Genomic DNA, 111,874 nt, shown 5'->3' with positions numbered 1-111,874 from the left:
GGCGACAGCAAAGCCCAAACAACGGCCTGCATGTACTGTGACTCTGTGTGCGCCTACCTGTATTTGAACACACAAACCCTGCAGCTGTGCCTGTGGGTCAGCAACATGCGCACACAAACAACTGGCTGGGCAATTGCTGACACTGTCCAATAATGATAACTATGTATAAAACCTTGCCACATGGTCTTCAGTCACCTGGTTTGAAAATTTGGGCTCAAAGGTCATGCAGTGGAGTGTAATTAACCAGGAGGGTTTCAAGGCCCTGAGCCAAAACCCAACTGAAATCAGTAGACACACTCCCATTATCTCCAGTGGGAGCTGGATCAGACTGCAAGAGGGGAGACAGCATGAAGAGAACAGCCTCCATGCTGCACTAAACCAACACTTGCCTCAAAGCTAACAGAAGTCACACATGCAAGGTGCAGTGTTGCTGGAGTTCTGACAAGCAACTGCCAAGTTCTGGCCCCAGAAAACTAGCAGACGAAGTGATTCCTGATGATATTTGGAAAGTGCTGCAGGAAGAACGCTGCTTCAGGAGTATACTCAGCTCCTGACGGGCCACACGACAGCAGAACCAGGTAGTTTCTATTATTACTTTAGTGCTACCATGGGGAACACGGATGATGCTGGCAGGAAGTGCCCACAGTGTCTTCACTCAGCACTGGGATTGTCCGGGTACCAGCTGAACGAATTAGGTAATAATGCCTCTATTGGCCTATGGGCCTGATTCAGGAACACAACTAAGCACATGCTTAAAGCCCTGCTTTGCTGAGTTGGGGTGGGCCAAAGACCATGCTTAACGTGCTTTGCTGAATCAGGGCTATAAAAGACAGTGTAGTTACCCCTCTGTTCCATAGTCTGCTGGGAAGGAGGTGGCCATTAGCTGGAAAGGCCTGCATCCTACACAAAGCGCTCATTAACTCTCAGCATAACCGCTGCGTGGGTTACTTTGAAAGGGTTCTGAAAAGCAGGGCCCATGGCTCGGCTGGCCTTTGAGACGGAATATTCGTCCCACTCCAGTGCTGACTCTATGGACTCATTCCAGCTCCAGTCCGTGCTTGGCAGTGTCTAAACTATGTTACTGAGCAGAGAGTAAATAGCTTCAGTGAACAACCGTTCAGCTGGGGGCTAGTGTATCACATGAGCCAGCATGTAACAGCCACTACGGGGGCTGGATGGGAACAGTGTCACATCTTGCTGGCCTTTGGACATGCAAAATGGATCAGGTCCACAGGAGTCAGTCACAGCATGAAGGCAGCTTTTCCTTGGAGGTAAAGCTAGAGTAGGCTGAATGCCTGCCTTGTCTGTCATTAAACCAGGACATATTAACATGCAGTAACGTGACTCTTCATGAGGCTAAACAACGACAAATCACAGAGCCCAGTGTCTTTAAAATCAGCATTTACTCAGCTATAATATGCAGCAAACCTGATACTGAGCGCACGTGTGCTCTGTGCCGAGGAACATAGGAGCAGAAATCGGCTGCTGCAAAGACCAGCGAGAGCAGGCTAACACACCCTCTGCCTCTGCGCAGCACTCCACTAGACAGCTGGTAATGAGTGTAGTTCATCCATCTAGCATACAGGGAGATTAAAATTAGCTGGTTTAAAAATGAAAAACAAAACAAAACCCAGCTACCGTCTGTCTCAGAGTGCCTGTTTCCCAAGCACCCCGTGTCTAACCCCGGCAGGGGGTGTGATGGGAACCCTACATGCCTTGCACTGCACCAGCCCCCTTTGCTGAGGGCAGTGGTGGGCATCCAAACGGTCCTTTACAATGCAGCACTTTGGCTGGTCCTGCTGTTCACACACCTTGCTTTCCCTCTGCACTTCATGGCCTGCAGGTCATGTTATTGCTGGCCATTTGTGGACACCAGCGGTGCAAGGAGACAAAGCACGTGCAGGTTTGGTTTGTTGTTGTTCATCTACAAGGCCCTGGCTTTTAACCTGGAAGAGCAGGAAAGGACCCTGCTAGTCTCCAACAGCCTACTAACCTCTGCGGCCAGGCACAAGGGTGTCTTGCTGAACACATTCACCAGGTCTCCATAATCTTCTCTCACTAACACAGGCTAAGGGGAGCAGGGGGACTTAGGCCTTTGCTCCCACACACCTGGTGGTACCCTCTCGGGCTGTTAGCGCATGGCAGGAGCGGTTTATCCGCTGAGGGGGCGAAGCACACTGTCATGTAGCGATGTTAGAAAGGGGAAGGAAGAGGAGGCTGGGGGGGCACATGAAGCCCCTTGCGATTAGAGTGAAATAGGGGCTGTCTCAGGCAGACCCCCACAAGGCTTCAATGCTGCTGTTTGTTTGGGCTGCGCATCGGTGAGCTAAGTGAGGCCAGCTAAGTGGCATCCGTCTAGAGCTGGGCTGGCCTAGCAAGGCAACCTGGGGAATCTACAGTAATTCAGGAACACGCTATTAAAGCCCACTGATTGCAGTACACCCTTTACTGCGCTCCTGAATCATGATCTGGAGAAACAATGCTGAGCTGATGGGCTGACGCGGCCCTCAGAGGTGTGGTCAATACCGTTCCTTCATAGCCGTTAAGGCCAGCGGGGCTCATGGCGAGCAGTCTGTTTGACCTTCTGCAAGGCACAGGCCAGAGACTCTCACCACGTGATTCCTGCACCGAGCCCAGCACGTCTGGGTGAGCAGCAGCAACACGAATGGAAAGCCGGCTGACGCGAGACTACGTACAAGCATTGCGGGTGAGGGGAGGGAAAGTTTTATTGTGCGGACAGAACAGGAGGGGGCTCGGCCGGTGCCAGGGCTACCTCGTGTGCTGCCTTTTAACGTGACGTGCTCAGGCATTAGATGAGTGAGTGGTAAGGAGAGCGCGTTACCTTTTCCTTCACTTTGCCTCCAGCCCAGTTAGTGCCTGAAGGACAGAGCTAACATTAAAGGACTGGTTCTTGCCCTGGCTAGTGAGCCAGAAACGACACTCTTCTAGCTAGACACACCTAGTTCTGCCCCCATGTTACACCCACCGTTTCACAAAGTGCCATGCCCCACTGACTGACTGGCTCATGTTGAGCCTTCAGCCGCCCCAGAGCCCTGCATGGTATTTTCATGGAACGAGTCATTTCGGTTTTTGCCCCGGTATGGAAAGCCTGTGAGCTTTAACTGTTCTAACAGGCAAGAGACGGGGGCAGGGAAAGCTGGCGGAGCCATCAGCTGGCTGGGAAGTGCGACAGGATCACAGCTAGGTTGTGTAGTCCTGCTTCAGTGCGGGGGGCTGGACTTCGTGGCTTTTCAAGGCTCCTTCCAGCCCTACATTTCTCTGATTACTCAGCAGGCATGCACCCAGTGAGGAAATGGGGCTGCAATCCCCACCTCTCCTCGGGGGACACTAACCAGCCTGGGGGCTGGAGGGTAGCTTTGCTTACTAGCCCCACCGAACCAATGAGGTTCCAATCCCATTTGGGAAAACAGCTTTCGAGTGGGTGTTTTAGCTGAGCCTTTCTAAGTTTGTCCCTCCCCGTTTCATGGCAGACTAGCAAAGCAGAATGGTGCTACCTACCCAAGGCCCAGACAGGAACAGCAGCCAGGTGCAAGGGAAATAGGTCACGTGTGGATGGCCAGTGAGGAGAAGGGCAGGGAAGCCTCCTGCCTGGCAGGATCCCCAGGCCTGCCTTGGTTTTCGCTGCACAAGTTCAGCAGTTTTGTGTGGGAGGCTGTGGTTCTCCAGGAGGAAATCAAGATGGCCGTTGCGCCTGGCTTCCATGGACCTGCCTTCTGTTTGGAGAGCCCAGGAGGAGGGGGGACTGGGCGTCACCTGGAAAAGCTCCTCTCAGAACCCTAAATCCAAGGAGAGAGTGCGTTAGTCAGCGTGCAGAGAGCCTCTGTATCCCATCCAGGACGTGCCTTGCTTGGCCCTCTGCTAGAGACGGGGCTTGGGCTACTCACAGAAAAGGGGAGTGGGGCCTTAAGTGTTGCAACAGCAGGGGCATTTAGCCTTTATTTGGTGTGCAAATGTGGCCCTGAAAACCCAAAGCTTCCAGATTATGGATCCAGGAGCCTAGACTCACACTGCACAGCCAGTTCCCCTGGCTTGGTCAGTTGCTGATGCCCCTGTCTCTCTCCCCTCCACTCCCCCGCCCCGCCACTGCCTCCCACCCTCACCTCCATCCCAGGTAGACTCCGTGGCTAAGGAGAAGGGCTTCATAACAGACTAGAGGTCACTAAAATAACAGTTTAGAGAAAAACAGTTCAGAGCTATTGTTATTTACTTTTTTGCATAACAATGAAGTTAAAAGTCAAGAATTTTTAACTGATAGAAAGGATGATTAGAAAAACCACCACAGCAAATAACCTGTGGAACTCAATGCCAAGAGGTATCACAGAGGCCAAGTGTTCGGTAGGATTTGCAGAAAGAGCCTTACACAGTTATACGAATGAGAACAGCCACAATTACATTGGCCATGATGTCACTTTACGACGGCTATAAACCCTTCTGCCTTGGGCCATGAAGCAACCTCTGAATGACTGGGTGGGAAGAACTTTCTCTTGTGACAGGCTAGTCCTTAGCTGGCCAGCAAGGGCCTCCTTGCACCCCAGTCTAAAGCATCTGGTGCCAGGCACTGTGAGCAGCAGGCTACCAGGCTGGATGGACCCTGTGGCAGTTCTGATGGCTGTATGTGTCAGTATTTATTCCCACTGGTTGTTTCCCTGACCAGCTAAGAAGCAGTCAGATGTCCAGTCAGCTTTTGATACCTCAGATTAACAGGTTATGATTTTTTTTTTAAAAAAGAGACTATTTAATGAGACGTGATTTGTTAGCGCTGCTTAATATTGATCACAGAAGGATTGGGTCATGGAGACAAGCAGACACTTGTTGCTATGTGTGGCTTAGCAACCTACACAATGTATTCAAAGGGAATAATGAAATTATCACGGGGAAACAATGAAGCCATCACTTGACGAGATGGAGGATGTGGAGCTCTTGTTTGCCAAGACAAGAAAGACACTACCTATTGTTTGCACAAATCTGTGAACTGCCTGGCCCACACCCCCTACGTAATGGGGTGTCATGAATCGCTGTGGGCTATTCCGTTTAATGTGCAGCTTTGTACAGCGGGGCAGAGCTCGCTACCGGGAGAAACGTGTGGCCTCTCAGCATGAACTGCGTCCTTAGCACGGGAATAGCTCATTGTGAGGCATCTTAATATCAGGTGGAGGTGTGGGGGAGGGAGTGGGGCAGGACAAGAGAATGTCTAGGGGGACTGGAGATCTGTAGCTGACAGCTGGCTCCCACTCTAAATTAAGAGAATTTGCGATAATCTTGCTTTAAATATTTTTTTAAAACTTGGCCACAATATTTCCATTCGAATTGTCTTACTCTTACCTGGTGATGTAGCTTTGCTTAGAAACTGTACCTGCCACTAACACTTTTATAGAGCTAATTTAATTGATTTTCCTAGCAAAATAGGTGGCTACTAAAAGATCTTGGTTATGAGTCATGAGTGGCTTTGAATATGATACCAAAGAGAAGCGACCTCTAGGACAGGGCTTTGAGGGGAAGGCTGTCTTTGTGGTTAAAGTCCTGGCCCACTGCTTGGAAGAGCTGGTTACGGTCCCTGGTATTGATTTCCGGTGTGAGTTTAGGCCAGGGAATAATTGTTTTGGGCCTCAGGTCCCACTCTGCAAAAGAAGCTGGTGGCACTGCCTTTCTCAGCCCTTTTGTCACGTTAGCTTGTGGGCATTATGGGCAGACCTTGGCTCTCACTATGTGGTTCAGTGTGGGCCTGGAGGTGCTACCATCAGATTGCTAATAATCATTACAGCTGGTTGAAATTTCCGAAGTAAACTAACAGCCCCTTTTCATCATGAACATATTCTGCACAGAAGCTGTTTGGCAACGTTTGTGTTGAAACTGTATCATTTATCATTTTAAAAGTAAGAAAATGCCAAAAATGTTTTTTTTTAAATAAATGTGGGAGCGAGACTAAACTGACCAAAAAAATTCATTTTAAAATCTCTTATTTCAGCCATGAAGACAAACACAAACATTCAAATACAAATTTCAAAAAATTAAACGTATTATTTAAAATTTTTGTGTGATGTTTTGCTTTTTGTTGTTTTGACCATTGCTAATAGATTTCTAAAATTGTTAGCCTCCTGGGTTGTCGTCAGTATCATTTATGACAAGCTTTAGGTCTGGCTGGAGCAGGAGTCGGAGCTGGGGAGAATCTGTTGCAGCCCCCCTGGGGGCCAGGGTAGATTGTTGCCCCTTGGACACTCACCAGCACCAGGCCAAGTCTAGGCTGAAATGTAGTGGCTGCCGTCACTAGAGCTGGCTTTACGCAATGCCTAACGAGTTGCATTCACTATAGCCTCTTGCCTCACTTGGCCTTGATTTGCTCCCACTGATGTCAGCCAGCCCCTAGAAGTTATGTACAGCTGAACATTACCCTTCGCTGATCAGGCCATGTACCCAGAGCTGTGCTGTGTCAGAGCTGCCCTGGGGGCAGCCAGGCACTGTAGAGCTGGAGAATTATCGTATGTCAGCTCACTTCATGGAAAGCTTATGCTCAAATAAATTGGTTAGTCTCTAAGGTGCCACAAGTCCTCCTTTTCTTTTTGCGGATACAGACTAACACGGCTGTTACTCTGAAACCTGTCATGTATGTCTTGCGTGGCGGAAGGCACTTGACTTTGTGCCCAGTGCTTCATAGCACCGCTGCCACCCTGACAGTCCAGCTGCAGTGGGCTGCCCATTGGGCCGGATGTGGTTATGGGGGCGTGGAAGAGGGCTTGTCAGGCTGGAAGGGGGCTCCTCAGTCAAGCTCAGCCTCGGAGAATTGCAAAGCTGAGTCCCGCAGGCACCTGGAGAATGCTACAGGAACTGCTCTTGGCACCAGAGGGGCTGCTACATAAATCTTAGCAGTGCACAGAAGGTGCTGGGCTGTGGATTTTAGGGGACAACTTGGGACGGGCATGCATGTGTGTAAGCACGCGCATTTCTACTAGCTTTAAAGCACTCCAGGGTTCTAATCCCAGCGTTGCCCCAGGCTTTCTAGATAAGTCAGGTAACCTGCCTATAAAATACAACTAATTCCTCCCTTTCCAGTGGGTGTGACCCCCACCCAGCCTCTGAAACACCTGCAGCACCTCGAGGAGCTTGACCCAAGGTCGTTCTCCCTCACTCAAGCCTGGATAATGCAGCCAGCATTGTGGGCCCTGGTGACAGACAGTTGCATTGGCCCAGATCATCCCTTACTGGTGTAATGCTTGGAGGGAAGAAATCTCCAACAGGACTCGCTGTGCACACTAACGGGTGATGCATCACATCACCCTGTGCATAGCAGGTGTTCTCACCCTTAACCTGGCACACCACACTGGATCTATGGGAGCCTAGGCCATCAGAGTAGAGGCCAGGGCTCCTGACCAGCTCCAAGCATTGCAAGTTCCCCAGACTTGTCTCTGGTGCAGCTGCCTCTGGGGCCCTTTTGTCAGGGGCTCCATGGAAAAGCTAACAGAGCGCCTCTGAAGCAGATCAAGCATCAGTGCATTGTTGAGGGGACGGAGACCCAGAGAGGCTTCGTGAGTTTCCCCAGAGGCAGAGTCAGGACTAGAACTCAGATGCCCAGGCTGCCGCCTGCAGCCCAACCCAACTAGCTGAGCAGCAGAAGGGGGCACGAGGACAAGCAGCCATTCTGCTCCTGCTCCGCCAGGTCCAGGTCTCTAAACCCCTGGGAAAGCAGCAGTGACTACAGCCGGGCCGTGCTGGGACACCGGTTCTGGACATTGCACAAGCCCTTAGCAGGGCAGGCCATTCTCAGCGTGACTGGGTAGCGAATCCTGAGCCATGTATCTCTACTGACACTACCATGAGAAGGGCCCAGTCCAGCCCTTCGTGACAGCAGCAGGAGCTGAGGGGACTCAGAGCCATGCCAGACTGAGCTGTTAAAGCAGAGCATGGAAATCAATGGTGCTCAGATACTGGGGGGCTGGGCGCTGGGCACATACCTAGATAGGCTGGGAAAAAGCTATCAAGCCATGTGAGGAGGAGCCCCGGCAGTCTGCTGTTTTCCACACTGCCAGCCAAATGGAGGCATCAGGCCGTGGGAGAATCGATATGCACAGGCTGTAAAGGGCTAACTTCCTAAAAAAGACAGGCTCTCTCCCACCTCCCGACACTGGCCCCGAGACACGGAGCAGCTCCCAAGTCTGTAGAGAACTCACTGTCTAGGCTCCAGCGCTGTAAGAGGACTCGTGGGGGGGGGGAGGAGGAGGGAAAAACCGAAAAGGTGGCTAAGTGGCTTTTGTAGCAGAGAGGCACAATTCTCAGAGAGCTCGGTGCCTCGTGCATGTCAGACTGGTGCAGGTGGATGTGCAAAGCTTCCCAGCTGACGAGGTGTTTCTAAGCAATTCAAGGGGCAATGCCCATTTTAAGGAGCTGTTTGGTTTCACTCACTTGCTCCTCACTGGGGTCAAGCAATGCCTCTTACAGGTGCAGCCTGCAGGCCTGACAAGAGTGAGTTTTGTTTGCACCATGGCAGCGGAGGCGGCATCAGGGGTTCCCCTCAGAAAAAATACTGCACCTGCCTACTGTTAATCTGCAGGTTAGTCTGAAAGTGTGTGAGCGAGTGCGAGCACACATATTCTAGATCTGCTGCAGGTGCTTCTGTGACCCGAACGCCTACATTTCCTTCCTCCAGGGGATTTAGCGAGCGGGTCCACAGAGCGCAAGATGCCCCTGACTGCCCTCACTGCACTGGGGAGCACTGTCCCTGGAAGTGCTGCACTGGACCAGAGACTCACTTACCCAGAACTGCACAGAGGCACCCGAGAAGGTTCAGGCAAATTAACAAGTGTGAAGCCAATGCACATAAACGAAAGCATATCAAACCCTGTCTGGATGTGCTAAGACAGGAGTAAAATTGCCTTAGTTCACTGGTATATTAGAAAGTTTTTCTGGCATAGCTATGTTGGGTAGGAGAGTGAAAAAAAATTATACACCTCCAGTCAGCACAGCTATGCTGGAAAAAGCCCCAGTGTAGCCTTTGGCTGGCATGGCTTAGCCTATTTGGGGCCCTAGCAATCCCAGCAAAGCTCTCTTTTGCCGATTAAGCTGCATCTCCCTTAGGAGGTTTCCCTATATAGCTCAACTGATCTAGCTATACCAGAAAAACAATTTTCAGTGTAAACAAGGTTTTCGGTCACTTTACTTGGGGTTTAACCAGATTTAATTTATGCACATGGACTTCACCCCTTTAACTGATTTGCCTCAGTATTCCGGAGCGTCGCCAGGCGGACGTGGCCTTACATTAGAGCCAGGAGGAGCAGCACTGGGATTAGATGGGGAGGGAGTCAGAGCAGCTACAACTGGCCCACAGGAAAGCATTTGAGCAGCAGGTGCCCTGTGCCTCACTATCCTGCTCTATTCTGACACACTTTAAAGTTTATGTTTTACTACCTAATGTGCTTCTTCAGGTTAACGATTTGATGTGCCCCGTGGTTGATTATTTCTGCCCCGAGATGTGGGGAAATTGTGACATTTCCAGGTGACACCTTTTTTAAAATAAAAGGTTCAACGCACCCTGCACAACTTCTTCCCCATGGAGAGAAAACGTCATCCGGAGACCAACAGCTGCTGGTGTCCCGCCAATGCAAGGTGTGCCCCAGGCCAACTTTTACAGCCATCTACGTAACCACATCCCAGAAAAGCTTCATCGGATTTAACAGTACAAAAACAACATCCATCTATCCATCCATCCCAGCCATGTCTACAGTCCCAATCCCCGTAGTAGCGGTGATAGGTGCCAATACCCTGAATCTAGTCGAAAGAGTTCTCAGAAGAACCAGGCAAAGAAGCCATAAAAAAATTAAATCTGAGCTAATCAGTGGTGCTGGAACATTTTAAATAGTGGGGGTGCTGAAAGCCAGTCCCCTGACCCCTGTCCGTCCCCTCCCCCTGAGCTGGGACCAGGAGCAGGGTCGTGTCTCGGGGGGCCAAGGCTGGGGCCACAGCTGGGGGAGGAAGCAGGGCTGGCAGCCGGGACCCCTCAGCCACGTGTGGGGCCAGAAGTGGAGGCAGAGGGCCTGCACCCCCACATGCAGGGCCAGAAATAGAGGCGCAGGGTGGTAGCCGGGACCCCTGGGTGCGGGGCCTGAAGCGGAGGTGCGGGGCCGGGACCCAGCACGCAGGGCTGGGAGTGGAGTTCCGCATAAAAGTTGGGGGTGCTTAGTTCCTGAGCCTATGGAGTTAATGTACGCAGATGGGCCTTGGTGAAGGCACTGTGCCTTTCATTAACACAGTCTCTGTCAGTTTCCCCTTTTAATAGTCTTTAAGAGGAATAAAACCAGCACTGCACAAAACAATCCCCACTGGACAATATCTTCCTGGAGGAACTGTCATCAGGGCGCTTGAGAACTGAATCATGTTTGACTGTGAGATAGAAAGGGACACAAATTATCTTAGGACACAAAGTACATTGTGCAGAGGCTTTTGTGTTCACTGAATATTTAAACCAGAAAGGAAATATTTATTTTACTCTGATACATTTTGTCTCCCTCAATGACAGAGGCATCACAAAGCCCTCCTTTTGTCTAACTGCTGGCTTCAGAAGTCCTCAAACACATCTGGACAGTCGGAGGTGTGCATTAGTGGGGCTTGCTAATGCACCGGGGGGAAAGAATTCTCTCACACGCTGAGCTGACCAGGACGCCTTGGCCAAACTGCAAGCCCAGCAAGACAAGGATCAGTCTCACCGAAGGCTCAGGTAAGTAATATTCACAGACTGGACTCTGCCCCAGCTCCATTGATTACCACTGAAGTTAGGAACCTAAACATGCACAAGGCTCTGGGCTTCTGCCATCAGTGGTGAAGAAATGTCAGCATTACCTGCGTGCAGCCGGGTTCTCTACTTACCGGCCTGGCAAAAGCCCAGCTCTGGCACTAACTGATTGTGTTATCTTGGGCAAGTCATTTACCTAGTGAGGGTAATTACCCACTGGAACAATTTACCAAGGGGCGTGGTAGATTCTCCATCACGGACCACTTTTAAATCAAGATGGGATGTTGTCTAAATGATCTGCTCTAGGAAGGATTCTGGGGCAGCTCTCTGGCCTGTGTCATACAGCAGGTCAGACCAGATGACCACAGTGGCCCCTTCTGGCCTTGGGATCTATGAAAAGTCTTGGTCCATTTGCCCAGCTGTAAAATAGAGGGAACAGCCCTGACTTACCTCCCTGGGGCGCTGTGAGCCTTAACTCCTGCGGCGGTGTAACGTGCTTTAAAATTCTTCTCCTAGAAGGTAGTGCCAGGCACCCCAGCCAGGCAGTGTTACTAATTAATAACCATTAGTGATTATAAAGACAAAGAAGCCATGCTTTATGCTTCTTTGATTCTATGCCAGCCAACCCAATGCAACAGCCACAGTTCTAAGGGTGATTACCATTTTCTGCTGCAGAACAGCAATTCAATCAGCAGCCTCACAGGCATCTTTGGCTTCTTAAGGGACTTTGGCATACTGGCCATTTTAGGAACTGCCCTATGCTTTTCTACCCAACCTTTTGCAATTTCCAGTTTACCATTCCTCTGGGGCTTGCGGAGAAGCCCCCAGGTCCTAAGACCCCTGCCTCTCCAACACAGTAGTTCTGTTGTCTGCAATCTACGTCTCATCAGTTCTCGTCTCCTTGGCTGGCTGAATATTCATCTCTGTATAATACGGGGCACGTGTCAGCCGTTTGTCACCCAAAGCTCTCACAGGCCATTACCAAGAGTGGTAAATGTCATCACCTGCACACTGACATGGGGCTGGGAAGAGACTGAGGCATGATTGGGTCACAGGGTGAATCACCGGCAGCGTCTGGGCTAGAAGTCAAGTCTCCTGCTTCGACCACTGTACCTCACTTCCGCTCCCTGGGAAAAGAATCTTTCCTCAGACCCCTTCAGTTTGGGAGGTACCCCCTAGCTTTACCTGCACATTAGGGCTGATCTGGATGGGGCATTCAGTGCTTTGCTGCCATCTTTGCCCTTGGGCAATCCTGCATCTGGCTTTGGGAACTCAAAAAACACAGGTTTCAGAGTAACAGCCGTGTTAGTCTGTATTCGCAAAAAGAAAAGGAGTACTTGTGGCACCTTAGAGACTAACCAATTTATTAGAGCATAAGCTTTCGTGAGCTATAGCTCACTTCCTCAGATGCATCTGAGGAAGTGAGCTGTAGCTCACGAAAGCTTATGCTCTAATAAATTGGTTAGTCTCTAAGGTGCCACAAGTACTCCTTTTCTTTTTTCAAAAAACACAGGTTCTCTATAGCTCAGGGCAGGAATTTTGATCCTACCAGCATCAGCTGGTGACAGATTTTCCTTTCACAAAGCTAACAAAGGGCTCTGGCACCAATAGCCAGTTCAAAAATGCACTCAGGAGGCAGAGAGGGGTTTGCATTGCCTGGATGCATGGGCTGGGTCCCTGAACTCAGCCCAGCCAGCAAACCTGCTCTCTCTGTCAGCTGAGCACAATAGTGGGAGACTGGTGAAGATAATGGAAGAATCCAGTCAAAGTCTCTTGCCTTACTTCTGACAAGGCAGAGAGTTGGCTGCCTGGGAACCGATGGGGGCCAGCTTCTGGGCACAGCAGTGGGAATTTCTAAGCATGGCATCTGCCTTCAACAGCTGTCCAGCAAAGTGCTCCCCGCCCCGTACCAGGCAGAAGCCTCACCTCCTTGGAGCTGTGACCTTGAGCAGATTCCTTTGGTTGTGCCCAGGAAACTCCTGCAAATCTGAAGTGAGTGGTGGGCTGAGCTAGCCAGGGGAAGTTGGAACTGGCCCAGCTAGGGACAAAGGACAGGAGCAGAGCTCTGCTCTCAGGTGAAACCCCTCCCTTGGCAGCAGGAGGGAGCACCGGCCTCTGGAGAGGGGAGAATTCACTCTCTGTCTATTGATGCTACTTACAGAGCCCCCCCACCCCACTATCTGAGCACCCTCCTCTTTACCATATTTATCTTCACAACATGCCTGGGGGGTAGGGTAGTGCTATTGTACAGCTGGGGAAACCGAGGCAGGGAGCGACACCCAGGTAGCACAGAAGGATTAGCCCATCTTTCCTTCTGGGCTCCCAAGAGTGAGGAGGCAAAGCTTAGGGGCAGAGTCAGTTTCTAATTCTGCTGATTTCTAGTCCGGCCTTGGTCCTTCCTTCTCATGAAGTGTTTCCACACCGCAGGGGCCAAGATCTGCCCCACCAGGCTAGGCAAGGCATTTCAGAAGAGAAGGACATTAAGCAATTGCATTTACCTTTGGAAATCCGGCCTTTCCAACCCACACCCTCCCTGGCTTCACCTGCCGGCCACAGCACTTTCTCTCCCAGTCACCCAGCTTCAGTCACAGCCCTATCTCCCTGGGGGGTGGGAGGCGGGGAGGCGGCTTTAGCATTCCCCAAGTCAGCAAGTCTCTGCAAAGAACGCAATGTGCCTCTGCCCAGCCCTCCCAGCAAAGCGATCAATGATCCCGCCGCACCTGGCACCGCCCCCCCGAAGGAAAGCCAGATGGCGTTGTGCTTCGACGGGAAGAGCTCCATGCACTGGGTGCAGGCGCAATGCGGGTGCTTTCAAATATCTGGCCCATCTGGCACACGAAGCTGTTCTAAGCAGCCACAGGCGGTGACAGCGCTCCTTCCAGAGCACGTGGCACAAGGGGTTGGTGACTGGCAAAGTGCAGCATAGAGAGGGGTAGTGGAGATAGCAAGAAAGGTGTGCATACAGGAGCGCAGGGGTTCTCAACACGGAGAGGCGGGCTGGCCATTGCAAGATGTGGCATGGGCACACAAGACGGCTCTCAGCAAAGCATGGCTCTGGGTGTCTCGAGCACAGCCGGTACGTGCAGGGCTTGGTGGGGTTTGCAGAGCAGTGAAACAGGATGCAAGGAACACAAGATGGCGAGCTGCTGGGAGATATGGCGCTGTGCATGCAAGGAGGCCCAGGACAGGGTGAGGGTAGCTAACATCGCTTCCTTGGCACTAGCCCTGCCTGTGCAGCAAGGGAGTCTCCTAGCTGAGAGCCAGGTCAGTCTGAAATGTGGCATTTCATTGCGGCTGGGCCATACAGTGCTCTGTGGACATAAGAACATAAGAGCGGTCATACTAGGTCAGACCAAAGGTCCATTTAGCCCGGTATCCTGTCTTCTGACAGTGGCCAGTGCCAGATGCCCCAGAGGGAATGAACAGAACAGGGAGTCATCAAGTGACCCATCCCGTCGCCCATTCCCAGCTTCTGGCAAACAGAGGCTAGGGATACCACCCCTTCCCATCCTGGCTAATAGCCATTGATGGACCTATCCTCCATGAACTTATCTAGTTCTTTTTTGAACCCTGTTATGGTCTTGGCCTTCACAACATCCTCTGGCAAGGAGTTCCACAGGTTGACTGTGTTTTGTGTGAAGAAATACTTCCTTTTGTTTTAAACCTGTTGCCTATTAATTTCATTTGGTGACCCGTAGTTCTTGTGTTATGAGAAGGAGTAAATAACATTTCCTTATTTACTGTCTCCCCACCAGTCATGATTTTATAGACCTCTATCATATCCCCCTTTACTCGTCTCTTTTCCAAGCTGCAAAGTCCCAGTCTTATTAATCTCTTCTCATACAGAAGCTGTTCCATACCCCTAATGATTTTTGTTGCCCTTTTCAGAACCTCTTCCAGTTCTAATATGCCCCCCCCAAAATTTCAAGAAACACTTGAGTTGAGATTGTTTGAATGTTGCAGTCTCGACAAAACTCCATATTTTGTAATTAAAAACAGAATGAGGAGAACATTTCTGCCTGTGTGCATGGATCCCCCCTTTCTGCAGCCAGCCCTCCTCAGTGCAGAAACAGGTGGTGCAAGATGATTTTTAATACACTCAGCAAGACATTTATCCCAAGCACAAAGAGAAGAGGAAATGACGGAGGGAGAAGTTACCTGAGGATTTGAACGCTGTCAGCTCTACAGCCTGAAAGAGGGGAGAATGCTTGTTAATTGAGATTTGTTCAAGGAGGGAGTTTCCAAGCCCCCAGGAGCCCAGATCTGTTCACAGCCACATTCCCCAGGTCAGAGTGGGGCTTTTTCCCTGCCACCAGTGCAGCCAAAAGGGGCTTTGCTGCATGCGCTCTCCTTTCCCATCACTCCCTGCAGCTCCACTGCTTCACAGCTAGGGGAACAACCCTGCCCCTCATGTTCACGGAGCTTGGGTGAACTCCCCCACTGGTGCCTCCTGGGCGTTCTCCCCAGTGCCCAGCACGCGTGCTTAGGGAGAGCGGGGCCTGTGGCATGAGAGACCTGCACTGGCAGCAAGCTCTGCTGAAAGTGGGGCTCCCGTCCTTGCTTGGGGCAATGCAGTGGACTGGGCACAGTGCTAGGACATACAGAACAATCCAACGCAAGAGAGGACCAGACCGGCTGACCTAAGCCAGCTTCTCCATCTCTGACTGCACTGGATGGAGCTTAGGGCCCCCCAGAGCCGGCTGTGGGACCTAGCCAGGCCCTAGTAAAGACCACCTGCACCATAAGGCACCCTGGGGCCACCTCCTCCACCCTCTCTTCCACAAAATATTTACTAATTTAAGGCCTAATCCTGGCAATGGCTTCCCAGCATCGCCAGCCCCACGCATTCACAAATCAGGCAGGCTCCGAACAACCACAAGATTGGCTTAAAAATCACAAGGTTTGTTTAAATGATAAACTTTAGACAGGAATGGCAGAGCTGTTTCTGTCCCCTAAGCGCTGTTGACAAGGGTGGGAAGGATTCACATTCAGATATTTTGATACAAAACAGGAGGCCAACCTGATCTCTTCTTAAGGAAAACAGTATTGGCCGGCTGCAGCCTCTAGGTTCTACTATTCTTAATCTTATCATCATCAGTTTTACTTCCAGTGGGGACCTGTCCTGGCTGCCCTGTTCAGCCAGATGACAGTGAATGGTGATGACCGCTGTTCAGCTGAAATGTTTGCACAGTCCACCCAAGGGGCACAATGAAGCACCATGAGGCTAGAGGGGGTTTAAACACATTGGAGGTGCCAAAACCCCAAAACCTTTCACCAAAAAATTTGTCAAATAAAACGTGGATGAAATGCAGTGAAAACACTCTGATGTTTGCTCCTAAGGGAGCACAGCATTTTGTCATTGTAAGTGTTTTCAGATTTATTGTAAAAAATGGCTTCTTAATCAGAACGAGACTACGTTCAACGATACCATTCTGAATTCACAGCTCATGCCCGTCAATTACATAAGGGATTCAGTCAGGGAGCTGAAACAATCCATGTGACTTATGTAACTAACCTGCACCGCAGGCTAGTCAACTGCATGGTGCATTAACACACACAGAGCACAAGCTGCAACAATGCACAAATCTTACATTCAAAAATGTTTACAATATATCAGCTTCAAAATTCACGTTTCCTGAGCAGTCACTTGTGGAGCTCAAACGTTCATGAAGAGAGAACATGAAAGAGTTGCAAAAAGTCACTTGTGAAGACAAACGAATATTTAAACAAACAAACTGGCTCAGCTTTGCTTCCTCCCACACTGGCTCCTTGGATACTAGGGAATTTTGTATTTTGATTGTTGTTGAATTTGTATTGTTTAGAAAAGGAAAATAAAACATTTTAAATAAAAATATTTAAGTAACAAACAAAAAGAGAAGCTCTGGATGACCCCAGCATGGAATCAAGCTAATTCTATCTTTGCCCCAAGTCTACCAGCTAGGAAGTGCTGTGGCCTTGGCATTTAGGAAATCTACAGGCTCCTCTATTAATGCCCTGTGCATTAGAAAACTCAGGCCTCCTGGTTAATCTCTTTAGCTCATGTCTCATATTTTGTGCCAAGTAGCTTAGCAATGGTTCTAATTTACAGAGCCAGCAGCTGCCTGGGTCAGAAAAGCACCTATTGGAAAACCTGCCAGGTATTTATCACCCGGAAGAATAGCAACATTAAACAAAAATAAACCATGAGAGACAATAAATACTGATTTTACTAAGTTGCCTTGAAATAGAACAGAATGTTATCTGTAAGATAAAGAAGATAGCACTTCAAAAGCAATAAAGGAGACAGAGAGAGAGAGAAATTTTGGTGTATATCTAGACCCTTTGGTAAATTCCACACATGAAAATAGCATTATGTTTTTTTCTGAAGAAACTATAGTTAACTTCTATGTCAAGTGCACAGAACAGTGCATAATCATTTCAGTGGTGGGAATGGAAGTGGTATCAGAATAGTCACATTTAAATTATTCTCCACTTTACAGCATGCCTTGTTGAACTTGGTAGAAGATTAGTTGCTGGGAAATGAAATGGGCCAACTGAACAATATCCCATTTGCACAGAACATAACTTGGGTGCTGAAACACACCACAAGCCCTTTTCTAACTTGCTTCATTTTGGGGAGGCTTGTAGCCATGACCTCATTTCTGTCTTTTCATTCTGATTGCTCAGTTCCATTTGTGCTTTTATGGATGCCCCTGTTATAAACAGACCTGGGAGTTGATTCCCTCTGATACAGAATGGCGAAAAGAGACCACAAATGTTACCAACAAAACTAGGAATCAACATGCAGCAGAGAGACTCCCCCACCGCTCATGTGTCAAACCAACCCGCATCTCTCCCTCCCCTCTGCAGTCCAGGAGTCAGCACAAATGGGTCTAACAGGACAAGGGCCCTTTATATCCAGGAGCTGGGCATCCCCCAAACACACAGACAGTTGATTCTCTTTCTACTATTTGTCTTCCAAGGGCAGGGATAGACAGACGCCTCCTTACTCGTTCGCACGGGTGGCAGGTGCGCTGATTGCTTTCGAGCAAGCCCAGTACGATGGGGTAGAGCATGAAGGATGGCAGTCTATAAAGGGGCTACATGGGCCACTTTACACCAGAGAGTGAGATCCCCCCCCATGTCTGAGTCCATAGCTCACCCTCACCTGAGGAGCCCTCCTGGGGTGTCCGAGAACCCTAGACATGAAGACATTAGGCTGTTTGCTGTGACTCCCAGTAGATAGTGCAGGGCTGTTCCATTCTGTATGTTTGTAGGGCCTTTTGTCTAGTCTAGTTCGCAGTGCCCTGAGCCACGGGGTTTCCACCCCTTTCCCTTGGCCAACTTCCTGGCAAGAAACTGTTCAGTCTAAGAGGCTGCACTTTCTTATCATAATTTCACCCCATTATTGTTTGTCACATCTGCTGCACCACCCTCCATAGGCCAGTGATTTGCAGCCTTCAGATACTTCATTACAGGGTCCTTTTACTGGGGTAAATTCCTTCAGCTTCCCAACCCAATCAATGCTTAGCAGGAGGTGCATACCTACAGTGCTACCAACATGGCTCACAAAGTCTGCTACCACCACTGATGGACCTTCACAACTCCCCCAGGGAGGAGGTAACTGATATGAACCCCATCTTAGCAAAGGGGCAGCTGAGCCACAGACAATTACGTGATTTACCCAGGATAAGACAAGACATCTGTGACAGAGCTGAGAATAGAACCCAGGAGTCCTGAGTCCTAGCCCTTTGCTATAAACACTAGACAACACTCCCGCACTCCTGTCGACGTATCTATTCTGCATATGAAAGGTGGAAAATAATTCAAGACATTACGTACCGGTCTCTCTGGTGACATCATTGAGGAAATCCCCATAGGAATTTTAGCACCAAAGTTTCCTAAAGTGTGAAGTGAGACAATGAATGTGGATACACCTGGAGAATGGAAATGTGCATTCCTTTCAAAGGGCTCTATCATTTATTCCCCCAAAGTATCTCCCAAGGAAGTAAAGGGCCCAGCCGGGCTGACTGAAGAATTGCAAGCTAGTTTTCAGAGCTGCCAATCAGTTTGAGCCTGTGAACTTTTCTTTCTCTAGTTTAATCTAGTTTCTCGATTTCCGGCTCTCTCCCCCCCATATAAATCGATGTTAAAGTACCAACATGCTTCTCTGACTAGAAGGAAGGCCATGCTGTTCAGGGCCAGCTGCAGGGGCAGAAGCCTTAGGCACCAACTTCCAGGAGCACCATGCTGCTGTGCCCCTCAACTTCCCTCCCACCTCCAAGGCACTGGGGGTGGAGACACTGAAAACATTTTCTGCCCTAGCTGGCAAAATGGCTCAGGTCACTCCTGGTGCTGTGTCTTATGGATTGAGGATTCCCCACATCCGCTCGCCTTGAATGCATGGATGACCCATATACACAATAGGGACTGATCCCATTGAAGTCAATTGGCCTTCTACCACTGTCTTCTTCGGGAGCCAGACAGCCCCTCAGTGCTGTATTTATATTTTCATCAAAGTTTCTCTCTCACTCCAAGGAACACAAACCTAACAACATTCATGTTCACTATGATGCTGGCAGACCTGGTGCCAGCTGATGCTCAGGTGCCCATGTCTCTCAACGGACACTGACAGATGCCATCATTATTGACAGACGAGGTATTGGAATGATAAGAAAAAGTGTTTAGAGTTTGTTGAATGCTTGTGAGATGCTCCCTGCATTAATCTCACTTCTGATATCTGTGCTCCATATTGTAAGGTAACATTTGAGCTTCTGTGACTGTATGAATGGCCATAGAGGAGAGGGATGTTAATCAGTGCAAAGAGCAGGAATTGTTATGCCCCGGCCCCCCAAAGAGGAGACACGTTGAGAGGAGACAGGCTCTGGGTGGAAACCAGAGTTTCTACAAGTGGAAACCCCCTACGTCAGGATCGAGAAAATGTCAACAAAAGGGGTAAAGACTCTTAGGCCTGGTCTACAGTGGGAAAGGAGGTTGGTATAACAACGTCACTCAGTAGTGTGAAAATCCACACCCTTGAGCTATGCAGTTACACCAACCTAACCCCCAGTGTAGAAAGTGCTATGTTTATCGGGGCTATGTTGATCAGAGAATTCTCCTGCCAACCTAGCTACTGTGTCTCAAGGAGATGGAGTATCAACACGAGTGGGAGATCCCCTCCCATCAGCGTAGTCGTGTCTTCACTGAAGCCCCGCAGTGGTGCCAGGGGAACAGTTCATGTGTGGACACACCCTTGTTGTTTATCTGTGAAGATGAGTCATGCAAGTGAACTCCTCCTATCAGCTGAGTTTGCAGCTCAGAGCACATGGCAGGAGGGAGATAAAAACCTTAAACAAAAGGAGTTAGGGATCTCTCTGCTGCTTGGGGGAGCAAGGTGTTTCTAGACATAAGCAAGAGATCCCCAGCTGCTTAGCCCTAGAGGTCAAATAGAGTTTGCTGATTACAGAAGCCTAGATTACCTTTTGAAACCTAAGGCTGTAACTCATTCATGGTCTATATTCACTTGTTTTAACCTTATAAATAACTCTCTATTTTCCTTTTCCTAGTTAATAAATCTTCATATTGTTTGCTATAGGATCGCCTACAAGCGTTGTCTTTGGTGTGAGCCCTAAAGTACAATTGACCTGGGGTAAGCGACTGGTCCTTTGGGATTGGGAGTGACCTGAATATTGCTGTTATCCTTGGTGTATGGGGCCGTCAATACCAGAGAGACACTCACCTGGATGGAAAGACAGACTGGAGTACCCCAGGGGACTGGCTGTGACTCCATGTTCAGGCTGTTAAAGTGCCTGGGGGGTTTGCATATGGTGCAGTTGGTTGGTGAAATCTAAGTCTAGACCTCACAGCCCATCAGGGTATGTGTCCTGGTTTGGAACAGCCTGCCCTGACATTGGCACTCATACTCTAGAGTCACCATTGGGAACTTCATAACCATGTCAAACTTTCCAACTCCGTGGTGTTTTAGAGGGTTCAAAACAATAATGCAAGGGATGAAATTGCATGAAAACTGGACCCTCTGGAAAGGTCAGCGTACCTTCCCCCGTGCTCTGAATCTGTGCCAGCAGCACTGGCAACCTGAAAACAAAGCTGAGGTCCCAGAAGGGGCTCTTTACCTTTGTTGGTAATGTTCTTCAGGGGGGGATCTTTCTGCACAGGGCTGGACAAGGCGCTCTCGGGCGCGGAGGGACTCAGCTTCCCAGTCTCCCAGGAAGCTGTATTTCTTGGACTTGACAGATAATTGATCGGATGAGAACAGTTCTGCAAAATGACAGAGAAGCAGGACAACCCTCAGGAATCCGCGACACATCCGCCTTTAAAGGATTTTGATACCATGCATCATTTTAAAAATCTGCTGCAGCTGTTTTCTTAACTCTCACCTCCTTGCCGATAAGGCCACTCTTCAGTCCGTGTGGATTCTCCAGGGAGGTCTGCAGCAACCGCCCAAACTGCAGAACCAGTGGCACGTTCTCCTCCACCCTCCCCAGTACTGTTCAGGAGGAAAATGATGTCCCCCGACTCCAGGTTTCTGAATATGCCAGGTCCATTCAAAAGACATTCCCAGGGCCAAGTTTTGTCATACAATGCATGCCCTAAGGATTCCCAGGGCCAAGTTGTGTCCTACAATGCATGCCCTGAGGGAATCAGGGAGAGCCCAAATGTACCCCAGAGAGCAGACTTTGGCTACAAACCTGGATTTAAAGGGGTACTGTGGAATGTGATAACTCCATGTTTTAAAGATCAAAGTCTCACATCAACCAGAGCAAGGGGAGAGGCCTTTTGCCTGGCCTTGGAGTCAGTCACATCCTACAAACCTGTGATGTGATAACTCAAGCTGCCCTGTTTTGTGGATCAAAAATGCGTCCACGCCCAACTCACACACACAACAATCCACAGATGAGGCATGATGGGAAATTTCAGCGTTTGAGCCTTTCTTTAGAGTTTAGTCTGAAATCCCTGGAGAGACTGTGGAGGGCTGAGAAGGTTTGGCCAGCTGCGAAGAAGAAATCAGCACGCCCTATAGGCTACATGGCTACCAGATGGGGTTGATAATCCCAGTTGGTAGTGAGGGATGCCCACTAGATTCTATGCTTTAGATTTGGGGGAGGGGACACAAACTGGGTTTCCTAGAAATCCACCATTGTGAAAAATGAAAAAAAAACCCATCCTCTGAAACCAGCTTGTGTTTAATGAAACCGAAGCAGCATCTCTGCCTCACACTTACTGTGAATGAGAGCGCTTTCTTCTTCTCCTTCATCCTCTGTATGGCGTTCCTCACCTGAAAGTTGAGCAGGGTCATGAGACAGGGCCCGTGCTGTTCCGATAAAACAACAACATCCTCCGGACAAGTCAAGGGGGCAAAAGCAACAGCTGTTGCAGGAGCAAAGGGCCAGGACAGAATATTAACCTTTGCATTTGATAAGATTCTGGTTACCAGTTTCATTTCTAATATAGGACTGTTCCGAATATGGATCAAAACCGAGTGAGAGCTTCCTCTTACCTCACTGTTATAGATTGCATAGACCAGGAAGATGTACAAGCCCTAAAAACAAGAGAAAATATAAAATATTACGGGCTTGCAATAGACTGACCATTTTGAAACAGGGGAAGTAAGACACTGCTACTGTGTGCCCGGACGGCGCCTAGCGCAGGGGTAGCTCCTATTATTGTTCCTTGTGATGCCACCGGAACATACATGCTTCAGAAATCTCAGCACTCAGACCTGCTAGGGTTCATCTCCAAGCCAGTATTGTGCTCTGCTCACAGCCGGCTGGATCTCCAAACTGATTCCACCCCAAACCTTAAACTCTACTTCTCAATACTTGTTCCACTCCCTGCTCTGATTGTGAAACAGACGACTCCCATCAGGTTTGTCTCTGCAATCTCCGTCTTCTAACACGTCCCCTTCAAGAAGTGGAAGAGAACTATGGGAATGGACTCTCAATACGGAATGATCCCTATACGCACTGGCTGCTACTGTGAGTGTGGACAGATCCTAGCACAAAGGGGGCCCTGAGCTTGGTGGGTCCCCAGCACTACGTTAATAAATGTGATCCATGGCAATAATAGACAGAACTCAGATGACTTCATTCAAGAGCAGTTAAAAGGAGAAAGAGTCTTTTCATTCCTCCCCACCCCTTCCTTCTGCTACCATTGCAGCATCCACACACACTTGGTTTTGCAGGGATGTAGGCACAGTCCCTGGCAGGCAGGCAAATAAGCACCTAGCGCCTTCCGTGCCCAGGGGCTGCTCTATTGCTCTGTGATGGAGCTGGATGGAGCTGAAGAGCAATTGCAGCTGTCAACCCACTGACTCCATCAGGCCTCCCTACCACTCCCAAGCCCAGGGTTCCCCGCTTCATTCAGTGGTGAACGGGAAAATCCCTCCAGAAATTACTAGGTGGAGCTCCCCTCCCCCCCTCAAAAACATAAACGCGGGGAGACAACCCCTGTGTGGGAATGAGTGAAATTCAGGAACTAGACATCCCTTCCTGACAACTGAAGTAGCCACAGAGTGAGCCCAGATGGATGCAGCCTTTGCGTGGGCAGGGCAGAGCAGAGCAAGGTGATGAGGCCTTTTCCTTTTCAGTGTGATAGTCTATTGGTGACAGACCATGGCAGCTGAGTGGTCGCCAGATAAGCCAGGGGCTGCTTGGGGGGGGGGGGGGTCCTCTGTCCTCCTCTAGCAGCAGCCAGACTATCAAGAGTGAGGAGTGCACAGCCAAGGCTAACACAGCTCTGTCTTTTAGCTCACGCAGCAGTGGCTCATGCGTTAAGGGTAAGAGGTGCTGGACTTGATCCCCACTGAGCCATGTCAGTATTACAGCCCGTGCTAGGGAGATTCAAGGTAAAATGCGAGGCAGATCCAAACCTTCCTACCAAGGTAGTATTGTGAAACCCAAACCCACCACGCTTGTCCTCCCTCCCCACTCAGAGAGGGCTAGAGATTGGAGTATGGACCTCATGCTGTCAACTCCACAGAAGCTCAGCCACCACCAGTGTGACTCCAAAATACGGAGCACCAGTCAGAACCTCATCCCCAGCCTGCTGTCCAGTAGAGAAACAGCTGTAACAAGACACAGGCCTAGAAAGAGCACCACCTAGGGGTCAAAACTGGGCTAAGCACCAGGGACTAATTACAGCTTTACACAAAAGAGTTTGTCCATAAAGGCAGTCCGATCTGGCCCACCAGATTTATGTTACATCTGCCGAGTGTTTGTTATCGCAGCTAGATAAATCAGCAGCAGTAAGAAAAGTCATTCATCTCGTCTTCAATGAGCCTTGCTCTGCATCTGAAAACTCCTGGCAAGCACAGTGGTAGCAATACCCTGGCGTGGTGCCATGACCTGTCCTTCAAACAGCAGAGTTGGTCACTCCTACAGACCAGATTTCTGGTGCGGCTGCCAAGACAGGTCTTCCTTGAAATAATCCTTTTGTACAGAACTGGGAGGAGAGGTGGTGATGTCGGCTGGGAGGGGAGCCCGGGAGAAAGAAGGCCCAGCTGCAGAGAGACTGAATGTGGATAAAATATGGAAGAGTGTTAAACTGGCACAAAATAAATCACAAATCCAGTCCCAGAATTTGCAATTTTCAAATTTGCAGAATTTGCAGATTCTCAAAGCACTTTGCAAACATAGTTGTCTTTTCATGATAGGTGTGTGCAGCGCCTTGCACAATGCGGCCCTGACTCCTGACTGGCACAACCACAACAGAAATACTCAATAGTGAGAAGACAATCTCTAAAGCCTCAAACTTCAGTGGTGAGCAGGTCACAATGGACTAGGGTAGGACAGTGAGAGTTAGGAGAGCTGGACTCTATTCCCAGTACTGTCACCGACCTGCTGTGGGACCTTGGCCTTCACCACTCAATGCCTCAGTTTCCCCATCTGTAAAAATGGGGATAGTGACGCTTACCCATCTTTGCAGAACATTTGGGGTGAAATCCTGGCTCAACCGAAGTCACTGGCAATGGCTGTAACGGAGCCAGGATTTCACCCAAAACTCTGCAGATGACATGTGTCCTATAGGCGGGATTTTTGAAAGCACTCTTCACTTGTCTAACGATGCTGCCACCGAGCACTGGTGGAACAAGGTGAGCACTTCTGAAAAGCCCCCTGCAAGTGCTAGGAAGGGAGGGGATAAGGGCACACCCTGTGCGCTATTCTACTCAGAGAACTATTATGAGAACAAACACTCCCTGCTGCAGAATGAGTGTTAGTAATTGTTTGTTAGGCCTGGCGATGTGCCTGGCGCTATCCAGGACATGACAGCCACAGAGAGCACACCATCTAATTCCAGAAACTCAAAGATCTATTGGTTAAAAAGTCAGGCTCTTTAAAATGTGAAGTGTAAAAAATAACTCGATAGGACGGCCTACCACACAGAGTTCAGTGAAAATAAATCTGTGCAGCATGAAATTTAAGTGGATCCGCACACAAGCTGTGGGAAACGTGATGAAGAGGACATCCCAGCAGTGATGAGTCTCGCGCCCAATACATCTCTTGGCTCGACAGCCTGGCCAGGTGGCCAAAGTGGCAAAACCCAAAACCAGACAGTGTGGGTCTTGGCCCAGAGGAGCCAGCATCACCCGTTACCCAGCCGAGCGGGACCAGACTGCCCGATTCCTCCATCTGCACCTGCTGCTGAGACGCAGCCTGCGGGCCATCTCCCGGGGGCAGGAACGATCACTTCCAGATTCTTTACAAATGGGATCAGTTTGGTCACTCGGTCCTAACGTTTTGCATGTCTTAGTCACACCCTGCACGGCCACCCCGGGCTCCCAGCAGGATTGCCCACATTATTGAGGAAGCTGCCGTTATACGGTGAGGGCACAGGACTGACAATCGGGAGGTCTGTGTTCTACTCTTCCTGCTGCCACTGCCTTGGGCAAGTCCCTTCACTTTGTCTTGACGTCCCTGTCTGTAAAATGGGGGTAGCACTTAAACCAAGTACAGTTAGTCACCAGATGTCAAAGGAGATTTTGGCCTTCTGTAGCAGCTGCCGTACGCAGATTTCAAGCACAGCTCAACACTCCCAATGCTGTTGGCAGGAAGGTCCCTACTTTAGAGACGTGGAGACTGACATGCAGAGGGGTAAGTGACGTGGTCAGAGCACAGAGCAAGCGAGTCAGGAGTAGAACCCAGGAGTGCTGACGTCCTGTTTGCTGTCCCAGCCACCAGACAACTCTCCCCTCCCCTCGCTCAGCCATATGCCACGTGAACTCATGCAAAGCGAGAGCCACTGGGCATGCATTATGGCACATGGCACACAACTCGTTTCAGAGACTGTCTCCTCCCATCTCCTCCGCAACACAGCACAGAGAGAGGAATCAAGTATCAGCACATCACCCCAGGACCATAGCAAGTCAAGCTCAAACCCAGATTTCATAACGTATTTGGTTGGCTGTGATGGGAGGGGGAGGCAAAGGAGTGAGTCTTGGGTGATAAATTCTGCAGGATGCCATTTGGGCGGGGAGCTGGGAAGAGAAGAGTGGGCTGTTCTGAAAGTGCCCCATGATTTTTAAGAGGCCAGAGACCCTGCACATCTTTGCCTAGACGCACTGTTAAAAAAAAGACCCCCTGGTTAGGAGGTTGAGGTAGACCACTTGCTAGAGGGGTTTTCAGTTTGGTAGCTGGACCAAAACATTTTTAAAAATTTCCCTCAGGTCGACCCAAACCAATTTTTTTTTTAAATTTTTCGGCAGAATGAAAGTTAAAAATAAAAAGTTAATTTCAGTCTGAAACACATATTTTGTTTAGTTTTTGAGGTTTTTTAAATTTTTTAAAAGTATTAAATAAAACTTAGTGAAATTCCAAAATTAAACATCTTTCCAAAACTAAAAGGTGAAACATTTTGTTTTGGAAATGCCAAAATGAACCGTTCCCACATTTCGGACTTTGTGTTTGGTTCTTTGACCAAAACAGTTCGCTGATGTTGATCCAAATTTGTAAATGGTTTCGGCCAATCTGAACCTGCATTTATCAGCGAAAAAATGATTTGTATAAAATGTTTTGCCCAGCTCTAGTTTTAACCCCTAAACCTGCCAGAAGCTCCTACCCCAGCTCCCCGCTACAAGGCAGAGGTCCCACTGCAAGTCTGGTAGGTGCAGAATGGAGGGACGGGGGGCAGGGAGGGGGCAATGTGAGCTGCACTTTAACGGTAGAAGAGCTGCATGTGGCTTGCGAGCCACAGTTTGGCCACCCCGGTTTTACACTGTAGTCAAGTCACCTTTTGACCTTCTCTTTGTTAAGCTAAATAGATAATGCTCACGTTTCCTAATCCTTTAATCATTCTCATGGCTCTTCTCTGAACCCTCTCCAATGTATCACCATCCTGCTTGAATTGTGGACACCAGAACTGGACAAAGGATTCTATCACATCAGTGCCAAATACAGAGGTAATATAACCTCCTTACTCCTACTTGAGATTCCCCTGTTTGTACATCCAAGGATTGAATTAGTCCTTTTGTTCACTGAGTCACACTGGGAGCTCACATTCAGCTGATTATTCACCATAACCCCAAAGTCTTTTTCAGAGTCACTGCTTCCCAGCTAGAGTCACCCATCTTGTAAGTCTGGCCTGCATTCTTTGTTCCTGGTTGTATAACTTTATATTGGCTTTATTAAAACACATAGTAAGGCCCAGCTTGACAAAGCCCTGGCTGCGATGATTTAGTTGGCATTGGTCCTGCTTTGAGCAGGGGGTTGGACTAGATGATCACTTGAGGTCTCTTCCATCCCTAATCTTCTATGATTCTATGATTGTTTGCTTGTGACCAGCTTAACAAGCGATCCAGACCTGTCCTCTTCATTATTTTCCACTCCCCTTTTTTATGTCACCTGCTAACTTTATTGGTGATGATTTTATGTTTTCTTCCAGGGCCTTGATAAAAATGTTAAATAGCACAGGACCAAGAGCCTGTGGGACCCGACTAGAAACACACCCAAACAATGATGATTTACAATTACATTTTGAGAGCTATTAGTTAGCCAGTTTTTAAATCCATTTAATGTGTGCCATGTCAATTTCATATCATTCTAGTTTGTTAATCAAAGTGTCAGCATGGTACCAAGTCAAATGCCGTATAGAAGTCTAAAAATATTTCATCAGCACTCTTACCGTTATCAGCCAAACTTGTAATCTCATCAAAAAAAGATATCAAGTTAATTTGACAAGATCTATTTTCCATTAAGCCATTAATTATATACCTCTTTTAATTCTTTATTAATTGAGCCACATATCAGCCACTCCACTACCTTGCCTGGGATCAATGTCAGACTGACAGGACTGTAAATACCCAGGTCATCCTGTTTATCCTTTTTAAAAATTAGTACAACATTAGCTTTCTTCAGGTCTTGTGGAACTTCCCCAGTGTTCCAAAACTTACTGAAAAATCAGCATTAACAGTCCAGCGACTGCCTTAGCCAGCTCTTTTAAAACTCTTAGATCCAAGTAATCCAGACATACGGATTTTACAATGTCTAACTTCAGTCATGGCTGTTTAACATCCTCCTCAGATACTACTGGAATGGAAACAGTGTTATCATATGATGTGACTACATCATTTGTTTTTTCCCCAAATAAAGAACAGAAATATTATGAACACTTCTGCCTTTTTTGCATTATTATAGATAATTCTATCTTTTCCATCTAGTAATGGACTAATACCATTGTTAGGATTCTTTTTTTCCTAAGATACTTTAAAAATTCCTTATTCGCTTTAACTCTGCTGGTCATAGAGTTCTCCTTGTGTCCCTTTGCTTCCCTTATCAGTTTTCTATAATTCCTAGCTTCATGATTTATATTAAAAATGGTCATCTGCCCTTTTCTTTCATTCATTATATATTATGTTTCTATTTTTATAGCTGCTTTCACCTCCCCTCTAATTTAGGTCTTTTTAAAATCCATACAGCCTTCTTCCTCAATTATGGGGGATTGTGGCTTTTTGGGCATCTAGTAAAGTGTTCTTAAACAATTCCCAATTATTATTAATATTTTTCTGATTAAATTCTTCCTTGGAGCTGATTTAGCTCATATTTGCTTTTAGCTTTGTGAAATTGGCCTTTTTAAAGCACCAAGTCTATCTGTCACCGGTCTGGACTTTATTCTGTTTGCACATTATAAATGTGATCAAGTCATGATCACTTGTACCTAAGTGACTATTAATTTTTAGTTCTATGATCAGTTCCTCTTCATCTGTCAAGATGAGGTCTAACGCGGACCTCCCCTGTGTTGGATGTAGCACTTTTTGAGTTAGGAAATTATCATCTCTATTATTTAGAAATTCCAAGGATGTTTTAGTACTGGCAGCATGAGACAATTGTTTTACATTCAGGGATGCCTCTGTGTGTGCACCACTTCTAGAACGTTTACAGACTGTCGCTGTAATAATGTATGTTGTCCAGTCAAGCATCTCAAAGTGTTCAACCTCAGTGAATTTAGCCTCAATCCCCCCACCCCACCGAAGTATTATTGTTACTAACCCTATTTTATGGATGGGGAAACTGAGGCATAGAAAGGTATAGAGACTATTCAGCACCACAAAAGGAGTCTGGGATAGTAATGTCAATGGAAGCCACGGCTCATGACTCCCAGGCCTGGACCAACCACAGGACTATCCTTCCTGGCTCCTAGGTCAATAAAGACAAAGGCTGCTATTTGGTGTTATATAAAACACTCCCTCATAAGGCAGTCACCTTTACCCACCGTTCTGGCATTTACCATCTCTGACCATATTTGAAACCATGAGTGAGCATGGAAGCCATTGTCGGTGGCCAGCCAGTCTTCTAAGTAACACGCCAAGGGCAGCAGTTAACACAGCATGGCAGCCTGTAACACTGCTCGTCAGTGGCTTGTTTTCTTCCTCCACTGACTGGTTAGGAGAATGATTAGGTGGATTTGGCATTGACATGTGAACTAACCTTGAAGACAGATCTGAATTTCCACAGACAAACAGAACACAAGTCAACAACAACAAAAAGTTGTCTGCTACCACATTGCTACATGAATAAACAAATGCACTTTAAACGCAAGTCAAAGGTGATCTGCTGAAGAAATCTTTTTGAATAGGCCAAGCAGCAGAGAGATTGAAAAGTGATGTTATCTCTGCTTTCCCTTTACTCTGTAGCCTTCTGGTCAGGATCCCAACTCCTCCTCCTGGGTAATCTTCTAATTAGAATGACCTTACTTGGCATAGGGGAGAAGGCAAACAAAGACAATATATTCATGAGCTAAACTCTCCGGGCCCCACTGTTTGACTGTACTGCAAGCAAGGGCGCCTCTGCTGTGATTTATGACAAAGTGATTACAAAGATGTTTTTTTAAGAAGACGACAAAGAAAGAAAGGGGAAAAAATAAGCAGCAGCTTGAATGGAGACTGGAGAGAAAAAAGTAGCTCTGAACTAATATGAATCTTGCCCCTTCAAACACCATTCAGTGCAGCACTCAGCTTCCATCTCACTTCAGCAGTGGAGTTTAATGTGATTCATGATAGATGAACTCTCAAGAAATTTGTCATCCTGAGGATGGCATTTAAAAATGTAGGGATCATCCCCTTCATCCCTGAACTCTCTGCCGTCACTTGAAAATTGTGACCTAACTGTGGCTCACAACAATGGACTACAGCACAGTGGCTAGTGTGAAATGAGGATGGCAGACCAGTTCCCGGTGTGCATGACACAACAGCCACGGCTAGGCAACCCTGTTTCTGGTGTAACCAGAGAAGCCAAAGGCTGAATAGGCCACGGAAAGCAAACTCCCCTGGCACCAGCGGGGTGACCCCTTCCAGCCAGGGATGAGGCACATTAGCAGTGCACAATGAGGAAGCGGGTGCTGCAAGTCCTGGGGATAAACAGAGGAGGGCAGCCCCGAGGGCTGTCAGATCTGGCCACGTCCATGAGAGCTAAATGAACACAAGAGCGGAACCCTCACCCCCTGTGCCCGCAGAGACACAACAAGGAACTTGGGGGAGGAGCAGGGGAAATGCTATCCACAGAACAAGGCTGGGGGGAGGCAGGCAGGACAAAGTGAGATTCCCCACCAAGCCCAGGTTCTCCACACTAGCATTCAGGAATGAACAGAAAATTACCACAAGCTCTTCCATAGTGCAGGCCCAGGACAGGGTGTTGGAAGAGGTTAAAATGCACACAGCTGGGAAGGACAGCAGGACTCTGGGGCTCAGCATGGGACCAGAAGCGGGACTCCATGTTTTAATCTGCTTCCCTCCATTTACTTACACAGAGACCATACTCTTTAATTCTGACCGTTCTGAAGGGTTTTGTCCCAGTTGGGAAATAGGTTTGTTTTAATCTTACATCTAATGTGGATTTAAAGAGTGCTGGTGCTGTTCTCTGCCCACCTCTGAGCTACACCTTTACAGGAGTGAGGTTGGAAGGAGACAAGAAGCATTGACACTATATTTAATAACAGCCGACAGGCCTCCTGTCAACCTCCCGACATCCTTAATAGCAGAAACATGGAGAGGTGGCCTTTGGCTGGCCTTGGGCCTTCACCATCTGACAGCAAACGGATGTGCGTTAGCAGCACCTCACAGCTGGACAAGCTCCAGCAACAGGCAGAAAATTCATCTTGCGCACGTGGCAATAATGGCTTCATTTCTGCTACTGGAAACTTGGAGTCATTATTGAAGTGAAACCTGCCAAATATGCCAGAGTTAGGGGCCACAGGCCTCTCCCACCCCACATCACAAAGATGCCATCAGGACCATTTTCTATTTTACAGCAGGAAAAAATTAAATAGACATTGAAAGCCTTTGAATCTCAGTCATCCAAATTTTGGATTCACGATACAGGAGTCAGCCAGGCTGCTCTCTTGGTTTCCAGTGCCTCTGATTTTGGAGTCATCACAGAGCATTCGTGAAGGAGTTTGTCAAGTGCATACATGAATGTGAAGCGCAGAAGGATGGGAACTGCCATCTGGGGCCATTTCATTGTTATTATTAGAGCTGGGTGACATTATTCATCAAAACCTGCTTGGGCAAAAAATGCAGATTCTGTGAAATCAAAACATTTCACTAATTTATGTCGATTTTGCCAAATTCTTCAGTAAAAAAACCCATAAGAATTCTTTTAAACAAATCAAAACGTTGTGTTTGGACACCTTCTCAATGAAATGTTTTGATTTTTCCATTCAAATTGACTTTTCATTTAGAAATTTTCTTTTATTATATTTTTTTAATTTCAACATTAAAAACTACTCAGAATTGAAACAAAATGTTTAATTTCAGATCATTCAACCTGAAAGGTGGAGGTTTATTCTGATTTTTGATTCACCAAAGCAAAACTGTTTTCAATTCAACCTTAAACTATTTTAAATATTATTCTCCCCACCCTCATGCACATTATAGAGCTGATCCAATGCCCACTGAAGTCGATGGGAAGCTTTTTACCAATTTCAATAGGCTCTGTGTCCGCCCCTTCATCCAATTTAATTTAGGCCCAGATTCAGGTAAGTATCACTATTTGGCACAGCACTGTGTGTTTAAAATTAGGAACATGCTCAAATATCTTCCAGAACTGGAGGTCTTAGGGCCTGGAGAAAGCCCATTAAAATCAGCAGGAATCTTTCCATTGACCTCAGTGAGGTTTGTGTTACGTCTTTGGTTTGCAAGCTCCCCAGGCTAGAGATCCTGTCTTCTCTCCGTTGGGGAAGGGCCTCTCATCTAATAACAATTAACAGTTGCTGTCTCTTAATAAAGAATTCCTCCCTTTATCCATCCATAATTATTTCTCTGGCCAGCGTCAGGACCAACTGTGCTTCTCTAGCTCCATCTACAGCTTCTTTCTTTCCAGATTTAGTAAGCCTTTCGCACACCATGTGGCTGACGCTTTGAGACACATTGTGGGCCTGCTGCGTATTCTGTGACTTTACTCTGCTCATGATCTGGGGATCTGCTTTGACGCCAGGGTCATATGAATGGCTATTTCTCAGCTGCACTGAGTCCAGGATTGCAGAGAGCTGCTGGCTGTTACATTTCTAACAGGACTTGGTACCATTCTCTTTCCCAAATTGGGGCTAGGAATGGCCTTAAATTCCCTTAAGGAAACCAACAAACTTGTGACCCCAAGAAACAAAATTAAATATGGTTTTCAAATAAAGTTCGTGGTGTGGTTCCATTCTCTCTTGGGGGACTATTATTATTATTATTAGTTATTTGTACTGCAGAAGTGTTTGGGACTCCTGGTCCAGGACCAGAACCCCGTTGTCCATGGTGCTGTACAAACACAGCAAAGAGTCAGTCCCTGTGGCCTGCAGACCAAGTCTGATCTGTGGCATCCCACAGCCAATGCCCTAGACACTACAGTGCCCGCACACGGTGCTCCACTCTGAGCACAGTGGAGGCTGCCATTTCCACAGGCTGCACTTCCAGACTCAAGACGATGGCAACTGCAATCTATTTGTGGTACAGGTTTCAGAGTAGCAGCTGTGTTAGTCTGTATTCGTAACAAGAAAAGGAGGACTTGTGGCACCTTAAAGACTGACAAATTTATTTGAGCATAAGCTTTTGTGAGCTACAGCTCACTTCATCGGATGCATTCAGTGGAACCTCAGAGGTGCCAATGAAGATCTGGGCCCATTGCACACAGGCACTGTGCAAACCCATCTTGAGACACGGGCGCTGCCCTGCAGAGCCTACAGACAGCACGAGAGGGGAAGCAGCAGCAGGGGCAGGCAACATGACATACCCAAGGTCACACAGCAAGTGAACGGCGGAGTCAGGAATAGAATCCAAGGTCTCCTGACTCCCAGCCCAGTACCGCAGCCACTAGACCGCAATGTCTCAGTTACTCCATGTTATGCAAATCAGACCCATCCCTTGTGTTCCTAATGCAGCCCTACTTGGACAAAGTGTGGGCATCTTTGGGATCAGCTGCAGGACCCTTCATGATAAGGTTTTTAAGGATGAAGTGTTTTAGTTCAGAAATGTACTTAATTCCTAATAACCCAGAATGCGAGACATCCAGGAATAATGTCTGTTTAGCCACAGTTAGACACCAGGGAGAGAAGTGCTGGGCCAGACATCTCAGAGGGTTGTATGTGGACCATCCCTGATGAGCACTATTCTTGATGTCAGTGCTGGAGTTCATAGTGTGTGTAGGAGTTAGGCTTGTTTCACTGATGCAAGCTGCAATTAGAATGTCTGCCTCGGAGCTTCATTAAAATGAAACGTTACACAGTAGTAAATTCTCCAGTAAATGACCAAAACAAAGCTCAGATGAGATATTTTATGAGGATATAAATTTAGAAGAGTCATTCCAAAGCCATGATTTAATGTCAGGAAATCTAATTATGAGAAACAAGATTTAAACGGCAAAACCGTAACACCAGTCAGCCAACCCAGAGATTCAGGGAGTGGGCTGCAGGGAGCGTTAAATAAACACTCTACACAGGGCTGCATTTCACACCTCGTTATTATTTACTTAGGTTCCTCAGATGCTGAAGGAGAGCTTGGAAAAGCCCACTGGTTCTCCAGAGGTGACAAATGCCTCTGGACATTAGAACAGAGATGGGACTTAACTACCCAAGGTACATATCCCACTGCACTTATCCTGAAAACACCTCCCATTCTGGAGGAAACAGCTAGCTTGTCTAGTCTGAAGAATTCCCTGTGTACTGTCTCTCTTGCACGGTAACCCTACCAGTATGACAGAGTGAGACCTGGGCTGGAACAGTTGGTGCCTAGCACCAGCTGGCTGGGCACAGTCTTCCTGTGTGATCACAAGTCTCTCTGTGTTTTAGTTTCTCACCCGTACAATGGGAATCACAGCACTTACCTATTTCATGGGGTTAGAGGCTCAGATTCCATGGCAATGGAAACCATATAACTACCAAGATAAAGGACTTGAAATAATTTCATTTCACTAAAGCTGTATTTTGCCAGGACTTTAAAACAAACACAAGGCAGTACTACTGCACCCAACGCACTGTCCAGAAGCTGGGATTGGATGACAAGGGACGGATCACTCAATAATTGCCCTGCTCTGTTCTTTCCTTCTGAAGCATTTGGCATTGGCCACTGTCAGAAGACAGGGGACTGGGCTAGATGGACCATTGGTCTGACCCTGTATGGCTGCTCTTATGTTCTTAAACTGATGATCTATTATATGGATGATGAGAAACCATCACAGTAGTCTAAAAGCTGCCCATAAAATGTCAGATCTCCAAACCTGGCTTCCATTTTTTACAGGTGTAATTTTGCAAATGCAACAGATTTTAAGGAAAAGCACAAATAAATTATGGATGAAAAAGTGTGCTCCCAAATCCACATGCCTGGTTTGAAAATTAGGCCTTAATAATGACTTAGTCCTCCTTCTGCAGGTTTTCTGATGACTGTGGTTCAAATGCATAGAACAGGTCAATGGAGATGGGTACTCTAATTGTAATTTAATGCACCATACGGCAAAGGCACTGAGAGCCATGGATCGGCCCCTTTTTAGTTAAATTGTGTGAGTCACACCAGGTAAATAAATAGGTAAAGCTGTTGGTTTGGAATAATACAATTAAGTGCAGCAAGGAATATAAAACTTTGTTCAACTCCAGTTCAAGATTTTATCAAAATGCAATTAACCACCAGGCTTTTGTGTGTTTTACCAGAACTCGAATACTCTGGTGATAAGCATGGTGTAAGAACCTGGAGAGAACAGAACTGAAACAGCCCGAAACAAAAGAACTCTATGTGGGGTGGGTGAGATATTAGGAAGCAAAAGGCATTGCACCAGCCAGCGTGCGGGTGGGTTTCTGCCTTCTGCAAGAAATCTGCTGCTCACTGCACCAACTGAGTCCCTGTGCCCCCGGTAACAGGGCAATGGCCTCGGTTCCCAGCTGTCTGTTTAGAACTGCTTCATGCTGCAGCAATGTGCTCTGGGGGTATGCACACACCTCCCAGCTGCAAGCCCCATTCATGTATTTCTAGTGTCAAGACACTGCAGAAGAATCATCAGCTGGAAATTTATGCCACTAACCACATTTCATTTTAACCCCCACCCGCCGAGCCCAGGACCCTCAGGACATTGGGGTGTCTGTCTCCACTCAGAAAGGGAGATTCCTTTGCTCTCTGATGGTGTCTTTACCTACACTGTGCTGAGACAGAACCCTGAGGAGACCTACTGAGAGTTTTAATCTTGCTTACCAAGGGACTAAGTTCCTTAGGCTTTTTCTTGCTGGAGAGTGTCCATTCCCCATGGTGCCTTCTCATGCCCCCTCACCCACAGCATGCCAGTTCTTAGACGGGACTGGAGAAGCCGGGTCGTTCATTCAGTGCCTGACAGACGCTAGTAACCTCAGCCAGGGGGCTCTGACTCTGAAAACCCTTGGTGCTCCAAGCTTCCCAGTCACCCGGGCGGGGCCTTACCTGGAGGGAGTTCAGCACAATGAAGACATGAGCCCAGATGATGCTGAGGTGAACCAGGACCCCACACACCCACGTCAGGCCCAGGACTGGCAGCAGCACCAAGATGGGTTTGGCCATGGCCCTGTTAGAAAAAGAAACTCAAAGTGACTTGAGCTCATGGCAAATCTCCCTCATTTGGGAATGGGGGAAACATAGGAGAGCAGGTGAAGCAGAGGCTCTGCCAGTCCCGTCCCTGCCCTGCCTCTTAGCAGCATCCATCTACCACTTCTCTGGCTGCATCTCCATCCTGCTCTGCAGGCATCCTTGGGTCACAGTACTCCCTGCTATTTTCTCCGGCAGGCTGCAGCTCCCGCCGGGGACCTGGGAGCAAAGCCCTCCCCAGCATCCAGCCTTGCTCTCTCCCTGGCTTCACCTCGGGGCATGACTAGAGGGTTTTGCCCTTGTCCTGCAAAATAAAACAGCTTTTCGCTTTGATCTTATTGCTGGGCCTTTCTGAGGTTAAAGGCAATGTGAGAGACAACAGCTCTGGAAAGACACCTTAGTTTGAGGGGACATTGGCTGATGCTCTGATGTTTAGATTCTCCCATTTCGCTGCTGTGGGGACACCCTGTGCACTACAGAGATCTCCTCCCCTGGAGCATTAGGCTGTCCTCCGGGGCAGGGGCAGGGAATTGCCTTCTGCAAGGCAGCACAAATGGCTCCCCCCAGTAACTAAGCTGTGTGCAGCGATCTGACATGGCAAGAGGGAGGGGCCAGGAGAAGAGGTTGTGAAATGCTTTGAAAACATAATGTAGCCACCCCAGAAAGCCAGAGGAAAAATGCCGCATGCTTTATCTCCCAACCCCCGATCAGCAACCCCTGTTCTGTATTTATAATTACAAGTGAGCTATAAGGGAACTCTTTGACATCATTAGACACAAGAAAGCAGCCAATCTCCCCCTGCTCGCCATTGCCAAGAGGGCTTCTGTATTTGTTTTATTAGTATGTGTGTGTCATCCTGCCCTCCAACACCACCCTATCTCTGTGCTTCTGTAAATTTAGTAAAAATTATTTAGGCAACTAGAGGAACAATGTGTGTCTAGCAATGGTGACTGGCGCCGGCAAACAACAATAAAGATTCATAAGGAGTGATAAAGTAACAGCTTGAACAGCAGTTTTTAAAATCTCTTTGAATTAACTGATTACTGGAATCCATGTTCCATATCCTTCCCCATGCATGTCACCAAAACCAAAGCCAACTCTCCAGACAGGCGCTTATATGGACTTAGTGCTATAGTATTCGAGAGCCTCCCAAGTCCTTAGGGATTTATCTTAACAATTCCCCTGTATTATCCCTATTTAACATATGGGGAAACTGAGGCACAGAGCAAGAAAGTGACGTGCCCAAACTCACTCAGGAGGACTGTGGAGGAGCTAAACAGGATCTCCCAAATCTCAGTCCAGTTTTTTTAACCACAGTACCTTCTTCCCTGCCAGTCCAAGTTTCTGGTGTTCCATAGGGTTTATGCAGTGCACACAACTCATGAACAGAACAGCCGTGGCTGCTGACTGTGCCCATATAAATTTTGTGCTCCTGAGGACTGACAGATTACAGGGCACCCAGGAGAAACCAGGAGGAGTTTGCAAGACCAAAGGCAGGCCAGTTTCACTCCTGCCCCAGTCTGATTTCCCTTCCTAATTTTTGGGTACCAAACTGAACCTCAAAGCTTTCAAGTTTCATCCATCAGCAAAATAAGATATCACATAAATCTCATTGAAATCCATTAAGACCCAAATGGCTGGAAGGAACTTTGTTTCTGTGGTAAATACCTGCAGAATAACAGTGAATTCAAATGCTGAATGATGGATGTGACTGAAACACATGACTTCAGGACTTCAAACTGGACCTACCATCAAAGTGCTAGAATCTGGTGGGGAATCTTCTTCATCTGCTAATCTTCAGGGGTGAGAAATGTTTAAAACCCAAAGAAAAAGATATGCTGGGAGAGTCAAAGATGCTCGAGGAAGATGCCCAAATCCCATAAAATTGGATGTCTAATGCCCTTAGACTCCTTGGGCATCCCAGACAGAGCCACCATGACTGCCTGGATTAAGGTTTGATAAGGTGTTTATGTTCCAGCAGCTGAACCAGTCTGGCAGCACTGGTAGAAGAACTTGCTTAAGGAACATTGGGCTCAGTTCTGCTGGCACTGGCGTCAATTAGAATTTAACTCTGTTGAAGTCAACAACTTACAATCCAACCCGTTGTTCCCAGGATGCATCTCTGATGCTAGCAGCCAGGCAGGCATACCATAAAGTACAATAAAATGAATGGTGTGGAGAAAATGAATCAGGAAGTGTTATTTACACCTTCACATAACATAAGAACCAGGGGTCACCCAATAAAATTAAGACAGCAAGTTTAAAACAAACATAAGGAAGTACTTCTTCACCCAATACACAGTCAACTTGTGGAACTCATTGCCAGGGGATATTACGAAGGCCAAAAGTACAAGTGGGTTCAAAAACAATTAGACAAATTCAGAGGTCTGTCAATGGCTATTAGGCAAGACAGTCAGGGATTCAACCCCCATGCTCTGTGTGTCCCTAAACATCTGACTGCCAGAAGCTGGGACTGGACAACAGGCGATGGATCACTTGAGAATTGCCCTGTTCTGTTCATTCCCTCTGAAGCATCTGGCACTAGCCACTGTTGGAAGGCAAGATACTGGGCTAGATGGACCATTGTCGTGACCCGGTATGACCACTCTTATGTTCTTACCCTTTGATTTCAATGGGAACTGCGGGTGCTCCCCACCTGAGTCACTTTGATTTTGGAGCCTAAATGTGGATTTAAGAGCCTAAGTGTAGGCACCCAGGTATGACAGTGTTGGTCCTACTTCCTGGTGTTCCATTCATCAGAGCATAGATTGCTGACCATAGATTGTTGTACTGCTTCTGAAATACTATACAGATGAAATGCATAATTACTCTGGAGGAGAAAAATCTGGATAGCGTTCCTGCCTTTAGAAGCTGCTGTTACTCACAGCATGTGGCCATACGCCAGATCCTTCAGGGACAGAACTCTATCCAAGCCCAATAAAGACTTCACAATGATATCCAAGCACAACTCAATGCAACCATCGGCATGGAAGTCAACTGCTCCCCTGACTCACCATATCTGGATTCCAATCTGTTTCTCCAGGCCGCTGCTGGGGGTCAGCATCTTTGACCTCCTCCGTGCACTGGACACTGTGACCATCACCACCCGGAACAGCACGAAGGTATTTACCTTCAAGTCAGAAAAGAGCCACTAGCTTTGTGCACCAGAACAGGCTTTTGAATTTTTAAATGAGCTCTAATGGGGCAGGTATCTCTGCTGGGGCTTGCATGCAGTTAAGTTTGCATCTTGTAGAATGATCAGCTTGTGGGATTCTTGAGGCCAGTAAACAGCTCAGAGCTCGATTTGCACAAGCGTAATATTTGCAAAGGTCTCTGTACAGACCCCAGTCCAACAGGTTCATTATTAGATGTCTACTGGCTCTGTTACCTTTGAACATTTCACCTTCCTCTAGCATTGCTTTGTTGTACTATGATGGTGGAGTCATTAAAAGGACACAAATTTTACCATGCTGAATTGGCCCTTTGGACTATCGAGTCCAGCATCCTGGCAGACGGTGGCCAATACTCTATCTACTTATCCATCTTTGTAATGTAACCTCAGCATAGTAACTAGTATCTTCTGCAGAGGTATTAGATGATAGGACTCCCTCCAAATACAATAATACACCTGCCTATCTAACTGTACAGTGCTTCATGCACAACTGCAAACATTGCTTTAGTCATTTAAAGAGCACTTGGCAGGAATTCACCCCATGTACAGGGAGATGTTTGGACCAGAATGGGAATAAATCTCAGACACTATAAACGCCACCATCTTCCTAGATTAGGAAAGATCTTTGTGTAAGATCGTTGATCCCTTTGGCTCTGGCTGACAAAGCTCAGTGCTGCTTTCCTAAAATGAAAAGTAGAAATTGCTTCTATCTGGAATTATACAAAAGGATTTGACGCTTACCGTCAGAACAAAGAGAACTGGCCCAACAAACGCCCAGATGATATCGGTCTGAACGTTCAGCCAGCAATGATGGTCTGCCACGTACTTGTTAAATGAAGTTGCCAGAGTCACACCAACAATAACAACTGGCAGGCCTGAAAAAACAGGAAAACTGAGGACAGCAAATGCCAAATCTGCCATTAGCTGGTTAGTTGTTTTAAACATATAGGGCCATATCTCCAGCTGGCCTAAATCAGAGTAACCACATTGACCCCAACAGAGCTGCACTGATTTACACTAGCTGGGAATCTGGCCCATGCTGTGTAACAAGACTACATTTTATATCCTTCGCACTTTATTCTCTCATTCATAAAACATTCCAAAGCTGTGTCACAACACATGAGCAACTTACTCCTAACAAGCAGTACAATCAAAGACAAACAATGCCAACTATTTTGCCAAGTTGTCTTGTATCCTACCCACTATCTGAATTTGGCGTCTGTCTCTCAGCATAGTCACACAAACACCAGACACTCTTACCTGAACCCCAGTATAGTCACATAAATTGCACGGCCCTCATCCATTTATTCCAATAAATGCATCTCTTTCCAGACAGAACTATTTTCAGGTTTCTAGAACCACCTGCCCTGTTCAGTGACGCTCTCTGATAGCAGTGAATCAGCAGAGTCTTCCTCTGCAAATACTTTGTGTTAATAAAACAAAAGGTTACAAAATAAACGAGACACTTGGCTAAAATTCCAGCATCTGCTAGTTGACATTTAAAGGTGGGAGAGAATCGGTGAGTGAGGCTGGTCCCCAGTAAACCCCCAGGTGAATGCAAGCTCGTCAGACTTTTGACTCGATATCAGTTACACTGAAATCTTTTCTATGAGGACTTTTAGTTTGAGAGAAATTGATGCACTATGTTCCTGAGAGTAAGGCACAGATGGGTTTCCATTTACCCCAGCCAGTCACATAGTAAAACTTCATTCTCCTGTCTTCACTCATGTTGACAGCAACCACTTTGCTCCACAGGAGAAGCCCTTCTACCAGCATCCAAGAAAAGGCTGCCATGAAGAAGAGGTGGAGGAAAGCTGTGACAGCAAAGCACAGTACCTGGGGAAAGAGAAATTTCAGACAGTTCAGTGAGGTGGAGGCAGGAATCTTCTGCCAAACTCTGCATAGTGCAGAGTGAGGAATGACTCCTGAACATGCTGCAGAATATTTGCCCATTCAGGCATTTAAACACAAATGATACCAGGACGATTTCATATAACTATAAAACAAGGACATCCAGACTGTGCTTTGCCCAGCTGAGAGCTACAGAGCACCTTGCACCCAAAGTGCCTGACAAACTGATTTACCAAAAACACCCACAAGGATCACTTCACCCACCATAGAAACGTAACCAGCTCTTAGGTCAAAGGCAGGCCTTGAACACTCACAACAATGCTGTGTACCAGAAGGGAAGGAGAACACTGTCGCTCACTGAAAGTACTGGGACAATTTAAGCAGAGAGGATGAGCCAAACTCATCCCTGGTGTAATTGCCCAGGTCACTAAGTTCAAGAAGCCAGCTGAAGTAAAAGATACTGAGGTAGCTTAGAATGGGCCCAGCACCTCTAGCAGCCCCATGCTCCCCAGTGCTAGGACACTGGTCCAGCGCATTCCTGGGGAGGAAAGCACCACTTCCTACAGCATCCGGATTTTCCTTGGAAGTCTCTCCTGCAAGTACTGACCAGTACAGTCCCTGCTTAACCTATGAGGTCACAGCAGGTGGTGTGATCTCAGGCTGGTATTTTATGCCACTTTACATGGCAGACTCTTCCTGCAGGATTCTCTGGGTTAAAAATAAATATAGTTCCAGGAGTGGGGAATGGACTGTTCCTACATATGGTGCAAAGCATATTCCTAAGGGCAGTGTGATCCTGATTATTCCTCAACACAGATTACAGGCAGTCGTTAATAAACGAGACTAGTCTTTTGTCTTAGGGGCTGTAGCCACAATGTCATAGCAAACAAGAAGTCTGGCAGCATCTGTTACCGGGTGAGATGAGATGCCTCCTAGCCTTCTTACCTGGTTGGTTTTGGCCAATTCACTAAACATGAGCAGACCTTCAGCTGCAGCTAAAGCAAAGATCAGATTCTTGTGCACGGTTGTTCTTTCGCTCTTAGGAACGCTGAGGAAGGGGAAATGGAAAACCTTGGTCATTAAAAAGCATGGCTGGATTCGGTGGCAGCTGTGCGCGATTTTCTTACTAGCCACTCGTCAGACCATATGGATTCCACCGTGTGGCCTTTGACCTCTCTGCTGCTCATCACAGAGGTGCAATTCCCAAGAGAGTGGAAAGCATGGGTGAAAAGAGGAAAAATACTTGATGCTCTTGGCAGCGCAGTTACTCTGCCACTCAGGGCTTATTCGGTGCCCACTGGCCCTGGTCAGTGGCACTGTCAGGGCCCCCAAGGCACTGCGGGTTTTATTCCTTATAAACCTTCTCAGTGATCTGTCTCCCTGATGGTTTTTGGAAATGGTTTTTCCTTTCACAGCAGTTGCAGCAGTGATCTTTCTACAGTCATATTTTAAACAATGAATTCCAGCAGCCTTGCATTCATGAGCACCTGTACACTAACAGTGTGTGCAGCCTCCGCTCACAGTGACACCCACGACAAGCAGTCGGTGTGTGCACCCAGCCCCTGGGAACAACCCTGTGTGTATAGCTCTGTGCTTCTGGACTACCCCATTAAAAACACAAAAACAAACCCAGCACTGGTGAGCAAGCCTGCAACAACAAACCCGCTCCCCCTACACTCAGCTTTTGAACAGACACAGCCCGCTGGAACAAAATGGCTACAGCTGCATAACAGGACCTAATGTGCATTAAATACCACACACACACACACACACCAATCTATAATGAATGCTACAAATGTCTAGGTTCTTCTTACCCGACTGCCAGGAATAAAATGAATGTAACAATCAGGGCACAGAAAGAAACTCCACATCCAATAAACGTCAGGGTCTTCAGAGTCAGCTCCTCTTCTGAGCTCCTCTGTTCCAAAACAGATAGAAACACGTACTGTTTGCAGCAGGTTTCAGAGTAACAGCCATGTTAGTCTGTATTCGCAAAAAGAAAAGGAGGACTTGTGGCACCTTAGAGACTAACCAATTTATTTGAGCATAAGCATTTGAGCACTGAATGCATCCGATGAAGTGAGCTGTAGCTCACGAAAGCTTATGCTCAAATAAATTGGTTAATCTCTAAGGTGCCACAAGTACTCCTTTTCTGTTTGCAGCAGTGTGCCCATCACCATGGTCAGATACTCATGCCTGCAGAGTGTGCCCAATCATTTCATGAGATTTTGCTTATTTACCTGCACTTCATACACCTGCAACAGCACTGCAAAGTTGGTGGTGTGGTTGCAGAAGCAGGCTGTGGATTCCAGGTGAGACATTATGATGGAGCAGCCTACAGTGGACCACATTCCCCCGGTGTCTGGGCTAACGTGGAGACAGAGGAAAAAGTACATGGAAATTATCAGTCATCCCAAGGGAAAGTCAAAGCTCCGAGGAGAAATTCACATTCCCAGAGGAAGCAAAATTGTGTTGAGGAGTGATGGGGTACTGAGGACGTAGCTCAAGAAGCGGATTTCACACAATACAAACACCCTGCTGGCCAGGATACCTCAGAGATTCAGCAGGAACGGAGACAAGCTGTGTCTAGATGAGGAAAAATAGGCTGTGTTTGAATACGTGTTAACTCATATGGTTTTAAGCAGGATTTTGCATCTCATGTGCACTGTGCAAGTGGTGTTTAGAAACATGTTTGTTGAGCAGGGTATTGCTGAGGGGAGATGAGGACACCCACAACCAGCTAACATATTTATAACCATGACTTGCCCTGTCTTCACCAGGCACAAATTCTGCTTCAAACTATATAAACGAACCCATATTAATTACAATTTTTCCAACACATCCTACATTCCTGCTCCAGACAGGGCCCAAGCCACCCAGCTCTCCCGCATGTCCATGTACTTAGTGGATCCACAAACGTGTGTGCTGTGTTCACAGTTTGCCAGGAAAGGTAAAACTCCCATCGATGTCCACCGAATCAGTTCTGTGCATCAGCCGCAACACACTGAGCCTGTGACATAAACATGGCTTGGGGAAGCAGGGTTCTGCATTCAGATGATTTAATTACAGATCCATAAAACTTCACTGTCCCACTGCCATCACCCCAGTGATGTATAGTAAAATACACACCCCGGTGCCAGGCAGTATTTATGAAGTGTTTGCACCCTGCATTCCTGCAGTGCTATAACTCTCAGCCCAGCCCGTCTTTGTCACAGGCAGGAACCGTAATTAACCAGAGCTTTATGTTTTAGTCTCTCATATGCCATGAAAGGTCACTTGCTTGTGAGTAACTTTTCCAAAGGAAATCATCCCAGGAGAGAACTTAACTGCAGCAGGTCTGGATGTCAGAGCACAGAGAGACCTGGGATTTCTAATGCGGCAGAGGACAGAAACCGATTTAGCTAAAGGCTTGCTTCACCAACAGGTTGGGTTGTCAACCATTTTGCTTCAAGGGGCCAGTGCTCTCAGCGTCACGTCTCTATCCTCGCTGGATCCCTGGTCACAAAGGCAATGGGGGCTTGGAGAACTCTGTTTGCGCCAGGCCACTCCCCCGGTGAGCATGTTCTGTACAGCATAAGCTGTGCGAGAAACGCACGAGAGCAGACTGAGCTCACAAACTGGGCACCACACAGGCTAACAGGGTTTACTGAGTAATTCACACACCTCCTGGATCTGCCCTGGATTTAGAGCATCGAGGGGGCTGGACGTGCTGATTCCTGGCTGTCTGAGGTGTGAAGTTAGTCAGAAAAGCCAGTGCCCCTGTTTTTTGATGACTGTAGACATGTGTTTCAGTCTTGCTTAGGACCTGACCATCCTGAACTCTTATCCCAAAGATGCCAATCCCCAGCACGCCTTCACTGACCCGACAAGCAGTGTACACTCCTGGCCCGCAAGTGGGATGGGGAGAGGGGAACTCCCAGTTCCAGAGATGTCACTTGCGGGGTTGATGGCTTTGCCCAAATCAGTCAGACTCTGGGCCTCAGTTTCTCCATTTTTAAATTGGTCATAACAACAGTTCGTTACTTCCGAACAGCAGCAGTGGGGAAGAGCTGTGCGGGTTCATTGCTGAGCGTTTAGGAAACAAATCAGACGAACGTGACCCAGGAGGCTTCCAGTCCCACCCCCTTGAGAAGAGTGGGAGGACTACGAGTTTGGCCAATGTATTCCCATTGAGACACCTTTAAATGTAGAGGGAGCTCAAACAGGCTTTGACTAAGCAGTAAGGAACCACTGAGCTGTCCACAGTAATGTTAGCACTGTGCCCGCATATCTTCTTTGCAAGGCAGGTCTGGTTTTGCCCCATCTCTGCAGGGAGAAGTGAACTCACCCACCGGGTTATTTTACTGGGGGGGGGAGGGGAAGAGGGCAGCTCAGACACTGTGAGTTTTAATTGGGAAAAGGCACCTGATGCTGAAGTTCCAGAAAGCGCAGCTCGGTTCCACAATCTTGTCAGGCGGGACCTGCAGGCAGAGGCGGAGAAGAGGCGATCAGACACTCTAGGGCACGCTGCAACTTGACCCATGCGCTAACCCAGGCCTGTTCCCCGCCTTTGGTTGCTAGTCTCACACCTCCCCTTGGAAGCTGTCTTGGGTCTGAGATGAGTCAGGGGCAAACTTTGGAAATTTTAAATTCAAAGGGAATTTGAGTCCTAGGAGACAGCTCGGCTCAGCCTCCCACTGTCTGCCCAGCTTGCAATGCAGTCCCTGTCTCTGGGCTATGACTCTGCAACGCAGTCTTTGTTTGCTCTTGCTTTCTTCCATCATGGACAGGAGAAGCATTGCCCCAGGGTACCTGGGTGCGGTGCTGCAGGCGATAGCGTACCGATGTGCTGATCTCCTGGTAGTCGCTGCGTAGAACGGATGAAATAATGGCGGAGCCCACCTGTGTGCTCAGATACCTGGGGACAGAGAGATCCTTCACAGCAAGCAGGAGAGCTGAGCAGTGGGGTCATTTCTTAAACTGATGAATAAAATCTTTGGGAAGATCACTGACAAGGAAATAATTATCCCAGGGCGGGAGCCCCACTGCTGAAACAAAGGCAGCCAATGGCTTATCTAGCCTAGTATCCTGTCACCAATGCAAAAGCTTCCAAGAAGGCATTGCCTCTCCATAATGGACCCATAATGGACTTCTGCCCCGGCTGATGATGATGTGTTGATGTACCTTAGCTAATGTACCTGTAGATGGTTTTCTTGCTCATATTAATATCAGATCCTCTTCTAAACCCTAACTCCAGGCTACCTCCCAGGGGCATGTGCCATAGATCAGTTATATCCAGGTGATGTGAGACACAGCTGGGCTGGCAGCCCGGGCAAGGGGAGCTCAGGGTCTCTGTCTATCAAGCAGTGACCATTCCAGCTGACACCTGGGACTGGAGTGATCAGAGCCACCTGCCCTTTGCTTCAGGGCGAGCTGTTCAGACATAGGCACAGAGATCTTTAGGACAGAACATATTGGGGGTTAGCAGGCAAACGAAAACCAGGCAGCCCCTCCCCCATGGCTAATGTAAATGAGGCTTCAGGTTAAATCATCCCAAGCCAAGGAGCAGCATAAGTAAAACTGCAAAAGGCAGGAAACTAGCGAACAGCTTGCCTGTTGGAGGTGACAGGCTGCTGTCCCCACCTAGTGCTCAGAGAGCTCCCAGGAAAACAGCCAGGCACACGGCCGGCGAGTGCTTTGCTCAAGCCACTTTCCAGCCTGGTGCCCCTCCAGTGTCTGCGCTGCCCCAGCCCCAGGAACCTCTGCTTCAAATTCAGCCACCGAACTGAGGTGGGGACCGGGCCAGTTCTTTCTGGATGCTGTTCACTCATCCCAGTGAGAGGAGTTCTCCGCAGGCTCGTCCATGTCCTTCTGCAGTGGGCGTACTGCGCAGGTAACCCTGCCCAGGAGAGGACCGCCTCTGGGTCCCTCAGCAGAGCCTTAGCTACCAGCCACCGTAGAATGGACTAGCCTGCTCCCCTCTCTAGTGCAAGTCCCTGTGCCCTGGGACCAGAGTCTATCCCTGGCTTTGGGAGACATTTGCTGTGCAGAACTAGTGGCTGCATGTGGCTGCGGCAGCGGGAGGACCCCCAAAGCACTGATGCTGCCGTGGACTCCCGGGGCCTGGCCAGGTCTGACTGGCACATCCCCGGTTATCAGGGGCAGGGGGAAGCAGTGCAACGACCAGGCGAACGCGCCCTCACCTCCGTCCTCCGTCAGACGCGGCCCCATCCTGGAACACGGTGCGGCTCCCCGCGAGGAAGCACTGGAGGGAGGAGTAGCCGTACCACGTGTTGATCACAGTGACTCTGTGGAGACCTGAACAGGAGACAATGGAGTGGGAGAAGCGAAAAAGCCTCTGCTCGGTACTCCTGACAACGCCACTCGGCTTGCTGTAGGCGCCAACGCTCTCCTTTGGAGTGGGCCAGCCCGGGGGCACGGGCAGAGCTGACAGAAACTCACCCAGGTCGATGCACAGGGGGCCTTGGCTGACAAACAGCCATGTCCAGGGTTACACCCTCTGGGTTCACCCCCTTGCAACTCCCTTTGAGGTTTAGTTTCAAACAAGCCCAAAACTTCGAGACAATGGCAGAGTCTCACCTCTGTGATGGTCCCTAGTTCCATCCCGTGCAATGGGAATCACAGAACACCCCTCCCCCACAGGGCTGTGGCAAGGACAAAGTCACTAACGACTGGGCACAGCTCAGACGCTCTGGTGATGGAAGCCAGCCACGGACCTATGAGAGACAGGCCACGTCTCAGCTGGCCTTATGATGCCAGAGAAATCCTCGTGCATAACATCTCTATTACCGCTTCCATTTCCCCTCCAGCAACTGCCTCACGAGAGACAACTGTGCCTGGGGCGAAGGACGGTCCGTCTCTGGTGCTTGCTGCAGAGTTCGTATCCAGGGAACTGGCTGGCTTAGGAGATGGGCAATGAGGCCAGTGCTACCAGCCAGGGCTGTACCCTAATGGGGCGCGGGGCAGAAGGGATGAATCAGTCACGTCTGGGACCAACCCATCACTTCCAGGACCGACCGCGCTGGCCAATCGCGCCGGCCCACGGGGTCCCCCAAAGCATGGGGCCCGGAGTGGTCTCCCCGATTCACTGTACCCTAGGGATGACTCTGCCACCAGCTTTGACCCAACCCCAAGTTGTGACTGAAAGTCATTCACCCGGATGTGGCTGTTGGGTGAGTTGTGTGCCAGAGCGGGTCGGTCTCAGCTCCGAGCAGTCACACTCCCTATCACACAGCCATGCCTGACAATGGTGAGCCCGCAGGCTGTCCACCACAGCAGTGAGAAGCTAGGCAGTAAAAGGGCCAGGAGCCAAGCCCCGTCTCTCCAGGTCCGGGTGGAGGCACCCGGGTGGCGTGCGCACACAGACTGCTGCAAGTCTCTGAAGTACCTGTGCATGGAGAGCTCCGAGACCCAGACCCATTTCCCTTTCACTGAGAACAGCTTCCATACAGCTGCTTTCCACACAGAATTTGAGCAGAATATGTTAACTCAGGTACTACCTCCAGCCCCTGTTACGAAGCTGCTGCACAAAGCTTCCCTCCTCCAAGTGGAGTCAGGGAGGGCCCCTCCAGGATGCAGGACATGGCCCTCACCCTACCTTTGGCTTTAAGTCTTTCTACTTCTTCAGGGGGAACTTCTATGAGGTCAGGCCCGCCTGTCTCCTGGCTTTGGATCAGATACACATCACTGCTGGGCTCCTGCTGGCTGAGCTCCATCTTCCTGACTTCAACCCCTGTGGAAATAACCCCAGTCAGTATTTCCTCCAAAGCCACTACACAAAATGCCATGGCCTGGGGACCTGAGCAGAATATTCAGGATAGACATCGGATTCCTCTGGAAATCAGCTAGTCACATTCAGGCTTAGTTCACTCCCCACCTTAACCCCAGCTGAGCAGCGTAATATTTGCCCTTGGGGGTTGTCATGTAATAATGTTTAGCTACACAGAGGGAACAGGCTGAACTAGAGGACGGCATATCTATGGCATGGGGCTTAACAACACACACACACCCTTTCCAATAAGGGCAAAGCAGACACACATCAGCACAGTGTCAACCAGTGTCCTATCAGATCCACGTATTGAACACAACAGAGCCGGGTGTTCTCAAACCCTGGAGAATCTCGCCTGAGGCCCTTCCAGCCAATTGGAGCACAGCAGCCCCATAAGTACCCCTAGGACCAAGGAGAGAACAAAGCAATAGAACCCGTGGGGGAGGTTCCCCTCATACCCAGCCTCCTGGTGAGCCCTTCAGATGGTGACATCACTGGCCAAAGGAAATGGTGGGAACTCAGAGATCTGAAAACTGAGCGAAGTCCAGGGGAACAGATGGCTGGACGCACCCCTGCTTTGTGTGGGTGTGAGCGTGGGGGGAGGGATGGGACAAACTGACCTACTGGGGGTGCCCCGAGTCTAGGATTCGGTGGGGTGTCTGCATGATCCCTTCCCCACACTACCCCCACCTCCCCAGACACCCCAGCCCTCACTTCAGACCCGTGATACCACCCACGCCCTTGAAGTGTTTTACGGAACAAGGCCCAGCCCAGCCCACCCGTTTGCTCAGACAAAGACGCTGCCTAGACCCTCAGCTTCTCCTGCCAGTGCCTGAACTCAAGTTTGTGGAAAGCCCTTGTTAAAATAGTGGGAGATCTGAGCTTGCATGTGTACCTAGCTGTGAGGTGCCATGTGCGGGGGAACATCACCCTCTTGTGGAGACCTTGGGGAAAGTCATGCTGACTGGAGCATTCCTCAGTGCGACTGCATGGAAAGGATTTCTTGTAATTACGCTTCCTGGTTTGCAGTTTAAAATGAAACTACAGTGTGATGTTAAGTGATCAGGAAGGAAGGAAATATAGCCACAGCTCGCCTCAAGCATCCCCTCCCACCCTTAAAATAGCAAGTTTACTCTCTGCAGCCAGATTTCCAAATGAGGCCTCCCAGTGTGCAGTGTCAGACAGCCGGAGCCTGATTTACCAGAAAGAGTCAGCGGGAGCTATCGGCTCTCCACATCTCCGACAGGCAGGCCCACCTCCAGGTGCGTGCCCACAAACCAGGGCGTCTCAAATCAGCAGACGTAGCTGAAATCCTTGGCCATAATGCTTAGCCCTTGTATACCCAGTGTTATGTGACCTCGGGGGAGTTAGCCGAGGCATGCCTGTTCCCCCAATAATGACACAGGCATGGGATAAGTGAACAGAACCACCTCCGTTTCTCCCCACAGAAGGGTACAGCGCAGTTTCCCTCCTGCTGCCGGAGCTGCTGATACCAGTTTCCCTTTCTCCCGGAGACAGGACAGGCACACGCTGCCAAGAATTTCCTCCCAAGATTACTTCCTGAGACAGGATCCCCCTGGGAGCAGCCACACTCTTTCTGGGCTGCATGTGGGTGTGCAGAAAAACCCCACTCCCCCAGCCAGGACAGTAACCCTGTTACACCACTTTCACCTTCAAAGTGCTGGGCTAGGAACTTGCTGGGTAACAGCTCCCAGCTGGAGACACACCCCCTGCCCCACCACCATCCCAGCCCAAACTAACACTGCCATAAAGGCTGCTCATTCTTGCCCCTTTCAAGTGCAAGGTGGCTCAAGCTTTCACGGCTGCCCGGAGCCCGGCTAGTTCATACTCACTGATGTTCCTGTGCTGGATCGCTATCTTTGTCCTTTCTGCAGTCAGAAGTTGGTCTAGGTTTGAGGCCATTCTGTCCATGTTCTCTACAACAGTCATAGGCCCTCTGATAATCTAAGAAACACACAGTCATTTGTGAGATTTCCTTATATCAAGTGGTGCAGCTTAGAACCAGTGTTGCCAACTCTCATGTCTCATGATATTTGTTTTTTTTCAAAGCCTCAGCTACAGGAGTCAGGTGATGACATGAAAATCTCAGTTTTCTGTTTTCTTTTCCCTTTGTTTTAAATAAGTCTCTTGCCCCACTGACAGCAGAGAAAAGCTTGCAAATTCGCTCAAAAAAACAACAAGCAAAGAAACAAGACTCAACTTGATTATTAAACCTCATGCTTTTGGGGGCCTGACTCCTGATTTTTGAACACTTGGGGTTGGCTGTGCTGTAGAACACACCCATGTCCCCTGAAACCGACTCACAAGGGAAAGAGCTGCCCACAAGAAACTGAGCCATTACTTGAAGAGCTACAAACTCACGGCCTGATCCCAAGAGGTGCTGAGCACATGGACCATCCTGCGTATCACAAGTGTGATCGTGCTGCATAACGAGGGCACTCGGAACCTCATGGCAACAGAGCTCACACCCTCCAGCTCCCCCTGCAGAGGTCGCTACCGCCCGAGCTAAAGGGGAATCCCTGGGAGTAGTAGTGGGTTTATGATGCAGCTAAGAAGTTCTCCAGGAGAAGGCTGTGCCGTGCACTTAACCCCTGGCCACTGCATGTACCGCAGCCAGCGAGCTTGACTTTTGAACTCAAGCTGAAAGACTCATGCCGTGATCTCTGGAGGTCCCTGGTTCAATCCCCAGTGAATTGGCCATGACGGTAGGTGTTGCACATACACCCAGGAGGGGCCAGGTCATACAGAAAGGGCTGACATGAGAGGACAAGATAAAAGCAATCCCAGCATCTAATGGAGAAGGCCCCCGCTGAGGGGGACATGATGAATGTTTCTCACACAAGGATCTACAGTGTTTTGAACAGTTTGGAGTCTGGAAACAGATGCTGTCTTGGCATCCCATCTGCAAACATTACAACAATGCAATTTTAAAAAGCTAGCACACCATCCCTGCCAGGCACAGCGGGGCAGGAGGGTGGAGGGGGAGGCACGGGTTCAGTGATCTGCCATGGAGTGCGTTAACCCCATAGGGAACAGGCCCCTGAAAGGCAAGTGTCATGGCGTTAGGCAAGCTAGCTTGAACAGGACAGAAGCCGAGGGGGGCTCCCAAGGGAGCTTGCAAGGAGGGGGGCAGCCTGGAGAATTAGCATTGGACAGCAGCAAATGAGAGAGCACGCAATCACTGGAGCAAGCAAAAAGACTGCTGTAGGAGGATGTTTGATGGGCTGCCCGATGCTGCTTGACAGCATCCAACTAGGAGTCTAGGGTTTGCACCTTCAAACACAGCAATTCCTGGTACTGGTGCTACTCTAGGGCAGGGCGAGACAGTTCAGAAATCATAGAATCATAGAATAATCAGGGTTGGAAGGGACCTGACCCTCTCGCTGTCCCTCAAAATATTCATGCAGCTCTGAAGCCAAACTGGATCACTGCAAAGGTTCAGAACGCCTGGTTAATTCCTCCATAGATTCCTCCACCCCTGCCCCCTAATAACCTCATTTTCATGCTGTCTGTGCAATCCCAGGCTCCAGCCAGGAGCTGGACTGCAAGTGCCATGACGTTGCCAGGAAGGCTGTTTGCATGAGACCCAGCGCACCAACAATCTCTAGAGAGAGCCTCCTCTTCCCGTTCCAGCCAGCTCCAAACTCTGACCTTTGGAGGTTTGCCCCACACTAGGTCCACCCACAGGATTAGTCATCAGATCATTGTGATCCAGTGAATCAAGGAATTGCAGACCCCAGCAGTACGGGCAGATGTGACATAACCCTAGTCTGCAGTGTCTACAGACTCCGCTGAGGCGAGGCAGGTAGTTGGGTTCATGCATACATCACAAGCCTATTTCACCTGGCTGATTTCTGACCACTTGTCAGTATTTTGCTCCTCCAGGATCAGTCCAGTCACTTCCACGTAATACTGGCTCAGCTGTTCCAGGATCTCCAGCTGTTCCTGCTCCTGGACTTCAACGTCTGAAACTTGCTTTAGAAACTGGACCACGCCCAGCAGGTCAGCTGGCTTCACCGGGATCTCCTCCTCCCTCAGGACGATCGTCAGAGCATGGAGAACATTGACAGCTGCTGAGATGTTCATGTCTCTAACATCGCCCAAGAAAATATTCTCAGGAATCTGCCAAGGAAAAGCCTTTTACCCCAGAGCAGACCCCACCTCTGTCCAAAGACATCAAATGATGTGGACTTTATTAAGGGCTATGGGTGATGCTCTGTGCCCACCCTCCAATACACAAGGAGGCTGCCCTGCCAGCCACCCATAAGCTATTGACCTGCAAGCTGGTGACTAGTGCAAAATGCACCATGTGCAGGGGAAGGGAGATCTGTCCCGCTCTGCCACATGGGAGTATATGGGTGTTTGCTGAACTCAGTGTGCAAACGAGGCCTGGAATCACTACTGTATACAGGGCTCCCCTGCTCACAGTAATGAGTCCCCCACATCAGGCCCCAGTGCTGTGAAATGGTTTGTCAAAATGATACAAAGGTAAATATTTAAAAAGCCAGAAAAAGAGGTGGTGGGTCTATTCGTGAGGTTCCTCCCACTCCTGGAGTGCAGCACTAGAGGGGCCAAGGGTACACAGCTTAAGGCTGGGAGGAAAAGAAACACGCACAAGAATGAACAATGGCACAGCAAGTCGGCTCTGGACTATTCTAAGCTTTGGGAACTCCCAGCAACAAAAGGTCCCGAAGGCCTGGGTTCTCACACACTCACCACGGTAGCATTTGCGAGGATATTAACCCTACTGATCAGTGGCGGGCTGGATTCTGATTGGGTTTTCTTCAAGAGTAAATACACATCTGAGAATAACACAAAGACATAAGAGTTGCCGCGATCCCCAGAAATGTCCCATTTTCAAGTGCCTGGGCAGTAGCTCCTTGGGACTCACTGATGTGCTGGGAGGACAATCAGGACAAACTGCCGACACTTGCGGAGGTAATTTGTGCCTTTTACCTTCAGTGCAAAGACATCCACTGGAGGACACCAAGAGCTGACATTTCAGCAGCTCGGCCAAACTTTTGATCTCTGTGACCTCCCCTCCCTCAGCCCATCTCCTCACGCAACAGGACCAGAGATGCTTGGAGTTGATCTTACCCTACAGTGCTGTAACTGTAAGGGAGACAATACCCAGGAGTTCTGCAACGTGCAGTATGGATAACAGAAAACTGAATAAACTGAAGATAAAGTTAAAATCTGTAAGAGCAGCAAGCAGGAGCCTGTCTGCTTTGCATTCAGCCAGGACACACTTGTCCTGAGGTTGTGACTACAGCACATTTTGACATTTATTTAATTCAGGAAGTTGAAAATGTTAGAAATTATAGATTAGACTGTAAACTCTTCAGGGCAGGGACTGTGTCTTCCTGGGTGTCTGTATAGGGCCCAATCCTGGCCAGGACCCCTGAGTGCTACCATAACGGAAATAGTAAATACATCACTGGCTGTACCCTTCTTGTAGTGGCAGACGAAAGGCAAGGAACGCGAACAAGAAGTGTCACGAACTCCACCACTGCCAACGTCAAGAACTCTGCATTGCTCCACAGGCCCTGGGGAGATACACAAATGAGGCCCAGAATGCTGAGACACGCACTGTTTCCCCTCCCCCCCCCCCCCCCCGGGCAGGACATTTCACAGATGAGCCACAAACTTTGTTTTAAGGCTGAAAATCACCAGTTGCTCCTTAAATAGCCCCACTGTTCTCCCATGCACGGCCTGGCGCATGGATTCCTTGCGCTGCTCCGTAACGTAGCTTCTCAGGCAGCCTGCACAGTTAGATGCCTACCCCAGATACACCACAAGGAGACAGAAATGCCAGGGCTTGAGTTCTGGGTTTGATTAGGAATTGTCAAGCCAGCTGGGATAAACTACGGTGCTAAACAGCGCTTTTTGCTCAGGAGGACCCTGAAGCACTAGGAAGAGGATATAAAGGGTCCAACAACAGAAATTGACAGATAACAGGGGAGCAAGCATAGACTGAGGCTGTTTCCACGCTCTGCCAGTGCAGCCGTGCCGCTAAAAGGTGCGCAGCGGAGCGGCTGTTGGTCAGTGGGAGCGAGCTCTCCCGCCAACAAAAAACGTCCACCCCCAACGAGCGGCGTTAGTGTTGTTGGCAGAGCACTCTCCTGACGACAAACCGCTGTTCACACAAGCACTTGTCATTGACAAAACTTTTGTCTTTCAGGGTGCGTGTGTGTGTGTGTGTGTTTTTAACATCTCTCTGAACGACAAAGGTTTTGTCTTTCACTTGCCAGTGGAGACGAAGCCTAACTTCTCCAACTGAAACTAGAGGGGAAACATGATGGAGGAAGAGTATAATTAGCCCAGTGCAAATTTTCCCAGGACACTGGAGTTCATGACAGGAAGTGCCATGGAATCTTTAATGACCACAAATGAACAGGACCTTGGTCTCAGGTCTTACCTGGATGGCAACCGCCCCCCTTCCCCCAGTGTTCAAACCGACCTTCTTTTCCCTCCCCAAAAGATACACCATCCTCCAAACATTCCCCAGCTATCCATCCTCCCGGTGCAAACCTCTCTTCCTATGGGTGATGCTTACACCCGCATGGAGGCCTATTGTCTTCGGTACAGCTGTACCTGGCAGAAAGCTGCTGCCTTTTGCTGATCTGCAGCTCAGAACCTAAGCCTGGAAAGCCAAGTATGTCGAGGCCCTGACGCTGCGAATGAGTCTTACCTGGGCACAGGAACTGTGCTGTCACTTCTTGTACAGCGGGCTCGATCTCCAGAGTGTAACTGCCCCACCTGAAGATAAGCTCATGTTCTATCAGGCAGCACGACCGGACTCTCTCTATCTGCTCTTTGCTAAGGACTCTCCGCCACATGTTCAGGTCAGTGATGTTCCCACTGAAGGACTCTTTCTCCTTGAAGGTGCCCCCTAGTGAATCTTGGTCTTGTCCAATAATAAAAGTTCCATGAGCGTAAATAGCCTGGCTGGCCGGTGGCCCTGCGGCACACAGTCCAGCAGCAGAGGCCTTCTTCTTCCCGTCGGCGTAGATGGCCCATGTCCCATTCCGCTGTTGCCAGGTGACACAGAAGTGATGCCACAGCCCGTCGCTGCGGAACACGGGCAGGTACGGGGAGTGGTGTCCGTGGACGATGATGGCAAATCGTACAAACCCTTCCTCATCAACAAAGCCGCGCAGCTGGAACTCGTTAATGAAAGCCGGGACAGCATAGGAGAAGACGGTGGAAATCTCCTGGGTCTTGTTGTCCCACTGGATGTGGGCACAGGCGGTGACAGCAGGCATCACGGGGAATTTGGCCAGTACCTTCACGTACTTAGTGTCTGTTTTGTTTCTGAACACCAGGATTGGTGCTGTGTGAATTCCTGGAAGAGGAACATTCAAAACTTCAGCCAAGACAGGGCAGGAACCTGGACCAAATCCTGCTCCCTCTCTCTGGGAAACAACCATTTCTTTTATTTCATCCCCACAAATTCTAACGACCCTTGACCCCAGCACACCACAATACCATAAATACATGCTTGAGGGGTCTCAGCTACTTTTAAAGGGGATGATGCTAGCTAGATTGATGCCCGGAGAGGGAAGGGAAGTTTAATGCTAGAGCATTTCTGCAATTGCCACTTTTGGAAGTGACGCTTCCAGCAACCAGGATGGTAAATAATGAATTTGGGATTAACTGCTCATCGCCAATGGCCCGTCTTCTGCAGGCAGAGCCTAGAGAAGACCTCCCAGATCACCCGACTATGCTCAGCACAGTAGTGATATGTGACTACCCAGTGCTGGATTGCTGCAACCTATGCCCCCAGTCATATTACTTATAGAATTACTTCTGCAGCTATGTTCCAGGGGACACATCCAGCAAAACAATCCTTGCCTTGATGCTGAGGTGGAGCATGGAGAATTAGTCCATGACACCCCAGGGCATGAGATCCCTCCTTAAAACTCTCCTTTACCAGGATACCTACAAATAACTGGATACTGGTGAGACATCTGATGTACCACTGTCTGGCCTGCTGACCAATACTCTCTCATTGTTTCCTTGTACTCCCCCTTCTCTCTGTGTCCATCTGTTGTCTCTTGTCCTATACTTAGACTGTAAGCTCCCTGGGACAGGTTCTGTCCTTTTGGCTTGTGTCTGTACAGCACCTCGTGCAATGCGGTCCTGGTCCATGCTTGGGCTCCTAGGCCCTACAACAATACAAATCACAAGAATAATTCTTCCAGACTAATAACTTCCCCTCACAATATCCAGACACATCTGTTTTGTAAAAGATGTATCTGACCTCTGGGCCTTCATGGGTTTCTTTGTCCCTGGCTAGGCCAAGCTAGTTGCCCCAATGCCCATCTTATACTCACGTCTCTGTTTGTGTTTGTGCAGGAATGCCTCCCTCTCGTCTAACCAGACAGAGCTTTGCACTTGGTGGGAGCGCAGCAGTTTGCTGACCGAAGCCAGCTCGCTGTCCCTGATCTCAAAGAGCAGCTGCGCAAAGCGTTGTTCACAGTGTCTGTTCGCATGCCACCAGTCCAAGGGGACGTCCACATATTCATAAACATCTCCCGAGGTTGCAATGGTGGCAGCCGCAGCACCAAAATCTGAAAGGCAGATGCGCAAGCTGGGCCACATGCTACACCATGCAGCACAGGAGCCAGGAGGACACATGTCAGTTTGGAGAAAGCACCAGAGCGATTTCCTCCTTCCCAGCCCATTTGCCCCTGGACGCCTGAGGCCTTCATTTCAACAGCTTCATTAATAATTTTATTAAGATACTAACTACGTGCCACACACCCACTCATGCCACCTGGGGTCAGCCTCACGCAGGAGATCAGCCATGCACTTGCAAACATGGGCTTTGCGCAGACCTTGAAAAGTCAGAAGCAGAATCTCGCACCAGAACGCAGCACAAAGGGACGTCGGCGAACAGGGACAGACTTTAGCCGATTGCCTCGGGCCTAAGATGAGGGAGATCTGAGAGCCTGGAAGTGTTGGCTTTCCCCACTCCCAGCCCTCAGATCTGATGCATCTATATGAAACACCCAAAACAGTGGCAATGTCAGGACAAAACAAAACACACTGCCGTTCACCTGAGGGACACACTTTAAGACATTTTAGTGAGACTCACTCAGGGACTGAAGGACAGAGCTTAGGCCCCGTTTTTCAGCTCCCCTCGGTTCCATATTTGCAAGTGGCAATTTGCACTCACAAAATTGCTCCCATATTGTTTGCACTCACAAATGCGTCACAGGCACAAATATCAGCAGTTGGACAGCGCTTACCTGATTTTCACCTGCTAACCTGGTAATTAGTTGTACAAATACTAATATTTACACCTGCAATCAAATTTGGGTCCAACAAATGTTGGTTGCAATTTACAACCATATAAAAAAGGGTGTGGGAGGGGGGCGGGGGGTAAACGTTAGCTCTTACAGTCCCAAACATATTTTCATAGATTCTCTGTGCTGAATATTGTTCACACAAAAAGACTCAAGTGCTGATTAGGACACTAACCTTTTGAAGTGTGATTATCAGCAAGGGCAGTAAAGTCTAAGACTTCTCTGGACAGGCTAGCAATCTGCAAGAAACAACACCGCATGGTGGGAGCAAGGTTTAGGCGATAAACAAAGAGGGTACGTTTACTGCTGAGTTCCCTGTTTAAGCCCATGCAGTCTGGTGTCTCTGCTCACACTGCACTGTTCTAGCAAGTTTTCCTTGTTATATACATGTCTATAAAGAACCTCTGAAAATAAACGTTTCATAGTGAAATACTATCCTCCACACAGTTACATGGGATAATCAGAAAATTAGAAATATAACAATATCCATTGCTGAGGCTCTAACAACAAAGTGCTATTATTAAAGTACCTGAATCTGCCAAGTGAAATCCACCTCTTGCTGAAACCCACCAGAGTATGACCAGTCGCAACCATCTCCTTTGGATTGTACCATCAATAACAAACCAATGACTAAATACATCGAACTATCAGAAAAGGTATAGAAGGGTTTATTCATTTTATTTTAGGAGATTAATTCCAGTATCACTCAGAATGACCTCACCGAGGACTCAGGCCCCGTGTTTCAACATCCTGACTGTTAGGGAAATGTCTTTGGAAAATTCCTAGCTGTTTTAAGAATTCAAATTATCCAGCTACTAAAAGCAATTAAGTCCTTGTAAAACTTACCAGAAAGCTGAGGAACCAGTATTCAGGTCTCGAGTGTTGCCGGACCATGTCGATTGGTTGGAAATCTTTCCCTCTCTGCTGGAATGGACAAAGCAATGATAGATAAAGATGTACTGCAGCCGTATAGCTAATTCTTGCATACAGAAATGGGGGGAAAGAAAATATCCATCCTAAGTAGTCTGCTAGGCCCACTCTGTGCCTGGTGCAGATGAGATACCAAAAGCCGATAACTGCAGAAGCTGTATCACTAGTTCATAAGTCGGACGGTTAGTGAACCTGCCTTTTCCTGCTTTTAACCAAATCAAGTCAGATGCATAAATTACATTTCTGAGCAGTGTCAAACCAGATCTTTGACAATGGTTCCAAGTAGGTGAGCTGGCCAGACAATGGGATCTTGTAAAGGTTTTGATAAGATGTAGCATAGGGACTAACCATCACAAATTGATACAACCCTTATTCCTTACAGGTGGGTAAACTGAGGCGCAGAGAGGCTAAGTGACTTGCTCACAGCCACACAACAAATCAGCATTACAGTTAAGAGGAGAGAAACCAGGAGCACTCCCAATCCCCTGCTCTTAACCACTAACCCTCTGGTGCTTCTGCACATACAAAATCTATTTCTCAATAGCCAATCCTTGGCACCTAGAGTCCTATGAAAATGATACCACATGGAGATTTCGAAAGCTATCTTTTCAAAAAGCAAGTAGGGGGCTGACATTGCCCAAAGAGGAAGTGCTGATCCATTTGGCAGTCAGAATTTAAAATAAAAGCATTTGGAGACCACGTGAAAGTGACTCTGGTTCTAACAGAGCAGCCTGCAGGTCTGGAGGAAACAGACATTGCTAGCTGGCCACGGGTGGAACACCCTCCTCACCCTCCCTCCCCCCAAAAAGAAGAAAAAAGCACATTGACTGAGATGCTAAATGCTGGGAAGACAAACAAAAGAACGCATTCAACGTGACTAGATGGGAGGGGCCAAAGACCAAGAGTCAAGGGACTCTCATGGGACTGCACAGAAGAGAAAACTAGAGAAGATGACCATGTAGCAATGGGATGACTGACTATAATGAGCATTATGTCCACACGCCTTGCAAATATCACCAGTCTCCTGTGGCAAAGGCAATTAATACAATGGAAAGCTAAGGGATGTTGATTGCACTTTAGGACAATGACACTTTGCTTTAGTTTTATATTAACTTGTATCAGAGACAAAGAGATCTGAACATTTAAAAATCTGATTGAAAAACAAGCTTCTTGTCTATTGGAAGGGAAAGTACACTAATATTATTTTACCTTCTCTAGTGTCTTTCACCCCAGCTTCACAAGGCCCTTTATCAGCAATGGATTGAACCTCCCAGCACATCCCTTAGGTAGGTGTTGGTTTCTCCAGGTGTAAACTAGGAGGTGATGAGTCAGAACCCAGGGCAGATCACGCCACACTTACTTCTAAGACCATTTTCAACCTATGAACCACAGGGAGAGCTGTGCTTCTCTGGGACTGTGCAAATCCCAAAGCCCAGGACACAGCGTGTGAGAGCTGGGGACAAAGTGTTCTTGGTTAAGGGGATCCAGCGGTGGAATAATCTTCCAGAGGAAACCAGGCCAATCCAGAGTCTGGTCATCTTTAGGAAACATTCCAAAGCCTTCCTCCTTGAGAAAGCCTTTCCAGCATAAGGAATGAACACTCCTCCTATTCCTGAACCCCACCTGCCCCCCAAAACAAACAAATATCCTAACCCAGAAACTCCATTTAGTCTGCTAGTGACCCTCCTGTTTCTACTAAATTTATGTGGCAGACACCTAGATGCTACAGCAATGGGTGGCATGGATAATAAACCCGCTAGGTAGACAGTAGGGGCAGAGCCAGGAATGAAACCCAGACTTTCTGTTGACTAGCTCTGTGCTTTAGCCTCCAGACCAAACTCCCTCCCTATAATAAAATGTGTCTGCTAAAGGAAGACTTCATACTCCAAACCCAAACCAGCAGGATACCTGGTATTTCCCACCATCAACCCTTCAGGGGCCTAGAGGTTTAAAGAATCTATTGTTCCCCCAACACTGTAACTAAGAACCAATTATTCTATCCCCTTCATGCAATATTAATTCCTTCATACCTGAACCGCACTGGACACCAGTCACACACTTACTCTTCTTGCTCCAGGATTTCTTCACTTCACCGTAAATTATGTACAATCCATACCTGTCTGGTGGGTGAGTCTGGCTCTGAGAGCGGTCTGGGGGCAGAATGGTTCTGGGGTGCAAGGTGGGGGGAAGGTAATTGCTTCCACAGGAGGGGTGTTGTGTGCAGGTTCAGCAGCTGGAAGGCTGATATTGTATATAAACACAATATCTGAGACCCGCAGGATGAATCTGTTAATTCTCACCCCACAGCGATGACCCAGGGAGAACTTTAATAACCTCCTCTCCCCACAAGGAGCCAGCCATGTACACAAGCCACACAAAGCAAGATACAAAGCACTGAGCAGCTGTACTGTCAGCTGGTCATTATGCTGAGACCACCTAACTCCCTGTAGGTCTCTGATGGGACTGGAGCCAATACATACCTGAGAATGAAGGCGATGGGCTGAAAGACTTAGTTATAAAAGTTGTGGGATTTCTTATTCTTGGGGGAGGTTTTGCCTGCACAGACTTCCTCTCTCACAGCCCATCTGGATATTGTACATCCACTTGCAAAGTTTTAAAAATCATTTACTTAAAATCAAACTCGTCTTGTTTTGAGAGAAACTAGCTAATACTGAATAGATATTAATCTGTTGAAACTGGACTTCGCACCAGATGCAAAAATAAGCAGGAAAGCGCTTAAAAGGGCTTGATTTTAAAATCCAGCACTGGTCCTTTGTGGCAGGAAGCTGACAGATAATCTTCCCCGGGTGCTACTTGGTATTGTGTTATTCTGAACAGTTTAATCATTTAATGTTGTATTCCAGTGGGTAAAACCCACAACTGTTGTGACTATTTTTGTAAATCCACCTTCTCCCCCCCTCATCAACAAATCTTCGAAGACTGACAGACACAGGGCAACCCGCTCCTCAGCTGCACCAAATAACCAGCCAGGCAACTCCAGGGGAAAATACCCCACTCCCCCAAGACAGTGGCTCTCCACCTTTCCAGACTACTGTACCCCTTTCATGGGTCTGATTTGTATTGTGTGCCCTCAAGTTTCACCTCCCTTATAACTTGCTTACAGGATCAGACATAAACATGCAAATGGGTCACACTGTTACTGAAAGTTTGCTTTCTCATTTTACCAAGTAATTCTAAAATAAATCAAGTGGCATATAAATACTGTACTTACCTTTCAGTGGGTAGTACATAGAGCAGTACAAACAAGTCATTGTCTGAACGTGTAGTTTGTCCGGACAGATAGCTCAGTGGTTTGAGCCCTGGCCTGCTAATCCCAGGGTTGTGAGTTCAATCCTTGAGGGGGCCGTTTAGGGATTTGGGGCAAAAATTGGGAATTGGCCCTGCTTTGAGCAGGGGGTTAGACTAGATGACCTCCTGAGGTCCCTTCCAACCCTGATATTCTATGATTCTATGACTTCGCTAGTGCTCTGTAGGTAGCCTGTTGTGAAACTAGGCAAATCTCTAGAGGAGCTGATGCACCCTGGCAGATCTCTGCGTACCCCTCGCTGGGAACCACCCCCCAGGGGACTGCCCGGGCCGGCAGCGGGGCTTTCCGCTCCGCAAACGCGGCTCTGACCCGGGAGCGGTTCCCGCGCGGAGCGTCCCTGCGGAAAGCGCCCGCGGCCAGACCCGCTGGAGGAACGCGCCGGTCCCCGGAAAGCTGCAGCGGCTCCGAAGGGCTCCCCGGGCCCGGGCCCGGACCCCGCCTCCCCTTACGCCGCCCGAGCCCGAGCCCCAGGCCCGCCCGGCTCCAGAGAGGCGAGTCCAAGCGCAGCGCCCCGGGCAGCCGCCCCCCGCCCCGGCTCCTACCGTCCGACGGCTCCGGGCTCACGCCGGCCCCGGGGCGCGGGGCGCTGCTGCCCGCATGGCCTCCCCGCTCCGCGACGCCCGGCTGGAGGGGACTCGCCCCTGCCCGGCCCCGACGCTCCCTGCCCCGAGCCCGCGGCGGCGGCGGCTCCGGGCCGGCCACTCACATGCAAATCGCAGCCTGGGGCGTAACCGCGGCCGCCTCCCCTCTCTGGGAGCCGCCCGGCGGCCCCTTGCCCCGCGGCCCCCGCCGTCGGGGGAGGGCAGCCGGCTCCTGCTCCAGCCCAGCCGCCGGAGTAACGCTGACAGCTGCACTGGGGGCTCCCGGCAGCCAGGCCCAGCTCGGCGCCCCTCCTCCGGCTGGGCACCTGCCCCCCTACCCCGTTGGAGCCTGTCTAGAGCCCAGCTGCTGGAGAAAGGAGCAACAGCAGGATCAAGCACAGGGGCTGGCCCTAGCCCACTCCTGCCGGCAGCAAGGAGCCCCAAGGACAGCTGGTTAGAAGGGGGGCAGCTTGCCTGCCACCCCAGCCCAGGGGCTAGCTGCTAGGGGAGGCTCCTGGTAAGAGAGAGGGTTGGTGTTTCTTGAGGACCAGGCCCTAGACCAGCACCAGATCATCAGCTCTCCCGGAGAATTTAGGAAGGCACCAAGCCAGGCTCTGGTATCAAAAAGGTTGAGAAACAGCGATAAATACTTCTGAAAAACTAGCTTTGAGAGCCATGTATCTCCCCTGAGGCTGGGCCTGATAGACATGTGGGTGCCCCATAGTGGGATGCCCTAACCGGCTTTGCCCTTCTACATCCTACTAAAGACCTCCAGTGTTTTCACCTAGCACCACACAGGCAAACTAAAAGCAGCCTTCACAGCCCAGGGGAGTTTCTCCAAATCTGTTTATTTTACATTAGAGCAGAATGACAAAACATTGGCTTTTTAGTATGAAAAATTTGGAAAGCATGGACACGTCAACATGAAACCTTTTGGACAACAAGAGTGGAGGGACATGATTTGGCCAAAGCAGGTCAGAGAGCCCTTTTGACAAGAGATGCTCTAACAAAACTAGTTGAATTCTTTTTAACAAGAAACAAAAAGGTGAGAGAGATGGAGGTTGTGTTGCTAATGTACATCAGCGTATTCAGGGGTCTCTACTTAATACCTTACTAGCAGTTTGTGCCACTAAAGACTCCCATGAAAGAGGTGAGATCATTAAGGTAATTATTACATGCCTGAATTTAAACACTTTTTTTTGTTAAAGCTGGGTTGCTCCCACAATAAATAAGTGTTATTTAACTTCAGTTACAAACTATTTGCTTTTCACCACTCCGTAATCAAAGGAGTAAAACGGACATTAAATGCCTACTGCCTTACAGATTAGAACAAGGTTTATAAAGGTTCCCAGGTTGGACAACGTGTGAAGTGTTGTTGTGATTTTCAAAGCCACATTCCCACCACGGTCCCTGTAGCAGAGAGCCTGAAGGCAGGATTTTAAGACTAGAGTATTTGGGCCACCTCCACAGTGCCCCAGCATTCTTAGCCTCTCAAGGGAGAGGCTCTCTTTTGATTAATGCTCGATTCAGCTTTGCTACAGCAACACTCACATAGTTCCCACTCCTCCCCCGTAAGTGAATGCTTGAGTCAGGCCCTGGATTCATGGGCAACTGCCTTTTGTTCTTCGGGGCCTCCATCCCGGAACGAAGGCAATTATCACAGCCCAGTGTCTCTGCTAGTTGCAATAAATCTCTAGCAGAAGAATGGACCTGGGAGGCAGCTGCTTCGGTCTGCTTAGTCACCGTTGCCAGTTGGTAAACTGACTGATGAGGAGATTCAGCATGAGCAGCACTGCACAAAGCATTAAAAGTCTTGACTTGCTTCAGCTTTGCTAGGTCTGGGTCCTGGTCTGTTGTGAGGAGCAGGGGAAGTGGTCAGAGCCAAAACCAAAAAAAGTTCAGATTGCATCTTTCATCAAGTATTTAACTAAGTGCTTTCCTGCTTACAGGGAGGCCATTAGGACTTCCACAGCACTTAACTAGCTAGAGAACTTTGCAAAACCATTAAATAGTTCTAACACTCCAACTCAAGAGGTAAGTGTTCCCCATATGCCCAGGTGTAAAATAAGGTTAAACAAGTTTTCCTAAAGCAGAGTGCTGTCACTGGTACACCCAAAATGGAGATGCAGGTGTCCTGACTTTGTGCTTGCCTAGGCTGTGCTGCTTTCATCCCCCTCCTGAGATATGGCTATAGTACCTGCCTTTTACAGATGGGGAAAGGGTGGCGGAGGACAGGAGAGAAGCAGTCCTTGCTGAGTACTGTCCCCCACCCATTCTCCACTCACTTCCATGAATTTACAGTGGTGCAGTTTCATTGACCTACTGCAGATTTAAAGAACCAAAACAAAGATGTGTAACAGACCACCACCCAATGTTTCCTGAAGACAGTTTAGCTGTGGAATCAGTTAACTCTTGGGCTGAAAATCTTCCAGAGTTGTGTGCCAACATGTTTCACTCTAAATATTTTAAACAGTAGCTGGTCCTAGTGAGGGTCAAAGAAAGAGCCAATTAATTATGTTCAGAAGCTGCATTTGCTTGAAGCATATTCTCAATATTCCTTGTAACTAGAAGGAAATCTGCAGCATGTAGTTGCACCTGCAAGCAAGACCACCCAGCAATTTGAAGACCATCTCCAAATGGACCAGACAAGAGTAAAATGAGTAACTATGAAAAAGCATTACTTTTCAGACAACGCAAAGCAATTGTAGAGGCCCATTTCCAAGCCACCTGGAGAGCATTCAAGTCACAACTTAAAGTTTTATAAACAGGAAACATGCTCTTGAAAACTCAGATTTGGAGGTTTTTCTGACTTCTCTTGTTTGAGGGATTCAAATTCCCTCTATTAAAAAAAAAAAGACTTATTAGCTAGACTAGAAACCTGTTCTCACCTCTTCTCTGCTATTTAACAATTTTCCCTAAATTCTGGCCTATTGTTTATATTCCAAGAGGCATCTCTGCAGAGGCTGGGGAGGAGCAATCACTTGGAGTGTAAATTAGTGAAGCAGGCATATGTCTTCCCATGAGGCAGGCTCCTCAACAAAGCAGCAACTCCACAGTGTGCCTTGGACACAAAAGAGGTACTTTAGAAAGCACTTTGATGAATGTCTGTATGGCAAGCTAGACAAGTGTCAATGCCACACGAGTTCTCACCCAGAGAAGTTACCATGTGACTTCAGTGAACAACCCGTCTTTTACCATGCCCAACCAATGGAGATTATTCCGAGAACAACTGCACAGCCCCTGCCCTTTCCACATACACATGCACTCACCCAGAATATTTTGCATTTCTCCATAAAACACTGCAGAGAGCTGCCAACAGAGAGGAAGTGTCTTCTGACTTCCTCTGCCAGCTAAAAAGGAGAAAGAAGTGAAGCAAGCACAGAAAGTGAGTCTTGGGGCACCAAGCAGCAGGTATCATTGTGAGTGAGAGCCTGCACAGCTGTATGGGAGATGGTGGGCACTGGCTCAGAGTCAAGGTCTTAGTCTGGTAAACTGGATGCCCTGCTGTTGAGGCAGCACCACTGGTGAAGAGAACATTGGGAAGCAATATCAGGGCAGGCTGTAGGATTTAAGGCCTTTGTCTCCTCACTTCATGGGGGCAGGGGGAGGAGAGAGAAAGAATAAATGTGAGCAGATTCTCTCCATCCCCAGATAACCAAGAACAAAGTCAGCAAGAGGAGACTGCACTGATTGGTGCATCCTGTAGGTTTTGCCTTAGACTACACTTAGCCTAGGTGAGCCCCAGTCAGACTCACTGCCACAGTAAGCATAGGATGGTCCCAGAAGTATGCCCTTATCCACCACCCTGTAAGCCAACTCTGCACGTGAATTCCCCTCTCCCCAATGAAAATGGAACACTCCAGTCCATTTCCCATGCACGGAGCAGCAGAATCCCTGCCAGCCATTCAAGGGACACCTGAGAAGAGGGACGAGTGTCTACACAAATAATTACTCTAAGTGTAAACAGTAGTCAAGCCATCAGTACATTGTCTCTCATGAGGCCGTTATAAGTACAGGAGGCATTCTAAGGCACCCACTGTCTGTGTAAGTAGGAATAAGGCCATCGGGAGAGTCGGTTGTGATACAAACACAGCCTGCTTACTCAAAATGTTGTGAGACACCTGAAGGTTTCCAGTTAGTGGTGGAATGACGGAGCAAGCTGTGCTGTTGACTCTGGGGAGTAACCAACCTTGGGTTTGCTTCTATTTAAGTATTTTCAAGCCAGTTAAATATCAGATTACATGGGATCGATTTAAAAAAACAATATTAGTTTTAGACGGAATTATACCATATTAGCAAAAGTTCTTGATCGCACATCACCACCACAGCTTGCAAATCTTTCACACAGCTTCAGAGAGGAGCTTCTCATTTACAGGGCAGTGATACCTGTATACTCAAACAGACTCAGCAAATATCTGCCAAATCAAGTAGGAACCAGTGTTTGTAAATGAGATGCAGAGGTGCAACAAAGCAAGGGAGCATGTTCATTAGGTCACTTTGCAGCTCATGGGCCCCTACAGTTAAAGTTTCCCCCAACCCAGTAGGGCGTGTGAATCTACTGCAGCATGTGCTTTTGCCACTCCTCCTACTGCGCAAGGCTGGCCTCCATTGAGTTTCCCCTCAAGTTTTGTTTGAAAGGTTTGCACAGGTAGCGAGAACGTCCGCCAAGTCTTCCCCGAGAGGGCATTCGCAATTATTGCGGTTAAAACAGCAACACCTCCGACACACCCCAGTGACAGAGCACTTTGCTTGCCAGCTTTATTGCTGCAGCAGCTATTCTACAAGAGCCTCCACACCTGGAAAGTTACAGTACCTGCTTCTCTGAAGACAAGTTCTGGCGCTGCAGGTCCAGGAGTTCCTCTGTGTTCTTATGAATCTGCATGTGAATATAGCTTTCTGCCCCTCCAGTGACTGCCTCCGCCACATTGTTTGGGAGGAACTGAAACCACAAACATTCCATCTTAGTGACGTGTCATCGGATTATCAGCATTGCCTATTTCACAAAGCATTCTGGGAGGGACAACTCAGAGCTGGTCTTATTCACTACTGAGGAATCCACTGATGAATACTGGGGCAGGGGCTGTCGGGATGGCTAGTTGCCAGGATGCAAGAGTAGGAATTGAAGCCTACATTTCCCTCAAGCTCAGTCACTTCCCTCCCATCCCCATTGCAAGCTACAAGAGGAGACAGATCAGCTCCTCAGGACCAAAATTCTCAGCCATTCCTGCCCCCAACCCCCACGACCCCACTCTCAGCAGTCAAAGCCTCCAGAGCTGCCATCAACACAACTCTTACAATGCAGATATACATTGGCAATCTGCCAATTAGTCTCCAGCACACTGAACATTGAGAACTTGGGTACAGTATAAGCTGGATTTTAGATCTTGCTATGAGCAGGAATACTGGGCTACTCATAGTATTGTTAACCTGAGCATTTAATTCCATTAAAAAAAGCCTATCCCCTTTCTCTTGGGAGATCAATCCATCACAGAGATTCCACTTTGCCACAGAAACAGGAGAGATTACTGCAGAGTTTAGCTCCAGCCAGTTAGAAGGTATACCAGGCCTGGTTTCTATCCCAGCTGAACCCCCAGGTCTGAGTAGGAATGTGTGGCAGAGAAACTTTCCAAGACGAAAGTTGATCAGTATTCAAAGAGTGTTTGGCAAATATTTGGACTTGGATGGCTTTTTTTTTTTGGTAGTGTAGCAAGCTGTTTGTCAAGCAGTACAATGCCCAGCTCCCAAGGAGGTTCCCACAATCCCAGGGAGCAATTAGAGAGCATAGGAGGCTCTGAACTATCACCCATGGAAGGGGCTCTCATCAACTGGCCTCTCACAGACAAGGAGCAGCGTCAGCATCCGTGGAAGCAGCATTTTGATTGACAACTGGACAATCATCCCCACCTCCCTCAGGCAAAGGTTCAGCCTTACCTCAGCTCATTCAAGATTGGCTTCCAGCCCCACAGCAACCATTAGCTGGCCAAGCCAGCTAGCAACAGCGACCACTGACTGCTCAATTTGCTCCTTGGATTTCAGGATCATAGATGTAATTTCACATTCACAGCCCTGCAGAAGGGAGGCAAGAAGGCCGGCGGCACATGTTCAAGTTGACTTTCTTTAGATTTCATTACAAGCATCATCTTTGCAGTGCACACTTAGCGCAGCAAGGCTTTTACAGACAGACACTAGCTCATTAGAGCCCCAGGTTTACACACATTTTCTAGGCAGAGCCATTCTTGCAGGCTGCTTATTGCCAGATAGAGTGGGGAACATTTCTGCTATTCTCTCCCCTCCCCCATTACAGTGCTCATTAGACAGATTATTCCTTAGCAGCACAATCACAATGCACACATAGGCGATGCCTCACTGCTGCAAGGATTAGTTTGAGGCGCATTATAGCCTTAAGTAACATGCCTGAAAAAGGACTAAATCAGCAGATCAGCAACTCTGAGTCAGGGCCACCCCTGTGTTCTGCAGAGGTCCAGGATTCTGTGGACCTGGTTCCAGTCAAATCAGGCAGCACTATGGAGGCTGTGTGCTTTGACTCAACTCGTGGCAAGGAGGAGGGGGAATTAGAGAGAGACACCCCTCTGGTCAGATCAGGAGCAGCATTAAGGGCTCCCAGAAGGGAGGCTGGACTGAGTAGGTTTGAAGTTGTCAGGTGTCTTGTCACCTCTCCAGCCTTTCCCCATACAGTCCTCAGGCTGAAAATTCAGAGTGCAGAAGTTCAGGACATTCTGCCTGGTTCTCTGCACCATGGTACAGGCTCTGTCACAGGCTCCTGCCTCCAATGGATGGCAAGAGCTAGGGAGGTGAACAGGTCTAGCAGAGATATACAGCATCCAGGGTCACCACCACCTAAGTCTACCCTCCCATGGGAGCCAAGCTAAAAGGGTAGGACAAAGCCATTAAGCTAGTAGTGGTGGCAGCATTAAGAGTTTCTGCAGCCACCTTGCTGGTATTTGAGGCCCCACATCCTGTGAAGCAAATGGTTCAGTCTTAAACATAATGCAAGATGACTTCTCATGCAACAGCCGCTGCCCGTTCACCAGCTTCTCCTCCTCATTACAGGGTTAGGAGAGTCCATCGCCATGGTCAGGCAATGGAATGGCCTTTCCCAGGAGCTCTAAGGGGACAGTGACTTACATTCAGCAAGAGGGCAACATTCCCACCAAGGTTCTTCACTTCAGCCTCTAGATGGTCCTTCAGAGCACCAGATCCAGGAGCACAGGTCTCCAAAAGCCTGACACAGACTGCTAGCTGATCTATTGAGGAGGAAACCTTGATGATGAGGTAGGCCTGGATGCTTCTATCATCAGACACTGGGAAGGGTGGAGAGGAAAGAAGGGGGACCCCTATGTTAAAGGGTGAGAAAAGCCTAGGATGGGTTCCAGGGTCTGGAACGACCAGGCAGACTCCATCCAGCTGCTGGTGTAAACATGACCCAGCCAGCACGAACCCATAGCAGTGGCTGCACTGGACGCCAGTGCTGCTTTCAGGCCAGCAGTATCTTTAAGAGGTGGCTGGCTGCCAGATTCTTCCTCTTTTCCAAGAGCCTCCATTGCTGAATTGATCAGCAGCTTGCAGACAGCAGCACAGCTGCCATTTGGAACGGGAGCATCCAGAGGCCCTGGGGCGTTAGGCAAAAGGGTGTGGGGGGGAAACTCAACGTGCTGTTTTGTACGTGCACTAGGTAGCTGGACAAAACCTGGAGAGCAGTCGAACAGACATGTTCTACGTTGAGAAGGACTGAAAAGAAGGGGGGGGGGGAAAGTCACCCCAAGGAGAGAACTGAAGGGTCTGAACCTCCCCGACCCCAAATAAGCAATTGAATCAACTGATTGTCAACATTATTGTGTATAAAAGTATCTCAAGTCAAGTCTTCTATGAAGAAGGCCTTTAATGTCCTGAACTTTGTCCTTGGAGATATGGACACGGGTTATGGCGATGAATGTGTGAACGCGTACATGTGTAGAAAATTGTAATTGAACTATAGTGCAACTGCAGCAACACCTCACAGCCGCATACAGAGGCAGTTGGGCAGGTGTCCCTGGCCAGATGTTTTGTATGAAACCCACGACAAGCACCTAGCATTGTCCAGCCAGGAAGAGAGAATGGTTGATAAAAAGTTCAGTTGTTCCAATATTTTCCCATTAAAAGAAAACCCCAGTCTGGGAAACCCCCCTGCTCTGTGTACCCATAAATTACCAGAGTTAAGGAAAAGCCCACTGCAAGCCCTGTAAAAGGGAAGGAATTTAAGTGAAGGCTACCCAGAAATGGAGGGCCAGCATCTAAGCTAGGGGTTGTCTGATGTGCTGGATCTCTGTAGGGCAGAGGGCATGCTGGGAAGCTGTTTGCAGTAGGAAATGGAATTTAGCCAATAAAAGAGTGCAAACTCAGGCGTTATGCCTTTATATTCATTTTCTGTGTAACTTGTGTTTGCTTTCCCTCACTATTTCATCTTTGAAACTATGATTTTTCTATGAAATACACTCTTTTTACCTCAAGCAGCTCTGTTGTACAAACTGTGTGCACCAAAGTGAACTGAAAATTGAGGGCAGGTTTCACACCTTTGGGGTGACAAACCAGAGGGGAAGTCTGAGTGGTATCTAAGAACCTGAGGAGACAGATTCGGGGGGCCCTCATGACCAGAAGGGATTTTGAGGTCACCCTGAAAGTCATAACTAGGCTAATGGAAACCAGAGTGGGACCTTATGTCAGCTGGCTCCTGGCGTCAGAGCACTGAACTGTAGCATTAAGATACCTGATGAAGTGAGCTGTAGCTCACGAAAGCTTATGCTCAAATAAATTGGTTAGTCTCTAAGGTGCCACAAGTACTCCTTTTCTTTTTGCGAATACAGACTAACACGGCTGTTACTCTGAAACCAAAGTTACCAGGCAGGCAGTGACAGAACCCGCATTGGTCTGGGCACTCCCAGAAACATATAGGAACTATAGCTGGCATTTTTAAAATTTAGTATCCTAACTTCAGAATGACGCAGTCTGGGGTAGGGAGGAGGCGTGAGAGGAAATACAGCAGTGCTCCTCACCTGGCCAAGCCCAATGTCTGAAAATAATCACCTCCCCCCCCTCCCCCCACTTCAGACTCCAGAGTGGGTGACAGGCTCCATGTGTAGCCAGTGGGCAGCATGGGTTACTTGTGTGGTTACTGCCTAGTGCCATTTTCATTAATGGGAACCCAATTTTTTCCTTCTGTTGGAGAAGGAATTAAGGAGCACTTTGATCTCCTGATTGCCCTAGTTTTATTACCTTTTTTTTTTAAACCCTATTTTGATATGCGCAAAAAACAGAACCGGACCCTGCTAGTTCATCATTACGTCTAATACTGTTGCATTATTGATGTTAAGCAGCATTAGCACAGAAGAGGTATTCAATGGTGTATAACAAGCCTACTTACCTTTCCCCAGTACCTTTCCTGATGTCTGAGAGGACTCCTGCACCTGACAGAAAACAAGGAGTTTGAGATTAGCTGGCCAAGCTGCCTGCATCCTTGTGGGTTTGTTTCTCCCCGCCTTAAGAAAAGGATCCGATCCACTCCACAAGAGTTAAAGCATAGATGGGATGCTAGTGCTTCCCTTCGATGTAATGGGATTACACCCAGTGGCTCAGGGAGTCATCTCCTGGGCTATGGGGCTTTAAGCAGCATGAAGAAAGATTCACATCTGCTTCTCCCCAGCCCTTCCTTACCGTTTCGTTTCCTAGGAGAGCCATTAGGAGCTATTCTGTACCACTTGCAGAAAGATGGGAAGCTGGACTTGGCTCCAAAGAATTTAAGCCCCATTCTTTGACAGCACAAAGAGCAGAGAAAAGGTTCTTAGATTTCTTACCTGGAGAACTTCAGGCTTGTGACTTAAACCCAGAAGGTACCTGGGCCCAGTTCCAGGTACGGTTAGCTTGAGCCTACAAAGTCTTAAAATGGTTTGAGTTACCAAGTACCTCAGAGACCCTCCTTTATGCTGTCTGGTGTAAGGCCATGGCATTGGAGCTCAGCCAGGCCACTCAAGCTAACTGCTCCCCACTTTAGAGGTCAGGAAGGCTGTGTTAGTGGGACACCTGGGGAAGTTGCCCTTCCCCACCATTTGGTTCACCAGGGAGAGACATGTGTTAACTTTCAAGTCATGCTGTGAGCTCTATTTGTTCTGTGTAGTTCTTTCTAGGAGTCAGGGTGAGTTGAGTGCCCAGAACCGGGTCACGGGAAATTCGGTGCTTTCAGGGGTGGAGGAAGGGGGGGCGGTTGGAGTGCAGGAGGGTTTATGTGCTGGTTCACTTTGAAGTTCATCCATCTATTTCGAGCACTGTGGCAGCACATTTTAAACAGAGAATTGTGCAAATGCTAATTCCATGTGCTATCTGCATAGTGTGTCTAGTACCCAGACCTTCACATTAGTAAATGTGTTGTGTTTTGTAACTAAACTCCCACAGAGACTTTAAATGCTGAGTAGTCACCCCTTGATGTTTTCAGGGCACCGTAGAAAGATTTCATATATTTAAGTCTTGATGCAGGTTGTATTTAGACACTACTTGAGGGCAGTAGTTGGAGGAACTGTAGCCAAAGTTGGATTTGTATCAAATCCTATTTGATGTATATTTTGGATGGGCCACATTGCACCCAGCTGACTGCTCTGGTACTGCTCAGGTGAGGAGAAGACAGTCCTTCCTTTCCCAGGCTCAGACTCAGTGTTGCTGGTTCTATTCCGACGCCAGCCTTCGTCCTAGGCTCATTTGAAGAGTCAACTTTGACCATTTTTTTTTTTGAATGCCTAAAACAAACCTCGCTGAGGCGGTTTAACAAGCTCCTGTAGACATGCCAGGCTTAATCTTGCTTTTCCAGACCCTTCGTATTGTCCAGACTGAAAGCTCAACACAGAGCCTCTTCCATTAATTGCCAGTTTTATGTTTTCCAGTGACAGGCATATTGTCTGCAGGAACAGACTCAATTGTGTCCCCACGCAGCAGGACACCAGCTGCTGATATTTCAGAGCCTTTCGAGGGAGGCTGGGCAAAGCTCCTATTTAGAGCTATCATCTATAACAAAGCAGAGTAACCTAGGAACTTTTAGTGGAAAAAATAGGAGCCGTAGCCATTATTCTTCTTATTCAGTTACTCTCACGCCACTGACTATTCCTGTCTGCCATCCACCCAGCACTAGACAGGCCATTCGGTTCTATTCCCAGACACCCCTCCTCCCTACACCTTCACTCCATGCAGACAAGCCCCTCCACCCCTTCTCTCCTCCCCCACCCCCATCAGTTTCTCCTAAAAGGATTTGGCTGGCTTAGCTAGTCACCCACATCACATCCAGACTGGCTGTTGAACAGAGTTGGGAAGCCTGTTTAAAGCTGGATTTCAACAGGGTTCTCACTAAGCCCATTTCTGGTCCCGGGCTAACCAGGCCTCGAAAGCCCAAAGCTGAACACTCCCTGCACTTCAACAGGATTTCAAGCCTCTGCCCCGTTAAATAGCTCAGGCCCCTTTAAGCTGTATTCTGAAAGCACACAGTGTGCACTAGCCTCAAGGTAGTTGTCCGAGGGTCATTGTGGTAACTGAGGACTGGTCAGCAAAGATCTCAGCCATGTCCTTCAGTTGTTGGTTTTCAGACTAATGCTTCTAACAGAGTTTGACCCAGGCAATGCCATGCTAAAAGCTGATTTAGCTGCAGCAGAGTTTACATACGGTCCTTGCTTCCAGCCCACATGGATGGGGCCACATTTGCTAGATCTTCCTTACTACCCCAGCAGCAGTGGGCTCTGCAGACCATTCCTTCTGACCTGTAAGGATGTACAACAGAGGCTGACCAGGTTCCCAACAGCAGGCAGCTCTCCAGATTATCGAGCCAGTCAGAGTTCCCTCTGATGCATGGGATCACACATAGGGGTAGGGTAGAAATCCCTCCCGCATAGAAAGGTTCAGAAAATCCCATCTCTCCCCCTCACCCATCTCTTCCATTTGCCTCTGCTATAAAATTCTAGCTTTTGTCCTAAGCACCACACTATGAAGTGCTATCAGAGCCGTTTGTCTTGACTAAAGCACTAATGCTGTTGGACTCCTCCGGTCTGCCTGCACCTGTTCGGTGATGGAGATTTCACAACTGCTTCCCAGGTACCAGTCAGATCATAAAAGAGGCCATCTCCATTGCCAGCACAGGGTCCCTGAGGAAAAGATGGGAAGCATTTAATATAACGTTTGAAACCTCAATAAACTACACCTAAAATTGGAGAGAAAAAACTGTGAATGAACAAAGCATACTGGAAGGTGTGCCCTCTGTTCTGAAGGGTAAGCACTTGCCAATAGGTAGCATTTTCCTCTGCAAAAGTCACATTAGGAAATAAAGGAGGAAACTGAGGCCAGACCTGTTGCAGTACTAGACATGAACATGGGGAGACCAGTGGTGCTTCAGCCTTTGGTCAGCAGGTGGGGAGAACGTGAGCAGGATAGATCTGCTGAGTATAGCAGGGTGTACCAAGGTATGAATGTAGTTTGAACTCTTGGTTTTCCTCATGTCAGTATTAGCCAGAGGAGTAATTTTGCCTTATTTATTGGTATCAGAACATACATTATTTTCCCCTTAACCTCACATTCTGGTGGCTTTTAGCAGATTTCCTGGGCTTGGACTGGCTATTGCAGGAGGCACTGCTAAGGAAGAACATTTGGCTTTGACAGCCATTTTTAGAGGAGGGGATTCTTGTTAATCTGTGTCTGGTCTTTCAATCTCCACAAAACTGCTCTCCTTCTATTGCATCCCCAGCAGCACATAAGGTAAAAGTGCTGTGTCTGGCACATCTAGATCTCCTAGGACCTTCAGGAGTGCCTACAAGAGCCAGGATTGGAGGTTGAAGAGCTCACTAACAACCTACACAGGTGCGACAATCGCGTGAAATGTCTGCACCAACTTTTAGTGACAAAGTTTAAACAATAACTGTAGGGAAACATTGAAAGTTTTCTCTTCTCCCTGCCCTTTTCCCCCTTTTATTCAGGCAGTCACAGTATCCACTGAGATTCCTCACAGGGCATGGGCGGAGCTCCAAAACAGTAGCATTAGTAATTTAACAGGCGTTCCCTCATTAACAAAACAAAGTAGTCCAGGTAAAATTTAACTTGGTCTCAATGCTGAGGCTTTGATTTGCCAGTCCAGGAGAAGGGATAGTTACTAATGATGTCTCCACGAACAGCACGACCCCTCCTAAGGGACAGACTAGCAGTAGTACTGAAGAGCAGGAAGGATGCAGACCCAGAAGAGCTGCAGCAGACTCAGTTTCAACATTAAATCTCAGGCTGGCCATGTAAAAACATTTTGCAGTCTCCACTGCCCTTGGTAGGATGGCTGCACACCAAGAGAGCACAAAGCCAAATTTCCCCACGCTTGCTTGTGCCATGGCACAAGAGAGTCTGGAGTTGGAGTGAGTTTTTTTTCAGAATCACAAGTTATCTGGCTTCTTTCAGTTTCTTACCCTGCCCACGTAGCACTGAAGTAGCAGCTAAAGCATGAGACTGTACCTGATGCTTGTCTCAAAGAGAGAAATGTTTCTCGTCAAATATTTCTAGATTCCACAGAGTGTAGATCCCAGTTTTGTGTTGGTGACTTGGGTGCACACAGTTGCGGGTTCTCCATTCATAGCTGGTAGGTCATACCTAGAAAACCATGCACGGTTCTATCATTTGGAAGTGTGACTATCGGTCTACTGTTAATCTAAGCCCAGTAGCCCCAGCAGTGACTGTAGTTAGCAGATGGATGAAGAAGAGATTTCATGTGTTAACATTTCTCCCCCATGAACAAGCTGAACTTTCCACCACATGCCATGGTAACTGGATGCATTCTTAAATTCACAAGAAAGCTGACAGCAAGTACACGCAAGCTCTTGTTAAAGATACACCTCTCAAATACATTCACCAGCCATCCAGAATCGTGCAGGAGAGGCCCTGCTGGAACATGAAGCCTGCCCCAAACTGTTACTCCTCCGTTACTACTCTGTTATCTTCTTCTAAAACAGCTTTAGTGATGTTCTCTCTGAGCCACCCACTTTCCCAGTATCCAAGTTTGCTCCCACTTAAGCCATTACAAAATCACAGTGGAAGTTTCATGGCAATAGCGAACCAATTCTCATCATTCTGGTTCAGACATTTGTCCACAGTTACCACACCCCTTTTTCCATTTTGTGCCACACAAGACTGGTGTGTGAAGGGTACTGGGTTCCATCCACACCGGTGGTGTTCCTTAAGGAAGCACATTCAAGTTGCACTCTACATTGGACTATGTAGCTGCAGAACCAATATCTAACAGAATTCAGAACAGCCAGCTTCATTTTAAGAGGTTTAGACCTCTCTGCCTTTTATAAATTTCTTGAGCGGGGTTGAGACCTAACTCCAGCAAACAGGGCTACCTGCTGAAGATTGTGTGCTTGTTTAAGTTCTTGCTAATGACGTTGACTTCTTGCAGCATTATAGAAAGCTGGAGGGCTGTCCACTGAGCTTGGTTTAGAAATGGAAACAATTCCAGTAAGTTTACCCAGACAAGAAAAGCCTGAAGTTTAGTTTGCGGAGGATTTGAAAAACCTTACTCTCCGTGGACACAATCTTCCTTTCCTGCTCTTTGGTGGCATGCGTCGCTGTAGCAGCTCCATCTCCTGAGCTAGCTTCTCTTTTTCCTGCTCAAGGAGCTCCAGGAACATGCTGCATTTTTGCTGGGTATCCTGAGCCTTCAAGAGACATGAGCCACAATTCTTTCAGCACACCACTACAGTACCAGTTAAGAACACCAGGGCTCTCCGTCCCCAGACTCTTCCCTGAGGCCATCACTCCTTGAAACACTAAATCCCCAGCTCTTGTGACTGACCAGCCATTCCATCTTAATGCTTGTAGTCACAAGTTAACCATTTAAAGAACATGACTCTTATTCATCAGGTGCAGAAGTGTGCTAGACTCCTCACAGACAAGTCTAAGCCCAAAGAGTTGATAATCTAAATGATGCACTAGATGGGATAGCATCCCAGGGAGGGGAAATCCAAGGACAAATGTAGTTGGAGACAGAATTATGTAGTTGCCCACATTTAGCATCTAGTACATTACTGGTGGCACACACAATTTTAGGGTGGGCTATTCAGAAGTGCTAAGCATTGACCAGACTGTATTCCCAATGAAATCAGATTACCGCTGAGTTCAACAGGAGTAGACTTAAGCCAATACTGAATGCATTGAAAGCCATTTAATTACAAACCTTTATTTTCTAGCAGTGCTGCACAAAAGAAGTTTTAGGAATAGGTCTTGATGCTCTGAACTAAGGGATAGTTTGAACGGTGTAGAGGGATCTGTGAGAGAGACAAAAGGGGTATCCAGGCAGGAATCACTGCTAATGGAGAGGATGAGGCAGGAGAATGCTAAAAGGAGGGGGCGGGGGGAAGGTAGGATGACGTGTTATGTAATTTTATCTCAATGTAATTACAACGTCAGCAGGTGCTATGGAAAGAAAAGTCAAGTCTGCCACCAGTCATGTATGGGAAAGGACGCACTAGCCACGTTTGGTTCGTAGGTTTTGTTTAAAGCAAAGCTGTTGGCACTGCAGTAGCAGAATCTGTGACTCCTCCAAGGACAGTCACATGCTGACAAACACATTCTTTCTTCTATAAACTACTTCAGAGCTTGGTCTTCTGCACCACAGCCTTCTACTTACTGACCTGAGTGAGGGCCGGCAGCTGCACAAGTAGCTCTTCAGCAGCCTTCCTTGTACTCAGAAGTTTCTTGTTCATTTCTTCTTCTCCCTGAGGCAGGCAGAAGTGTGAATTAAGGCCATTCTCCCCCACCCCCGACAGTTACCAGCTCCCACTGAAATATCTGCCAGGGCCTCAACAGTGAGCACGCCAACCTGGAAGCTTGAAAGCAAAGCCTCAGGAATGGGCATTTCCTCTCCAACACATGGGCTATTGCGGGGCTGCTCATGCAGGTGTGTGGGCCATACCGTGTACATCCTGCAAGGCTGCTTTTGAATGACTGCCTTGCTTCCTTCCCAAATCCACTGGAGAACAGAAGGTTGGAATTTTAACTTCCTGCTATAAGGTGAGGGTGGAAAGGAATCGCTTGTTACATGGATTTCAGGTGGGTCAGAAATCTGAAGCCAGATTTTCCTAGAGTTCAGAGGTGCTTAGATCAGGCACATTTAATTCAGAGCCTCCCACCCACCCTTTGACAAATGTAGGCTGTGGTAAATGCTATTCTTGAGACCCGCTAGCTTCGAGCATGACCATTAACATAATCGGCTGTTTCTCATTGATGCAGTTTGAATGGCTGAAGAGTGGAGGGTGGATTTCTTGCTGTTGCTTTGAAATGGGGGGAGGCACTCTAAGAAACTTACCAGTTGTTCTTCCAGCTGTTTGATGTTATTCTCATAAAGCCTCCTTTGAGCCCATAGCTCCTGCTGAGCCAGCTCCTTGGCCATCTGAAGCTCTTCCATCATTTCCTTCTGTGCCTGCAGTCTGGCTTCCTCCACCTCTATTTCAATTCTGGAAGTAGAAGAAGAGCAAAAGCAGAAGTGGCCACAGCCTGGGCCTACCTTACTGCTTCCTCAGGTTATGGAATGGGACTTTCAATGAACTGTTACTGATGGCCCCAAACTCTGCCCATGAGCAGACTGCTGCACTGGGCAGCACAGCATGGGGAGGAGGTGACCAGCCCTCTGTGGAGAAAGAAGCGGTTCGGGACTATTTAGAAAAGCTGGACAAACACAAGTCCATGGGGCCAGATGCGCTGCATCCGAGAGTGCTAAAGGAGTTGGCGGATGTGATTGCAGAGCCAATGGCTATTATGTTTGAAAACTCATGGCGATTGGGGGAAGTCCCGGACGACTGGAAAAAGGCTAGTGTAGTGCCCATCTTTAAAAAAGGGAAGAAGGAGGATCCTGGGAACTACAGGCCAGTCAGCCTCACCTCAGTCCCTGGAAAAATCATGGAGCAGGTCCTCAAGGAATCAATTCTGAAGCACTTAGAGGAGAGGAAAGTGATCAGGAACAGTCAGCATGGATTCACCAAGGGCAAGTCATGCCTGACAAATCTAATTACCTTCTATGATGAGATAACTGGCTCTGTGGCTAAGGGGAAAGCGGTGGACGTGTTGTTCCTTGACTTTAGCAAAGCTTTTGACACTGTCTCCCACAGTATTCTTGCCAGCAAATTAAGGAAGTATGGGCTGGATGAATGGACTATAAGGTGGATAGAAAGTTGGCTAGATTGTCGGGCTCAATGGGTAGTGATCAATGGCTCCATGTCTAGTTGGCAGCCGGTATCAAGTGGAGTGCCCCAAGGGTCGGTCCTCGGGCCGGTTTTGTTCAATATCTTCATAAATGATCTGGAGGATGGTGTGGATTGCACCCTCAGCAAGTTTGCAGATGACACTAAACTGGGAGGAGGGTAGATATGCTGGAGGGTAGGGATAGGATACAGAGGGACCTAGACAAATTAGAGGATTGGGCCAAAAGAAATCTGATGAGGTTCAACAAGGACAAGTGCAGAGTTCTGCACTTAGGACGGAAGAATCCCATGCACCGCTACAGACTAGGGACTGAATGGCTCGGCAGCATTTCTGCAGAAAAGGACCTAGGGGTGACAGTGGACGAGAAGCTGGATATGAGTCAACAGTGTGCTCTTGTTGCCAAGAAGGCCAATGGCATTTTGGGATGTATACGTAGGAGCATTGCCAGCAGATCGAGGGACGTGATCGTTCCCCTCTATTCGACATTGGTGAGGCCTCATCTGGAGTACTGTGTCCAGTTTTGGGCTCCGCACTACAAGAAGGATGTGGAAAAATTGGAAAGAGTCCAACAGAGGGCAGCAAAAATGATTAGGGGACTGGAACACATGACTTATGAGGAGAGGCTGAGGGAACTGGGATTGTTTAGTCTGCACAAGAGAAGAATGAGGGGGGATTTGATAGCTGCTTTCAAGTACCTGAAAGGGGGTTCCAAAGAGGATGGATCTAGACTGTTCTCAGTGGTAGCGGATGACAGAACAAGGAGTAATGATCTCAAGTTGCAGTGGGGGAGGTTTAGGTTGGATATTAGGAAAAACTTTTTCACTAGGAGGGTGGTGAAACACTGGAATGCGTTATCTAGGGAGGTGGTGGAATCTCCTTACTTAGAAGTTTTTAAGGTCAGGCTTAACAAAGCCCTGGCTGGGATGATTTAGTTGGGGATTGGTCCTGCTTTGAGCAGGGGGTTGGACTAGATGACCTCCTGAGGTCCCTTCCAACCCTGATATTCTATGATTCTACATGCAAAGGGAACCCAGAAAGACATCAGTTTTGCAGAGGGATCAGCAGGTCTGCTTCAGAACACCAAGGACATGGAAGTCCATTCTCCTAGGATCTAGTCAAATCCAGTGAAAATAAGAGGGGGAAAAGTTATCCTACAACATCCACCATGTAATGGGATTTGGTGCATCATCACTTGGCATGAACATGCTCTGAAATGCATGCTCTTATGTTTCCTCTACCAGCTCCTTCTGCATTACTGTTAAGTATTTCACACTGATACAATATTAGAAGGTTGAAATGATTTTATGGGTGTTTATGTCTAAAAACTGGAAGTATTTTGAAACTGAAGAGCATCTAATGGAAAACTCAAAGTTAGCAATTTCAGTATGAGTTGTTCAACAATTAAATTAGAAGAGATGCAGGGTGAAAAGACCTGTTGAGTCCTAGCCCATTCCTGCCCAGTGTGGGTAGTATACCTCCAGGCTCACCAACATTCTCGCCACTCATTTCAGAAGGATCAAAACCAGTTTATTACGATTGAGGGTGCGACAGAGAGTCAGGGCTCCTGTCTACTCCCTGGAATCCGATAGTTACTGGTTCAATAAAGATAGAATTCGAGAGAGGTACTTGACAGCATGATGGCCCAGTCAGCTATGCTCCCTTTGAGATCAGAATCTCTTCTAAGTCTCACATTCATTCAAGTTTCCATGTCCTCTGTCTGACAGCTACAGACTACAGACTAGGGACCGAATGGCTAGGCAGCAGTTCTGCGGAAAAGGACTTAGGGGTGACAGTGGACGAGAAGCTGGATATGAGTCAGCAGTGTGCCCTAGTTGCCAAGAAGGCCAATGGCATTTTGGGATGTATAAGTAGGGGCATAGCGAGCAGATCGAGGGACATGATCGTTCCCCTCTATTCGACATTGGTGAGGCCTCATCTGGAGTACTGTGTCCAGTTTTGGGCCCCACACTTCAAGAAGGATGTGGATAAATTGGAGAGAGTCCAGCGAAGGGCAACAAAAATGATTAGGGGACTGGAACACATGAGTTATGAGGAGAGGCTGAGGGAGCTGGGATTGTTTAGCCTGCAGAAGAGAAGAATGAGGGGGATTTGATAGCTGCTTTCAACTACCTGAAAGGGGGTTCCAAAGAGGATGGCTCTAGACTGTTCTCAATGGTAGCAGATGACAGAACGAGGAGTAATGGTCTCAAGTTGCAGTGGGGAAGGTTTAGATTGGATATTAGGAAAAACTTTTTCACTAAGAGGGTGGTGAAGCACTGGAATGTGTTACCTAGGGAGGTGGTAGAATCTCCTTCCTTAGAGGTTTTTAAGGTCAGGCTTGACAAAGCCCTGGCTGGGATGATTTAACTGGGAATTGGTCCTGCTTCGAGCAGGGGGTTGGACTAGATGACCTTCTGGGGTCCCTTCCAACCCTGATATTCTATGATTCTATGATTCTAATTGAGACTTATGCAACATTGCCATGTTGAAATATTGATTTCGCCCTCCACACGTAGCTATGTTGCCCTCCACATGTAGCACTGTCTGGGGCAGTCTAGGAGCTACAGTCAAGGCAGAACCAGCCCTAACGAACACTCGTTATTTCAGGATGTATTTTTGAAGCAAGTCTATAGTGCTTGTGAAAGATGCCAGATTCGAGTATCGCAGTCATTTAGCTATTTTATACTACCCCCCCTGCCACACCCACACCCACCACCAACTGCAGGAAGTTTCCCTTATTCCCCCTACCCACACTAACATGCAAGCATAATTAGCAGAGTCCATTGGAAAACGACATGATCATTCTCATGTACGTGCAGTGTTCTACGAAGCCCAGCATTATCCCTTCATTATACAGCAAACAGAGCATCCTCAGCACATAATGCTGTTAAGACAGAACTGGAAGTGCTCAAATTGCTCGCAAAATGCTTTAACCCTAGAACACATGGGGCATTTTCCAAGGCTGCCAGACAAGTTAATACACAGAACAAACTGCCTCTGTCTGCAGTTTCCAGAGTTCCTAGGACTGCAGATCAAATACTTTTGCTCAAAGCAGATATTAGGGAAGGTCACAGAATACATCCAGTTACCTCTGCTTCTGAGCTTCAACTAGCTCATTTTTAGCAAATTCAAAGTCCCTCAGCCCATCAGCTCCCCCTGCTGGCATCAAAGAGGCACGGCGCCCATTCTTGACCTCCATTGGGTGATTGAATCTGAAGTAATGGTTCCCACCAAGAATCACTCTGGCCCCCTAACAAGGATAAATAGGAGAGTCACAAGGTATCAAAGCAGTGATCTGAAAGAGGAGCACCATCCCCTCCCACAAAAAGCCAGCATATCCAGTAAGTGAGTTATTAACTTCACACACTGAAGTTATGCCTTAAATATCACAACACAAGGTATCCTCACATCTTAAAGTTAACATTACAGGAGACATTCCCAGGCCCAGCCCACAAGAAGCTTGTTTAAGGGAACCACTCCTCTAACAGGGTAGCTTCCTGTTGTAATTTAGCCTCAAATGTGCCAGAGTTCACTATTAACCAGTTATTGATTTTAAGAGTGTTTTTCCCTGTTCAATAAGATTGCCCTTGAAAAGGGCTTGAGTGAACCTCAGGGTCACGGATTTGGTATTACAATAGGGATTCACACACAGCAAGGTAGTCACTGGCAAAGTGGGTTTGCCCCACACACAAACCCCTTTAGATACCAAGAACTCTCTCTTTTCAAGGCTTGTAAAGATCAGGAATAAGGGACAAGAACAGCAGCTATAGCTTTAATGGTTTAAGAGTCATTGTGCAGTTTAGTTCCCCATCTGTCCCATACACACTTTACACAAAATCATGGGGAACGGCATGTTAGCTACTGACTGTACATAGGCACACAAGAACGGCCATACTGGGTCAGACCAACAGTCCATCTAGCCCAGTATCTTGTCTCTGACAGTGGCTGGTACCAGATGCTTCAGAGAGAACAAGCAGAACAGATCAATTTTAAGTGATCCATCCTGTTGTCCAGTCTTAGCTTTGGCAATTGGGGGTTTGGAGACATCAGGAGCATGGGGTTGCATCACTGACCATCTTGCCATTGATGGACCCATCTTGCGTGAACTTGTCTAATTCTTTTTGAAGCCAATTATACTTTTGGCCTTCACAACATCCCGTGGCAACAAATTCCACAGGTTGACTGTGCATTGTGTGAAGAAATAAACACTTTGTTTTAAGCCTGCTGCCTATTAATTTCATCAGGCGAACCCTGATTCTTGTGTTATGTGAAGAGGTAACACACTTCCCCATTCACTTTCTCCCCACCATGCATGACTTTAATAGACCTCTAGCATCTCCCCCCCTTAGCTGTCTCTTTTCTAAATTGACCAGTCCCAGTCTTTTTAATCTCTCTTTATATGGCAGCTGTTCCATACCCCTCATCATTTTCACTGCCCCTCTCTTCTGCACCTTTTTGAATTCTAATATATGTTTTTCAATATGAGGCAACCAGAACTGCACACAATATTCAAGGTGTGGGTGTACCATGAATGTACACAGTAGAATTATATATTCTGCTTTATTATCGATCCCTTTCCTTACGGTTCCTATCATTGTTAGCTTTTTTTGACTGCCACTGCACATTGAACAAATGTTTTCAGAGAACTGTGCACGATGACTTCAAGTGTTAACAGCTAATTTAGACCCCACCATTTCGTATGTATACTTGGGATTATGTTTTCCAACATGCATTACTTTGCATTTATCAACACTGAGCAGTAGACTAGGATCCCTACATGGTGTAGGGTGACTGCCTCAACTAGGAGGTTTCCATTCACAAATGTCCTGGCATCCGGGATAGGACTTAAGATGACCACTCCTTGCTCATTGGTGATGGGAGCAAAGAAGAGAAAAATCAGCTGTTAGGCCTAACTTCCACTAGACACAGAGTGCAGCTTTTTGCAGAGTAAGATCATGAGTCCTTCAGAGATACACAACAGATAAGCTTGTGAGAAATTGCACTAGTCCTCGAGAGGATACAGTCAGTATCTGCTAGTGTTATGGTTCTTATTTCAAAGCTAACCCCAAGGCAGAAGTGGACATATTTTGGATCCCACAAGGTGAAGTGCAGCTCTATTCTGAAAAGAGACTGCAAATAGCACCATGGCATTCCTGGATCATGGTCTCAGTCCCTCCATCAAATGTTTACAAGTAAAGACATTTTTCTACATGTCAGCCCTTCAGACTCAGCCTGGGACCACAGTATCAAGCAGTCATCTTTCATCCTCAGTAATAAAGGTTCTGCCGGGCTAAACTCAGCCATTAGGGTTTTACAGCTATCACCCCATCTACTTCAAATTGTGCTCTGAGGCAGTGGATGGCTATAACTGGAGTGCCACAGGCCATTCTGATGCCCAGGTCAGAGAATCCATCTCTTTCACAGCTGTGATGGCTCTGCCAGGCCAGCCAGAGAATAAAGCAATAGTAACCAACTTCACCAGCTAGGTCTGACTACCCACAGGGAGCAGGACCTGTTGAGTAAGAAGCAGTTTGAAAAGTGACATTATTATTTTTTTTTTTTTTAGGGACTAGAACCCAGCTATAGTCTGGTATGTACATCTGCCACCAGCATGGACAGCTCCCCTAGCTCAAGCAGAGCGGCACACGACTGAGAAGCTAGCAACCTTTGGGAAGAAAGTCCACATTCAGGAGTTCAGTGGGGAAATTCAGCAGTTTAAACTCTGGCTAGAAGGCCTGCTTGGAGCTCAGGGAGATCTCCCCTATAGGTGGTTTTAAAATGGTGTCAACTTTAAGAGGACTTACCAGTGGCCCTCTGAAATGAGTGCACCTGTCAGCTGGATAAAAAGGAGGACTTGTGGCACCTTAGAGACTAACCAATTTATTTGAGCATGGATGTCATGCTCAGAGTCTGGATGAAGACTCCCCACTGAGGTTTCTCCCTCTTTGATGATATAGAGAAGCATCTCTGACAGTGGTGGATCTTCGTTTAGATTTACTAGGTTTGGTAGATGGTTGTCAACTTTAAAGCACACTCCAGCTTTCTATGAGGAGGCAGCAGATAGAACAGGGTTTTAGTCATGAGCGGCTAGTGGGTTATGGCTAACAGATGAGAACCTAGCCCTCCCTTCTCACAGTTAGGGGATTTCGTATTTAAAAGGAGGCCTCAGAAACTGAACTCCTTCTAACCTTCAGACAGTCCCCACTACCGGGCAGTAACTTCAACTGACAGATGTCAAAGCTGGATTGGCCACTAGAGGGCACCAGTGTTCTCAAATACAATAGAAGTACACTGAAAATTTAAAGCTGTATATTGTTCTCTGATACATACAGATACCCAATGGAATAGCAGCCTCTGTTGTAAGCTGGAAAGAGTGTTATGGCAACAAGTTGTCTCACCTATTTTTGTGCAATCAGTTTCTCCAGTTAGAGCTCTTACTGCAATAGGATTTTGTACGAGACAAGTTCTGTCACAGAACCCGCCTTCCCATTCAGACAGTTTGATCCTGTACAGAGGATAGCAAGTTTAATATTCCCCCTCCACCCCATCTTGCTGGTAGTTTTTCAGGACTGATGGGGATTGCTTTGATTCCCATAAAGTGAGTTACACATTAGGATCTTTTCCTGCTTCTGCAAGCTGACTCTGACCTCACCTGTATCAGTCTTATCCACACATTTAGAGAGAGGTCACCAGCCTCTGCTGGTTAGGAGAGCCTCCCCTCACTCTGACTATGTAGGATATATGCTTCACTCTCCATACCTGCAGTTCTTGCTCCTCTTCCGTCTTGTGGTGTTCCGCTAAAGCCAGCTTCTCCTGCCAGGACCTAGAACAAGTCTTCAGCCTTACCATTATATCAATTCTATAGTTTCATCACTAACATTACACACACATTAGTATACAAAAGTGTGATTGGCAACATTAGTGAACAGGAAGCCAAAAATCCAGGCCTTAGTCCTAGATGAGCGACATGTGAAGGACCACAGCACAATGATATAAGCATTGCAATACTAGAAAGTGGTGTGTAAGTAGTAGAAGATCAGAACAGTAAGCTCTGAAATATTTGCTTCTAGCATAGTAGAACATTTAACTGAGAAGACCCACATGGCCCATCAAAACCTCATTCCCTAAATGGAGGGGGAGAGATTTCTTACTTCTGTGATTCTTCCAGTTCTCTTTCCCGTTCAGCAAGCTGTTCTTTCAGACACTTTTCAGAGTAACAGCTGTGTTAGTCTGTATTCGCAAAAAGAAAAGGAGTACTTGTGGCACCTTAGAGACTAACCAATTTATTTGAGCATAAGCTTTTGTGAGCTATAGCTCACTTCATCGGATGCATACTGTGCAAACTGCAGAAGACATTATGTACACAGAGACCATGAACCAATACCTCCTCCCACCCCACTCTCCTGCTGGTAATAGCTTATCTAAAGTGACCACTCTCCTTACAATGTGTATGATAATCAAGGTAGGCCATTTCCAGCACAAATCCAGGTTTTCTCAGCCCCGCCCCCCCCCCTTTCCAAAAACCACGCACACAAACTCACTCTCCTGCTGGTAATAGCTTATCCAAAGTGACCACTCTCCTTACAATGTGTATGAAAATCAAGGTGGGCCATTTCCAGCACAAATCCAGGTCTTCTCACCCCCCCACACACAAACTCACTCTCCTGCTGGTAATAGCTCATCCAAACTGACCACTCTCCTTACAATGTGTATGATAATCAAGGTGGGCCATTTCCAGCATAAATCCAGGTTTTCTCAGCCCCGCCCCCAACCCCCTTTCCAAAAACCACACACACAAACTCACTCTCCTGCTGGTAATAGCTCATCCAAACTGACCACTCTCCTTACAATGTGTATGATAATCAAGGTGGGCCATTTCCAGCATAAATCCAAGTTTAACCAGAACATCTGGGGGGGGGGGTAGGAAAAAACAAAGGGAAATAGGCTACCTTGCATAATGACTTAGCCACTCCCCGTCTCTATTTAAGCCTAAATTAAATTGAATTCCAATTCAAGTCTGGACTCCAGCGAGAAACTGCTGAATTGGAATTCATTTGCAAATTGGATACTATTAATTTAGGCTTAAATAGAGACTGGGAGTGGCTAAGTCATTATGCAAGGTAGCCTATTTCCCCTTGTTTTTTCCTACCCCCCCTCCCTCAGACGTTCTGGTTAAACTTGGATTTATGCTGGAAATGGCCCACCTTGATTATCATACACATTGTAAGGAGAGTGGTCACTTTGGATGAGCTATTACCAGCAGGAGAGTGAGTTTGTGTGTGTGTGTTTTGGGGGGGTGTGAGAAGACCTGGATTTGTGCTGGAAATGGCCCACCTTGATTTTCATACACATTGTAAGTAGAGTGGTCAGTTTGGATGAGCTATTACCAGCAGGAGAGTGAGTTTGTGTGTGGGGGGGGGGGGGTGAGAAGACCTGGATTTGTGCTGGAAATGGCCCACCTTGATTTTCATACACATTGTAAGGAGAGTGGTCACTTTGGATAAGCTATTACCAGCAGGAGAGTGAGTTTGTGTGTGTGGTTTTTGGAAAGGGGGGCGGGGCTGAGAAAACCTGGATTTGTGCTGGAAATGGCCCACCTTGATTATCATACACATTGTAAGGAGAGTGATCACTTTAGATAAGCTATTACCAGCAGGAGAGTGGTGTGGGAGGAGGTATTGGTTCATGGTCTCTGTGTATATAATGTCTTCTGCAGTTTCCACAGTATGCATCCGATGAAGTGAGCTGTAGCTCACGAAAGCTTATGCTCAAATAAATTGGTTAGTCTCTAAGGTGCCACAAGTACTCCTTTTCTTCTTTCAGACACTGGATTTCTTGGAGACTGACTTCATATTTCAGCACATCAATCCCTTGACCGCACTGCTGGGCAGCTCTCAATCTCAGCTTTCAGTTCTTAAGAAGAAGGAAAACACCTCTTTAAAGTTTGTCAACTCTACTAGTTACATTGGATTCAAACAACTCAAGCCTTCCCCTTTCAGAAGTGACAGCTTTGGCAGTATGGGGCTCCATGGGAAACATCCCTAGGAAAGAGGAAGTTCTCCGTCTGGGAAAACGTATTTAAGTTTTTGCTTCGACTTGTTCTTGACTGTATCCATCTGTGGACATCTAGATCTGATAGTGACAGAATTATTTGAATAATTCTGATAAAAGGTTTTTTGCCTGCAGCTTGTTAGCAGTTCATTGGGAACGTGAGAGGTTTGAAAGTAGAGCAGTTTTGGATACAAGAGAATCACATAGTACTTTTATTCCACTATTCGGAGGATCTCTCTGCCTGCTTCCAGTCCCAGTACAAATTCACTGTGGGACATTCTACAGTAGTTCCTGGCTAGCTACAGGAGTTTTCGGCTCGTGAATGTGTTCGCTGGAGTCGTCAGAGTACATAGGTACCCTGGGGTACAGGAACAATTGCAGCAAACACTGGTTTTGGACAGAGCGCGTCACTTTTGGCCACCTCTAGTAAAAACCCCTGGTGCACTTGGTCAATGTGTACAATACCCTAGTGTAGGAGATTTCTCAGGCAAATATTAAATATAGGAAAAGAAAGCAGCTAGTCACAGTATTAGTCTTGGCTCCATACAGCAGAGGCACAAGATAGCTACTCTCGGCTTCAGGAAATATTTCCTTTGGGTCCCTCTAACTTACTGCCCTGTCATGTCAAGGTATCAGCATAATTTGCCTCCCTTCATTTTGTACCATTGTAGGCATCAACCCCAGACCACAGGCTGATAAGAGACGCTTCTCAGCACCATACCTCTGATCAGCACTGCACTGGAATCCTCATTGACCTTGGCCACATTAATGATGCTGCAAGCTTGACTGGCGTAGGGCAGCATGCTCAGAGTTTCCTTGACGTGTGCAGTGGTTGGGCTGATGATGGCTATCTTAGAGTTACCACCAAGGCTCTCCTACTAAATCTGCTTTGAGGCTTTTGAAGACAAATTACCAGTGACCACGAGTCACTGGGGAAATGGCAGCAAGATCCAGTTTCCAAATCCACCCATCCTCTATCCCACCCTTGATTAAAGGGACAGTGCCATGTGGAATACTAGTTCCTGCAATAGCCTCTAGGGTTAAGGCTCTAAGAAGCCTAGAAGTTTAGCATTAACTTTTGTACCTCACTTATGTTGATCAGAAAAGCTCACATGGGAGCCAGAAGCAAAAGTGAAAATGTAACGGGGAGGTACAAGAGTCACTAGTTAGAGAAGACACTTTTGCTAGTTTATAAAGACTTTTTTAAACCAGAACTATGCAAAAATATCCCTTTAAAATTAGGCCCAATAATCTACAAGGTTGTTAGGCACTCAGATACTACAGTATTGGGCAAATTATAAAATGCCCATGGTATTTTAGTATCTTGCTTCATTCTATTTTATTAAAGGTCAGGTGTCTAATACAGACTTAGGCACAGATTCAGTTAGCATGCAAAGCTTTAAGGAGCAATATCAAGAGACCAGCTGGACTAAGACTTTGGTGAAGAATCCCTTACTATTTTTTTCAAAATCTGAATTTGCAGTCCAGCTTTAAAACCTCCATCAGCCATCCTGTAGGACAGCTCCGTTTCAGTTACAAACCCATGATGTTTAACAAGCATGCCCAGAATGGGATTTTAATGGGAAAGCCATGTGAGGGTGCCAGGAGTTTCCTTGCCATACCAGGTTAAGACCGAGTCTCTGTAAGGGATGAAGCACTTTCTCTTGAATAGGGACATTTCAGATAGTGCAGAGATCACCTTCCCGAGGGTAAGCAGGGACTTGTTGATACTAGCACCTTCCTGGAAAGATGCAGTTACTTTTGTAAATTTGGTAATGTAATAGCCAGAAGGGGATTTTGATACAGAAGCTAACTGAATTAACTTAGTTTCTGCCTTTCAGATCCCAGCTATGGCATTCCATCATTATATGTAAATGAGAACTGGATCCCAAGACTTGTTTTCTCCCAATAGCTTCCAGATCCAGTTTGCAAATCAGAAGCAAATTTTACATGCTGCTAGAGGTGCGGCTACCAGTTGGATTCTCACATCAGCCCTAGTCAAATTCAGCAACTGGAACCAAGCTGCCAGCTAAATTCACAATGCATGTGGCAGCACAGAATCCAGCTCAGTTGTCCAAAACTGCATTAGTTCTGCTGGATTACCTGTAGCAGCAGACTTCATCTGTCAGTAGAGTAAGCAGATATGGCACAGAGGAAACATACAATATATGGAGTAAGGTGTGCCAGTTTTATACTGTTACTTTTCTCAACATGGTATCCACAGAGCTCCAGATATTTCAAAGGGTATCCATGTTCTCAGAGTTAAAATAATCCATCTTGCTTAAGTGTGGGGTTTTCCTTGGAGGCTCACATTTTGGGATTAGTTGACCATCATGCTTTAGAGACACCTACTTGGCTGAGAAAAGTCAGTGAAAAGTCTAATCAATAGCAGGATGTCAGGACTGGGGATTTTCAGATAGAGGTAACAAGGAGAGACTAACATCAATACTTTGCAAAAAGAAAAGGAGTACGTGTGGCACCTTAGAGACTAAGCAATTTATTTGAGCATAAGCTTTCGTGAGCTACAGCTCACTTCATCGGATGCATACTGTGGAAACTGCAGAAGACATTATATACACAGAGACCATGAAAAAATACCTCCTCCCACACCACTCTCCTGCTGGTAATAGCTTATCTAAAGTGATCACTCTCCTTACAATGTGTATGATAATCAAGGTGGGCCATTTCCAGCACAAATCCAGGTTTTCTCACCCTCCGCCCCGCCCCACACAAACTCACTCTCCTGCTGGTAATAGCCCATCCAAAGTGACCCCAACCTGAAGCAAATACTCACCAACAACCACATACCACAAAACAGAACCACTAACCCAGGAACCTATCCTTCCAACAAAGCCCGTTGCCAACTGTGCCCACATATCTATTCAGGGGACACCATCACAGGGCCTAATAACATCAGCTACACTATCAGAGGCTCGTTCACCTGCACATCCACCAATGTGATCTATGCCATCATGTGCCAGCAATGCCCCTCTGCCATGTACATTGGTCAAACTGGACAGTCTCTACGTAAAAGAATAAATGAACACAAATCAGATGTCAAGAATTATAACATTCATAAACCAGTCGGAGAACACTTCAATCTCTCTGGTCACGTAATTACAGACATGAAGGTCGCTATCTTAAAACAAAAAAACTTCAAATCCAGACTCCAGTGAGAAACTGCTGAATTGGAATTCATTTGCAAATTGGATACTATTAATTTAGGCTTAAATAGAAACTGGGAGTGGCTAAGTCATTATGCAAGGTAGCCTATTTCCCCTTGTTTTTTCCTACCCCTTCCCCCCCCCCCAGACGTTCTGGTTAAACTTGGATTTATGCTGGAAATGGCCCACCTTGATTATCATACACATTGTAAGGAGAGTGGTCAGTTTGGATGAGCTATTACCAGCAGGAGAGAGAGTTTGTGTGTGTGTGTGGGGGGGGGGGGATGAGAAAACCTGGATTTGTGCTGGAAATGGCCCAACTTGATTATCATACACATTGTGGGGAGAGTGATCACTTTGGATAAGCTATTACCAGCAGGAGAGTGGGGTTGGAGGAGGTATTGTTTCATGGTCTCTGTGTATATAATGTCTTCTGCAGTTTCCACAGTATGCATCCGATGAAGTGAGCTGTAGCTCACGAAAGCTTATGCTCAAATAAATTGTTTCGTCTCTAAGGTGCCACAAGTACTCCTTTTCTTTTTGCGAATACAGACTAACACGGCTGTTACTCTGAAACCTATCAATACTTTGCACTTCTACAGCACTTTCCAGCCAAGAATCTGTTATCCAAGCACTACGAGGTAGGTATCAGATAGGGACTCTGATAAGTAGAGGACCAGGGTCACACTTAATTGGCTTTCCTCTTGGAGACACAGAACCCAGATCTCCCAGTTCTAGGTCTAATGGTTCCTCCAAGGTTGCTACTGCTCCCTTGGAGTTTCATAGACATCATGCCAACTCAGTGGAAGATTTTGCATTTGGATTTAGACAGTTTCCCATCCTCTCCCACCCCAAAGAAAGAAGCATCACCCAACCTTTGTTCTCAGCCCACTGGTTTGTGGTAAATTGTAACGCTCACTTCCTGAGAGGTCCACCAAATTCACGTGGCTTACCACCACGTGAGTACGTGCTTCTCCTCCAGGTGTTATCTCTGCAAGACCACACAAGGGATTAGATTTTGTTGCCACCGAACATAGCGTATGAACATTCAGTATCTTTCCTGCCTCCAGCCTTCAAATCATAGTGGACAGGGCTACATCATCACATGGCTAGGCAGCAGTCTGCACGCTAGTCCAGTTACTTTCATGCCTGTGCAGTAAGATTTGGAGCTATTAAAGCCAGTATGGGAAGACTCCAGGGGCCAGTTGAGAACAATCCCAGACCTATCCCGAGTCACCAGACTGGAGGGAATGGGATCGCTCGCCTTACTCTGAGCCACTACCAGTTTGAACACAGTGAGAGGGGGAGCATCTCTCAGTCATGCTAGTGGCTGCTGTGGCTCGCTGCTTGTTTCCAAGTTCCAGACAGGTCTAGAATAGAAGCAAAAATTAGTTTCCACACTGATCCTGCTCACAGTCCCTCAATGGCTACTCTCCACCACACGCAATAGCCTGGGCCCGGTCTGAGGGTCGCGGCTGACACTTTGCTCCACAGACACAGTGGAGCGGGAATGCAGGAGACAGCTTTTCCAGGAGCCAGTCCCATAGTGTGAAATGAACTCCCCCAGAAGCTAAGGGTCATTACTAACCTCCCAGTCTACTTTCAACAGCAGGGTGCACTTGTGTCCAGCCTTCTCCAATGGAGAGAGACAGACATTAAAACAAGTCCCCACACGGCACACAGTCCCGCCATTAGGGAGAAGAGAAAGAATGAGCCACGAGACAGAGGTTAATCACTTTGCACGCTATGGGAAGGCGATCAGACACTGCAGCAAGGAGGGAGATACAAGCACCCGTACAGAACAGAACATCAGCTCCAAGGAATGAGACTGCATTCCAAGCTATTGTGTGACACTTTGCTGTTTAAGACTTGCCTGGACATAGCAGCTTACCAAGAGACTGCAGGTGTTGCTGATACAGGTTTGTGTCAGGACACATTAACTGTTAGTTCTGAAGTGCCCCCCCAGGATACTGGGTTTGCTGCCCCTTTTAGTCTAGGAAGCGGTTCAAGATATCACCTCAATTGCTCTGGCGGGTAAGGGGAGCCACTTATTTCTCTGCCTTATCAAATACCCATTACAAACTCCAGGCTACCACATGTTAGCAGCAAATCTGGAGAGCAGCTGCAGCAGACAAGGACAATCAGTCCCTAAGCTGGTTCTCTCTCTGCTCACCTGTGATTTTCCCCTCCTTCCCTTCCCGAATTCTGGATTCAGCCAGCTCCTAATGTGCCCTGCAAATCGGAACGGTTTTGCATGGCAGTGCCATATGCAGTTTTGAAGAGAAGGGCTCAGACTTCAAAAAAAAAAATCTGCTTTCTGTTGATTTTGATCAGCTTCACTATTCCTAGAAGCAGCATTCTCCCCCTCCACCCCTACCCCCACCCCCCAACATTCTCAGCCTGACTGGAGAAAGGAGCAATTTTGTTCCATTTAGCAGAGGATGTCAGTCTCAGCATGGAGCAGGTTAATTGATTTCCATGGTCAGTTAAGAGAATTAACCAGATGAACTGTGGAAACAGCCAAGGAGAGGGGAAACAATAGATGCATGGCTTAGACATTTTTTTTCTTAAAGGCTTTGAAAATAGTTGACCTGGAAACACAATTCATTAGTGAATCTCGTTCTTCCAAAAAAGAAGTCTCAAAGCTTATTTGCAAGCACCGTTGATGGGATAAATGGACAGTGAATCTATGGCATTGCTTACACTGCAGTACACTGATGCTGCCTTGACAGAATATTCGATAGTCTATTTTATAGTTATAGCCAGCAGCTTAGCTAGTAGGGCTCTCTCTCTCTCTCTGATGATAGATAGGAACAACTGGAGGACCTCAGTTCTTTGGGCCAACATAACAAATGCCTATCTCCAGCGCACAGGAGAGAGCTTGGTGGACATTAGAACTAAGCACTGAGATTGGAAGGAGAGACAAGTGTTGACCAGACAGTTCAAAAATCAAGAGCAGAAGTAGAGACAGATGAGATCAAGCATGCCTATTTCATTAGGCCTTGAGTATACCATAAAAATTCAGGTTTCAGAGTAACAGCCGTGTTAGTCTGTATTCACAAAAAGAAAAGGAGTACTTGTGGCACCTTAGAGACTAACCAATTTATTTGAGCATAAGCTTTCGTGAGCTACAGCTCACTTCATCGGATGCATACTGTGGAAAGTGTAGAAGATGTTTTTATACACACGAACCATGAAAAAATGGGTGTTTATCATTTATCAAATGGGACCCCCTTTTGTAGTGATAAACACCCATTTTTTCATGGTTCGTGTGTATAAAAACATCTTCTACACTTTCCACAGTATGCATCCGATGAAGTGAGCTGTAGCTCACGAAAGCTTATGCTCAAATAAATTGGTTAGTCTCTAAGGTGCCACAAGTACTCCTTTTCTTTTTTCATAAAAATTCAGTTTAGGAGAGATAATATCTTTTACTGGACCAACTTGGTCCACCCTTGTGTGGATAATATCCTGGGCCCAACTTAGCTACAACACTGCATACAGATTAGGAGAGCAAGCTAGAGAGACAGAAACCCTCTGCATTTTCAGAGGAGAATGTTATGTGCATTGCTATAAGATTTAATGGGGGAGGTTCATCCATCAAACAACTGCACTGAAATTGCTGGAAGAGGGCATAAGTTACTGTTATGGAAAGAAAGAACCAGAAAGGCATGCCACATGAAATGGTCCAGAAGCCCTGGACGAGAGACCAGACAAAGCTGCAAAACATGACAGCTAATGGCATCATCCATAGGAGACCCAGGAGAAGAGGTTCACTCCTTAGGGATTGTAGAGAGAGAGGAAAAAAAAAAGTATGCCTCAAACCAAAGGAGATGAACAAGAACATTAAATGGGAACATTTCCACTTGCCCACAGGGAATGGACAGTTTGCTAAAATGGCAGGAGCACAAAATTATTCAGCGAGTTAGATATGTCAGCAGGCATTTGGCAGATTCTCCAGGACAAAGCAAGTGCCAAGATTTGTACTTTCAGTACCCTGTTTGATAAATACTACCAGCTCCTGGAATGCATTCAGCACCCAGAGTACCTCACCACGCAGCGCCCCACACATGAGAAGGGATTGCAGGAGTGAGTGGACACTGACGACAGAGTCACCACACATCTTGCAGGATACTGTGCAGTGCCACGCTTCCTGCTGACAGATTTTCACAGGAAGATCCACCAAGCCCCGAGAGCCCAAACACAGCCAGGCTAGATCACAGCAACAGCACTACTGCAGCTAATTCCCAAATTATCATTTGTTGTTCCCCTAAGACCTGCCCCACAGTCATCCCTGAAAGTTAAGCAACAACTAAAAGATTAAATATTGATGCTACCCAGGATTCACGTACAGTACATTCTTCAGTAAGTTAATGCCACTGATATGCTCCACAGCCTTTTAAACTGTCAGGGGGGCAGACAGGTTGAGCCATAGTTTCAATTTTACTGAAATCCCCTTTTGCATACAGATCTTCACCTTTGGGAAAGGGCTTGTGCAGGTGAACTGAATGACTGAGCAACAGAACATCAGAGCATTTTTACATTTAGTAGCCTGGTACCTTAACTATTCATTTTACTTGGCACTCTTTCCCCAGAGGCAGCTATGGGTGTTGGCACGGTCACCAGGTTACCAGAGAAAACACAGCAATACAATAGACAAACAGACGGCCTAAATGTTGTTTTTACACACACACACACACTCTCTCTCTCTCCCTCTCTCTCTTTCTAGAGTGAGCAAGTCACTGGCAAGAGATCTGACTTATTTCCATGAGACAGAGCCACTCAGGTACCCAGTGCTTCAGACCCAGAAGCTGTCCCTCTTTACCTAATTCATCCTCATTGCAAAGCAGAGAGCATTGTGGGAAAGCAGCTGAGTTTTGTTGTACATGGACATCTGTTCACACTGTACTGAAGGACCAAGCTCAGTCTCACATCCCAAGTCAATACTGGTATACCATTTGGCAGTATAAAGTACAATTTCTAGCCATTCCAGTCTGTGATTAGACTTATTCAGTGGCCTTAGGAAGTACTGCATGACCACAACCTCCTTTTGAGAGGTGCAACCCCAAAGTTTTGCCTACATATGCTGATCTGCCCCCTCCTGCCCACCCCCTGCACACACTGAGGAAAAAATTGTTCCCCTACCACTCAGAGGTAGCATGGTCCAGTGGACAGGACACTAGACAGTTTGGAGATGTAGGTTCTATTCTCAAGCCTGCCATACAGCTGGTCCATGGCCTTGAGCCAATCAGTTCACTTTGTGCCTCGGTTGTCTCTCCTCCCCCACTCCCCCCCCCCCCCAAATCACTTGAGCTGCTTTGTAGTAGTTCCGTTGTAAGCTCTTCAAGGCAGGCGCTGTCTTGTGTCTGTACGGCACCTACTATAAAGGGGATTTGATCTTGGGTATTGCCATTAGGCAAATAATGCCCATCCCCCACAAATTTCCCCAACCTGAAAAATATCTAAGCTCTTACTATTTTGCATTTCCGTAAAGGTGCTATACAGCACGGTGGGATCTCCAACAGGACACAGCATCATACAAGTAAAAGGCAGCTGGCACCGAGTCCACTGCACAATAATGGGCGGAGGAAAAGATGGCTTGGCTAAGGACAGCAGGCAAGCTCCTGGCATATTTAACGTCCATTTCACAACAGGATGGACACTTATTTCCATCCATAAAGGTGATTGGAGAGAAGCAGAAATAGCTAGTTTAGATTCCAGTTAGCCCCTGTCAGGAATAAAGATGCAGGGAAGACGAGAGCAGTAGATGGAGCTAATGATGCATTAACAGAGCTTTGAACTAAGGCAGATTTACCTGGACATCTGCAAAAGAGCCAGCCACATACCTGGGAGGATAGGAAAGAGGCACTATATTACTAGAAGGTAAAATAATAATTGTAGGACATCTGCTTCGTTGTCAAGGACATGAGGGAAATAAAGCTGTTGTCCCCTCTAGCTAAAGCCTGCTGTTTCTTTTTCCCCAGACTCCCAACCACCAACTGCTCCACGGTTTGGATGCCAATCCAATTTTGATGCCTCTAATTCACTCCAGAGACTGTTTATTTTAACTTTATCAAGAGAAGAGAAAAACTGTGTTAGACTAAAAAGAGCATCTGGCAGCACGATGGTCTCCTTTCGCTACCAGGTACCAGCATGGTCCGGGAAATTAGCTGAATGAGTCGAGAGAGCAATACACACCACATGTTGAAGTGCAGGCTTATGGAGTCCCACAGCGTGGTCACCCTGATCTGGAAACACAGAGGCATAGCCTGTAGTGAGCACAGCTCCCAGTAGGCAGCCCTCCATCTTGAGCCAGACAGCTGGGCCACATGAGGGACCTGCAATATTTTCTGTGTTAGAAAAGGAGGCCAAAATGAGGTCTAGCCTGCCAGATTTGACCAGCTGACTAACGCAGCCCTTAGCTGTGCAAACACTGAGTGCCCAGGACTGCAGGGTCTTGTTTGGAAGTTAATGTTAACTACAGGAACAGTTAAGAGATGCAGCCACAGTGGTTAGGTTGTTCCAGTGTTTCCAAATCTCAGGCTTCCTTTCCCCATTCCCCCATAAGAGTCATGCTGCCTTGCAAAAATGGCAGCATATTCCTCAGAGTCCAGCTGATGAGACGCTACCATCCAGAACTAGCAACACTTAGGAGTTCTCGTTTTCCACCCCCTAAAGCAAGCCACTCCTTTCACATCTTTGAGAGACAAGTACAGGAGCTTCATTTTGATTTTAAGAAGCCAGTTCTAGGCTGTCTGGATACAGTCAGTCTGAACACTGCACAACTTGTGTGCCATGAGGTTGCATTCTCTGTTTTGTGCGAGTCACATACTCCTGCAACAGCAGGATATGCAATAGTTCTGAAGAGACTTCTTGCAGTATGAGAAACCATTGTTTACTGATTAAGCCAGGGAATGTGAGTCCAGACCTCTTGAGTTCTAGTCTCAAAAGGTACCACCAATTTGTCGCAGGGTCTTGGTCAAATCACACCACCCATATGCCTCAGTTTTGCTATCTGTAATGAAAGTATCTTCTTATCTTGTAGGGATAATTCTTAACTATATTCACACAGTGTTTTGAAGATAAAGCACAATGTAAGTGCTATGTATTTATCTGTTTTACTTGGAAATAATCTTTCCAGTTAATTCTACAATGAGAACCGTAATAGCAGAATCAATGAGATAGCTTCATGTTGATCAGAGTGCAATGCAGCTACATAGCACGCACAGTGCTGAGCTGAGCTAACCCTGTTTTTCATCTGGGGCTGGAGAGATTAGAATACTGTTAATACTAGTCCCTTGAAATTAATGCAGCCTCTGCTTAAACCTTGGAGAGTTGTCAAGTGCGATGCTTCCTGTTTTAATAGATCAGTATCAAGGAGTTTGGTCTCATGTGCAGATACTTGTCTGGAGTCCCTATAATTAGGCCCATCTTTGTGTCCAGAGCTCTAAGCCTTTGGGCTAAGAGCTATAATTCAGTGGATAGCCTGCTGTTAATAGCAAGTGTCAGCTTTCCAGGATGGCTTAGCTGAAAGGAACTTGTTAAGCCATTATATACATTGCTTTTTGATTGGAACAATTAAGCTTCTCTCCACCAGGACACTCCACTAGTGGTAACACTATGCAGGATACCTGGTGCCCTGACGGCTTTAGAAGCTTGAGCCTACTACCTAAAAAGCTCTTTGGTGAGGCTTCTCTCCTGTACACCCCAGAGTTATCCCAGGTTATAGGAGCATCTCCTCATGCACCCCAACTCTATCGATTTCCCAGTGGGAAAGTGAGGCACCCTTCTATATCCTACAGGACACAACTGAACTGCTCACTGGTCTGACCATGAAGGGGAAGAGCAACATCTTGAGATCTAGAGAAAAGTTTTGGAGTCTGTTTAGAGCTGGATTAGACTGAGGCTACTGCTCAAATAAGGCCTCATCAGGATAAGGGGTCATCTGCACTTCTGCTCAGACTTCAGCTCTGAGTAGCAGCAGTCGCGGAAGCTCAGATCCTGTCAGATCCAACACCAGTTCCAGGCTGTAATCAAGACTGTGGGGGGATGTCTGCCTCCAAGTTTCTAGATGCCCTCCCATCTCCAAGAGGAAAGCCTGAAGGAGTTTAGATTTGGGAAGATTCTCATTTTAGACAGTTTAAAGGAAAGTTAAACAGTAAGGGACAAACTGTTGTTATACCTGTGAGCCACCCATTGACTTCAGTGCAGAAATCTCTGGATATGTCAGTACTGGAAAAAACCCACACACCCCACCTCCCCTGCACACAAACGACAACAAGTCTCACAGCCTGGCTAACCGACTCAGGATAGTGGTGTAGATGTTCCTGCTCTGGCCAGAGCCTGGGCTCAGAAACCAAGCAAGAGGGACAGGTCTCAGAGCTTGGGCTCCAGCCTGAGCAGGAATGTTAACATGGATATTTTTAGCTCTATAGCGTGAGCCTAAGTCTTAACCGGACACCAAGACTCACTGCCGTGGGGCTATTTTTGTAGTGTAGATGTAGAGTCAGTCTTCATTTTTACAACTGAGCATGCAGTAAACTTGGAGTTTGTTGCCCAAACAGAAGTGTATCTTTAAAAGTAGGACAATTGTACTAGATACAGTGTGGAGGCAGGAGGATGGTAACTGATGCAGGAGTTTGTGAAACTGTACTACCTTAAAAAAAAAAAAATTAACAGACTATACTTACATAGAAAGGCCGGTTACATAAGGACCAAGGATTGGATATTCTCGTACTTTCAGCTAAATCGGGGTGTGTGTGAGAAGATTAATTACATTAGGGTTATTTCTTTAACACAAGCAATAGCAAGGCATGAAAGGTGGACACCTTGGGAATTTAGACACATCATGATAGAAAACGCCAAGCAAAGATTGAAGGAGAGATCTTAATAGTCTTGCATTCTCCCACACTGGATTCTCCCTCCAGCAGCGAAGCCTGTAGTCTCTGCTCTGACTACAATGGACTCCTCCAGCTTCTTACCCCATCCCCATATTAACAGTCCCAGATTTGGCCTCTGCTTCAGCATGCAGTAGTAAGACCACCATCAGGATCCAGGGAGTGATTCTCCCATGCAGGTGCTTGAGTACCACCACTCAGAACCCTCTGAACTCCCAAGCATGTTCTTCCCCTCCATTAAGGGCCACACTGATAACTTCTGCTGCAATAAGAATAATGCCAGGCATTTGGCAAGAAGTGACACTTGTCCCAAGCTGAATTTTAGTGATTGCTCAGATAGGTGAGCCCCAGGAGGGTCTTCCTACTGGACTCTGACTAGTCTGACTAGTCTTGTGCAGGGTCCTGCACTTAGGACGGAAGAACCCAATGCACAGCTACAGACTAGGGACCGAATGGCTAGGCAGCAGTTCTGCGGAAAAGGACCTAGGGGTGACAGTGGACGAGAAGCTGGATATGAGTTAGCAGTGAGCCCTTGTTGCCAAGAAGGCCAATGGCATTTTGGGATGTATAAGTAGGGGCATAGCGAGCAGATCGAGGGACGTGATCGTCCCCCTCTATTCGACATTGGTGAGGCCTCATCTGGAGTACTGTGTCCAGTTTTGGGCCCCACACTACAAGAAGGATGTGGATAAATTGGAAAGAGTCCAGTGAAAGGCAACAAAAATGATTAGGGGTCTGGAACACATGAGTTATGAGGAGAGGCTGAGGGAACTGGGATTGTTTAGTCTGCGCAAGAGAAGAATGAGGGGGGATTTGATAGCTGCTTTCAACTACCTGAGAGGTGGTTCCAGAGAGGATGGTTCTAGACTATTCTCAGTGGTGGAAGAGGACAGGACAAGGAGTAATGGTCTCAAGTTGCAGTGGGGGAGGTTTAGGTTGGATATTAGGAAAAACTTTTTCACTAGGAGGGTGGTGAAACACTGGAATGCGTTGCCTAGGGAGGTGGTGGAATCTCCTTCCTTAGAAGTTTTTAAGGTCAGGCTTGACAAAGCCCTGGCTGGGATGATTTAATTGGGGATGGGTCCTGCTTTTGAGCAGGGGGTTGGACTAGATGACCTCCTGAGGTCCCTTCCAACCCTGATATTCAATGATTCTATGAAACTGGAACAACTGAGAGAGGTGGAACCAAAAGCTACAGGCATGGTCTCTGGCAGGCTCTTGCCAAATGGCTCACAGTTACTATCAGCTCATCAAAACATAGATACCCTCAACTAGCAGGAAAGTGTGACTGGTTTAATGGCACAGGCTTGTTGTTTGGGACCATTGCCTCTACCACCACATTTGCACAGTTAAGGGTGGGACTCTGGGACACCTTCAGGAGGCATAGGGCAGGGGGAAGAGGATAAAGGTTTAAGCCACCTTGTGCCCTCAGGATTCTGGAAGATTGGTGGCTGAAATAGCCCCTAGTGTAATTTAGGGAGCACAGAATGTTATTGTATGTCATGCAGCTCTACCTCATGCTGCGCCTGCCACAACCGGGTCCTGTCCCAGACTCTCCATAGTACAGAGAACTATGGCTCCACCTCACACTGTCAATGTTGAGCTTTGAGGGGACCTGTGTAGGACAGCCTATGGCTGCCTGATGCAGGCTCACACCAGGGGGATTTTCCCTTGGCTAGCTAAAGGGACCATAATGGAAGGGAGAATTCCTCCCTAGAGCTCTAGGGAAAATCTGGCCCAATATGGCCCAGGTCACATACAATCAATCAGGAAAGAATCAAGCCCCCATTTCGTCGCAAGGAGGGGCATTACAGCTGGGGTTCAGTATTGCAGGTAAATATGTAACATTTTCCAAACTCGAGCTTTCTTCTTGGCATTAGCATCTTTGGATGATGTTAAGAGATCATGTATCCGCTCACTGTATACCTCAGAGTAACTCAACTCAATGTGATGTTTCACTTGTTGGAATAAGGGAGAAGAATACATTTGCAAGTACTGGGGTGGACCGGGGGAGAGGGGGAGAGAAGGGATTCAAAAATCCATTTTAGCGTTCAAACACAGGGCATTCTGAATGGAGCAGCTCATTTTATGTAGTTGGCCATCTCAAAAAGTTACATTATATGCAATGCCAGGCCCTAATACCATATAGCCCTGTGCACATTTGGTGTTACGTAAGCTTTAAGCTTATCATTGTCACTAGTGCAGATGCAAATGCTATCTTCAATTCAGCTAATAGGAAGAACTATTACAGATAATCCTTTACGATACTATTTGTATAGACCTACCTATAATATATCTGAAACATGGCTTATTAGAAACAGTCTTTTTTTTAAATGGAAGGATTAAAACTAGCATAAGGCACAAAACTCTTTTCTGATATATTTTGTCTTTATCCAAGCCTCAGCAGGGAGAAGCTGATACTAAAAACAGAACAGTTTTATAGGAGTGATAGCTTTTCATCCAGATTAATGGAGGGAGAGACAACCCCATAAGGTGCCCTGGCCAATTTTTGGACAGCTCTAATGGAGAGACTGGAGACTTTATTACTACAAAATATTAAGCAAAAATGTTACCTCCTCTTGTTGAGTCAGATTTACTTTCCAGAATATTTCCTTGCAAAATCGTGGAATTATGCCCACCTCATCAGCATAGCCTGTCATTGTGTTGAAGACGAGACCCATGGTTAGTTGTGCTGAAAACCCTAGTCAGAAAAGGGCACTCAATTTTGCTCTAGTCCTTAATATGGCAAAATGATTTCCATCTGGCCAAGTCACAAGTACACCCCACAGATTAGAGAAAGCCATCATGTTTCACTTTGGGACAAGAAACAGATGCACCATGCTTATTAAATTCCATTCTGAGCATCCTCATTATTCTATAGGCTAAACAGTTGTTACACAAGCTAGTTTAGAAAGAGGTTATTTATGACAGTTGCCATCTTTGTCTTTACAAAAGATTAATTTATGATTTTGCTTCATTCTAAAACAGTTTTTGATTCTTTGGTTGAGTTATAGGAGTTTCACCACCTAAGGTTTTGAAAATTAAACTTTTCTAGAGAACGATTACTTCGTGGCAGATTCTGATCAAGTGGCTGGATTTAGTTTGTTGCCTCAAATAAGCCTCAGATGGCTGGAGAGAGCAGTTATAAAGTTAATAGTAGAGGTCTTATGTGTAAGATTTCCCAGATCCAGTTTGTCCATAAGCAAATAAGCAAGTATTGTAACCTTCAAAGACCGTCTAGAAGTGGCTGGGCCAACAGACCGTACACTACTTCTTGACGGGCATATCCCTTATCCTCTGGATTCTGAGACCCAAAACAACAGTCATAGGAGAAAAGCAGCTGCCTGTTTGTGTGAGGATGATGGATCAGTATTTCCTTTCCAGAAAGGGACACAACACATTTTATACCAACTTACTGTTCTCTGTGAAGTCAGAAAAATGTTATTGTAGAGACAATTAGGCCTGGTCTACACTGGGGGTGGGGATCGATCTAAGATATGCAACTTCAGCTACGAGAATAGCGTAGCTGAAGTCGATGTATCTTAGATCGACTTAGAATCACTTACTTCGTGTCCTCGCGGCGTGGGATCGATGGCCACTGCTCCCCCATTGACTCTGCTTCCGCCTCTTGCAGTGGTGGAGTTCCGGAGTCGATGGCAGAGCGATCGGGGATCGATTTATTGTGTCTACACTAGACTAGATAAATCGATCCCCAATAGCTCGATCACTACCTGCCGATCAGTCGGGTAGAGTAGACGTGGCCTTAGTTTGAGTTGCCACAGTTGGAACCCAACTGCTGTTTGAAGTCTGCTGTATTTTTAAATGTAATAGTCAATGCTAAACTCTACATCTCCTATCAGTGTAATGAATTGTGCTTGGTCAGGTGACATGCCTGCTCCTAGCACAGCATGCCTACATTGGATATGGTTCCAGTGTACCACCATCTCAGGCTTTGCCTTTTCTGACATGTGAGAATTAATATTCTGAACCCAAACTTTATCTTGGGATTGGCTGTACCTTGGCTACAACTCTGCTCCTGCCCCCAGCTCTCACTGCCTCAGTGGAACACTCAAACAGTTTTACACTCTTGAGTTGGAGGTAGTAGGACCCACTTAGTCTGGCATCAAGTTGAGCCAGACAGCTGTAGGTAGGTTTCAGAGTAGCAGCTGTGTTAGTCTGTATCCACAAAAAGAACAGGAGTACTTGTGGCACCTTAGAGACTAACAAATTGATTAGAGCATAAGCTTTCGTGGGCTACAGCCCATTTCATCGGATGCATAGAATGGAATATATAGTAAGAAGATTGTATGTGTGGGTATATATCTCCACACACACACACAAGTTGAAGTTGCCATACAAACTGTGAGAGGCTAATTATTTAAGATGAGCTATTATCAGCAAGAGGATATCAGTAGGTAGGATCCTTCTATGTGCCTTTACTCAATACACGCAGACAGCACACCAACTGGTCTAGTTCAAGTATACAGCACAAGGAATAGAATCCAGGCTGCTCCTCTTGTTGCTGGCCTCCAGAAAGGTCATCAGAAAAAATGTTAAGTCTGATTCCAAACAGAGGACCACTGCTACCCAGGCTTGACTGTCAGGTATTGGATGCACATTTTTAAACATTCAGCCACCCCCTCAAAATTTAGAGGCATTTGAAATCTAAGCCAGATTCTGAAATTGGCAAAGAGAGTCATTTATCTTTACAATGGGCAGAACCAAAATCCCAGGCATTCAAAATTCAGATCTGGAATATGTTACTTGAGCCCACTGGCATTTAAAGAGTACAGTAACACTGAGTTTAATGTTAATGACTCAGTTGTTGTAGATTAAAACAGAGAGATGGAAAGAGGAAGAGGATTAGCAACACATCTACAGACTGATCATACTGGCTTCAATAGGAGCTGCTGACAAGCACAGAGGAGCCAGTAACTAGGCCCCTGTTTATTGAGAGTCTGAGGTGGTTTCAAGTTCTGATGCTCAGTTTTTAATCTAGGGAGCTGAACCAACAGGCAGGACACTGGATATTCATACTGGAGGCAGGCTGGGGAAGGAGATGGGGCAAGGGCACTGGAAAGGGCAATTCTAGTTGTATGCTGGAACTCAGTATATGACTCTTTGCTGTCATGGGTTAGATCACTGCACTGTTTGAAAGTTACCTTTGGGTCAGTGGCCTGACTGACTGCCACACTGATGGCACTGTTATCTCCAGAACATCCTCCTTTGGAAGAGGTCCTCCACTGTTCTTCCACATGGCCATGGCTCCCCGTTTTCACAGAAAAGATCCATGGCTGAAGAATCACCAGATGTTGGCCTCACATTGCCAGAAGGTTGAGCCACTTGGCTTTCACTGAATGTCCCCCCCGCAACTCTTTCAGGTTCTCATCATGGCGACCCACAGATGAGCAGCTAGTTCCCTAACAGGAGTTCCATGAGGGCGTACAGGGCTTTGTACATTTGCAGTGTTCTTAACAGCTTCCTTTCTAGGGACATCAGAACCTTTTGGAGACTTTGCAGTTTTGCTGCCTAATGTTTTGGTTATCTGGTCACTGTTGAGGAGAGGGACCAAAGTATTTGACAGAGAGGGGTAACCTGCTCTTTGCCACCTTGGGCCCATTTTCCTAAGTACACATCTGGCCAGGAGAGCACCTAAGATGTTTGCTAGTCTCTGGTTTTGTCACCAGGGAAGGATCATCAGACGGACTAGTTTGGAAGCTGCACCTCTTTGAAATAGGCACTTTAACAGAAAAAGTTTTATCCTGTTCACTTTGTTCTGTCCCATCTTTAAGTACTTTCCTTTTCAGCAGAGGAAACAGAAATTGTATGACAGTTTTGCTCATCCACTCCATTCTTGGTAGCACATTTTCATCTGAAAAACGTGTTGATGCTCTATCATTCTTTTCAAGAGAAATAGGAGAGAGATTAGAGACATGCAAGCTTAGTTCAGACACCTGAGACGTTGCATTCATTCTTGGGCTGTCTGTGATTGGACTACTGTTCAGCAGGAGTCTGCAAGATGTTTGGCTGGCTTCTGGTGTAAAATGCATCATATCTTCAGGATTCAAACCAAAGCTGCTCATTTCAGCATTTGTAACTACTCTGATACTATTGTGTCCTGGAGACTGAGCACCTAGCATAGAAGTTTCACTGGGGAAAGAACCTGGGGTAGGCTTCCTTTAGACTTCAGTTGAGAAGAAGCTGCTGCACTGCTCATTTTTCCAATTCTGTTCTGCAAGAGGAAGAGAGTCATAGCATATCAGAAAAAAGAAAAGGAGTACTTGTGGCACCTTAGAGAGTAACCAATTTATTTGAGCATAAGCTTCGAAGTGGCAAAAGTTATTTGTAGGTTTGAAAAAGACTGAGTAGGGGCGAAGGAGCAGTTTTCGCTTTACCGGTCAGAACCTGAGATGGCAACTAGATGCTGGCAAACTTGTATTAATCACACACACAAAATACCGCCTCAGGAGGTAAAAAGTTCTCCCTCCCCACCACTAACAGATGTGTGTTGGCAAGCCCTAGAGTGCCAAGTATTAACAAGCACTTCAGTGAGTTCTGAAGTCTCAAATTCTTATTGGTGTCAATGGGAGTTAGGTGCCTAGGCAGTTCTGAAAAATCTATACATGCCCGTTCTCCACATAGTCCTTTCTTGAAGCCTATAGAATTTCATTCCTTTTATCAATCAGTGGGCAGGAAGAGTAGATAGACCAGAGGATTCATTGGTTAATATGGACCAGCCTTCACTACCCTGCATCACATAGACATAATTTGTAACTGAATCTTTGCTCACCCAAGAATGTGGCCTGGAGACCATTGTCCAGATAACACACTCATCTCCTAGGACAATATTTATAATAAGGGACTCTCTTGCAATATGCTTCACAAAATGCAGTGAACGAGCTTTTCAGCTAAAATGAACCTTTCAAAAACTCACACGAGGCATTACTGAATCCAGGCTCTTTTCCTCAAAGAAAGAAAAAGAGTACAGTAGTGCCAGAACAAAATTTCACATCTTTAGGTTTGTAAATAAACTCATTTCACGTAACAATTCTAGTAAATAACTCTTGATTTAGACATCTCACTGGGCATGAGTGATGTAGTGGTGTTCATTACAGGCCCCACATTGTCAGTTCACACATCCAACAAGCCTTGCCCCTCACCAGAGGGGGAAATTGTTTTCTTTTAAGCAAGTCTATCATAGGGGGTTACAGACTGATACCAGATCCAAACCTTGTGGAATGTATTTAGTTTTCTAGGAAAGTCAGATCAAGGTTACATTTCTTATGTCCCCCCCGATCTGTTTGGAAGGGACATGTGGGTCTCAAACCACCTTCCCACCCCAGAGTCCAGGAAAGTACAGGAGAGAGTCAATCCTAAATACTAGAAAGTGGCAAGTCTCTCCTATGTCAAGAGGACTACAACCATATTTGAGCACACTATTTTCTCTTCACTGCTCTGCAGAAGCTAGGCTGCTGCTACTTTAAACAGGTAGAGAAAACATGACGTGCCTCATTAAATGTTAATAGCCTCACATGCACAGCTGCATTTAGAAGAAGATTAATATTTAAACACAGCACAGAGAGCTCTAAACACTTCCTAGCTTAAAGGCCATCTCTTGGCAAGTACTCTTGAAAGAAGAGTAACAGTGTTAAAAGCTAAACAAAAAACTCTTAGCTCACACGGATTGAGTAAGAAATAGACATTAGGGTGGGGGAGGGGGAAGAAAAAAAAAGCTGGCAACCATTGAAGCAAGAACCACAAGCCTTGGGAGGTATGAGAGGGCACTTGTTGCAGATGTAGAAATCAGAGACTTAATCCAGCATCACACTGGCATGCGCACACACACACACACACAATGTATTGGCCTGTATAACTCATGCCTGTGAACACTTGATAGTTTAATTTTTGTTTTTTAGTCATAGGCATATAGAAGTTCAAAGGCTTTAGAGGAACAGTTGAGGTTTGCAGCACATGTTCTCAGAGTGTTAAGTACAAGTACAGCTACCAATGCCAAGCCCATCCAGTTACTTTCCTGACTGAATGCTGTTCAGCATATAGCAGTTGCAGACTAGCAAGAACAGCTCTGTTAAGCAGCCCCTAGGCAGCAGACCAATAGCTAGCTGGACAAGGAAGCTTTGGAACACTGTTGAAAAGAAATGTCTCCTAAAGTCACATTAATCTATCAGCCGATGATACTGTCTTCTGTCAAGAGAAAGACATTCCTTTGAGGGAGTTTTGATCAACTGGAATATTTAGTTTCACAGAGAGCTACAATGAGATCAACAGGGCAGAAATATCTAGCCACCAACACTAGTGCATATCTCACATAGGATAGGAGCATCAAGTACATTTTTCTCTAGTCAGCTCTCATTGCCAGGAAGCATTTCTCCCAAACACTTACCCAGAAGTTAATTGAATTTAACAAATGAGAACAGTCACCTATAGGACAAGATGATAAAAATCATAACAGGGAAAAACAAGACCAAACTCTACCCACCAAATAACAACCTCAACATTCTACCATTTCCTTCCTTTTTATTGCTAGCACACACCTAGCAACTCCAGTAGAGAAAACCATAAGGGATAGCAACTATGTAAATTAGACAAATAGGTATAGTATTTATCTATCACTACAGTCTCACAAACTGCTCTACTATCTCTCCTCTTCAAAAGGTCTGTGGAGGCTATTCTGCTTGATATATTCCAGCTGGATTAATAACCCCAGCTGCTCTCTCCCAAACCAACAACAGTATCAGAAATTCAGCAGCTGGTGGTTGGTTAAAGCAGCATCAGACGAGTAATCACTAGGATTGAGCTAATTTCCTGGAAGTCTTAAGCCTTGATTTGGCAAAGACTTGCTTAACTTTATGTACCAATTAGTTACATTGACTTCAATTAAATGATTCAGTGTGTACGCAAGTTTTTGCAGAATCAGGGTCTAACACTTAATCAAGTTTACTCTACTCAATGGTTTTCATGTGCCTATGCTGTTTGCTCTCATTTTACAGGTCTCTAGAAGAAGCTCCATAGCCCCCTTTGATCATTTGTTTCCCCTTTACAATTTCAACTTTCTCTCTTGGTTTTTCCTGTGGCTTTTCCTTGTGTTTTTTTTTAAATATGGATGAGGATTTTTTAAATGTGTAGATCCCTTCTCCTTTTCTGTATAAATAGGAAGCTAGGACATAGGGCTGGAAGGGACCTCTTGGGTCATCCAGTCCATATAATCCCATTCATAAATGTATCATATTTAATGATGCAGACACAGTTGTTTTCCTCCCCACCTTGGGAGTAGCAACTGGTAGCTGCTGAGGCCAGAGCTCCAGTAGTTTAGTCTTTACCAAAGTGAGAGGCTGGTGAGAGTAGGTGAAAGACAGGATCAGCTGATGGTGAGAAGTACAGGATGAGACAAGAAATGGTGAAGTCCTTTTTTTGGAGGTATATTCAGACATAATAGGCGGGTGGTGTAACAGGCCAGGGGAGGCTAAGCCAGCCCACCACTTTTAGAGTACACTGCTGTCAAAATGATAGGTGTCCTGCCTGCGCTCCACCGCAAGGTCCTGGTCCCACTCCTCCTCTTCCCACAAGACTCTGCTTCTTCCCATCCCCACTCCATCCACATGAGAGGTGAGTGCCAGTTCACAATTGGTGAACACTCTGCTGCCTTGCCTTGTCTTTTAAAACAACTTTTCCTTTGGTATACCTCCTGAATCACCCTCCTTTTGTCCCTTTACTTCGGTTCCCTTACTGTGAAAGGCTTTACATGGTCGTGGCCAATCCTTTGCTATTGAATTTATCTCTCACTCTGAAACCTTCAGCTCTCCACCCATTTAGAGCAGAATGCACTCGTCACACAGAGCTTTAGAGAGATAACCTACAATCTTTCACACTTGATCCTGCTCCCAACTCAATAGGACCAGGTTCCATGGTAAGGTTTACAACTTCAGCAAGTTAGGTCCCAATCCTGACAATGCTTATGCATGTACTTAATTTTCCTACCAGAAACAATCACATTGATTTTAATTAGACTACTCATGGTAGTAAAGCTAAGCACATGCAATGATCAGGTTCTTAGCCTGCAGCATATTGACACCTATAGTCAGGCATACACTTCAGCTGACATTTCTTCAGAACATGTCTCATCATCACCCATAGTTGTTGCTGGTGGGTTTTTGTTGTTTTCTTTAGAGCTGGGAGAATAATTCATGACAAATAATGTATTCAATAACTTTCACCACCTACCCCATTGTCCATGAACAAACTGTGATTGTCTCAAATGTATTTATCTGAGACATGATTCTT

At 47.2% G+C, this 111,874-nt stretch overlaps 2 protein-coding genes across 2 annotated transcripts; both read right to left on the bottom strand.

Moving 5' to 3' along the window:
* Positions 1-1,384: 1,384 nt before the first annotated feature.
* Positions 1,385-63,542, bottom strand: ADGRD2 (adhesion G protein-coupled receptor D2). The gene is made up of 25 exons (XM_073314537.1): positions 63,333-63,542; positions 59,215-59,292; positions 58,544-58,607; positions 57,394-57,630; positions 55,749-56,402; positions 54,505-54,603; positions 53,774-53,859; positions 52,901-53,179; positions 50,890-51,001; positions 48,866-49,000; positions 47,451-47,565; positions 46,060-46,165; positions 45,673-45,728; positions 43,509-43,635; positions 43,083-43,186; positions 42,214-42,316; positions 41,100-41,253; positions 40,159-40,292; positions 39,260-39,375; positions 36,105-36,225; positions 22,236-22,277; positions 21,960-22,013; positions 20,851-20,995; positions 14,897-14,927; positions 1,385-3,797 (listed from the first exon to the last, which is right to left on the bottom strand). Exons 2-25 carry the CDS (start codon positions 59,260-59,262, stop codon positions 3,695-3,697), a joined length of 3,225 nt encoding a protein of 1,074 aa, XP_073170638.1. The 5' UTR covers positions 59,263-59,292; positions 63,333-63,542; the 3' UTR covers positions 1,385-3,694.
* A 1,156-nt stretch (positions 63,543-64,698) lies between these two features.
* LOC140899390 (kinesin-like protein KIF14) lies at positions 64,699-107,658 on the bottom strand. The gene is given in 32 exon segments (XM_073314817.1): positions 64,699-65,057; positions 65,889-65,934; positions 66,477-66,557; positions 68,021-68,146; positions 69,172-69,273; positions 70,354-70,529; positions 70,667-70,837; positions 72,916-73,010; positions 75,292-75,377; positions 76,747-76,793; positions 76,796-76,857; positions 77,607-77,712; positions 77,810-77,921; positions 79,571-79,718; positions 83,553-83,713; positions 85,241-85,343; positions 86,268-86,299; positions 86,354-86,506; positions 87,223-87,304; positions 89,270-89,367; positions 90,219-90,389; positions 90,562-90,571; positions 91,137-91,255; positions 93,554-93,749; positions 93,948-94,048; positions 98,494-98,524; positions 101,369-101,421; positions 103,433-103,570; positions 104,149-104,236; positions 104,745-104,807; positions 104,809-104,986; positions 107,208-107,658. Coding segments are annotated over 32 exon segments (3,945 nt in total).
* Positions 107,659-111,874: the final 4,216 nt, after the last annotated feature.

The sequence above is a fragment of the Lepidochelys kempii genome, chromosome 16 (assembly GCF_965140265.1).
Source record: "Lepidochelys kempii isolate rLepKem1 chromosome 16, rLepKem1.hap2, whole genome shotgun sequence".
NCBI classification, from domain to species: domain Eukaryota; kingdom Metazoa; phylum Chordata; order Testudines; family Cheloniidae; genus Lepidochelys; species Lepidochelys kempii.
Note: the sequence above shows the minus strand (reverse complement) of the source record. Positions and strands in the feature narration are given on the sequence as shown.

Bases quoted from the DNA above. Each gene is read 5' to 3' on its own strand.
- ADGRD2 (XM_073314537.1), bottom strand. From the start codon at position 59,262: ATGGTCCGGCAACACTCGAGACCTGAATACTGGTTCCTCAGCTTTCTG. The intron at 56,403-57,393 runs GTGAGTATAAGA...TTCCTCTTCCAG, and splicing joins GCACAAACACAAACAGAGAC to GAATTCACACAGCACCAATC. The intron at 22,278-36,104 runs GTAAGGCCCCGC...TCTTGTTTTTAG, and splicing joins TTGTGCTGAACTCCCTCCAG to GGCTTGTACATCTTCCTGGT.